General features: G+C 45.3%; 1 protein-coding gene across 2 annotated transcripts; it reads right to left on the bottom strand.

Annotated features, from left to right (window-relative positions):
- Positions 1–24,272: 24,272 nt before the first annotated feature.
- On the bottom strand, positions 24,273–63,784 carry kin17 (kin17 DNA and RNA binding protein). Of its 2 annotated transcripts, none has more exons than XM_050176163.2 (11): positions 63,595–63,784; positions 63,381–63,501; positions 62,432–62,526; positions 60,371–60,414; positions 57,349–57,514; positions 52,975–53,168; positions 48,015–48,069; positions 41,362–41,563; positions 37,407–37,475; positions 31,197–31,310; positions 24,273–29,759 (listed from the first exon to the last, which is right to left on the bottom strand). In XM_050176163.2, the coding sequence occupies exons 2-11, from the start codon at positions 63,492–63,494 to the stop codon at positions 29,601–29,603; spliced, it is 1,212 nt and encodes a 403-aa protein (XP_050032120.1). In that variant the 5' UTR covers positions 63,495–63,501; positions 63,595–63,784; the 3' UTR covers positions 24,273–29,600. The 2 variants fall into 2 exon arrangements, with proteins under 2 accessions (XP_050032120.1, XP_050032118.1); XM_050176161.2 differs by having other exon boundaries at positions 63,619–63,784.
- Positions 63,785–121,141: the final 57,357 nt, after the last annotated feature.

Below are 121,141 nucleotides of genomic sequence, written 5' to 3'. Positions count from 1 at the left end.
ATCTACATCCCTATTCGCGACCAGCGGAGGCCGCTCCAATGATGACCCCATAATCGGATACGAGCGGGACGCTAGTGGCCCTTCTTTGTTGTGACAGCTTTCTTCGTGCGAGTTCTGCCTAAAGGTGTCAAGACGGGACCTTCGAATTGCCGGCGGCTCGCTACCGGGAAATGACACTGAGGGTACTTCGTACTTTCGGTAATCGCGCGAACGGCTTCTGCTGGGCGCATCACCGGACTCGTCGTGAAGCCAAGGCGGCGATGTCCCTGCCAACGTGCATGCATTGTGTGCTGCTGATTGTCTTAGTTCGCGGCACGCGTTCGCATCGGTACACGGCACACTCGAGACGGATTCAAACGGAGCGGCGGCGTGAGACTCGTTGCCACCGGAAGCCTCCATTTCTCGACCCGCTTCTCCCTGCGTAATCTTTGCTTGAGCAGCTAAGCCGGGCAGACGGCGTTGCGCAGGCGCGACTCCCGCGCGAAGCGCATTGAAAAGACGAGGGGATTGCTCTTCCGACGCCTGCATCCAGGAAACGGTCGGCTCGCACCGAGCGGCTGCAAGTCCAGTACGTGCCTGTACTTCCCTAGCGGAGTAATAGTATTGCTCGTGAGAAACGCGGGATCCCGCTAGCGTCGAGGCAGTGGACGAATCCCACGTCATCTCATTCCTGCTGTCTTGGCTCGCCGCGCTCGGTTCGTCTGACGCAAGCGCTTTCGCAGGACTTGAACGAAGGTATTCCACGATCTGCGCTATTCTCCACTCTTTAGTGGAGTGCGATCCGTCGGTGTGTCCAAGGTCCTGTCGTCGTCCATCATTGGGCATTTGTTCGCCCGCCATTTGTACAGTGCTGTCTGGAGAGCGGCTTTCGACGTCGCCCCTTGTTTGGCCGCAGGTTCGACGCGCCTCCGACGGGTCTCGATTCGCCGTAAAATCCATCCGAATCAACTTACTTTGTCGGGTGGTCCTTGTCCAGGCAGGCTATGGAGACGCTCCCGCGGCTTGCGCCGATAGGCGCATTTGGATTCTCCGATCGAAGATGGCAGAGAGTTTTGCCCTGTCCCCGGTTCGCCGACTGCGATGTCGAGAGACGCAACACGTATTGAAGTTTGCCGCGTTCATCCACCAACAAAGCGTCAGTCTAGAGATCAGTGTCCTATCCACAAAAAAATTCTACACTGGGAACTACTTGTAAAAGCAGACGGCAACCAACAGTGATGTTTGACATATTGTACGCGAAGGCGACCAGCCATTGGCAAACAGCACATATACGAATGAAAGTTTTTTGAAGTCAGTCACTGTGGTTTGCTTGCTCGAGTTTTTAGTACTTCGCCAGAATGTTCACAAATGGCTGCATGGCGCCTTCTTGCCTTTTTTTTTTCACCCTCTCATCTCCCTGCTCCCCTCTGCTCTTCTCCCAGCATATGGTAGCCAATCAGACAGTTTTCCGATTAACATTCTTTCCTCCTCCCGTTTTGCATGTTATCTTGCTTTCTATTCGCGCGCACGGAACAAATGAGCCCGTGCCGTGCTTTTTTTTTTTTTTTTTTTGAGGAGGGGGGGGGGAGCTTATGATATGCTGTACCACTGAATTTTTTGTACGAGGAAACAACATCGATTAGCGTCCGCGCGCCTTTTGTCCTTCAGTACAACATGGCTTTTTTTCCCCCCTATTTTCTTGTAGCTATCATGTGCGCCATTTTACCCTATACATGCGTGGGGCATATATTGCACAGGCATAATTCCAGCACAAAAAAAAAAAGCTTTGTGGGTTAGTATACGAGATAACACGAAAATCTTCAAAATAGCCAGATGGCAGTGGTCTGCGGCTATCACTGGTGAGGAATCGCCGTTCTTATCATCAGTGCCCAAGGTCATCTTAAATACACTCAATAATTTGTCTATGAGTAGTGGCAAACGGCCAGCGTCACATTTTCTCATGAATAAAAAGTGCTAGTGATCGCCGCACACATTCCAGCCTGTATATAATGGTTCGAGTGAAATGTCTCACGTATAGATGCCGGTGGAAGCAGCTTAATGTCCTAAGGTCGCTTAATATAGCTAAGAAGGTGCAAAACATTGGCTCACTGCGAAAGCCTTTCGCAAAACTTCTATTCCAGCATGAACACCTGATCGTAGCGGTCGATCAAGAGACAGCAGTTCGGCAAACATGCTTTGTTAGGTATGGCCGGACGCCAAGGGGCCCGTGGGTGCTACGTCATCCCCTTCCCCTCTCATGGTCGGGGCCCGTGGGTGCTGCGTCATCCCCATGCTACCGGAGAGGTCACTCACCCGACGCTCCCCCCGGATTCGTCGAAGACATCCCCTTCACTAGTCTCTTCGGGGCCCGTGGGTGCTGCGTCATCCCCACGACAGGCTAGAGGGTGTTGCCACGAGGCCGGAGAGGTCATTCACTCTACCCCCTGAGCCGGAGCCAACGAGGGACCTCTTCCGATCCTCTCATGGTTGTGGCATCCTGTGTGCTCGCCTCATCGCCCTCACCTTCTCTTGGCCGGACCCCACGGCGCCGGAGACGTCCTTCACACGACCTACTCGCCGGATTCGTCGAAGAGAGGTCACTCACCCGACGCTCTCCCCGGATTCGTCGAAAAGAGGATCGACATCCCCTTCACTAGTCTCTTCGGGGCCCGTGGGTGCTGCGTCATCCCCACGACAGGCTAGAGGGTGTTGCCACGAGGCCGGAGAGGTCATTCACTCTACCCCCTGAGCCGGAGCCCACGAGCGACCTCTTCCGATCCTCTCATGGTTGTGGCATCCTGTGTGCTCGCCTCATCGCCCTCACCTTCTCTTGGCCGGACCCCACGGCGCCGGAGACGTCCTTCACACGACCTACTCGCCGGATTCGTCGAAAAGAGGATCGACTTTTCCTTCCCGTGCCTGGTATTGCAGGAGGAGGGGCCTTCTCTCTGTATGATTACAAAGACGGCGCCGAATAAAACAATACACGAAGAAGGGGGACACGACACAGCACATAGGCGCCTATGTGCTGTCTCGTGTCCCCCTTCTTTGTGTATTGTTTTATTCGGCGCCGTCTTTGTAATCATGCTTAACCAACTAGCCCACCAACACATGCTCAGTTACTTCTCTCTGTGCCTGTCACGTGTTATCGACGAAAGCAAGATCCCGCCCACACGATACTTCATACTTGATACTTGTTTCTCTTCTTATTTTCTTTTAATTACCTTTGAATAAACAGTGCAAGTTTCGTACTAGCAAAACGTCGTCTCGCCCTTGCTCGGTCGCCATGATCTACCGGATGCCTGCAGCCCGCCGACAACGCTACGCTACCCAATAAGTAATGTCGGCGTAGCTTCGAGAGACAGGTCACTTGCAGTGGGATCGCCTACAAATGCAACAAACTGGTTGCTAACGGAGGGACCGCCCTGAGGTGCAACAGCTTGTCTTCGTCAGCGCAACTACTGCGCTTTCGCTCGCGGGAGCGCCGCCAGTGATGATAACTTCTGTCGACAATTCGCATTGAAACGGGGCTTCGACAAGTATTACGCCAGCCTTCTTAAGCTAATCAGGTTTTACTGCACATATTGCAGTCTAGCAGGTCCACGTTTTTTTTTTTTTTTCCACCGCTCCAAATCCCAGAACTTCTGGAAGGTGGGTGTTCCCTACAGCTCTTGCCATGGGTGAATATCTTGGCATTCCATTACGATGTGCCGCGCCGTCTCCAGGCTTTTGCGGCAGGAGACATGGGCATCATCATGTCGCGAGTATTGGCACCGGTACGTTTGTGTTCTCAGGACAGTTGGCTCGGGCCTCAAAGAGCGAGGCACTGCCCTTTTGTGGCATCATGCAGACTTTCTCTCCTGATTTCGTGTTTGTCATATTTGGCAAATCACCATGCACTTCCTTGTTTCCATCATTTGCATACGATTCACCGCCTAGGTCTGTTTCTAACGTTTCATCTTTTCACGATTTCGGATTGTCTATTTACACGTTCAGCAGCACTTTGCATAATTGTACAGCTGACTTTCCTGCGAATCAGCTTGCCCAACTAATGGCAGTGTGGTAGTTTTTGCAAACAGCATGTAGTACAGCGTGATTATGCTATCACATATAACATGCAGACGTGGCTCTCGTGATGAAACCATGTGCAACAAATAAGCCACGACACGTGCAGCTATGGCGCTCCCTCTTCATTGGAACGATAACTGGTTCGCCATTGTAATTAGTTGGACAAACGTGTGGTGCAGGGAAGTGCAGTTGCATGTCTGCGCTTTGGAGCTTTGTGCACTTTGGCCGCTGTTAGGACCGGCCTGCAGGGGTACTGCGGCAGGTGCGTCCGCTGCAGGTGCGTCGACCGATCCGGCGGCGTTCATCCATCAAGCGCCTCGTTCGGAGAACAGGAGAAAGGCAGCTCTGGAATGAAGAGGCGCCGGATGGGTTCGGGTGTGACCATCTGACTACGGATACGCAGGACAATGGATAACACGACGACCGCACTGCAAAGGTCATCTGCCTTCGGAGGGGGCACTAAACTTTTGTGTGCGTGTGCGTGCGTGCGTGTGCGTGCGCGCGTGTATGTGTGTCCGACTCCAAATCTTACAAATGGTGGCAGCAGCGAGATTGTCTCCAAATCCTACACCGTCCATTTATTTTCATCGGTGTTCTGAGCCTTTCTTCAAGTTTTTCGCTGCGCTTCTGCGACTTCAAAAAAAAAAAAAAGAATAATAATAATAACAACTTAAGTCCCCCTGCACGACCTCCCTTGTGGTTCTTACCATCGGCCCCAAGCGTCAGTCGGCCTCCGGACTTTTCGTTCACTTCCAACATCTGATTTTAAGCACAGATTGGTATCTGCGAACGTCAGCACTGGCAGCGTTACTCACCTCCAAATACCTCACGCCACTTCATTTACTACGATATGTATTTTACTTTTAATCGTAACTTTACTGCAAACTTTTGATCGCTGTGTTTTTTTTTTCCTAATCTGCCGTCATGACGAATCAGCTCTTCATTGTTTCATCGAGGTCTTTAAATAACAATCAATGTCCATCCAGCTATGTCTTTTTCGCACTTCTGCTCGATCGGCAATCAACATTAACGTCCTTGGCGTCACGGTAACCCTGTGCATCGATGAACCGACGACCAGTCTCCACGAGAAACCAACCGACAGACGTCAGTATCTTCATATGGACAGCAGTCGTACAAGACACCGCAAAACCAGCGTCACATGTAGCCGAGCCATTCCATTTAAATGCATCTGCATGCTCAAACAACAGTGAGTTCTGCGTAACCGAGACGATATTCGATGTGCACTGACGAGCCAAAGATACACCGCACAAATCATTGACGCCGCCCTCAAGAAAGCGGATAAACCTAGATCTACTCAGAAGCGGCCGGCGGGCTCTTCGCGCAGTAATCTGAATCTTATCCTTGCTCACTGAGCGTTTCCTCCCATTGTGGCCACATTTTAAACAAGCACCAGATATCGACCAAGCGCGACCGCCTTAAAGGGCCCCTCAGCAGGTCTGTCCTTTTTGAGCTTACAAGCGCAGAACATAGATTGCGCGATAACGATCGCGTCTGCAAAGTGCTGCATCGCTACGGGCCGCGGAAAGACGTGAAATTTCAAGCCGAACGCCATTTTTCCTTTCTCCTCGTGGCCACGCGCTCCAAGCCGGAGGATGACGTACACGTGGTAGCGTGCCTACGTACACGCGTTTGCACTAGCTGTGACGTCCAGGGTGTCTACCAAGTTGAAATTTCCCAATTCCCCGAGTTTTCCAGGTTTGCCCTGAGTGCTTTTGCGAAATTCGCAAGTGGCACAGAACTTTGTTTTATGTCAAGACGTGGTGACACCCATGTTAGAAAATAAAAAATGACGACTTAATCCAGTTTGAATACTAAGGAGTAGGGTTTATTTTATTAAAAAAGGAAATAGAAGGGACAGGTTAGTAAAATGCACAGCGAATAAAATACATTCGAAAAAGAATGGTAAAGCTTATTGCAAATCGAGTCGAGCATATTCAAATACAAATAAAAAGACGCATACAGAAGCAAGTATGTTCCAATATGAGCTATTTCTATCACCTGATAGCAAACTCATTGATATGCGGCCAGAACTTTGTGACATGTGGGATTCTCTCTCAACAGCTGGAAAGTCAGCCTCAACTGTACCTTCATACTCTCAGCCCGCGCACAGCGCCTCACTGTTGCGTTCCAATGCTTTAAAGAATTTATTTTGGTTTGGATGACCGTCACCTGCACCTCGGCGTCAGCCAACACTGTTTTTTGAGATGAAGCTCCTTCAAAGAAGCGGCGACACACTTCCTTTTCCGTTCATTCCTCAATGCGTCGGTCCTTTGTGTTCTCGTCCTCCTTCCGCCACGCGTTCGCCCCGCGGACCATTTGAAGTATCCTCTTGATCTGTTGCACAGTCAACGTCCAATTTTTTGGACTCCCTACGGGCCTCGAAAACGTCCGAAAATATGAATGCAAGAGGAGGAGCAAATAAAAAGAGGAGGCAGGGATTTCCACCAGAAATGCGTCTGGTTGACTACACCACTCTGTGGAAAGGGAAACAGGGAATAGAAAGATAAGAAAGAGGGAGAGGAAAGCCACGGTGAGCTCATGCACGCGGATGCATGTCTTTTATTGTCCTTAAGGGCTCAAATCGCCACAGGCACGTTGTTAGGTATGGCCGGACGCCAAGGGCCATACGTCATCCCCTTCCCCTCTCAACTTGGACGGGCACCGTGGGTGAGACGTCATCCCCTTCCCCTCTCAACTTGGACGGGCACCGTGGGTGATACGTCATCCCCTTCCCCTCTCAACTTGGTCGGGCACCGTGGGTGATACGTCATCCCCTTCCCCTCTCAACTTGGTCGGGCACCGTGGGTGGTACGTCATCCCCTTCCCCTCTCAACTTGGTCGGGCACCGTGGGTGATACGTCATCCCCTTCCCCTCTCAACTTGGTCGGGCACCGTGGGTGATACGTCATCCCCTTCCCCTCTCAACTTGGTCGGGCACCGTGGGTGGTACGTCATCCCCTTCCCCTCTCAACTTGGTCGGGCACCGTGGGTGAGACGTCATCCCCTTCCCCTCTCATGGCCGGACCTCACGCTACCGGAGAGGTCACTCACCCGACCCTTTCCCCGGATTCGTCGAAAAGAGGATCGACTTCTCATTCCCGTGCTCGGTATTGCAGGAGGAGGGGCCTTCTCCCTGTGCCTGTCACGTGTCATCGACGGAAGCAAGATCCCGCCCACAAGATTGTAGAGAGCCTATTTAAGGGGCTCCGAAATGTACTTGTGATATACTTCATTCTCTTCTTATTTTCTTTCAACTACCTTTGAATAGACAGTGCAAGTTTCGCACTAGCAAATCGTCTCGCCTTTGCTCGGTCGCCCTGGTCCACCGGATGCCTGCAGCCCGCCGACAACGCTACGCTACCCAATAAGTAATGTCGGTCGAGCTTCGAGAGACAGGTCGCTAGCAGAGGGATCGCCCTGAGGTGCAACAACGTCCAAAAAAAGCTCTGAAGGCCTCCCACTGCACTTATTAGGCATATCGGTGCTCGTACTGTGACGATACATACTGTATCAATCTGACGATACATACTGTACTGTGACGATACATACTGTAAGGAATACATACTGTATCCCGTGACAACAAAGTGGCCGCCACCACACACCTTGTGCGAACAAGAGGAAAGAAATGAAGGAAGACAACGTTACGAGGCTGATACAGGCGTACGCGCTGAGCCACATAGCGTACGTCGCCGCGTACGCCGACTGGAACAGGAGCGAAACCGACAAGCTGAACGTGGCCATCCGCAGGGCCTTCAAGACCGCCCTGGGAGTATCCCAGTACACGTCAACCCACAGACTCCTCGAGCTGGGCGTACACAACACGCTCGAGGAGATCGCCGAGGCGCAGAGAATCCCGCAGCTGGAGAGGCTGTCGAGCACCAGAACGGGGAGACGAATCCTAGACCTGCTCGGGATTCGATATCACGAGGCGCGGGGACGGAAGGAAACACTGCTACCGGAAGTCAGGGACGCCATACAGACGGAAAACATCCCGAAGCCCATGCACCCGGTGCATGACGTGCAAAGACGTAAACGCAGGGCGGTAGCAATCCTCGGGGAGCACGGAAGACGAGAAGGCGTCCTCTTCGTCGATGCAGCTAGGTACCCGCGGCCAGCCGGTGACCGTGATGGCGACGAGGGACCGCCGTTACAACGGAATGTGCGAGACGACCTGGAGTTACCAACACCACCATCACTAATACTACTACGACAAAAACGGCAATAGCAACTGCGGCAAGATCGACACGGCCGGCCGACGGCGGCGGCGCCCGCCTTCTCCATGGCAGTCGTAGATACAAAGGGAAGGATCCGAGTCATGGCATCAGCGAGGCTGCCGTCGGTCGAAGCAGCAGAGGAGATGGCCATAGCCCTCGCGGTACTCCACGGAGGTGCTGAGGATCGCCTGATCATTAGCGACTCCAAATCAGCGATTCGGAACTACACCAAAATTGGGTGTGCGCGGATGCTCAACGGCAGGGCCGGGGACTTCCGGTCCGGCACGATTACAAACAAGTCCCTCAAGTGGTTCCCTGCGCACGTCGGGGAGCTTGGCACTAACAACAACAACAGCCGCGACAATAACTACAGTGCTAACGGCCGAAGACACACCGACACCTCGCCCAAGCACAACGAGCGCGCCCACCTCGTCGCGAGGCAGCTTACCCGCCGCGACGCGGTCACCCAGAGGGCAGCCGCTGCCGTTGTTGTGTATCAAGGGGCTTTATTGTTGTGCGGGAGCCCAGCGGAGGAGTGACGGCGACGGCCACCCCGTCCGGCGCCGCCGCTGTCTTTAGCAACACAACGGACGGAGCTCGGGACCACGGGGTGGCCGCTTAAAGCTTAGAGAAATGATAAAACATGCTAACTGAATGTCTGCAGACACCGAAACTATGTCATTTTTTACCGTGTTCCAGCTCGGGATCATGCTCTGTGATCCGCTTGTGTCTGCCTCAGTATTCGTGTAGCACTGGCTTATACCGCTAGTGAAGTGTCCTCGTGCACAGCGCGCAAACAGCGCGAGCGCGACGCCGTCAGCGGAAGTTCACCGCACCGCAAAAAAAGCGAGGAGACAAAAAAATGAAGGCGGGGCCCGTGACGTACGCGGCCCACGATCCTCGAGTTCCGGTATGGGAGAACGCAGGGAAGGAATTTCGCTTGCGGAGGGTAGACGGTCCAAGTGGAGAGAGTGTCTCGCTTGGCAGTGGAGCTCGCCTCCTGAAATCATGGGTTCGCGGCATTGACATATTTCGATCTCGGCTATTAATGAGCCAATTTGAAATTTTCTTGCGGTAGAACGCTCCAGGCGGACACGTAACGACTTTCAACGTATAAGCGAAATTTGATATGGGGCCTGGTGAGGAGCCCTTTAAGGATGTTTTCAGGGAACCGCCAAAAGGTTGGTTGTCGCTACTCACGCAACCTGCGCCATGTCTTAACAACCTCGAAAACAATTAAGCCTTCTATCAACTCCTTCTTTCGCCCAAGCGATAAACCCCGTCGCAAGGTGTTCGCACATATGACCACAGACCACCTTCAGTACTGTCTCGAATTTTTTCCCTAATAGGCAAAGAAAACTTTACTTGCGACATCAGAAATGCCATCTACATGCTTGAGTGCTAAACGCACCATAAGCGATACATTGGTCAAACCGAAACGCCACTCAGCTTCCGTTTCAACAAACACAGGGCGCACGCTTCTACCCTTCCTCAGCTTCCACAGTTCAATTAATGTTCCGTCCTTTTACGTGCCAGGACCTCGACTACGTGAAGGCACTACACGGACAATATACACGGGCGTCTTTACGTTTCACCGTCATGTGAATGCGGCCTATAGTGGCCGGGATTTGATTCCGCGATCAACCTCGTGCTTACGAGTGCAGCGCCAAGCCTGTGTTAACCTGCAAACAGGTTAACACAGAAAATAACCAAAATCAATCATGTTCTACCCAACATCGCAAACACCCGCCGTGGTTGCTCAGTGGCTATGGTGTTAGGCTGCTGAGCACGAGGTCGCGGGATCGAATCCCGGCCGTGGCGGCCGCATTTCGATGGGGGCGAAATGCGAAAACACCCGTGTACTTAGATTTGGGTGCACGTTAAAGAACCCCAGGTGGTCGAAATTTCCGGAGTCCTCCACTACGGCGTGCCTCATAATCAGAAAGTGGTTTTGGCACGTAAAACCCCATAATTTAATTTTAATTTAACATCGCAAACAATTTGTAACCTGTACTCGTAACGTTGTCTATGCCATCCCACTTTCATGCGGAAGTACGTATATTGGTCAAAGCAGCAGATTCATCAACGAGAGATTAAAGGAGCATCAATATAACGTCACTAAGGTAATCTCGGGTCATTTGGGTATTCACTGCCGAGATTGTTCCTGCAAGCCCATGTTTGAAAGCACTTCCGTTCTGTATAAGGCTCATAGCAGGATGACGAGGGAGGTTGTAGAGGCCTACGAGATAGCAAAATTAGAGCAAAAGTGCGTAAGCAAGCCTTCGGTGTCTCTATCGGAAAAGGAGATACGATTCCTTGGTCTGTCTTTGTGACGATTGTAGTACATGTTTTTTTCTTTTTTTCCCTTGCCTTGCACACGTGTCCGGTTCAACGAAATGTACCACTCAATGTTCTTTTTTGCTGTTACGTTTGTTTCCGCTCGCACGGTATATATTTATCGACGCGTGCGAAAATAAAATCTATAGTTAAAAGTGAAGCGCTGTGTCTGTGTATCTGTTCCTTCGTCCTCGTCCAGTCGCGCTTATACACTCTACCATGGACAGTGGGTACCTTCCACTGCCAAAGTATGTCCAAATTCCAGGTCCCTCTTGAAAGAATCGAAGCCATGATACTGCAACCCGAATTTGAAACACTTCACTCTGGAGTTGTTGAATCTTTTTCTGATCAATAATTTCAACCCTCTCCATCCTGAAAAAAAAAAAAAACTTAAGCCTGAAAAAGTTACTTTTCTTTCTGTGCAGCAACATGAACTGCCTGCCATGCTTATATTTCTTTTCTTACTTTTTTTATATTTGTCTAAGTTTGCGTCTTCCCAAGATTGCTGTTCTTGCGTTTTTCTGTAGTGACTTAAGTTGTTGACTCTTAATCGCAGTATTTTTACGCGTCTTGCTGCCAGTACGGCGAGCAGCTGCAGGTGTTCGCCGTACCGGAGCCGCTTATCGCAGCTCTTCACACGTTGTAAAGCTTTTACTCCGGCGGCTGCTGCGTACGGTGCGGCCGCGCGGGCGCCTTATCTTGAAAGCGTTCTGCAATGAGTAGAAATTGCGCCGAGTGGTAGCAGCTTCGTATGCGCCGTGCTTTCGACGCTTGGTTCGCGTTGAAGCCAGAGACAGCACGAAGGTCAATTCGCTCGCTGCTGCTGCTGCGCTTCCGCGATCCGGCGTTTTGACAGCCAGTTTCCGCGGCCATGGAGTGAGATGCGTTCATGTTTACCTGTGCGCGCGTGACACCGTGCTTGCTAATTTATTTGGTAAGCGAATGTTTACAACTTTATGCGGTCGATAAAACTATCCTTACTTCGTATAGCTTGTCTACTATAAATTGCTATCGCAATCGATGTTTAATCTTTTGGGCGAAACTACGACTCTTTTTTAACGTTTTAATCATTGTTGTTGCTTGCAAGCATTACTGTGCGTATGCCACGTGTACGCATTCCGATTTTTGACATTTTTTTACTTGTTGGCTGATTTTAAACGCTTCAAAATGTGCTATAAATGTAGCTATCATTTCTTGTGGCGTAATTTGCTCTTTTATCATTTTCCATTTTTTAATTTTATATTAAGAGCGGCTTATTCCTTGCATTTTCGCACCCTGACGAAGTCCCTGCCTCGGCCGAAATATTGGGAAGTAAAAGTAGTTTTTTTGTTGCACCTGTGACCGTAGGCGCATATTTAGGGGGGGGGGGGGGGAGCTCCGGAGCCCCAGCCCCCACCGGAGCTTTCCTGGGAGGGGGGGGGGGGGGTTCAGCGCTGAACCTCCCCCCCCCCCCCGACGATGCCGAAGCCTACCCGCCCCTAACGTGTTATTGCCCGAGTTTTGTCACCCACATTTGAGGTTTCTGTTGACTTGCCTCGACCTTTTCACTTCAAATTTTATTGTGGCTAATAGCGTACTGCATCATTGTCGGCGCGCGCGTGCGCGGATTTTGATTATTACTTTGCTTCATTTCTGCAAATCCTGACGATAGGAGAACAAGCGCATTAGAAGTACCTGCGGCGGCTGCCTGATCAGTATTTTCCCATTTCAACATTGTTTTAAGTTTCCACTGTAAACACCCTGCAGATATACAACATATCTAAATAGATATATACACACAGGCCAAGGTTTATTACATTTTTGAATCAGATGGAGCTAGCATACTAAAAATTATTTCTAAAGGTATGGATACCCTACGCCTAGATAATGAGTATGTCGCTTTATGTTCACCTCGCTTCAAAATGTTTTGCGTGCCTTTTCGACCCTGAAAAAAACCTGAGGACTCTAGTGACCCTTTCGGCAGAGTATTCTATCAACGGCGTGTGAAATGCACGTGAATGATTTGTGTCTCAGTATCGCTTCTCTTTCCAGTAAGCAAAGCTAACGACTAATAAAAAAACACTTCTAATAAATTACAACATTTATCAGGGATGGAAACATCGTCACTTGCATGCAAAGATAATACATATATACAGGGTGTCGCAATTAACTATCATACACCAAGATTTAAAAAGAACAATGCGTTACTCGAAGAAAACTTAGTGCATATTGTTTATAGCACAGTGGAGTAGCTGCCCGTAATTATTTTGCTACTGAGATTTAATTAAGTAATTGTAATTATTTATCTAACTCGAGCCGTACTATAATAATTATCAGAGTGTCAATTCGTAGGCACAGCCAAGGGACATCTAACTGCAGTATTTTCAGCGACGTGCAAATTGCGCACTAATTTTTTTCCGACTGATAAACACTGCGAAATATGGCGGATACCACGTGATTGCGCTCTCACTCGCATAATAAAGCAGCGCCCTCGGACAGGCTCCTCCTGAGTTAGCGAGAACGAAATGAAGGAAATAAAGAAAAAAATCACCGCCCAAGCACTCCGTGACGATGGTTAACCAGCGAAGCTGAAAGGTGCGGCCCCGATGTTTATCACTGGGTTAATCCCCATGGTTCACAAAACGACGGCTCGGTAGCCTACCGGATCCTCGGTACGCAATTTCTGCTTGCACTCGCCTGCACTCACCTGTTCTCGTGCCCGGGCTGCAGCATCGGGACGGCGTAGACGAGCTCGTTCTCGGTTGTGCTCGCGGCGTTGCTGGTCGAAAGCTGTCTGCTCCTCAGGAGTACGTATGACGCGTCGCCTATCCGTGTCGGAGAGAAACTGCTGCGCGCCCGCTCGGCTGCGACGAAGAGCAACGACGTCACTACTTGCGCTGTCAATCACGCGCCTCTTTAGCTTTTCTTTTTCGTGCATTCGCATGGACTTTCGTCGGAGTTTTCAGCGTATAGGCGACAGATGGACGGACAGTCGGACGAATCGGCTACCCATATACAGCTTCGCTGTAAAATATCGAGATCGAGCTTGCCTATCTGCCGCGCCGCGGCCGAAGTAACACGCGGCATTTGGTGTTTGTTGGAAACAAGCTGTGATAGTTGTTGTTTTAGCGATAAAGTGCACGGATGTTATCTTTTTTATCACAAAACATATCACCACAAAAGCGAATAGACAGCATCAGTGCAAATGTTTAAAGGGACACTAAAGGTTAATATTAAGTCAACGTGGACTGTTGAAATACCATCCCAGAAACCTCGAAACGCTTGTTTCATGCGAAGAAGAGACTTATTTTAAGATGAAATGCGTTCTGAAGCGTCCGCGTACCTCTAGCGCAGTTCAAATCGCCCGCCCTCCGATCGAGGAGTGGTGACGTCATGGTCTCATAGTGACGTTGCACCGTCGGTGAGTAAAACGGCGCCCGCCGACCACGCTACGGCTTTTCTGCGCAAAACGCAAACGCGCGGCCAGAAACAGAGCCAAGACGGAGCCGACAGGAGCGCGAAAGCGGAACTATGGTCGCTAGCGGAAGGGAAAGCGCGCGACGATAACATGGTTCTTCATTTTATGACGCCAACTTTGACGCTCGTTGCAATCGACGACCCTGACGACGACACATTGGCTCGCGATGCTGGGCTCGACTATTCAGCGATTTAAGCACTGATGAACGTGACCTGCTGCTGAGGGCTCGCGCTGCCGGTGCCGTTGCGTTCTACTACGGCGGCAAGTGCATGTGAAAACCAAATGCCGCACCTGCAGTTGTTCTTGCTTCGGAGAATGCAGGCAAGACCTGCGGAACAGCGCTACGGGAAAGCATTGCTTTGAAAGGCACTCCGCACGACTTCAGTAAGTCGGCGTTGAACTCGTAATCCTCTGGACGAAAATGCAGCGACCACACTATGCGATTTTTCGGCTCTTTGCCAACGCGCTGTGGCAGAGGTACGGCACTTAACCACTTCGAATGGAGAGGTTCACTCGTTGGCACACAGTGATCAGTAACGTTGGATTCGCCACTGCAACTGCCCTCGGCCATGTTCCGTGGACCGCTCGCGCATCCCACATCACATAGACATAGCATTCTCGCTGCTTGTTCCAAATGCAAGTTTTGCGAGCCAGCAGAACCAGCGCAGCACGATGCGATAACGAAACAACTGAAACTCCGAAGCACGCGCAGCGCAGAGTTGAGCGAAAACGAAACCTTTCGACCACCCATACTACTGAAGGGTAACGTCAAAATGTTATTTTTTCTTAGAATTGAATAGGAGGAGCCAAGTAGGATTTTCTTCCGTCTAATAACCTAATGAAATTATCTTTCTTTTATACGGGTAGTTGAGTACTAGTGACATAAATTATGATGAGGAGTGCCTTCGTCATCGGGCTAGTACCGGAATGTCGCTGGGGGGTCTCAAATCGTGTCATGCATTTACCTCAATTTCTCGGTTATTAAAGCTCTGCTCGCGTTTATATTGACACCTTAGACGTTCTAGAGCATTGATTTATCACTTTAACTTGACTTCATAGTAACCTTTAGTACCCCTTTAAAGTTGCGTTTTGTTTCGTCCCAGTCGCCATATCTTTCTCGAATGAGCAGAAGGTAAAATGATCCTTGCCTTGGGACCCACAAATGTCAACAAGAGGAACGCCGCAAATATACGGGGTGTCCCAGTTAACTTGGATCAAGATTTATAAAGAAACCCAAGAGCTCTAGAGAAATCACACCGACTGCATAGTAGCGGCAGTCGTATGTACTTACAGCCAGTATTTTTATCACGAAGTAGTTAATTGCTTTTAATTAGCGAACTTTTTAATTAGTGCTTGAATCGCAAACATATTAATTACAATGTAATTTACCTCCGCCGCGGGCCGAACCGCGGCGGAGGTGAAGCAGGCGTTAAGCAGTCTCCATACGTGGACCGATCCCGAGGATAGTGCAATGCCTTGCCGACCCGCGGCAGAAGTGAAGCAGGCGTTAAGCACTCTCCATACGTAGGCCGATCCCGAAGATAGTGCAATCTCGAGCCGACCCGCCGCGGAGGTGAAGCAGGCGTTAGGGTGGCTAGAGGCGTTAAGCACTCTCCATACGTAGGCCGATCCCGAAGATAGTGCAATGCCAGGCCAATCCGCGGCGGAGGTGCACTTGGCTATTAAGGGGCGTACATACACAGCTTCGCTGTCTTCGCTGGTCGTCCTTCAGAGTGGAAGGGCACTGAGTTTTTTTTTTTAATCTACCTTTATTAACTGCGGTTATACGGTAGTAAATAGTGTTTCAACTAAATACTAACTATCAACACTTTTCTTTAAATAGTGTACCTTTAAAGCAAGGTGTCACTTTCATTAAAGGGACACTAAAGAAAAACCATGAATCAGTTTAAACTAAAAAAAAAGTATTCTTCAAGAACTAGTGTTTCGGTGATTTCGCGTTAATAGTTTGATTATGAAAAGAAGAAATAAAGATGGTCAAAGTTTCAATTTTGCCTTTCTCGCCGCAACCCCAAGGCCTGTACTTCAGTGTGACGTCATGAAATGAAAGGTATTTATTCGCATTATGGTCATTGTGGCACAGCAAAAGTTCTTGAAACTTCCCAAGTTCAGTCTTTGGTTGTTTTAGAATGCAATGCAGTCCACTTGTATCGATATAAATATAACTGTAGGCCCAAACGGACAGCGTCAAAATCTATGACGTCACGGGAAGCTGGAGCGGGAACGTCAAGGCAGCGCTGCCACGCACCTTTCGTTTCTTCCTTCTTTTCTGGCTTGCCAGGCGTCTCCTCGGAGTAAGAGTGGCGTTTTTGTTTGTTTGTTTTGTGGAAGGGTCATTTAGTAACACAGCTCAAATCAGTTTTATATTCCTCTAAGCATTAATAAGCTGTTTGAAGGTCGCGAAGTTAAAGGATCCTATAAGTGGTGAAAATTAAACCGCAGCCCCCACTACGGCATGCCTAAGACAGATTTTGTCTTCGGCACGAAATGCCCCAATGGTATTTAATTAAAGACCACGAAGCTCGCAAAAGCGCCACGACTTTCATCATTGCGTGTTCAGAAGTAACGACGTAGAGACACACCATGCCTCAAGGAATGTGAAGAAATCCCAGGTAATTATATTCTAGCACGCTCTAACGTCACTTGTCACCGTTTCTTTAAGCTCGTGCCTCCATTCGCTGTATAATATATTATTTTGCCTTTTTGTTTCCTTTAGAAGAGCATCGTGTCGGCTCAAGCTGGTGAAGCATCTTTGGAAAATGCTGTAGCGCAAAACACTGGACCACAAGGTTCGTAATACGGACGGGATGGGTGCTTGCCATGCTTGCTCGAACAGAACCCAACATGCTTTTTAATGCCAATAGCATTCTTTTTCCAGCTGACTAGCTATACCAACAAAAATGTGGGCCTAGCCCGAGGGTGGCGCAGCCTAAAATGCTGGCCGCTCACGTGGACATGTGCCAAGGGGTATGTGCTGCTCTTCAGTGTACCTCTTTAACGACACCTGGGGTCACTAGGCATGCGCGGACTGCACGACGGGCAAAGCGCGGGAGAGGAGCCCGGATGAAGCACACGCCTCATGCAAGAGGTGTTCCGTGGCTGTAGGCGCATACTTGGGTATCCATCGTAGATAAGTTCTGCCGGAACTGTTTTCCTTCTGCTAATAGTTTCAACGAAGTGGATTTCTCTTGTTAGACTACTTATGTATGCCCGAGTGACCACTTTGTAAATTTTCTATCAGAGCCCATTACACGCACTTTCAGAAAGAAATGTATTTACGTGCAATCGCTGCGCCTGCGGAGTCGACAGAGGGCTCGACGCGCTGTGCGGGGTCTACGATATATAAGCAGTGGCCCTGAAGGAGGGCATCCGAAAACCCCGGCGAGGCGCGTGACTTTTCCACTGGCACTGGTGCTACCGCTGCCGAGTCACATGCTCTCTTATGAGCATCGAAGGGCAGTTTGCTGCCAATACTAGCACAAGCTCCCGCTGGTTGTCCAGGACTTTCCCCACATGCCTGTAGACGTGTACTTTTGGTTATGAACTAGTGTGCTAAGAGCAAGTTACTTGAAAGGCAACGGGGTTACAGGACGACGAGGTACATTCTTTGGATATTTTATTGAGACTCACGCAAGTCCGCAGTAGCGCCTGCTAGGGGAACTTCTCCGTACTGCCTTTAATGGGAGCCTAGTGCAGTTTCGGCGGCTGCGGGCCTCAAGCTGCCAAGCAATAGCTTATTCCTGGAGTCTTGCCACCTGTATGAGTGTATAAGTTTACAAGATGGTAAATAAAAAAAGAAGATAGAAGAAAGGAAATATTTAACTACTATCGATACTATATTGTTTACGTATTTCCTTTCTTCTTATGCATTTGTTGTTGGTGAAAGGGGCTTCGAGTGCAGCGTCTTGTCGCAATATATGACTTTGCATGTGTGTTTTTTCTAAGAATCTTGCGGTACTAGAGCAACGCACACTGTCTGAAAACCTACACAATATTAGTAATTATGGGGTTTTACGTGCCAAAACCACTTTCTGATTATGAGGCATGCCATAGTGGAGGACTGCAGAAATTTCGACCACCTGAGGATCTTTAACGTGCACTTAATATCTAAGTACACTGGTGTTTTCGCATTTCGCCTCCATCGAATGCACAATACTCACGTGAAGGAAGGTGATAGAAAGGTTTATAAAAAAATTAAGAGACTGTTACGTCCATCATTCATCTTGTACCATCATATCTTACACCATCAGGATCATGTATGTTGCTTATGAAGCAAATAAATGTATTACACATTATTTGAAAGGTACTAAAACAAAGGATGTACATTGTTATAAATTGTGCATTTTGTTTGTAGTGGCAGTCTCAAAGTTCACAATCAACGTTGATGTTAATGTGTGCCTTGGCGAAACAAAGCTCTTCGAACACTATTATATTTATCATAAACTGCACGAACTTAGACTGACAATTTATTTACGGAACTCGCCAGCTTTAATACCAAGTGTAGCATTAAGGATAGTGGCAAGGCAGTTTTGCGGATTCCCGCAATGTGGAGTAGGGTTCATAAAAGGAAAGCTTGTCACGCGCCTGACCGACCAAGACGAGGTTACAAAAGAAACCGACAAAGTTGCCCAGATACCTTCTCAGTTGCAGAAGAAAACTGTCTTGGTCTGGAAATCGAACCCGGGACCAATGCCTTCCCGGGGCAGTGGCTTTACCATCTGAGCGAACCAGGAAATCGGTCCTGGTCAGGTGGATGACAATCTTGCCTTTCATGGAGTTCGCTAAAGCATCTGACCGTGCTGCTCAGAACCGTCTAATAGTGAAGCTAACTAATAGAAACGTGCTCCAGTAGGTTAACTGAAGAATACGTAAATAGCAAACAATATCAATAGTGGCTCAGTACGTTGGCGTTGTGTTTCTGTGCACATTGTCGCAGCGGTTGTATTCCTTGCCGCCGCCGCGTCTTGCAGGGAGCGAAATGCAGTAAGCGGATGTTTTCGCTGCTCTTTCTTGGCTACCAGACTCCCAGTGCAGTATGCCTTGGCATTCTGATTCCGACTCCTCTCTGAACAACGGACTTTCTTTCATTTCTGACTGGTGATACTTCGCTCCTTCGGTATGACACAGCTTGATACTCGAGTGCCAGAGCCGAGTGACAGCACCGCCTTTGTAACACCTCTGTCTGCATCAGTATGATGGCGATTCCCTCCCTCGCAGGCAATTTCGGGCGTTGGTGTGAATTCGGCCTGGCTTAGACACTTCAAACACTTCAAACTCGCCAGCTCCTCCCGTAGGACTTCTGTCAATCGGCACTCATCCTGAAGCTCGGCCTCCGTATTCACGCGTTTCTCTGAGTGTCTGTATTTCTACATCGAGGGGTGCTGCCCAGTTGTACCATGACAGGCACCGCGTCCACTGCACGAAATCGTCCACTGCACGAAATGAGACAAACACAACAGCTCGTGTGCAAGGCCATCACCTTAAATCTGCCACTCAGCAATAACGCAAGGGAAAAAAACAAAGAAGGTAGGCAGTGGCGTAGCTAGGTCGTCTGGTACCCGGGGCCCATAGGTCTTCTGTCACCCCCCCCCCCCCCCCCGGGTGTAGCCGGCAGAAAGGGGGGTGTCTTCATACGTATATGACACCCCCCCCCCTACCCATTGGCCCCTCGCACCCGGGGCCCACGGCCCCCCGGCCCCCCCTGTTGCTACGCCAGTGAAGGTAGGGCCTGTGATGTATTTGCCACACGATCCTACGGCTTCGCTATGGAGGAAAGGAACACAGGGAAGGAACTACGCTTGCGGAGGCTAGATGGGGAAAGTGGAGAGAGTCTACATTGGTGGCGACGCTCTCCTCCCGATATCATGGATTCGCGGCACTTCGAATATTTTTGTCGCTGCTATTAATGAACACATTTGAAAAATTCTTGCGGTAGAACACTCATTAGAGGGCACGTAACAGCTTTCAGCCCATAACCAAAATTTGCCATGGGGCCTGGTGAAGGGCCCTTTAAGTATGGGCACGGCTCTGACACTTGTGAGGCTGGCACTCTTTTCCAAAGCGACCACTTTTCGTCACAGCTGAATGGACACATCTACAGATTGCCGTTTGAAGTGCAACGTCGGAAAGTGAGCCAATGGCTTTCACTTCGTATACAAGTGCAAAGCCCTTACACAGCACTGACAAAAAATTATAAGCAGTCTACCAGTAGAAATCTGTCCTGCAAGGTTTCGGGATGGAAGAGGTCAAGAGGGAAGTCACATCACAGAAAGAGGATCCTGGATGGTAAAAGGATCTGTCTGCGAGAGGTCCTTGCACTTGCAATTGTAACTTGCCCTATGCTAGTTTCTCTTCTCTCTGCCATCTCTCCCCAAAACGTCACCGAAGAGGGCAGATCGTAGAAAACGTAGATGTGCAATAGACTGCATTGTTGACCAGGAGATTAGCTGTGGGAACATTGCTGTTGCAGTGTTTATTGATGTTAAAAAGGCCTTTCACTCGGCCAGTCAGCTTCATGTCCTGCTTGGACTCTCAATGCTCGGAGTGCATGGCCAGGTTCTCAAATGGATCGCTAACTTCTTGAAGGACAGAAATATATACATAAATACAAATTACAAAGTGATGTTTACTCCACAAACAAAGGAGATCCGGAAGGAAGTCTATTAAGTCCACTTCTCTTCAATGCAGCAATAGCAGGCTTACCAGCAGTACTTCCGGCAGACGTAAACATATCTGTGTAGGCTGATGACATTTACATATGGACATCGCATAAGACTCTCTAGGTTGTCAAGCATCATCTGCAGGAAGCTTGAAATGCAATAAGTGACTATTTAAGAGAACGGGGCATGCAGATATCCTATGTCAAATCAGCGGTTTTGCCCTTCACAAGAAAAAAATTTAGAAACTTCAGTCTTTCAACAGATGGCCAAGAGATCGAGCTGGTTCGGAAACATTGTTTTCTGAGCATGACAGTAGACCACAAGCTTCGATGGACTCATCATTTGACCACCCTGGATGACCAACTAAATTGTGTCATAAATGTTCTTGACAGAATCGCAGGTACGAAGTGGGATGGAACAAGTGCATCCCTGCTCTACATTCACTCAGCACTTGCCCGCCAGAAAATTGCCGACTCCAACCCTGTATTGCACAAATTATCTGCGACGTCCCTTTGACTACAGCTATTGCACGCTCGGAGTTAACGAGTGTGTCTAGGAGTCCTGCAAACTACATCTAGTCATCTCACTATTGCAGAAGCGTGGGAACCACATTTCACTGCAATTCACAGCCTGGAAACATGCCGGCATCACTTCAGAATTTCTACCCAGCATTCTGAGCACTCATTTCTTTCAGTGATAGAGAACTGTCCAGATGCACAGATACACGCCATGTTTCAAGAACATAAATCACGACTTCCACAATTGGTTTTTTGGCACTCAGACCTCTGTTGTCCATGATGGCTTCTACAGGCACTGAAAATAGAAACGTCAATCAAAGCTCTTAAAAATAAAAGCGACATTTCGACATTAGCAGAGAAATGATCAGCCTTACATCAGCTATTTGACAAATACCAGGAGTCTATACATGTGTACACGGACGGTTCTGTAATCTGTGGGAGACGGCGTGAAGAGGTAGCCACCGTCGCCATGATTTACTTAGGCTGGCCAGCCATGGTGCAGCAGGATCTCGGGAGCGGCCGACATCACAACCGCTCAGGCTGAGCGCGCTGGCGTGTTCTATTCTCATGCTACCTACACGAGAGCCCATCTTCTTCTTCGCCTGCTTTGGAGGCGATGGTCGCGCCAATACAGGGCCCCCGTACTAGCGCGACTGAAATAAAGTCCGATGGTAAAGGACAGGTAAAGTGTGCAGATGGTGTCGTCATTGGCAGTGTCAGGTTCACACAATCAGAGAGAGATGTACCAGGCAGCACTGGCAGCGTAGCTTGTGGGCAAGGTGCAGCCACAGTGATACAGTATTGCGAAATCGCGACCTGCTGCAAGCTCTCGGAGATACCTGGACCTGCAGAAGCCAGAGCTCCAAAGGTAGACCATCTGGCAGCTCGGGACTTGCGTGGAGATAGCGCAAGTGTTGGTCACTCACGTTGTTGACGTACAAGTGATTCTCGGGATAAAGAAACCAGATGGCAGAACTGCTCCTGTAAAACTTTGGTAGGCCATGCATCCGCAGAAGGTGTGAGCACAGGACATCGGAAGGCTCGCCTGCTGCTGCTTGCAGTGAATCTCGAATGCCAATAGCATCAGGGTTGCGGTGGTCGCTGAAAACATCGCGAAGGTTGTGCTCGTGGCGTCGCCGTGCCTGCGAATGTGAACTCTGCATCTAGCGGAGCTGATGGGAGAGCCTCTGAATCGGTGATGTGGGAGGTGCCCCTGAACGGAAAGCAGACAGCTTGCGAGACCATTCAAGGAGACATGATAGAGTGTTTAAGCGCGAGTTAATGAGGACGTAGAAAGAAACAGATACACAGAGACAACGCTGCACTTTCAACTATGGGTTTTTATTTTTGCACGCATTGATAAATATATACCATACGAGCAGAAACAAACTTGATAGCAAACGAACGTTTTGCTGTCACATTTGTTTCTGCACGTACGGTATACATTTATCGATGTGTGCAAAAATAAAAACCCATAGTTGAAAGTGAAGCGTTGTCTCTGTGTATCTGTTTCTTTCTATGTCCTCGTTCAGTTGCGCTTAAACACTCTATCATGGATTCTAACCAAGGAGCCGGCCAACATGTTTTAACCAAATCCAAGGAAAATGGCTGGCTGTATAGAAACCAACCACACACACGAATAACATACGCAGTACTGGAGAGTTTAACTCAGGCTACTGAAAGAAAACAAGTGATAGTACAGCGGGTTCCAAGACATGCTGGTATAGCAGGCAACGAATTAGCGGACTCATTGGCAAAAGTGGCCCATAAGGATGCAGAAATTCAACTCATCCCTTTATAACCAATGGACATGCAATGCGTATTAAGAGAAGTAAACAAGGACTTGTGTATGTCAGCCTGGTTTAATGAAAATGCTAAGGAACCAATTCTTTACAAAGTGGACCCTCAACTCAAATACCAGCTGGGTGTAGAACTTTAGAAAAGTACCGAGACACTAATTCATCGACTGCACCTTAGGACAGCATACACCGAACATTTTCTGTGTCAAATAAAATGGGCTTCTTCCCCGGCTTGCTCCTGTGGCAACGATGATGAGGATGTTCGCCATCTCTTCCTCGTATGCCTCAGACACGCAATGCAAGGACGGCAGCTAGAAGAAGCGCTACGCTCCACTGACCCTCACCGACATTTCTCACTCGCAAAATTGCTGGGCTCATGGCCACATTGAAGATAGCACAGCAAAATGCATCGAATGCACTCAAACATTTTTATGAAGATACAGGCATCCTTAACAAGTAATAGATATCGCACTGAACAGATGCGCAATGCAGCTACAACTTACTTTCATTATTTTCAATTATTAGAACTTGTATATTACGCGTCATACTCTTTTTCTGTGTTGAAACTCACTCTTGACTGTCGTATTCTATGCGTGTATTATTTTAACTCTACAATTCCTCATCTGTTCACATACTCATCACAGTCTACATCGCAGCCACTTGAGTTACTTTGTTTGTGACTTTGTTTACAAACACAATGTGGTGCGACTTGCCTTTGCTTTTATATGTTATGGATGTATAGTACTGTGCGTTGTTGATTTCTGACCCTGTGATGTCGTTTCTTTTCATTTTCCTACTACATATTTTTTTTATATATTGTTATTTCTGCTACGAGAAAATGATTAACCGTCACCATTATAGGGTTATTACATCTGGCCAGCCTGAACGAAAATAGTCTTTTTTTTTTTCTTTCGGACTCACTCTGGAGTGAAAAACATCATATTTTGACTCAGTCTCAGTTCACGCAAAAACAATGTTTTTTCCCCCTTTTTTGGTTAAGTTCTGGTTAGATACCCTGTTATGGCCAGTGTTCTTGTAAATAAAATGTACTCACCGTGATGGCGTAGTGGCTTTGGCATTGCACCACGAAGCCCTAGGGTGCAGGATCAAATCCTGGCTATCGGATTTCTAAAATTTCTTCACCCAATGTCTGAAGACATTATAGGCTAGTAAGATTTCAAATGAACGAGTCAAACAGGGGCAACAGTTTAAAGTGTGATTTAATTACAGGCAACTGAAATTTTTATCGCAACTACGAGAAAGATACAGCTTTACTAAAAATTGGGTTGTGATTGATTCTGTGAGGTCACACAAGTCTCCAATCTTATTTTTTATTTTTGCATGCTAAACGATCTCATAGGACCAAATAACACAGTAACCGTAAATAAATGCCCACGAGTAGAAGGTAACTGCGATGGCACAGGCCAGGGCCAGAGCACTGACTTTTTCATAGGTGAAACAAAAATTGTGCTCATTTATCACCTAAATAGGCAGCCAGTTTTTAAGTGGCTGCTTAATACGTGGTTGTACAGTGAAAGGAAGAGTGACCCATATGGTACAAGCTATAAGTCAGAAAAGATCTATAATGCCCATAGCCTTCTTCGTTGCATTTTCTGATGGGTAGACAGCACCTTATATGAATCTCCTAGGAGTTGATGGGCTGATGCGAAAGTTCCAAGTTGCCTGGAAATGGCATGTGAAAGATGAAAGCTCCAAGTTACCCTAAAAGTGCAGGATTTGTTTCTCTTGCATTAGGCAATGAAGGGGGTCATTCCTTGCCACTGACACAATAAGTGTAGGCTAGGAAAATCTTTCAACCACTAGGTTTTCCAAAGCATGCATGGCTGAGTCTGGCCTAACCTTTTATGTACTATGCTGTATATTCTGGCATTTCTTACAACCAGTGTGATCACTGAACGCTGTTAATGTTTTTCTATATAAATCAGCAGGAGCAGGCTGCAATGACCAATTGCAGCAATGGTAAATATGCTTGTATTACGGTGGAACCTCATTCATACGGATTGGAAAAAAATTGGGGCAGTGCGAAAATTCAAATATCTCAAATTTTACTTGAATATGAAATTTGTTATATTTGCACTTGCTTCAAAAATTGTGTACATGAAAAATTTCGGATGTCATAATATTTGGAGACATTCGATTATGCGAACCTTACTGAATAAGCCAACAATTTATTTTTTTCGGCCTGTGAGTGACCCCGGCGACTGCACTTGAGTGCGGGCACTGCAGTCGCTTTCGTTGCTGTATGGTGGCTACCACGGTGTATGTGGTGTGTACCATGGTGTACCATGTACACACGACACCACACAACACCACACCATGGGTCGATGAGCCTTGCCAGGCTCATCGACATTGACATAGCTGCATGGTGGCCTCGTAGGCTTTTTTGTGTGTTGCGTCAATCGGATGCAATCTTTTGACTTTCTTTGTGGCCCACCTGTGATACAAGGACCCGATTTTGTGTATTTTTGCTGACACGTGCCACGGCAGCAGAAGAGGATTACGGCAGGCCCTCCCTGAAATGGAGGAACAATCTGGAGACCACGTCGAAACGAAGAGAAAAAAAGTGCTATTTGGAAATGATTTGTGAAGGCAACGTCATTGACAGCGCAGTGCATGACATGCAGCGCAAAACTTAAAATGCCGACAGGCATGACAGCTACGCTTGCCGACCGTCTGAAGCAGCATTTGGCTGCTGTTAAGGAGTACCGGAAGATTGCTGCAGGTGTGCACCGGAAAGATGAGTCAGCAATAAATGACCTTGTGCGCCGCACTGAGCTGGTGTCAGAAAAGAAGAGAAAAGAAGACTCAAACTCTACATAACAAGGTGGCTGCCATGGTAGCGCTTCATTTACAGCCTTACAGTGTTGAAGACAGCGGGTTTAAAAAAACTTATGCCTCAGGCTGTTCTGAACTTCCCCCTAACATTGCTCACTGCACTTTCATGCACGTTTGCACGACGACACACGGAAGAAGGCGAAAGCCGAAATCAGCAGTGCTTTTGAAGCAGTAATAACAGCTGTTGTTTTTACCTGCGACATGTGGACATCACGGGCCAATGAAAGTTACGTGGGCTTCACTTGCCATCTTTTGACCACAATTTTTCAAATGAGACGACTCATGCTGAACACTTATCACACGGCTGCCAGCCACAGCACCGGGAACATAGCAGGATTGTCTGACGAGATGTGCACTGAATGGGAGATACCCGATGAGTGCCAAAAGTACATCGTGACTGATAATGGACGTAAATCGATGTCACGGTCAGGAGGCTACCGTGGACTGAGCGTTTGTGCTTCACTCACACTGCAGCTTGCTATCAATGACACAATATCCTGTGCACCGTCTATTGGTCGTTTGTGCAAGAAGGCTAGGCACATTGTTGGTCATCATAAGCACAGCTTGTTGGCACAAAAGCGGCTAGAGGAATGCCAAAAAGGTATAGGCAAGGTTCCCCCTTCGTCTACTGCAAGGTGTGGAAATCAGACGGAACAGCCAATACTTGATGCTAGTTCAATAGTCACTGTTGAGCTAGCTACATTGAACAACAGCACTGATGGCCTAAAGCTCACTACCATAAAATTCCGAGCAAGTGCCCCCACCCGTGCAAGAGCCCCGTCCCCCAACTTTACTCCTAATTTCAAATTTCTACGCCATTCCATCGCCGCTGATCGCTCGCCACTGATATCATCGCTAGGCAGATGCTTGCAGAGGGCGCTTTAGAATGAACCGTCGACGCTCCAAGCAGCAATGCTGTCACCGTGGTTGCCACTATACTCTCTCCTCGCAATAATATCACACGAAGAAGAAAAATGTGATATTTGCGGTGGCGCCAGCTGCAATGCGAGCATGGCCGAACCGCGGTTCACTGTTCACTGTCGGTAGCCATGCACTGCAGATGCGCTTGACTTGTATCAGAACTCCCGTTAGTGCTATACGTTTGACCGTGGACTTCAAGCGGAATGCTGTGAACTTATTTTTTTCGACCAACTTGGAGGAATCTTTCGATGGTTTTGAGAGTGGTGAACAGTACTAACGAATCTTTGGCTTAATAAAGTTTACGTTAAATATAATTTGAAATCGGTGCCCACCGCATTTTTTTTTTCTGGCGGGAAAATATTGTTGTCGCCACTTTGAATTTTGGTGCTGCTTCAGGATAGCGTCCCCCCCCCTCCACTTTGCCGATAATTTGGCCTTGCTTGCGGGAGGGGGGGGGATGTGAGAGGCACTTGCTTCGAATTTAATGGCAGAATAGAAGGAGCCCTCTGAATATGTCAAGTAGTGAAGCCATTTTATGATGCTACTGCGATTGCTAGTGCAGAAGGAAATCCGTCACTTTCTGCTCAAGTACCAATTATATTTGGAATGCTTAACTGTCTCAGCAACTTCAGCAGCATCACTTAATTCCCTAGAGAACTGGCTAGTCCCATCAAAGCAAGATTCCCCTTGCATGCACGGGACAAGGAAGCATGCTTGGCCGTATCTTTGGACCCACGTTTCAAGTTGACAATATATTCAAAACCAACAAACAGAAGATGATGTGATGTAATAGTTCTGCAGAAACCCACAAGGTGGACAGAAGTAATTAGGAGCAATTAGCTACATCTGGGTGCATGTGTTGTTTTTCCTTTATTAAGAATATGATGTGGTTAAAAGAGCTGGTGCTTCAAGATCTGGCCTTATGTCCTATTGTGGACATGACTAACCAAGAAGCTAGAAAGCAAGAGCCAAAACTGCCTGTGCAGCCCTCCTGTGATGTTTAGGCTGCTTTTGATGATCTGGCAAGTAGTCAAGCGGGAAAAATAACACTTTCTTCATGGGAATGGGAAATTGCTGCTTATTCCAAGGAGGCATTATTAAGAAAAAACGGTGATCTACGTGGCTGGTGGCAGACTGTGGGCTCCTTCAGGTATCCCAGTCTGGCCAAGCTTTGCCTTAAATACTTGGCAATACCAGCCACCTTGGTCCCAAGTGAAAGAGCGTTTCATGGGGCAGGGGAAGTTGTGTCGGCCAAAAAGCCTGCTTTCTGACCACGTGGAACAACTCATCTTTCTGCATACCAACTTTTAATGTTTGTTGCCACTTGTTTTAAACTGTGATATTTTGTGTGTGATACATTCATGATATGAAAATCTAGTCAGTAGTCTATCACAACAACAACTGTTGTGCAGCTATGTATTGATATTTCTTGTGCAATCTCACGTTCTGTTCTAATAGTACATTGTTTTCAGCATAAATATATGGTGAAATAAAACTTTATTAGTTATAAAAGCATCTGTCTTTCATTATTTGATATTCGAAGCTAGATATTCGTATTTGACACCTATGAAAAAGTTTGATATTCGCACACCCTTACAAAAAATGTGAGAAAAAGACATATGAGCTGAAGGATTTTCATTTAGTGCTTCACTCTTAATTTAGTGGCTACAGTGAATGACTCATTTTCTGGGCACCCGATTTTTTTCGAACATTTCAGATAATTCGGATGGCTACACGGCACCACCACGCCCACGTCCGTACCCCATAGAATCAATGTATAAGAATTTCTGAAATTTCAGACGTAAGAATCTCTGGCGTTCGACTTTTCAGATTTTTTGCCGTGACCGCAGTCCAAAACGGCCTTAATCAAAGCCATAACCGCTGCCATTTTGATTGTCCCACTACCTCGAACCCGCTCTCGCACGCAGATCCACTGGCAGCCATAGACACCACCGCGGTAAGGCTATGCCTAGCTGCTTCGACGTTCGCTATTAAGCTTCTTGCAGTTCAGTGCCGTGCTTTGATTGAAAGAATTCCCCACTGTCAGCAAGGGCACCGTCTCTGCCTTTATCTTCCTCGCCAGTGGCTTCGAAGCTCGAGAAGCACAACGCATTGCATGTTGCTACTTCCCAAAAGTCCGCTTTGCCTCAATACAGGGATACAGAGCGTATTTCTTAATTATGCATCTGTACACCTGCCATCTCCTGTCACTGCACGAGCAGCGATATGCCTAATAATAATAATAACAATAATAGTAATAATAATAATAATAACAATAATAGTAATAATAATAATAATAACAATAATAACAATAATCCTTCACTACATTTTTGGTCGTGCCTGCGACAATTTGTGCCCTTAGGGCAGTAAAAGGCAAGCATTGATTTTTTTGGACGTTTTCGCGGCCCCTTGGGAGTCCGAACAATCAGACATCGACTGTATATGCAACACGAGATATTGCAGTAATCTTGTACTTATTTATTTACCTCCATTGCCCAGCCCCCCCAAAAAAAGAAGAAAACTGGGCTAGTAAGCAAAATGGTGATGCCATTTCCACCAAGTGAAACTTTCTGTGGAGAACATCAGCCCACGGCTCCTGCCACTCACACTTTTACCAATGACACTTAACCACAGTTAAAATAACCAAAGTTCACTGCGGCACACAGTATTGTAAAGGGTGATAGAGAGAAGATGGGCGTTTCGCAAAAATTCTGAGAACTGGAAACAAACATGCGTTCTTGCTTTCACAGATGTCATGATGGCACGTGAAGTTTGGAGAAGTCTTCGTATGGAACTTTCTCAAGAACGCGGCCGCTGATGAGTCCAGAGTCGAGGCGAAGTTTTGCACAGAAGCCTGCCTGGTCCACTTCAAGCAGAGTAGCTTCCTGACCCCGGTAGGCACCATTGACAACCTGCAATATCCAAGAAACAATTATGAGATGCAGTCCGGAATTCACTGAGCCGCTGATAATTTTTGTGGTTCCGCTGAATTTTGGTTCACCTGGTCATGCATTGCTACCAGGTTGTTTCCCGGGAAAACAACTACTTCAAAACAGAAAAAGGTGAAACATTTGGTATACTATGTTGAGCGAAAATTTCATTTGTGATTCAAGGTAATGGTTTACATCGCCAAAGTGTGATTATATGATACATTTTCCTGCCTCTAGATTCCAACAAAACAAGAAAAGGGGTGGGGTGCACACGATCGGAAACAGTAGCTACCCGCAGCAGCAGCTTTCCCGCAGTACTTGCCTGCCCGTCTCTCGTGAAAACACCGGCGCACATTCGGTTTCCCATTCCAGTACCAGCAAATCTCCGCATGGGTCGTCGCATGCCACATTCACAGCTATTGCCGCCAACACCATTGCGATAGGCCCCTTTACCTATCTGTTTCAAAGCACGCAATGCTAGCGCCGTTAGAAGCATAGTGCACACTTTAAGAGGCGATATCACAAACAAGCTGCTGTTCTCTGCTGCAGGTGGTGCGAAGTGAATGCCATAATTCGCTCTGATGACATCATAGTCATCATATTCCAGCGTCCCCCACCAGCTCGACTTCATTTCGGCTTCCAGTTGCCATCTTAAAACACTATTTACCCAGAAAACAATAACATAGATCTTTCGTCATTTGGATCCCACCAGCTCTGTGCGCATTGACATCTTGTGCCACAATGATTCACGCCCAGTGGACATGTCAAGACTTCCTGCCAAAATGCCCCTCTCGAAGAAGCTGCTGACTGAGGCCAAATTCAAGGAGCACAAACAAACATAAGCTTGCCGAAGGCACAACAACGACAATGTGCATTTCGGGCACCACCAGCTCACCGCGCATAGGCATCTCGTGGTGCAATGATTTGCGCAACGCTTCGAATTACATTGATGTCAACTACAGTTGAGTCTGTCAGGTTTTGTCACCTTAGACCGTATGTTTTTCTGGTTAGTACTTTCTTCTCGCATTTATTTCGTAAACTAATGAACGAGGTTCAACTGTATTTCAGGAAGTGGACAATCCGAGAATGTGGCACACCTCTTTTGGCCACTCGTGGAATAAAGCCAATTATTTTGGGGTAAATCCATTATTTCGGACTCCCAATAGTTGGCACACTTTGGCGATCTCCGTCGAGTCCGAATTACCGGTCGACAACTGTATCAGATTTATCAAAGGTACTTTTTGGTTGCATGCAACTTTATTACGACTGAGTTTGACTGTATTGAATGAAATGCAACAATGAAATGCTGCCTCTGTTCAACATATCAACGCAGACGAGTCAGTGACTTAGCCGAAAGTGCTACTAAAGACTGCCTCCTTTGCTTATGCAACATTCGGCGCACTAACTGCAGCACCTCACCTTGACTCGGCGCCCAATGTTGGGGATGACAGTCTCCAAGTGACTCTGGTCCAGCCGCAGCACATCATTGCTGTCCAGCATTCGAACCGTAGCCACATACCGGTCCTGCACGTCCTGGTAATGTAAAGGAGAAAGAAAGAAAACTGGGTGTGTAATTTTCATGCACTAAGATGCGAATATATTCATACAGAACAATAAATGAAGGCCTCCTCAGAAAGGCAGCAATGAGGAGGACAAGGATGACAAGCCTGTGCTCAGTGTTAGTCGATCACCATCTAGGTCGCACTTGCACAAGTGTTGTAAATAGGCCTTTGTAAATAGCATTCTGCTTGCATTGCACGTAACAATATTCTATTAGGTATTCTGAGGTCTGTAAGGAGGCAACTAAAAGGACATTAAGGCAGAACACATTTCAAGATGAACGTTGACATTAATGCGATTAGCACTAAAGCAATGTGGCGACACAGCATAATGCCAAATTCTTCACTTCTGCACATCCAATCTCTTCAATTTTCTGTTAGCGACATCTTGTTCACTTCTTTGTACAGTTGAATCCACTTATAATAATATTCAAGTGCCACGAAAACTCCAATGTTATAACTGATAATTGTTATAACCGGGTTGAGTGAAAAAAATCAAAATAGGGGGATGGCAGAGTTGTTGAGAGGAAACCATAATGGTGGGGAGGCCAGCGCCCCTCCCTGTCACCTTCCTCCATCCAGCTGCTGATTGTATTCACTCGTTTAACCATTTAACTCTGCTTCCTGCATGCTCTGATCACGTGTAACATGCCGTGGCTGTCAGCATTCAAGAATGGCACTGCTTTAAGAACTGCACAGAGGGATCACGGACGGCAAATGACATGCGAGCTTGCCGATGCATCCCTTTGGTGGGCTTTATAAAATATGTGAGGCGGTTGCCACGGCAGCCTGCCAGCTTGAGAAATCCAGAAGAAACGCCGGGGCAAGATTGCCACAAGCATCTCGCCATGTACTTCTCAGTGGCTTGCACGAGAAAACCCCATGTCCGTCAGCCTTGCTTTACGCGAAGTTTGCCGACATCCATCTCCAAGGCATCCAGCTGCTCCACATAGTGCAGCGCAAGGTCCCTCATGAAAACCCAGGATGGACTGAATCATCTGCAGGGCCTCCTATGAGGACAACGTTGAGGCAGCCTGCCATATCGCATCATCGTTGCCGCTGTCGCTATCCAATGCAAGCACGTCCGTGACGATCGCCTCATCCATTAGAAGCACTTTGTTTACAAATCTATAGCAAGCGTTTCTTTTCACCAGCAACATTGTGCATTGCCAATGAACAGCAGGTGGATCAGCCGTCTTCCATTTCGGGGGAGAGTCAATGAGGCTGAAAAACCACGAAAAACCAGGAACGACTTTGACGCAACCAACAAAGAGGAGTACGAGTTACTTCATCTGTTGGCAGAACTGTGCCGAATGAGGGGCCAGTGAGCAATCTGGGGGCAGCACAGCGCTGTCAGCGCAGTTGGCGCAGTCCATTCGTGTTTCAAATAGTGGCGCGGCATAAAGCAATGGGCACAGCCCATTCGTGTTCGGAGACTGAAAAGGCGATGGGAGAGAGGTGCACGAGGCTGGTGATACGATAAAGGCTGAAAAATGAGTGTGCAGTGGCTGTTGGCGTGGCGGCTATCATGCAGTGGCTGGAATTGCTCCTTTTAACGCGACAGCGTTAAGGAGCTCAAGTTGCAGAAAAGCCGTGTCGTCGGCGGCTTTGGCCATGAGCGAAAAATCCCGGAAGGCAATTCATAAATAAAAACAACTTGCAAGATGGGCTGGGTGGGAATCGAACCAGGGTCTCCAGAGTGTGAGATGGAGACGCTACCACTCAGTCATGAGTTTGATAGTTCAAAGCGGGACAAAAGCGCCTCTAGTGAATGCGGTGTTGGCTTAGAAACATGCCGTAGAAAGTTATACTGCGGTGTATATCAGTAACTATGAGCATGTAAATTACAGAACTCGCAGTTAAACGCATAGCAAAGTACGTTTCCGTTACATTTCCTCTGCGCTTACTGCACACGCAGAGCCCTCTTGCAGAAAACACAGAAGACCCCCTCCTCGCAATGTATGGCGCTGCCCCGACAGGTGGCGCGCCACTCGCCCGCTTCTCGCGGCCGTGCAGGGACCAGTGCGAGGAGCGTCGCGGGCCGGTCGTCTGTGCCGATCACGACGTTTGGCTCGCGTAGATCGTTTCTCCCTCCGAAACACCGAGTTCTTTGGTTCGTTCTGCTTGCTCAGGCACACGTTTCGTTGCCGCGCCGAACGCTGCATTTCTCGACGCTCACGCCGTGATTGGTGGGTGCAGTCCGATGCAGGGCGCCTCGTAAGTGATCGCTGCACTGTAGCGCATTGTCTTACACCCCTTGGCGGGTCGACGGGAACGCTATCGCATTCCACCCTCGAAGGCGAAGCTTAAGCGTCCTCCAATTTTTCTTTTTTTCAGGAATTTCACATTTCGTTACCTTTTAGCATGGACACCCAGCAGGCAGGCTTCATCGTTACAACCGATTATCCGGCATAGAGGCATTGCATTAAGTGGGTTATTTCATCATAGAAAACATACAAAAGTTGACAGTGCAGCAGCTTCTCATTATTATAACCAATGTATTGTTAAAACTGGTATCATTATAAATTGGTTTCACTGTATACAGCATTGGGTGCTCCTCACCCAATGCATACCCCATTCTGTTCCGCTCACTTCTACCTCCACACATAGCTTTTTCTGGTACGAGCTTTATCACTTCTCTAAAACTGACTGCTTCACTTATTGTCTATTGTTCTGCTCGTCTATCCAGGCACCTGCCAAGTTGCACATACTCATTCTGGTAGATTGCTGAGCACGTGCTGGTGGGCGAGTTGGTTATGCATGATTACAACGAAGGCACCAAATAAAACAATGGACGTACGAAGGAGACACGAGACAACCTCGTAGGCGCTTACGTGGTTGTCTCGTGTCTCCTTCATACGTCTGTTGTTTTATTTGGCGCCTTCGTTGTAATCTGGCAGATTGGCCAAGAATGTTCATACCTGCTGTTACATGCCCAATTGTGCATAACCAATGGCCTATACCCAGTGGCACAAGTTGGCATTAAAGAGGTTGATACAGACATCATATGAAAAAGTGTGCCATGTCCCCAAAGAAACCTAATCAGGTTAAAGAATGGGCATTATTGACTGCACAACAAAGTAGCAAAACTGCAATATGCAACACTGCAGTTCATAACAGGATTGCTCCTATTCCTCATGCTTGAGCAGTTCAATAGACTTGGGAATAAATGATGGCTGGCCACCATACGAACGTGGCATGGAAAGAATGTAGTACAGATTCACACTTGCAACCAAGTGCTGTTGATAGCTGCCAGTCTCCCTCATGCAGCACATGTAGGAAGGAGGGAGAGAGAAGCTCTTTATTGGAAATCACATATTTTTTTGCAGGCATGCACATGATCACTGACATGTTTTTCTGCATCGAAAAGGCAATGGGGATTAAAAGATTCCAGAGTAGAGTGGAAAAAAAGGAAACTAAAAAAATGTGCATGTAAACCTGATGAAGTTTACAGGCGACACAATGGCAAAACGTTCAGCCCTTTTTATATCATGAAGTGAACCATGGTTGAAGCTTTCCAAAAAGACCAATTTCTGTGAGGTATAAATCCAAGGCTCGCCGCTGTTTTCAAAGGCACAGCATAAGACGCAAGATTTCAAGTAACATTAGTAGAACATGAAAGATCATATACGTTTGGAGTTCGAGTGAAAATTTATCGTCTTGATAAGGAGGCAACTTAAAAGACCCAAGAAAAAGAACTTGCGTATGCACACTAATACAAGGCAATATAGAGTAGCCGACAAATTATTCACACTTGGCAGGGCTGCCTGAAATACTGAATAATTGGAAGGCTTGAATAATCAGTATTGGTTATATGCAAATTTTGCCTTAAGGTGTGACTATATGGCAGCATGATATCACCTTAGGGTGTGGCTTTACCGCAGTGTGCACCATGCTGCCGTGAAGATACGCCATAAGGAATTCATGCAGTCGTGAAGTCACGCCTCAAGGCAAAGTTTATACATAACACCTGTCTTTACAGTTAAATTCTTCAAATTGTCGGTGAGGGCTATAAGTGCAAAAATACGGTACTGCCTCACCTGCCAAGGCTTATTAGTTGCTAGAATTTGTGCTGCTGTCTAAAACCTGGATCATCGCAAATGCAGCTCTTATGCTCCAATACTGATATAGTAACTGATTCTATCAGCCTCACAGAATTGGGGAAAAGAAACCTCGCGTTATATTCGAATAAATATGGCATATGTGTTCTATTATGTCTAAACTGCTACAGTTATCAGAGTACAAATTATTCGTTTGCCTTCAGCAATGCAGATAACCGTGGGTAAATTTTAGTTAGGTCGAAAAGTCAAAGCTGATGCTATAATGTCGCTGATTGATAAGAAAAAAGCTGCGGGTTTCTTATCTTACTCCAGGGCCACCGGAGCCAATACATTTAGTTATTAAAGGGACACTAAAGTGAAAAATGATTTCTTCTGCATCAGTAAATTACCGTTCTACAACACTAAAAACACCACTCTTGCAAAGATAAGACGTTTTGTAAGCCAGAAAAAGCACAAGAACGAATTACGGGTGGCGACACCTACTTAAGTTCCCACACCTGGGGGCTGTGACGTCTTGGATTTCGATGGCATCTTCTAGGGCCTTCTAATTGTATATAGCGGTACAGATTGACTACATTGAGCTCTAAAGGAACCAAATATTAAACATGGCAAGTTTCGGGAACCTTTATTCAGCCAACGCGGCCCAATTCGGAAAGATACTTTGGAATCCCTGACGTCACGCTGACGTACGGGCGCTGGGATTTCGGACCTTGGACCTTCATTTTCTCATTTAATAATCAAACTATTTCTTGAAATGACTGCCTGCAGGGTTTTCAAACAATGCTTCATTAGTCTAAATTGATTTATTGGTTCAGTTTAGTGTCCCTTTAAGGATATTTTTCTGCCGTATTCACAGCATCAAATCTTGTTAAAGACTGTCTCTTAAATTTTCTGTACTGAAGTTCAGTTTTGGGCAGCTTTATCCATTGACTGGGGCACTTATGTGCAGCACTGCATGACACAGTGCGTGTGCACCAAGCGAACACTCGCTCAACGACTTGCAGAACATTTATTTACGCATACGAGACACATCACACTGGTGCTCCGATCCCACCATCATATACATTATTATTTTTTTTTTAATGAAGAGGCCCATAACAATGAGACAGGAACATGCATACCGCAAATTGCCTGGTATTAGGCAAAAAATGTTTTGCAATAAAATAAAATTTCTACTTCCAATGGCCCTGATGCATAAGCCCATCAATGTAGACCCATCATGAATGTAGCACTTGTACTGAATGAAGCACTTTTTTTCTTTCTTATTCTGGAGGAAGCCTCACACGAAGGGCATGTGTTAAAAATGTACTGTCCGTCGATTGTGCAAGTCGAGGAAGGCATCAGCTTCTAAAACGTTTCATTCTAGCATAAGCGAACGCTGAAATTTGTGAGTTACTTTCCATGTAGGACTTGCAAAGCAGTTTAGAATTCATCTGCCACCAAGCAGCCAAGGTGCATCAAAAGAGAACATATCAAACGAAGCCCAAGCCAAGTTTTACATCAATTAATTATGTTATGCCATTAGTGAGCACATTATTTGAGCGGACTCGCACCCTGATATGTTAGGCGTTGCACGTTTCCTTTTCTTTGTTTTCAAAGCCCAACAGATACAAACAATGCATCAACCCTCTTTCTATAAAAATGAAATGAATTACTATGGCAGTGAACTTAAAGATATGCAGGTATCTGAAAGCTCTCGCAATCCTCATGCCGTAAGGCAGCTGCCTGTGCGTGAAGCTTCGCATTGGCTGGGCAGACCAGCATGCTTGTTGGGGAGAGGGGGAGACCTTCCTTTTATGGGCTGCGCATAGAAACCACAAGTTCTACCAGCACCACTGGGTGAGCCTTGCGAGATCCCGCCAGCATCGCCCGAGTCTCTCTGGCTTTAGCTTAATTTGCCATCTACCTTCGGTGCTCCTTCAGCGTGAAATGCCATTCTGCAAAAAAAATCCTAAAATCGACGCGTGGACTGAGCGATTTATGCTTCTCACCGGCATGTCATCACTCACCTCTACGACGCCCTTCTTCTTGTAGTACTTCTCACCCAGCTTCTTGGCCATCACTTTCACAACAATGTCCTGCGATAAAGCAGATAACATTAAACCGAGAGTTAGTTTGTGCATGCTTCAGAGAAATGCCGTGTTGTGGTAAATGTGGACGACAATAACAACGCTGGTAGCAACATCTCGCGAGGCTTTGTCCGACACATGAAACTTTTTTGTGCTACATGAGTGGTTGTTGTCAAAGAAATATAACACAGATGAAATAGATTGCAGTTTGTCAACTGAATCGCTGGCAATGCGTTACACCAGCAGATAAGCAGAATACGGTCTGTTACTGCAATAACAACTTTGTGTGCAGTCTGGTTAAACTCTGCGCCACAAGATGATGCCACTGACCCAGCTGCTCATGTTTGTGCTCCTGGTAGTCCAGCAGTCCATGAACGATAATTACAAATACGGACAAGCTAAAGCTGTCTAATATCCAAATAAGTCCTGCAGAGGAATGTGTGAGGTGGAAGGAGTTTCAAGTGAGAAAGAAAGAAAGAAACTGCGATCTCTAGTAGAACCCTAAGAGTGTACCCTACATCAGCTACCTTCAGAAACAAACTACACCGCCTGAACAACACCCCATCCTCGCCCTCACTTTACCGCTTGAACTAACCAAGCAGATGGCAGCGTGAAATATTTTTTTTTTCTTCGCAGTTTTCAGCAACTTCATTTCAAGGATACGGAGAAGGACCCATACTTCATACAATCCATTTCACTTTCTATTTTTCTTTTCTTATTTTGTATAGTGCCAACTGACCAACCCATTATTGATGGTGTACAGCAGGAACCAGGACAGTCACAAAGGGTGACATGAATGATAAAAGAAATGTATTGTTAGAAAATATAATGCTCGGCCTCTATGCAACACTCCACTGTAGTCTGGTGGGTGGCAGCTTTGCATTATATGAACAATGATGAATCGACGTTGTCGTGCTATCAGCAAATATTCAGCATCTAGCCATTGTAGATAACCTAACCATAGGCCATTATGGTGACTGCGATAGTCAATGCATGGCAACCACTAGAAAAAATCTAACCTCCCACTGGCATCTTGAATTATTACTAAGCCAGATGAATCCCTCCACTTGAACTGAATAATAGGAATCTGTTCTGTTTAAGCATATACAATACCCTACAAAATCTCTTAAACTTTTCTGTGCCATGGATGATCTGGTTTAGTCTCAGTGCTTTGACGTGTTTCTAACAGAAGGCTGCACACAATCCATGGGCATTGTGAGCAGCAAGTGCTAGCGTATTCTGGTGGAAGAAGTAAGACATGTTGGCAACTGCGGTCTTTAAATATCATTTCAGCATTTCTTGTCAGAATTGTCAGTGTCGCGGAATTTCGTCAGTGTGGTACGGAAGGGGTTAATGTCTACTTAATGTCCTCATCGCTCATCCCTTTACTATGAACAATGTTCTAAGTTGGGCAGCCAGAATACCTGGATTTCGTATTCCTTTATGCAGCTGACATAGCCTTTTAACTCCCAGCTCTCAATGTGTCTGTGGATCACACCTATTGACCCTTTTTGAGGCAATCCTGTGGGCTCTGCCATGTTTGATCACCTAGTGACACATCCATTGCTTGCCTCACTGCCTCTGTTGCCTCTGTGTTTACAATGGACGTGTATTATTATGGTGTAGCTTAGCAAACCTCTGCTTCAGGAGTTATTGCAGACGGTGACTGAGCAGACGACACTTAGCTTTCGCCAAAGCTTCAGAGAACATGCATGAGTACTTTCATAGCTGATTAAACAATGTCCAAATGGTGGGAGCAGCGTATATGGTGCCTCTTCTAAACGTAGGGCTAAATATGTATTCCAAGCTATCCAAACTTACCGCTCATGAATAGGACCAGGATTAGTGTTTTGCTCTTCGTTCTTTATTTGGCAAATATTTTGAAGCAACAGCATGTCACGTTTCCGACTTTCCTTGGTGCGGTCACTATCCGATTATTTCCTGCTTAATCACTCGTGGGTGTTTTCAGTTTCGAAAGATTTGTTCTTGCTGCACACAAGGCTTAAAACGTAGCTGTTTTGTAGATTGTAATACTTTGTAGCCCCCAAAGATGTATTATTCCTAGTAACTCGCTTACTGTGGACCGTCACAAAACATTCAACTTCGAACATTCGTGCGCTATCACTGCAGTGCATCAATTATTGTGTGCACATAGTGTGCATATATTCAAGTGTGCACCCGTTCACTTCTTTATACATTAACGATAGAGTGGGAGATAGCGTAAGTTTTCATGACAGTTGGGGGTAGATGTGTGCGAGTACTGTGCGGGAAACTTACTATGCAGGGTGTCTACCAAGATGACATTTCCAAATTCCCTGAGTGACACAGAAATTTGTTTTATGTCAAGGTGGGCCGACACCATGTCGCCCAATGGTTTCAATCTCTGGTAAGCATGTTAAAAAATAAAAAATGACTTGCTCCAGTTTGAATAGTAAGGAGTAGTGTTTATATTATTCAAAAAGAAAACAGAAGGAAGCGGCTAGTAAAATGCACAGCGGAAAAAATATCTTAGAAAAAAATGATAACACCTATTGTTGAACATTCCCAAACACAAATAAAAAACAGATGCATAATGAAGCAAATATTTTCGTAAGATTAGCTATTTCTATCGACTGATAGCAAGCTCATTGGTGCGAGACCCAAACTTCGTCATAAGTGAGATTCTCTCTGAACAGCTGGTAACCTCAACTGTCCTGATATACTCTCAGCCCGCACACAATGCCTCAGCATTAAGTTTCACTGCTTTAAAGAGTTTTTGGTTTGTATTAGAGACATCTACATCTAAAAAAAGAAGGTTATAATAAAAAATTATGGGCCTTTAGGTGCCAAAACCACGATCTGATTATGAGGCCCGCTGTAATGGGAAACTACGAAAATTTTGACCACCTGGGGTTCTTTAAAGTGCACCTAAATAAAAGTACATGGGTGTTTTGACACCTGAATCTCGGACTCAGCCAACATTTTGTTTGTTGGGCTCAAGCTCTTTCAAAGAAGTGGCGGCACACTTCCTTTCCCGTTCATTCCTCAATGTGTAGGTTCTTTCTGTTCTTGTCCTCCTTTTTCCGTGAGTTAAACTCACGGACCATTTGAAGCATTCTCTCGGTCAGTTGTACAGTCAAGGTCCAATTTTTCAGACTCCCTAGGGGCCGCGAAAACTTCAAAAAAATCAGGCAGTCGGAAAAAATGAATGCAAGTCTTTTTTTTTTTTTACTGCACTTAAGGGCTAAACTCGCCGCAGGCACATTTGAAAAAGCTATGAAGGCTTGCCAGTACACTTATTAGGCTTATCAGTACTCATACTGTGACAGGAGATGACGGGTTCATGCGTGTATAATGAAGGAATACATACTGTTTACTGCGACAGTTGCCTCTTCCCACGCTTGTTATGCTTCACCACACTACTTTCGCGTATGCTTCACCGCGTAACATTTCTGTACTGCGGCGAAGCTGACTTTCAGAACCTAGCATGTATGGGTGGCACGGCCTAGTCAGTCAAATGTTTGCCTTTAGCCGTGTCCCCTAAGACAATCTGTTCATTGTCTTAAATAAATCAATAAAGAAAGAAAGAAAGAAAGCATTATGCAATGCGCCATGCTTTCCGAGCTTCGAAGCCAACCGCGAGGACCAAAAGGCAGAGTCAGTGCCATTGCTGACAGTTTTTATGACAAGTACTTTGCAGCTTTTCCTTTCTGCACCTGGGCAACCGCAAAACCGTTGCACGTAGAGTCTGTGTCGATTCAGCGTCTGTTCCGAGCAACCAAAAGCACTGTCCACACTGCCGGACTACTTGGCGCGGTAACACATGAGCAGCAGCCATGCGCCCATACCTTTCCTTTCATAGCCACAGAAAGGTGTCCACGAGTATAGATGAATTTTGTTTTATGGCCCAACTCACACGGGTGATCCAGTAGGCACGGCGGTTGGTCTTCTCCCGCTTCTTCTCCTGCTCCTGCATGATCTCGTCAAGTGCCGAGAGCTTCGCCGGTTTTTTGGGCTTCGGCTCACCATCGCCGTAGGTTGATGATGACGATGATGGTGACTTGTGCTTCTCCCTAGCTTTGGCAGCCACCTCCAGGGGGTTAACCTTCCGGGATTCCCTGCAAACAGGGACGGCAAGGCACCATCACTCACCGACGAAGCTCTTCCAGTGGTTATATGTTCCATTCCTCCCCTTATCCCCCTTAGGCACCAATCAATTCTATCCATTGAAAACTCAGTTTCCCCACATTTCTCTCACCTTCAAAATCATAGAGAGCATACCACGGCAGAATGAATTGATAATCTTTCCATTATTCAGCGAGATTTATAACGTTACCAGAATGTATATTCCATGCGAGAGCTGCCTACAAGAACATCGGTTACAAGAACAACTATTTTATGTCTAGAATATTTGGAAAGCACCTTTCAGCCACATGAAAAATGTGCCAGATGAAAAACATCGTAAAACAAAAAAACTATGAAAGAAGTGAACCCGCTAAATGATGACATACTGACACCTAGAGCAAGCACCCAACTGTCTGACTTTGAACTTGTTTCATCAAAACATTTTACACATATTATTAAAACTTGCAGCACAGGTCCAATTGGAAGTGTTTTATTACGCATGCAACATATTTGAAATATTATATTCATCAGTGCTTCTGTGCTTTATGCCTAATCATGATGAGCACAACTGCGCACGCAGCACCCATGTGGATCATACTCGTATAAAATGCTTCTGCAGATTTACTAACAGTTTTTCTTTTTTACTTTGTGCACTCTTTTTTTGCAATTTCTGTGTTCATTTTATGTTTGTATTTGACATTTCGTGTGCTAGACCTTTACTCACCGAACGCAACGATAGGTTGCCTTCGGTGAGTAAAGGTCTCGTCAAAAAGTATGCAGAATGCAGGCAAGAAATATAGTAGCTTTCAGCACCTTGATGGCAGTCTCCCCTAAGAAACTCAACAATAATGACAACGGCCATGCTGACTCTTGAGGCACTGATGGAAGACTTTTTTTTTTCAGCGTGTTAACCACAGCGAGCAACTTTGCTTGAAATTTTCTTACTTTGGTGTATCAACCCTCCTGTCTTCGTAGGTGTGCTAAAACATTGGAAACAAACATAGACGAAGTAAAGTAGACTTCCATTAATTCGAATCCAGTTAACTTGATCCTGACCAGAAGTCCTGGCTGGTGCCTATGCATTTATATGGTCCCAAACTTTTGTTATCTCGATCCTAAAACAGGCCTTTGTCGGATAATTTCGACTTGACCAGATGGCCTTTAGTGGAAGCATGTCTCCGCAGAGCTTAGAAAGCAGTGAATACGTTGGACACACGTCAACCTGCTTCGAGAACGGCTATTTTTGGCCTGCCCTGAGAAGACATTTAAGCAACAATGGTATCTCACAATGTCAGATTACGGCATTTACCCACATATATAATGTGGGCATTTTCTTTTACAGGAAAATATCGCCGGAAATTGCTTGGACGGTCCAATCAGATAAGAAACCAAAACCACTTTTGCAACGTTTGTATGCTTTACCGCACAACGCAGCTGCATTGAGGCGAAGCTCACCTACAAAGCTGTGAAGCAAAGCTGAATTTAGAAAACCGGCCGTCAAGGGCCCTGCCCATTTTCCTTGTTAAAACATCGGATGTGCGTCAGATTTCTATTCTGTTTAGGAGCTTTAATGTCGATTCTGTGTTAGTTTTCTACTTTGGACACAAGAAAGCGGGAGTGCTTTCTATCTGTCCAAAGTACGCAACACTTGCCGTAGTGGCTGAGCGGCTATGGTGTTATATGAGGTCGCATAATCAAATCCTGGCTGCGGTGGCCGCATTTCATGGGAGCAAAATGCGAAAGAGCGTGTCGCACGCATTGGGGGCACGTTAAAAATTCCCTGGTGGTCAAAATTAATCCGGAGTCCCCCAATGCGTTGTGCCTCATGATCAAATTGTGGTTGCGGCATGTAAAACCTGAGAATTAATTCAGAAAGCAGGGGTGCAATCAATTTGGGGGGGTGTTTCAGTACTTTTTCTGGAATTTGTTTAATTAAACCTGATGGATAATTGAGCGAATTTTGACGGTCCCATCAGGGTTGAATTAACATACACTCTGTTTCATACAGGTAGCAGGCAACACTGCAGAAGCTATGCAAGTAGCAAGGTCATAGAAGTCTCCACTCCATACATTTTGCAGTGCAGTTGTTCTTGATCTGTGATGTTTTCTATGGAATAACTATCACATATTACAAGTCATGAATATAAAGTTAAGTCAAATCATATATTATTCGTGCACTTCTGTGCTCCCAGTACGCGGTGTACTATGTTTTAGTCCCATGCGCAAAAGGTGTGCGGTGGCCAGGTCTAACACAAATGAGTCACTCCGTTCACTATGTGGTAAAGAAGTGTGCACCGCAGCAGCTACGGAGACGCAGTAGTACAGACCAGTACCAACAATAGGGAAAGCAAAGGCTAGTAACGGGGAGCATCAAAACCAGCCGTCTGCTCCAAATTTCTTTATTGGTTCCTCCCAAATGGCAGCATTAGATCAAGTGCTCATTATGCTGAGGTAACACTGTTCAGAATGGACAGAAGCCAGATTTCTGTCTATCTCTGCACACACATGATCACTTTCCTTTTAATTGCAACATCACGACTAACTCTATGTGTCTTTGCAGTTGGCACTTGCGTGCTGATAGAGCATATGCAAAAAATGGGAAGAAACGGTGGACTAACCTAAGCACACGTACTGCAGCATGTGGAAGAAGCTATGGCAGCTAGGCTCAAAGCGCGTACAACACAGCCATATTGAAATGCTGATGGCAATATGGAAATTTAAATTTAAGGTCGTACTTGATTCTAACGCGCACACAATTTCTGGACCCATTTTATCATAAAAGAAAGTGCATGTAAGATTTGAGGAAATGCAGTACACCTATGCTAAAGTTCCTTCACCACAGTAGTAGTGGTAAGTGAATAATGGTAAGCACAGCAACGAATTTTGTTAACAGCGGTAGTAGTACGTAGAGACTTTACACCTTTGCCCATCTGCCAGAACACCCAGCTCACCTGCGGTTACCAGAATATGTGTTGTGTTGTGTTGTGTTTTATGGCACATAGGCAACTAAGGCCATCATGCGCCAAGCCCGAGGTATAGGAGAATTTTCCGTGTAATATTATAAAAATGTAAATAATCATCGGTGGTGTTGAGTGCTTAAATAGTTAGAGTTACCTCATGATGGAGTAAGAAAAGATTGTAACAATGGGTACTGATAAAAACTTTTCAGTGGCCATCCTTGCCAGGGCAAGGATCTTGAGGCTCCTAACCAATCAAATGAAGTCCTCAGCCTTTTTCTCAGGAATGAGAAATGGCTGTGGTGTATGAGGTGAAGTACTGCGTGATGATTTACATATTTTTAAGAAAGCCAGCTTCTGTTAAAAATCTAAAGATGCTTGACATATCCACAATTGCATTATCACTCAAGAGCAGTGCTGGGTGAAAAGGGATGCATTGGTTATAAAACGGGGAAAAGCACTTTTTCCGTAGCTTTTCCAGTTTACAACATGAAATTAAAATGTGATTGACTGTAAGTTCATCTCCACAAGTGCAAATTGGTTTGTGTTCTTTCTTCAGCAGAAAGTTGTGTGTAATGTGTGTGTGACCTACACGGAGACGGCAGATAATGACTTCCTTGAAACGCTTCTGGTGCACACATGTCTTCCATTCACCTAGAACTGGTTTTATTAATTGTAGCTTGTTATTTAGTTCGTTGTTCCAAGTGGACTGCCATTTTTTCCTTGCATTACTATGTAGTAAGTTCATGCAATCTCTATAGGGCATATTTACATTCTTAATTTGCCTGCCGTAAGCTTGAGCAGCGCACAAATCCGCTCTTTCATTGCATTTTATGCCGACATGACTTGGTACCCAGCAGAGCCTGATGTTTCGGCCTTGAGCTGTGGCTGCTGTAATGCTGTGTATGAGGTCTCCAAGCAGAGGACCCATTGCATTTCCAGAATGAAAGGCCGTGAGCACACTCAGTGAGTCTGTGTAAATAACACTGTTGGTGAGTCTCTCATTTACTATTTTTTCTATGGCTACACAGATGGCATAACTTTCTGCAGCGATGATGGCAGCACGCTGTGGAAGTCTTACTATTTTATTCCAATTCCCCTGTACAGCTGCGCTTCCTACATAAGCATCTGTTTTTGAACCGTCTGTGTAAAAAGCTGCAAAATTACTGTACTTTTCTTCAAGTGTGAGGAATTCTTGTATTATATGTTGTTGCGGAATTTGTTTTTTACGAAAGTGTGTCAGAGTGAAATCACAGATTTCAGGAAAATTGTGCCATGGCGGCAGTGGACCTCGCCTTTGGGCAATGTTTGGCAATATGTCTAGCATGCCAAGGTTTTAGCACATCTCTTCGAAACGCAGGAGGAGTGGCCTAATAGCTTGTGGTTTGTTGTTAAACAGTGTTCTTGATGGGCACTTTGTGACTATGGGGTAACATAGATGTTTGGGTAGCGAACGGATCTTTAGAATGTACGAGCATGTGAGCATGGCTCTTCTATCTGTAAGTGATGGCTCATTGGTTTCTACATGGAGACTGTTTCTGGGTGATGTCCTGTATGCACCAGTGGAGAGACGCAAACCTAAATTATGTACTGGATCTAGCCGTTTCAGGTACGATGGTCTTGCTGACCCATACACTATACATCCATAATCCAGGGTAGAGCGAACTACAGAACGGTAAATTTGCAAGAGACAAGTCCTATCGGCTCCCCAGTGTTTTCTCGACAGCACTTTGAGTATGTTCAGGGACTGAGAAGCTTTCTTTTTCAAAGAATTTATGTGAGGCACGAAGGTGAGCTTCCTCTCAAATGTTACACCTAGAAATTTATGTTCATTTTTTACGAGTATATCTATTTTGTTCAGGTGTAGGGTGGGATCTATTTGTATGCCTCGTCTGAGTGAGGAAAGAATGGCCACCGATTTCTGTGGGGAAAAACGGAAACCATTTCTGTCTGCCCATGTTGCTAGTTTGTTTATTGTTAGCTGTATTTGTCGTTCGCATGTTGATATGTTCGAGGACGTGCAAGCTATCGGGAGATCATCTACATAGATAGAATACATAACGGATCTTGGAATTATTTTCCTGATAGAATTCATTTTTACAATGAAGAGTGTTGTGCTCAAAGTACATCCCTGAGGTACTCCATTTGCCTGGATAAATTCCTTGAAAGGGTTGAGCCAAGGCGGACATGAAGTGTACGGTTAGACAAGAAGTCCTTCAGGCAGTTCAACATCCTGCCGCGGATGCCCAGTTCAGCCAGGTCCTGAATGATCCCAAACCTCAACGTTGTATCATATGCCCTCTCCAAATCGAAGAAGACAGATAGACAGTGTTGCCTGTGTATAAAAGCTTCACAAACAGTATTTTCAAGACAGATAAGGTGGTCGGTGGTGGAGCAAAAGCCTTTTTAAAACCGCATTGATGGACATCAAGGAGCTCCCGGTCTTCTAACACAAATGTTAGCCTGATATTCAATAGGCTTTCAAAGGACTTTGCTAGACAGCTAGTCAGAGCTATGGGCCTATAGCTGCTAGGAAAGGTGGATGGTTTTCCAGGTTTTAATAATGTAACAATAATGGCCATCTTCCAGGCTTCGGGAACTTTCCCCGATAGCCAAACATTGTTTAAAAAATTTAAAAGTGCCTCCACAGCCGGTTCAGAGAGATGAGCAAACATATGATAATGTATTTCGTCTGGGCCAGGTGCAGTTTGCTTACCAGCGGACAGTACTCTATTAATTTCCTGAACTATAAGTAAGTTATTATAGGGTTCATTTGTACCGCCACTTGTCGGCAGTCTGTGTCTTTCAGCTGTGTTTTTGCATTTCAGGAATGATTCTGAATAGTGAGATGAACTGGAGACTGCAGAAAAATATTCACCCAGAATATCTGCCTGTTCTTCTATATTTGTCTGTATACCAGGGTCAGAGAGAAATGGAACCATGAATGGGGAGTAGCTGCCATTTGTCTTTTTTACCATCTCCCACATTTGTTTTGATGTAACTGTGCTAGTTATTGAGGACACGTAACCTCGCCATGAAGTTACCAAATACCAGGTTACCAGAATATGGGACACGCTCGGCACTGTGACAGAACACTCACAATGCACGCTGCATGGATAGCTGTCGCGGGAAATTGATGGCCAGAAGGCCAGCAAGGAGGTTGGAGAGACTTTGCGTGCTGGCTACAAGACAACCGGAAGTAGCTGACATGACGTCACATCATGTCACAGAGCTAGTGAAGGTGGAGCTTGGCCCCGGTCACTCGGCGAATGAGTGGAGGAGAAAAATCATGGCTATAAAGGAGGATAACTTGCAATCGTCCATAGCTCTCGTAAAATCAGATGCTTCACTTAAACTGTGGCACGAATGTTTTATTGCAGCTGTACCCTACGCATCTACAAAATTTGTCTGGACTGTTTCAGGTACCCTTTAAGCACCACAAGCCAGCAAGACACAATAAGAAAAAAAAAGGAGCAAATTCACTCACTTTTTTGCCGCATCTTCTTGCTGTTTTGTTGAGGAGGCAGCCAGCTTGAAAACAACTGCATCAGAGAAGAAATTGCAGACCACGTTCATCAACTTTTGGCTTTGGTCAAACACAATCACACTTCAATATTAACGCTTTCTTCATTTCATATGGCCAGTTGGACCATGAGTGTTGTGACGATCATCTTGTGAATATGGCAATATCAATAGTATGCACCTGTCCAGAGTTTTCTGGTACCTACTTCACATTTCATGACACCAGTAAGATCATGCGTGTGACATCACCAGGGCAAAGGCTGCCAACTGGCCAATCTAGGAGGGACGTTAGTTCCAATCCATCTACTAGCACTATTTTGCCATGCAGTTGCATGCCCACTGTCTTGCTTGCCTGTCGCACGCGATCAACTAATTTAACCTCGCGCAATGTGTTTTGCACTGCGTGTTCAGTGGCAACAGTGTGCAATCGAAAAGCGCAGATTCCTGATAAGAGGCAAGTTGAAGGTGTTGTCAAACAATAGAAGAGGAGCAATATGATTTTCAGACCTGACATAGCACTCACGTGTCTTCTAGACAAGTACGCAACAAGGAGCACAGAGTACTTGTAGGGAGGGGCAGCAAAGCGAGAGAGAAACCCCTTGCTTTCTTTTGAGTTTGGAGTCATTGGACTGATGAAAGCATATTATTATACATTTTCAAGAGACCTTGTGATGTCTGAGTGTGAGACAGTGTTCACAATGCAAGATGCAGACTTCTGTGCAAATACCACGTTTAGTAGCTATGCACCATTTTCTCAAACTCGACTGCTCCCATATATATAAATATATATATATATGTATATATATATATATATATATATATATATATATATATATATATATATATATATATATATATATATGTTGCATAGAAGATGATGCTATATGAAAACATCTTTATTTTGCCAACATTTCACTTGGGTTTTGAATTTGAAATTATATTGCCTTAAATTAAAAATTAAAACCTAATTTTGTTGTTTCACTAGCCAGAACTGTGATTTCGTTATGAGGCACACCGTAGTGGGGGTCATTGGATTTATTTTAACCAGTTGGCCTCTTTTGGCCGTTTACGATGCTGGTTGATGGTCATACTCAGCAAAGAAAATGTTCCTTTGTCCATTATCTTTCTCAGTCGCTCACACTCTGTCTCCAGCTAGCTCTAGTTCACTCGTTCATTAAGTCAGGCTATTTGCTTACACTGATAATCATCGTTGATGGTGATTGGACAAATTTTTTAAACACGACCCAAAGCACAGAAGCGTAAGCGCTACCACCACAGCTGTTCTGGGCTCACTTTTCTTTGTTTTGATATCCACCTTCGTCCATTGCTCAAATCTGAAAGTGTGTTTTGCGGGTCAACAAATGAACGAAGAAAGAAAGTGAGCAGTGCCACGAGTGGATTCGAACCTCGGTACTAGAGAGAAGCAGTCGAAATTTCACCTCTCAGGCATTCAGGCGATGCTACAGGAGAGAAAAATACTATGCCTTGAGAGTGTTGTCACGCCATTAGCTTTCACCTATAAAGCAGCATCAACTTCAAAAAAAATTAAATGAAGCTAGTGATAAAATGCTAAAACCAAATAGGAAAGTGTACGAATAAACAATCTTGTCTCTCCACTTCACCACTGTGGTGCATTGCATCAATAAAGAATGAAGAATGAATGAATGAAGAATGAATAAAGAATGAATGAAGAATGAAGAGGAGGCAGCACTGCACACATGTGCAAATGTTTGCTCCAATCATGGCAAAGGTGCAACAGCACTAAATTTCTCGGAATAGTATGTGCAGATGCAAACAAATAATGACTGGAGGCAACATGACTGCCATAGTCTTTAGCGTGAGAACACAGCATTTCTTCTAGGACTGCAGTCTGTGGACGACATTTTTGGGGGTCAGTGGAGCTTTTCCGGGCAGCCAGCTTACAGAAATGTAGAAAAGGTACATTCTCAGAAGCATATATCATGAATGCGTGTCGGCTGAAGTGCTCGGAATGTTTCTTTAAACCGAAGTTTTGTTAGCGAACCCCCCCCCCCCCCCCCCCGAACTTTGCTGACCGTGGCTTCTGCTGCTGTCTTGCCCAACAGCTCATGCAGAAAATAAAAGAACGGACTATTTGCACATCCCTGTGAGTCGGCTGCCCTTCAAAGCTCTTCAGAACTTCAGAAACTCTCACCCACACACAAATTTCCACGCTTATAAGTGGCACTTACACGAATGAGACAAGTGGCACGTCGCACCACATTTGCAGCAATCACATTCATGTATAGAGAGGTAAAACGCTGGGAAAGCTGAATCAGGTTGATGCAACAAGAGGGGGTAGTTCGAGACGGGGCAAGTTGTTTCACGTGGTGCATGTAATTGCTGGTGCAGCAAATTAAGGGGGAGAGACGGCTGCAACAACAAATCGCCAGAAACAAGTTCCAGCTTGCTCTGAATGAATGAGAATGTGCCATGTGTAAACGCTGTTGTGAAAAGTTAATCCTATCTCACCACTGGTGCTTTCAGCTCTTAACCATTGTCGAAAATTTGCGACCCACTGTCCAAAGACAGTGTCGGCAATGGTGCAGGCTACCACTTGACATTACCGCATGCGCACACGAAGCCTCAAAGTGGATCTCAATAAATTTGTTTAGTTTGACGGCTGACCTGTGTGATGTGCACGTGTGTGGTGTGCACCAACTTATTCCGATTTTGCCACTGTGGGTGGGGGGAGGAGGAAGGAAATTTCCCGGCTGCATGTTTCCATTGGGAGGCTGTGGCAGTTAATACCCTGATGAATACAAAGGTCGACTTCATTCAATAAATCAACCTTCTCTGACCTTCTGCACCCATTCACGGTACACTGCACCTTGGCCCTCGGTTCTACGAAGCACAGTGACATGCCTTGCACTCCTATCCTTCAAAGTTTGGCGAGACAACTGTTGGCCCCACTGCGCCCACATAGTTGATGCATGTGGAATAAGGAACGGATAATTCATGGCAACACCCTTCCAGCATGCACAAAACGCCTGTGTGTTGAACCAGCAGCAAGGATTTATTGCAAAGCTTAACTTGTTATAATCACGTGCAGATCTTTTTACTTTTCTGCCGCTGAACATTCTTTGCCGGATCGTCCCTGTTATCAATTTAACACTCAATGCAGTATATATTTAATGTATCCGAAATTTATTGAATGCTGCTGCTGATTCTTCAGCAAAAGAGTCTAATCAGATTGCACGGGCAATGTGAATAGTGTTGTACATTCTTGAATGTATGCGAGCCGCAGCGTTTACTCTAGAATACACTGTACAACATGTTTCAACAGTGGATGGGCTTGAGCTATGAGATTAGATTTCGGCAACCGATGACGGTGCTCGCCGCAGTTATTTTGTTTGAGTGTTACTTGAGCACAAGTCTGCCCAAGAGAGACATTCTCAGTTCCCAGTTATGGCAGCGTGTGCTTCTCCACTGTCACTGAAACATGACATTATTCATCAATAACAGTTACTATTTTGTACCCAAGAATGACCAAAATGCTTTGCTCCTATCAAACACCCAACAAAAGCTATGCGATCAGGAATTGTAATTTGTGCAAGAATGTGTATCCAGTTAGGTATACCATATTTATTCGGTATACCTAAAGGCAGTCATGATTATAAGAAGAGGGTCCCGTTGAGGGTCTCAAGGAAAAGAATTTATGTACGCACACTAATAGGAGGCGATATAGATTAGCCGACAAATTGTTCATGTCTGGCAGACATTGCCCAAAGTATCATAATGAAATGGCCCACCTTCCCAAAGGAACAACGAAACTGGTCTATGGAAAACATTCCCTGGAAATGTGGCTTTACGGCAAGTGCGCTGCCAAGATGCCACACCACAAGGCAAAATTTGCGTGTAACCAGCATCTCGCCTCTACTGTCCCGTTTTCAGAATTCTCGGCACAGGTTACAATGAAAAATATAGTACTGTCTCATCTGCCAAGGTTTACAAGCTAAGCTACTACATTTTGCGCTGCCATTTAAAATCTGGATCACCAGAAATGTAGTACTGCTGCCACCATATTGAAACAGTAGGGCAATGGAATCTTTTAGCCTCGCATATAAGGTGGGGGGTGACTTGTATGGCTAAGGATCTGGGGAGAATACCTTGCCTTATCTTCAAATAAATACTGTGAAACAAGGCTTGCATTCCCCATTTTGTTTCTGTATTTCTTGAAAAGCTATTGTCACTGCTACACTTATGACAAACTGCAACATTTTTTTAGCAGACAGAAAACAGCAACTATACCCCAAAAATAGTTTCGCTTCAAATATGAATAGTTACTGTGAAATATTCATACTCAAAACTTCGACTATTTGCCCACCTCCTATTATTTAGAGAGATTACATGCAACAATGCAGCAAAAAGTTAATAGGCCACAAAGCATGTTTGCTCTTGTACGAAAAAAGAGTACATAGCATTATTTGTTACATTCTTACGACTTCAAAAATATAGACTGGTTGTTTTGTCATTCTTTTTTTGTTGCTAGGCATGCAAGTGAATTAGTAATAATCTATGGAGAAAGGCTTTCATTTAATGAAATTCGAGGAATGGAATGGTCCAGCTCAGCCACTCCAGAAGTGGAAATTGTCCAACTCTCACCATTCCGAAGAGTCAAAAGAAGTGGGAGTGGAGATCTCCCACTCTATTCTGAATGGCTCCACTCAACAACTCTTGTGCCTGTACACATAGCGTTAGATTCAATGCATTTTTTTTTTCTTGGTTCTTTTCAGCAGTGGAAATACTACAATTCTGCATATAACAAACACATTAAAAAGCTAGATATAGGTAAGTTTGGGTATATAAAATCCCCTGATATGTCTAACTATTTGTTTCAGAAGCCTAATTCGGTACAATCGAGCTCAACTGTGCAAATAAATGAGCAGAAGGAAACTGGTTAAGACCTTTCTCCTCTTCATTTTCTCGTTTCAGCTCTGTGAAGTCAGTGGCTGTAGCCTCCTCTCCCTTCCGCTCACGATCGCGCTCGATCTGTCGGTCGATAAACTTGGCAAGCCGGTCCTGGTCATCGAGGTCAAGCTTTTCTTTTTTGGCCAATGACTCTTGTTTTTTAATGGTGTCTGGATCCCGGTCTATGTATCTGCACACAAGAGAAGCTGCCCCATGAGCACATCCACAGCTAAACAGAAACTGCATCCTTCTAAAAGGCGAGTTATGCTCAATCCATATGCCTTCCAGAAGTACACATGAGGACATGCGAAAAAAATGTTACAAATTGCACGTAGGCATACAAATGTCTGTTCACGCTACTAGTGTAAACGCTACAGTGTAAGGGCATGAACTCAACAATGGCATGACCCCTGCTGCCTTTGGGTTGTCGCTTCTAGACAGTTTTCCCACAAAGCAGCAAGATTTCTCTGCCACCAAGCGAATAGGTTCGAGCATTAGTTTAGGACTGCCACAAACGCAAAGCATCAATCAACGGCTAGTGCAGGCGTCGTCACAGTAACGCAGACGAGGAAGTTGAAGAGCAAGGTTGCCTTGTTGTTCCCCTCGCCTGCTGCTTCGTCGACCAGGGAAGACATCGAAGGAGTCGAGGCACCCTTCTGAGGGCCACTACAGACAACACCCCACGGACAGCGCACACAAAAGTAGTCTAAACTCATGTCACCTGACTCCTGCGCCGGTAAAATGAATAATGACGTATCCAGCGTGCCGCTGCTAGTTGTATGACAGCACCAAAGTGCGACATGTCATTGTGGAGAACACACCGCTAGTGTGTTCCAACTGTGCGCAATATGTACAGTTTTCCACATGTTTGCACGCGTATGGAAGGCCATGTGGACTGAGTGTAATTCTGCCCTTAGCGCTTCAATGATGACTCAAAAATGTTTATTCTCTATCTAAATGTACATAATGCATCCAGAATAAGCATAATCAATGAAAAGAAAAAAATATTTCGCAGAAACTTTTTCAGCAATAGAGGGAAAAACACCAGGCAGAAAACTGGAAGTGGGCTTCACCCCATGCCACCTACGGCTTCCTTTGGATTTTGTATGGACAGCTCTCGCCATAAGTGAACCATAGGTGCACATTTAATGTACGTTGCATAACGTGTGTGACACCATGCAGCAGGAAATCTTGCATCGGCCTGTCTCCTCTGACTGTGCTTTCAAAAGAAAGCGAGTCATATGCCAAACATCTTCAACCTTGTCTTGTGTTCCTGTTTTAAACGAACAAATGATGCTTGCTGCTTGTCATTCATTATTGGCACTCTTTGCACTCAATACCGAAACTTGGCAATAAAAAATTATTTTTTCAGCATGTTGCCTGTAGGCAACGTTTGTCAACAGAGGGTTAAACAAGCTTTCACAACAAACAAGTAGGTGTGAGATTAGAGAAAGAATGAAAACGTGCTTTCTCTATGACAGGTTGCAATCTATGATTCCTTTAATGTAAGGGGTGTTTTGTTTTATCATTCACAGAATTTTTAAATATCACCCGAGGCAGGCAGCACAATTCTACTTCTTGAGCTGGATCACTCTCAGAGGTGGGGATTATTTGCAAACCAACATTTAAGTAATTACATTATGGCAAATACTGCAATTTACGAATTGTACCTGGTGATTTCAAAAAAAAACATATCTACTTGGAATAAATTCTGAGCAGGACACCAGTTTTGAGATACACAGTCTCAAAGTTTGCTACGATGAAATGCATTCTTCCAAATATTTTTGAGCTTTATTGCATAAAAAGGGGTTTTGTTAAAAAAGTGCAACAAAAGTGCAATTTTAGCTCAAGTCTGACAGCACTCATTTCAAAAGTACTGCTAGTTTCAAAATTCTTTTCAATTGTATGTGCGTTATGAAATTACTGGCTTCAATTCGTGCACTGAAATATGTGCGCTAATGTAATTAGGTAAAGGCTTGATTAGTAATTTTGTTAACAAGCGAATTGTGTATTTTGATGTACAGTTGAAGTAATGACCACCCCTTCAAGCAATCCAGCTGAGTAGGTGTGTGCTATATGCCACACAGGAATTTAAAAAATTGTCTTAACATTAAAACGCACCCTGTATAATTTCATACATAGCAAGCAACGTTATTGAGGCTAGTGAGACTTTTCTCACTGCTCGCATTCACAAAGAGGTAGTGAGTCACATAAAAAGGTACAGGCATGTGTCATGTAGTTCAATCTAACATTAGAGCGGCCTTGAACCACTTTTTATCTAAGTGGAGAGAGGCATTTGAAGTGACAATAGACTATTTCAGAACTATGCTGCAGCAGAAAGCACATCAACGCATTTAGCAGAAGTGAAGTTATTGGTATTCAAACACAGCCTCTGTGGTGTTTCCACTCTTTCTTCAATGCCTTACACTGTCAAAGCTACAGCGGCGCAGGAGTCCACAACACTCCGTCTTCTAAAGCTCACCATGGCGCGCAGTTCAAATTTGGTTTTGGATGTAAACAATGACGGCACTACTGATTTGGCACCTATGACGCACCAAATGTAAGCTAAACGCAGTTGTCCTCAGTGAGCCGGAGTACGCTCAGCCACTGGACTCATTACAGCACCCCCTGGGAGCCACGATATCTACGCTGTATAGCAGACCGCAGCTGCATGCAACTGTAGTGCATATGCGAAGCATTTGCTTCCTGCACAAGGCGTGCTCACCCTCATATGCAGCAGTCTGACCTTGCTACGTGGTGCGAACTGGCTTTGTCCGAGCTTGACTGACACATAGCAGCCACATACAACTTGCACATTTTTGAAGTGCTATCAGTTAATCTACCTGGAGTGACCATGAGTGAACGCGCACTTGCAAGCGCGAGTATGGTCTGACCTTAAGGATCAAGGTTAGTTGAGCGTTCAAAACTAGTCGAAATTGGCGAGACTCGACAGTTACGATACCGATAAGCAAAGTGGCAAAGGTATTGTTCTTACGCAGGTTGCCGTGACCCAGCGTGAACAGACAATAGTTGGCTTCTTCCAGAAGTACTTAATTATCATAAAAATTTAAGGGCACATTTTCGCTCACTTCAGCCAGTTTATTGAACTTTGTCAATAAATATACACAGTAACAGTAGGAAGAAGCGCACTGATCTACACACCCTTCTTGATTGACGTCAGCCTTTGTCCAATAGCAGCCGCGCATGGGAATCTGCTATATGACGAAATAAAGCATCCAGAAGAGAGTAAGGAGCAGGCTTGCATTGAAATGAAAGCGTTTGAGAGAAAAGTGACTTCGCGCTCTGCTTGTGAGCTCCACACGCCACGCACAACTGCACAACTAGGCTGAGATATTCGCAGTAGCACATGCCATCCGTCGACTATGTCTTTTCACCAAGCCCGAGGGATGGTTGAGGCCCCACAATGTCTGATACCTTTATGTCGCAATACATGATGCAATTACCATATTTACTCGCATAATGAATGCAGCCCCCCCTTTTCCAATCAAGAAGTGTGTTTCTTATTTTTTTTTCATTTTCTCGCACAATAATCGCACCCTGAACTTGCTGCTACAAAGTAAAAGTCACACGGCACGATTCAGCATGTGATATGGCGTTTAGCGGGTGCGATTGTGTCCGACGCCGTGTCGGACGCCGAATTGTACCATGTCTCCTACATTTATTGTGATAGCAATTATATGGACGCTCCAATGTCTTCTTTTTTCACTGTGCACACTCTCTTCTGGAACATATTCTTCAGAAAAATGGAGCATACTGCTACAAGTAAGGCCTTCCTGAAATATGGCACCATTCAATTCACCAAACATAACAAACATCGGGCCAACACTCCTCCCCAAAAGTTGACATGGTTTTTCATGATACCCCAAGCTACTCTTTATTTCCTCAACAAAACAGTATGAAACAACCACACTGTATAGAAACAAGGACACATAGGAAGAAAAACAATTCAGAGCCAGCTCTTGCGCATCTTCTTTTACCCAAGTGCTGTCTTTATCTTGGCATTACTGCAGTGACTGTCCCATTGTCATACAAATCACATTCGTGAGTGTCTGGTGCACAAACATCTGCCAGTAAACAAATGCTGTTACGAAAGAGACTTTGAAAGTGCTGGCCCCAAAGTGTATAACACGAGACAGACAAGGGATGCATAGCGGATGGTGTTTGTAGTGTCTGCCTTTCTGGTCCTTCGTGCCTTCACACCGAATTCACTAAGCATTCCGAGCCAACGCACCAACTTGCTCATTTGTCTTTTTCTAACGAGGTGAACGCCTTGCTATGAAAGCCCTCTCTTTCCTCCAAGGGTGGCCTTGCCTTGCACACACAGACAAGCATCAAGGAACAACACTCACGTGATGAACCATCCTTTCTCGGTCTCGTCGACGGTGCAGTGTCCCTCGCGCCCGAGCCACTTGACAAACGAGGTGAGCGTGAGCCAGCGGGTGGCATTCATGTGCAAGTGCTGCTTGTCCGCAATGTACTCCTGATACACCTGGTTGGCATGCACTCGCTTGGTGCCTGCACAATGGTAGCAAAAAAACACGCACCATCATTTCAGAAAAATAGCGGCGACTGCATCTACATCTTTGCTACTGCTGCCTCTCACGTGTCACTCGCAATTGATTGCCACTCGATTCCAATGCACGCTTCTTTCCAGAATGTTGTACCAAACATTTACATGCCCATTAAAATTGAGCACAAAACTAAAACTGCATTACATTTGAAATTGGTGTAATCCAAACCAATATGAATGTCAGCTTCATCTTTAAAAGTTGGGAAATTATTTGGGCCCACTTTGTTGATATTAATATCAGAGTCCTTTAAATTTTACTGGTCACAAAACTTTTAAGTCAAGCTATAGGAGAGCTTCATACGCTGCCAACAGTTATCATGCCGCAGTGCCACCAATTCTAAGGGGGCACTCGGCAAGTGGTGCAGGAACTGGCTGGTGTGTTGGTGTGGTACTTGCGTGGCTTTAAGAGCTCTTTCTGTCATATATGATGTGCAGAGAAGCTTGAATCATCCTGAGGACCTTGAAGAACAATGCCAAGAGCCTGGTGTGTGCCGCAGTGCCAGTGCGGCTACCGAGGCATGGACGGAACTGTCTGCCAACCTTTGTGAAATCAACTGCTGTGAGAAAACATCACACCAACAACACAAATGCTACAGCTGTGCTTGTATATATACTGGGTGTCCCAGCTAACATTAGTCAAGCTGTTAAAAAATAATGGAAGAAAATTTTTAAACAACATGGTGGAGGACACAATTTTAAGACACACTGTGTTTGATTGTCAAACCATGGTCTTTCTTTTCTTTTAGCTGATTGGCTTACATTAGCTGGGACATCTTATAAATATTTGTGCTCAATGTGAGCCGAAAGATGGTTCCAAAGTTAAAATGCATGATTTTCAGCCTTGCCAGCCGCTCAAATTCAGGTTTAGGCTGTGTCGATCTTGTTATTGGTATTCTTATGCTGACACATTTGTTTTCCTCTTATGCCAAATGGGCAACAAGTGACAGCCCCCATGAAATTGCAGCACGCCTGACTCATTATGCGAGTATTCAGCAGGCATCGACGTTTTCGAAAGAATACTACGCGACTTCTAAGTTAGCAATTACGCACACTTATTTTCCTTTAAGAATGCTTCATTGTGCACACTGTATGCATCATGATGAGTATGAAAAGTGAGATCCAGCTATCAATAAGAGCCCCCAGTCTCCCAGCTGCCGTTTCTAACAAAGCCCCTGAAAATGCCGGCCGCTCATATCATGCACCTCGTCTCATCTAGTGTGATGCAACGCTGCTCATACCCGAAAATCTGCATTTTTGCAATATTTTGTCATTATTTCATGTCGGCTCTGCCCAGTTTACACTGTAGTTTAAGCGAACAGGCAACGGTGGCTGTAGGTGTCAGCGTAAACAACTGCACTGCTCAGGATCAGTATTCAAATGAGGAAAGCTGCACTCTAACAGTTTTTCTTGCTGTGAAAATGTGAAATGTATTTTTGAGAATAAACAAACAAAAAAAGAAAGTACAAGCAACAGATGTAGAAATCAGCGGCAAAATTCCACAACACCTGCATCAAAGTGGGGGCCACTGCATCGTTGCCATGTGACAACGAAATTGCCTGTCTTCTCCGCCAGTGACTCTACTCTCGTTGACACAACGCAGCTGTCACAGGAAGTCGGCAGACCAAAATCGGCACCATGTTGGCCTAGTTCTACCAGGCCTAAACATGTCTAAATTATTCTAAACCATCCGAGCAAGCCAGCAACACTGGTGATTATAGTTTCCTCACCTACAGTGATGCCTCTAGCAGCATCTTCTGCCCCTATAGCAAACTTGGTCCGAAGTTTCATAACCAATACAAAATTATTAAAGGACTCTAATAATAGTGGTGTTATGGACTGCTGACAATGATGATAGGCTGGGCGGTTGATAATGACACTGTAAGCTATTGATAGCGATAAGGGGACCCTTGACAATGACAATGAGCGATGCCAGTCACTGTGGCTCAAATTCAATGAAGCTTTTCTTGAAAATGAGAACACAAATCACCATTACTTTGTCCCTTACAATGATAACCTGGCAAATGAATACTTCAAGTCAGTGCATTTTTCATTTTGCATTATGTTTTGTCCAAGAGAACTAGACAGATATGGCTTAATTTTTAAATATCACCCATATCGCGCATATAGCAAGAACCATGTAACACTGTGAAAGTTGTGAGGCTTACAGAAGCAGTTGGAAACCTACCCCATGAGAAAAGTTGCAGGGGGCGTCTGTAAAAGAAGCCCTAGGACACACCGAAGAAAGTTGGTGGCTGGCCCATGTAAAAGGACGACCACAATGGTAACGACAATAATGGCCGATAACAGCACAGTGTCTTGCACACCACGAAATCAAATGTTGGACAGGGAGAAATTAAGTTTTGCAGAAAGCTTTCTGAATTCAGTAGTGTAATAAAGTGGCTCAAATGGCACGTGATGCTAGCACTTGCATTAGCATGCCCTCTAATTTCCTGACCAGTAAAAGAAATGCTGATGTTTCACGTGATGGTGCATGATTTCTTGCGGTTAAATGATGGTACGTGTTTCAGTTTCTTGGGTAAAACTGGTCGTGTTTCTTTTCCCAAGTTCGCCATAAATTCTGTTGGATGTTAGCACTTGCACGTGTCCATGTCGTTTTGTCCTGCACATTCCATTGCACTCAGAAGTTATCCAGATTTCAAAACACATGGATTGTAATGGCATGATCAAAAGAATTCCGCAGTGCAATGGCAACAACACAGCTCGTGTGAGTGTCGCTGATGACATCAGATCATGATAATAATCACTGTAATTTGTTAAAGAAATAAAAGACAAAGTCTCACCAAATCGCCTCTTGAGTAGCTCCAAGAACGTTTCGGCAAATTCTCTGAAAGAAAGGACAACTTTGTAAGTTCTGCAGAAGAAAGGCCCTATCAGTTCCGATCTGATATCCTTGTGGTCAGCAGATGAAATGCACGTGAAATGATAGCATGCGCTCACTCAAGAGGGGTTCATCGACAATCAGGTCAAGGTTCACAACCAAGCGTCCCCAAGTATACATAACTCTTTCTATTAAACACTGGACAACCCCAGGTGAAGTTTTGCACAGGAGTACCATTTTGAGTAGAGTTCAGCTTAATGCAAAATTTTCAAGAGTCACTTACGAGCTTTGCTCACAGTAAATCCAAAGTGTGTCATTGTGCCAATGCCACTCAAAACGCATTGATACCCCACTAACGGAATGGTGGCGTCATCTAAAAACCTAGCTACACCTAGCTTACACCGTGGCTGTGACAGATGGTACTACTGTTCTGTTGCAACGGGACAAAACATTTCTTAGCGGCACCACTGCAGACGGAAACCACTCGAGAATTATTGATCACAAAAGCAGTAATTCCAGCCAGAGTAAGCCAAACTCTATGCAAAATGGTACCGTTGTGCAAAATTTTTGCCAAGATCAGCCAGTGGTTCGACAGGAAAAGTCATGTGCACATGGTGGCCCTATTTATGCAACACTCTCAGTTTTCAAGAACCTTCAAATAACTTTGTATCTAACTTGAAAAATAACACCCTGAAGGGCCATCTTCATAAAGAAAATTTTTTCAAGGCATAAAAAAGATTGTATGTTGTGTTAGAGAGACTGCAAAGTGGCTCCTACCTTGAAGCAAGTGTCACACTGCTGAATGTAACTATGTAAAGTAAAATCTCTTCAGGCTGGCTATGCATATTTCAGGTGCAATGACAGGCTGTCGGGGCAAGTAAACGAATGGTGACCAGTATTTTTATTTTAGCAACTTAACGACAAGACTTCAGTTGGTGTAATGTGTGGAAATCCTTATGTCCCATGACGGTCCCACGCACTGCAAATGTGGCGTCGGGCGCAAGCCTTTCTTTCACGGGTATTGCACAGGAATCACAAACACTATCAGTGCCACCAGGTGTGTCATGCGAGATCTCTCCAACATTGCCCAAGTCTCTTTGCTCACCAGCTAGTGGCAAGTGTAAAAGGCTCCGGTGCTGCTCCCATTTTCCCGCATGTGGTTAGTCAACGGCGTTTCTGCTGTGGCAGTCACTGCGGCCGTTCGCACCCCCACTCTTAAGTCGGAAGCCCCTCTTTACCTAGCATATTATTCTCTTTGAGGGAACCCTCAGTGATGTACAATATAGCTAGCTGGCCTGCTCAAAGTGTTAGTTGCAATCATAACAAATGCTTTCTGAGTGTACACATGGTTATCATCCGTCATTCCATTGAGCTTGTACCGGACCACGGTTAATGGGCAGGCGTGTACCAACCTCAGTGTGCTGAGACATAGAGCTGTCAGCACGGCCCTTACCCCTACAAGCTTAACAATTCTTTTCACTTGATTCTATATCTTTCTTATCATCCACCACTTACGACCAGCCAACAGCGGTCGTTAGATAGGCAGAGCACTGCCCAGGCGACTGATGAAGTGCATTAAAAGGAGGAGAATTGTAATAAAATTACATTACGCTAGCCTTAGCACTTCTTGCTGCTTTGTTCTCATTCAAATTTCCCATCAAGATATAACTATTTTGGTTCAAATCACACAATGAGACACTTCGCATAGTTGTCGGCCTCATGCAGACTTTCATTTGTCAACATGCAGCAAAAGCAGTTCCAATCTTTGTAGCAGCTCGATTCTCAGATGAGCTGTACTTGTGTTAGCAGTTCTACATGTTATCTGGACGAACAAAGGAAAAGATGCCCAAAGGCATCATTATACGATACATACAAAAGAATTTAATTGGTAACAGCAAATTAGCAAGCCCTAAATGTTTAGGATCGTTAGAAATAAGTATGGAGGTCACAATATAAGACTGATGTGACATTTGAGAAGGGTTAAAACCTGCTGCCATGTGCAGGAAGTTCATAAAGTACTCACTGGGAGAATGTTCCAAGATATTTGCCCGGACATTCAGCAAAGAGCAGGAGCTGTCGCTGGTGCGACTCCGACATCGTGTGGCACTTGAAGCCATTCTGTGTAATGAGAAACACGCAGATTTATAACATAGTTTTACCTCGCTAATCTACAACTTGCCTCGAAACCAATTTATAGGGTAATATGAGAGAACACCATATATCATGCACAAATTGTGTCAAGCCAATTCTTTGTACACAAAAAGACAGCCAGTATCCACCATCTAGTTGAGAAAACTTAAACCAAAAAATTTCAGTCCGTCGAAATGTCAATACGGTACCAGTGATTATTTTGCACACATGCGCAAACGTGCAGGGAAAGTTGTTCTTCTAAACAGTGTGAATGATTGCAGATGGTTGCACGCTATTCTGCTTGCTACAGAATGGTATTAAGAAGTTTCAAAACTATCTCTGTTTTGAAGAAAGCAATTTGTTTATGTACATATGTATGGCCACTTTGTATATAGTTACCTTGCTCATCCCACTTTGTAAATATGTCTTGGAAATTTCCTTTCTAGATCACGACGAGCACCTTCTACAATTTGCGCTTGGTCTCAGCAATCGCATCAAAACGGAGTCAAAATGAAGGAGCGCTGTACTGAATGCACATAATTAAATTACACTCTCAAAACACAGTCGGAATCGTAAGTTTTCTTATAGGAACTGCTACATGTGCGCGTTTCTGGCAGGGAACGCAGTCTGGCAGCCATCGCGCGAGACAAGAAGCAGAATGAAAAAACCTATGCGATGAAAATAATGTTTAATCAATTTTACGGCAATAAAAACAACGATTCTAGGAGCGCAGAGCAGCCATAAGCAGGGTGCAGAGAAGCTATAAACAAATCGGACTGTCCTTGAGAGGTCCGTTTCAAATAAGCAAGCTTGCGGGAAGGTTGTCGCGCCAGCATACACACCTCGTCTCGACACTGCTTTTGGCACATCTGGCAGTACCATCGCAGTTTCTGCAGGCCCTTCGACTTGATTCTGTTCGCGATGCCCTTCGGGCTAAACGGGTCATGTTTCGGCATTCTCTACCTGGAACAGACACGATCTCAATGAATAATACGCCGTACGTCGCTAAATCAAGGCGCAAGTAGAATACAGAGGAATAAGCATGCAAGAACGTACCGGCAGGAAGCTGAAAATTCTTACGATTTCGAAGCGTTAATGCTAACAGGCTCAACAGGTGAGACTCGCAGGTAAATACACATAAAATGCAGATGTCAAAGCGTCTCTTCGAGGTGCAAGACACGACGTAAACGTCGTAAACAGAGAGTGCACATGCTTTTTCCGAAAGAACGTAAACCCAGATGTAAACAAACCGTCCGGATTGGATTGGATTCAGTTGATCGCTAACAACTTTTCAAACGGCACTTTCGGCTAGAGTTTACTATAAAATAATATAAAACCATAGGGGATTAATAAAAACGGTCGATTGGGTCGAATCATACAATAATTATTGTATGACACTATGGGCCGAACGGCGCTTTCCGATGAGGCGCCGTTCGTGGAAAAATTGCGCGAGAACGCTGCGAGCGAACTGGATTGGGGCGGAGACGCGCGTTGCGGCATATTCCACGTAATTTCGCTGCGGGCGCTGAGACCGATTGCGCGTGTACGCTCTGATAACGGTGCTTTATTTCAACTGCAAATTTATATCTGCACCTTTTTGCTACATATACAAATTTGAAGCATGGGTTATACAACATGACGTCTTCAGTTTTTCTGTCGTTCTCATGTGCGTCATCTGCTAGTGAACTCGCGTTTGTTGCGCGGACGCTGGCGGACGCCCGATTTTTCTCGCAGAAAGTGTGTGCAGTCAAATTTTTGATGGTTTTACTTGCTTTGGTGCGTCCACGACTCTTGTCGGCGGGTACAAATTGTAGTTTTAGCCAGGCGAACTGCTATTTTACCATTGTTTTGTGAAAGTGACACGTAGTTTTTGCCACAGAAGCGCCGCCTATCTGGAACACGAAGCTACGTAAGAACATTTTATTGATATCATGTCATTTCACGCGCGCTCCTTGTTGGTGGAATAATAATCAAGGACAATTATCAAAGAAAACAATATTATAGTGAAATAAACCACGTTTATTAACTGCGTGGCGCGAAGAGATGCAGATGACCAATGCACTTCTAGGCAAATCTAAGGGTACGTAGACATATACATCCGCGACTTTACAAGTAAGAGAAAATTTATCAAATATTCTAAGTGCACTGATTGAACAAGTGAAAACTACCGACCGGAATAAGCTTGTTCCTTCTAAAAGCTGCACCAACTCCAAGTGAACCAGTCGACTTTCCGAGAAAAGGAATCAAGGCAATTATTGGACGTTAACAAGAACAACAGTGTTAGGGGAAATATATTGCCTATGAACACACTGAATCTGGGAGACCGGGAAGTCTTTACCAATGTAACTTCCGTGGCTTGTATGGCGATGTCCTTCAACGTGCCAGCAGGTGAAATGAAGTAGAAGCGTATAGTCTAATCGAACGGTATTTGCTATTCAGATCGTATTCGACTTCAGCGTTCCTTATCAAAAATTATCGAATAAGCGTTTCCATTCGAACGTAATTAACGCATAACAGCACTTATGAAGTCTCGAAGGTGAGGGGCCGAGGAAAGTGAGTACCCTTGTTCCAAATGATCGTGCTGCTGGAGAGATGTGGCTTTTGCGCAGAGACGTACCAGTTCCTGAGAGAATCAACGCATGGGTGCTAAACGGTTCTGCCGAAGAAGTTCCTAGCTGTCATTCAATATAAACGCCCCGTTTCGGAGCAGCCTGTAAATCTGCTAACTTGATTTAGGAAAGGAAAAAAGAATTTTATCGTCTCACCGTGTCTGCAACCCATTAAAGCAGTGCCCAATGTGGTACCACTTATCTTCTTCAACGAACAAAGCAGATACAAATATATCTACGTGTAAGTGAGGCATGCCGTTCTTTTAATTGCTTCCTTATTGTTCTCGTGATAGTGCACCGGATAACTAAAAGCATCCGTTTATAATATAGAAACTGCTTAGTTGAGCGGACGTACAGTTGGGAACGGCATTACATTTAGGTGTGGAATATAATAAACGTAACATGTTTTGCTCGGACATCAGACTCGAGAATAATTGCTTTCGTTTACACCCTTAGGAAAAAGAAAGCAGAAGGCCACATCACGTCTGCTGATATGATTATGAGGCTCACTGCTCAGTTTTCACCACCTGGGGTTCTTTAACGGGCACCTAAACAGAAGTACTCGGGGGTTCCTTTTTTTTTTTTTTTTCATTTCGTTCCCACCGAATTTAGCGACCTGGTTTGAACCAGTGAGCTCGTGTTTAGCAGCGCGACGTCGTATCTACTATGTAGCCACTAATAAAGCTACCGCGCCGTTTTTTTTCTCTTGATGTTGTTATGTAGCATAGACTCGACAAAAACTTTCACACGGCTAATGGGGCAAAGATTAGCATAAACAGGGTGTCTCAGCTAATTTTAGCCAGAGTTTAAAAATATGCGAATGCCACGTAGATGGACAGAACCAAGGTAACGTTGTTTTCCGTCGCTTGGAGATACTCCTTTCTTTGTTCCGCCTAATTAGACAATTAGTCTTAATTAATTAAGAAGCTTCTCAAATATTATAATTAGATAGAAAATGTCAATGAGAAAATAGTACAGCGACATGAAAAACTCCCGATACAGCTTTCTCTTGCTCAATACGTGCTACATAAACGTGTTCTCCCGAGCGTGAAACAAGCCCGCAAGTGCACGCAAAATTGCCTCTCGATTGGGCGCTCGAGGCACTTTGCGTGAAGTAAGCTAACGCAAGCAAGACAGATGACGATTATCGTCGTGAGAGCAAATATACACCCCAAAGGGTGCAACTGTTTTAAGAGTGTAAGAGTGTTGTCCTGTGAACTCGGCGGACACCCGGCAGCTCCCCAAAAGCGCCTTTTCTCAGGTGTCCGGATTCCGAACGATTGCACTAAATAACGTGGTACCAACGCAACGAACAACACGCGATACCCATTGTCAAGCAATGTAAACGCCTGGGCGCATACATAAACGAAGAGTACGGCGTAGCGCAATGCCTTTCAATAAAGTTTGAAGCGCCCGTGACGTGTTCCGTGCGTATCTTCTTCGAGGTTGCACCCTTGATATAAGCACCAAACAGCCCAGCAGCATATCCGAGTGTGCACTAAATTTCCAATTCCTGTTCCGCCGATCATATTCTTTTTCTAATTCAAAGTTAACCCTTGTCATGTCGCTCACTTTTTTATGTGCGCTCTAATTTCGTTGAGATGCGCCTTGGTCCGTATGATCGAGTGAGCAACCGATGGCCGACCGTGGTTCCCGAGATCTGGCGGCGAGCTCTAGCCTTTCCCAGGCCTTCCCACTCGACGCGCTCCCCCGCGGTTCGAGCCGTGGTTCGAGCGTAGTGTGCGCTAGTTCGACAGCGAGCCGCTCGGTGCGCTGTCCACGAAAGCACCTGTAAAAAAAAAAAAAAAAAAAAAAAGCAGGGAAGATGTCGATTAGGAGTCGTTACATGCATAGGTAAGTGTGAGGCGAAACCCGGAATGCCAGAGTGCTCAAGGAGGCTACAGGTGACGATTTGGCGCCACCCGGATTCTGAAAGGATGCCAGTAATAATAATAATAATAATAATAATAATAATAATAACAATAACCGTACGCGACGGCCGATAATGCAAACTACTAACGAAAATTCGCCAAATACTGTAGCAAAGAAACTATCGGTCTACATTCTTCGCGCTTTATTTATTTTATTTATTTGCAGTACACCCTGCAGCGCCGACGCATTATAGCAAGGGAGTGGGTACAACATGAAGTGGCTAGCCCGAGAATATAATACAAAAGGGAGTGATGACAAAGGAGTAATGCATCAAGATCGAGAAAAACAAGTACATAAAAAGGTACATGAAAAAAGTACAAAAAGTACATGAATAATCATACAAGAGAAAAAAAGTACACTCAGCCTGAAGCCATTGGTTTGGAAGAAAACTGCAATCACAAATCATTGATCAGTCATAAAAATACATACCGAGGAGCACTCACAACTTCAACTGGCAACTTATTCCATTCAGAAAGTCGGAAAGATCACTGGAAAACAGTCAATTAGGTTTTGATTGATCTTGCATCCGAAATGGGCAAGGGGTGCAAAGAGGGTACCTGGGCTGATGTATGCGGACGACATATAGTGTTACTTAGCGGACAATGCAAGGGATTTACAGAAACTTTCGAATGCCTGTGGCAGCGATGCGAATATATAGGCCTTAATTTTAGCGCAGAGAAGAAATTGGGAATTATGATCTTTAATGAAGAGACGAGCAATAACGTGGTATCATTTTAACAGCAGGTAATACCCATATTCAAGCAAAATAAATGCCTGGCCACATACATAAACGAAGGAAGGACCCACTCGAGTATCCACCAAGAGAATCTAAATATGATAGGGGGAACGGAATGCAGCAACAATGAATCATAGAGCCCTTTGGGGCTACAAAATATACGAGATGGCGGGACGAACTTGGAAAGGAGTAACGGTGTCCGCTAACATTAGCGAATTCCCTTCCGAGCTCCAAATAGGACATCATGGCAGGGTTGGAAGTTAACCACAGACCGGTATACACCGGTTTGCTCTGGGGGCCCACGGTAAAGCCACAAACGAGACAGTGCAGGGTGACGTGGGTTCGGCCTCTTTTGAAGTCAGAGAAGCGCAGAGCAAGATGTACCGTATTTTCGCGATTCTAAGCACCCCCCCCCCTCTATTTTGGCGAAAAAGTTGGGAAAAAAAGTTTGCATGTGAATCTAAACAACCCCCTATTTGTTAGGAAGAGCGCGTAGCCGAGGCCGCCAAACGTGCTTGCTCACTCTGGAATCATTGCTGGGCGGACCTGCAGGCACATGGTCTATGCTTCTGTTGTACGCGTTTCGCGGCCATCTGACCCCGGAGGTAAAGACAAAGCTTCGGGACATCAATAGCGACGTGGTTGGGATTCCGGGTGGCATGACGCCAGTGCTGCAACCCCTCGACGTTTCAATCAACAAGACCTTCAAAGCCAATTTCCGACAGGAGTACGAAGAGTGGGCGCGAAACCCTGACCGGAAGAAGACGCCGACGGGAAAGTTGCAGAAAGCGTCCCCATCAACCATCGCAAAGTGGATTTCGGACGCGTGGAAGAGGGTCCAAGTATACGTTGTGGTCAAATCATTTAAGAAGTGCTCGATCACAAACAACTTCGACGGATCGGAAGGCGACCTGCTGTGGGATACTGAGAGCAGCGGTTCAAGTGGTGCGACGAACTCGAGTGGCAGTGATAGTGACTGAGCATCCTACACAAGCGGTGGGTTTACTGTCTGCACCGATTTTTCTTTTGAATGTTTGCAAATTAAAAAATGTTGTTTCTCGCACCCATCTCCTCGTGATGTCGCAGCGAAAAGAGGGAGGGGGGTCATTCTAGATTTTTCGAATCTAAGCACCCCCCCCTCACTTTGGGCATCGCGATCGTGAAATAAAGGGGGTGCTTAGAATCGAGTAAATACGGTATATACGCCAATCAAAAGTATCATCACAAGCCACGGAACCGCCAATCGACTGCGGCCGCAGTACCGCGGAAGTTTGGCCGCAGCGCGGTCATGGTTCGCCTTTCCCTTCGCGAGTCGGTGGCGGTGCGGGCTGTTAAGAATGGCCGTACGGGGTGGCAACGTGCCAGCTTTGTGCCCGCTGCACGTGTTCCAAGCCCACCAGACGGGGCGCCCTTCGGAGAACTGCGACGGGCCGGCAGCCACGTGGCGCGCGATCAACTCAGGAAATTGGTATTTGGCCGAGCCACCCGGGACAAAGCAGTTCTACGAAGCCCTCTGACGTCGGCACTGAAAGCTGGGCGGTACCGAGAACTGTCCGGCCTTTTCACCTGTGTGTATGTGCGGCACGTGTATGTGAGCCCTCATCCTCCAAGCCGGCACACCTCATCCTCCAAGCCGGCACACCTCATCCTCCAAGTCGGCACACCTCATCCTCCAAAAAGGCGGGTCATCTTGAATGACGTCGAACTATGACGTCGAGCAAGGGCTTATAAGCAGCGTTTGCCGGCTGCTAGGGTGTGCTCTGTCATGCTCGAAATGTAGTAGTGAGCGGTGTGCTCGTAAACTGTTTGCTGTATGTTAGTTTTGCGGGCTCCATATGGGAGTCGCGCCAGGCTGCCAATGTATGTCCTGTTTTTAAATGTAAATCCTGCAATTAAATCCTGCTCGCCTAGCCCTGTCGTCCCAAGTTCATCTCTACAGCTACGTCTGCAAAATCCGACAGGGCGTTTGCCGTCGCGTCGCGTTAACCACATTGCGTTTATTATCACGGCCTGATTATCTCTTGACAGGAGCACCGGTCGTGGTAACTCGCGTGGCTGCGACGCGTCCGGCTAAGCCAGTGCATGTATGCTTTCAAAGCCGGCGAGCACTGTAAAGCATCGGAGAGGAGCATAATTGTCCATACCAGAACGCCATAAAACATAATTTACATTGACATGCCATGCGGGAAGCAGGACCTCCAGACCACCAAGCGATTCGGTGAGACCGCGAGCGAAAACGCCTGTAGTCCGCACCACAGCTCACACTTAAACAAATTCGCGTTGCACTCTCGTAACCGCTGGAGAAGTTGCGGTCGCTGACCGAGTAAAGGTGAAAAACACAAAGGCGTTTCGGACCCCGCACGAATTCCTTGGTCACGTTATATAGGGCAGACAAGGCTGTTTTAACCTTGACTTCATCGGGGACCGCAACTTCATCATCATGATGCCTGACCAGATGAATTTTTGTGGAACCCTTGGTGACAGTCGTAACCTTGATGTGAGGTTAACTCGGCGCAGAATATCCGCGACACAATGTGTATATCATAGGTCTCCACAAGCCTTTTGGCACTGACGTACAATATCCTTAGTACAAAATCATGACATGAATGGCAAATAAATAAATAAATACCAAATTATTATTAAGTAACCAATATTAATTGTAAATAAATAAATAAATATGATGCACCGAACGTTGGTGGTATAAACTGAAATCTTTCTGACATTTTTTTTTGTTTTTTAAATTCCAGCAATATTAGGCCTATATGCAGAATATTAGCAGGTAATTTTTCTGTTGGTGTTCCGATATGGCACAGCATTCAACCCCATAGAATCCACCAACCGCGCAGCACGGCCGACTCAAAGCACCTGGTACCCGTCGCGGTAGCTGAATGGCAATGGCATTGCAGTGACCATCGCGAGGTCGGGAGTACCATCCCGGCTTCGGCCCCATGTACACCGATTGGGGTTGAATGCAGAAAAGCGGTCCTGTACCACGCACGGGGAAGGCGGCCAGAATTGATCGAGCCCCACGCCACGTCGTGCCTCATAATCAAGTCGTGATTTTGGCACGTAAAACTCCACAATTGTTTTGAGAAATGTAGTATCAGCCCCTCTTGAGTTTAACTGAACATAAAAAAAAATGTACTTGAACGCGCTCAGAATGGGACACCCTGAAATAATTACGATGATTGAAAGGGAGGACAGCGTCAATGTGTGTCGATTGGTGATTTATATTAACACTTTCGTAGTCTTCACAGAGACGCTCCCAATAAAAAAAATCCGAGGACACTTCTTGTGAGTTGTGAATGCGAAAGCATCAATGTCCAATTGAACGCTGCTGAGCGGTCCTTCGAGTTATGAACTCCTCGCGGGCGAGCGAGCACGTTGAGACGCTTGGCCAACGCCTCCCAGATGACACAAGGCCGGTGCACTTCATTCTGTGACGTCATGCTTCCTTGCTCGATTGTCATAAAAATGTAGTGGGGGCGCTCCCGAGTAAACCGGGGGGATTTTGACGCCACCACTTTTTTTTTTTCGGCCCAAGTAGCATGATGTCACCAAACAGAGTGCACAGACCTGCTATCTAGGAGGCGCTGATTTAGCCCAGCGGGTAAGACACTCGGTTTCTGAGCGTGGGGTCGTAGCTTTGAAACTCACTACTGTCAAAGTTTTTCCTTTCGAATTTATTCTGTTTCATTTACACCGTAATTTACTTATAGCGATTACCCAAGCAAAGTTGTTAGAACGAAGCTGAGCGCTTGCGCGGACAATGGAATGCGCGGATAACACAGGCTTCCGAAAGAGACGTGGCGTCGCAGCGATGCCCTCTCCCTTCACGCAACACTTGAATCGCTTGCGCGCCAGGTGGCGCGCCAGCGCTGAGGTGTTGCCTGCTTGTCTCTTTCGCCCGCTCTGCTCCGTCGAGGCGAGCACGTGACATAACGTTGCAGCCAATGGGAATTTAGGTGCCATTTCGTTGCTATAGACGCCGAGCTTTTCGCCTAATGGGCCATTTGATTATTTCGCATAAAGAAGGATGACGCTTGCTGGGTGCTGGCTTGCGGCGATTGAGGCGCAAATCCTGCGAAGTAAGGGTCGTGCGGATGTACCGGATCTGGAAACGCTCAAGCGGAGTGGTTTGTCCGCAAATGTTCTTTATACATAGCAGCGCCAATGCAGGAATACAAACTCTGACTGCTACACTGAATAGAATCAATAATTCGATCCTATTCGCTAGCTGAAAACTTTCGGCGCTGGCACGGGAACACCATTCGCCCCCACGTATGACAACATTTTCACGGGGAACCTTGAAGCAAACCTGATAAAATCATACTCTTGAAAACTCGGCACCTATCTGCGTTACACTGACGACATATTTATAACATGGGAACACTGCACAAGCGCGTTAACCGACCTAGTTAGCCATTTCAACCGCCTTCACCCGAGTATTATATTTACTGCTCCACCACTTTCCTAGTCATATAAACTTCCATGACACGACGTTCTACATAGAAAATGGAAAACTGATAACGACACTTTACCGGAAGCCTACGGTTAGCCAGCAATATTTAGACTACAGCAGTCATCACCCGCGACTCTACAAGTAAGGACTTTTTGTCGGACAAGCGAAATGAATAAGAAGAATCTGCAGCGAAGACAACGATTACATCCACCACCGAAATGACCTTGAATCAACGCTAGCAAAAAGAAACTATCCACAAGCTCCTATCGACAAAGTTTATGACGTCGCGTCAAGATTGAAGAGGCAGTCGAAATTAGCTAAGAAACATCGCACATCATAATCTGAGAGACCACCAGCCTTTATAACAAGATATTCTAGTGCCCTCCCAAACATAAAGAACGTCTTAAGAAAATACCAACCAGTAATATCAAGTAACGACCGTCTGAGAAAAGCGTTCCCGGTGGTTGCAATGATGACCTATCGCCGCAACAGAAGCTTTAAAGACATGTTAGTGCGCGCAAAAGTCAGCCAACATCATTCCCCCATAATAAAAGCGTGTTGTCGCCCCCAGGTGCAAAACCTGCAGGCACCTTCAAAGTGACATTAAAAATAAAAGCACCGCAAGTAGTTATACAAACGAAGTGAAAACTAGCTTTACTTGCAATACTTTTAATGTGATTTATATGCTTGAATGTTCCTTCGGTAAGAAAAAAACATATCGACCGATATGGGACAATCAATGAACGTCAGGTTAAAGGCACATCGCGCGGACACAGCTAAAGAGCTTCCCAAAGTATTCGCCAAGCACTTCAACCAACCGTGTCATGACTTTGATGAACTAAACTCTACATCCTACAGTCAAATTTCCGTTCTGCGCGAGACATGATGATGATGTGTGGTGTTTTGTGGCGCAAGGGCCAGGTTTGGCCAAAGAGCGCCATGACAAGTGGTAATGTTGACGATGAATTATGGAAGATGTGACTTGGCTGTAAAGTGGCCTAAAGATAGTCGTTGTAAAGTGCGTAAAATCTACGTGCTATAAAATTATGGCGATGACTAATGACGAATACTATGAACATTAAAATCCATCGTAGAAGAATGATGCAATAAAGAAAATATATAAGATGGTAAAATACAGAGAATCATACCTCATCCACAAGTTTAAGACCTTGCAATCAATAGGTATAAACGTTTCAAAGGGAGTTTTAGAATCTATTCGCTATGCTAAATTTCAAGCTATAGGCAATATAGTTACTTTTCATTGAGTTGCTTAGTGTATTTTCTTTTCTTTCGTCCCGTTATGTTTTTCTTTTATCTGTACGTTTATTCCATTCGTTTTTTTTTTTCACGAGCACCCTTTTCTGCCGCTACTTTTGTTCTCTCTTTTAGAGAGACGATACCTCATTGACCTCCAGCTGAGCAGATAATCCCCCCCCCCCCCTCCCCGTCGTCCTGGCCCCTTCCAAGAAAAAACACACGGCTGGCTGACACGCGGAGCTCCCTCACATTCCTCCACCGACGTCGAACAGCACACCTTTCTTTTCAATTGTACACCTTCGCTGGTAGCACACCCTCGGTCGCTTCCTCGCCCACACGCCTTACCCCCTCTCCCCACGAGAAGAAGCCTGTGCCAAGGAAAGCATATGTCGCCTTGAAAAAGACAAGTCCACTTGTGGAAACGTTGGCTCCCGCTTTTACCTTGTTCTCGTTTTGCTCATCGTCTTGAATTTCCATCTCCCGCCTTCCCCGTGTTTTCCTCACAAAAAAAATTTCGATTTTACGTTCCGAAACCACGTACATGATTATGAGACACACCGTAGTGGAGGGCTGCGGATTAACGTTGACCACCTGGGGTTCTTTAACGTGCACCCAATGCACGGCCCAAGGGCGTTTTTGCATTTCGTCCACCACTGAAATGCGGCCGCCAGGGCCGGGATTCGATCCCGCGTCCTCGGGCTTAGTGCACGCAAAGCCAAAGCGAATACGCCACCACGGCGGCTGTTTGGTAAATCCTCAATGAGTAGGCGCAAAACGAAGCAAAGAATGAGTCAAAAATAGGGCGGTGGAAGAAGTCATGAAGTAATGATACTTACCGACCATCGCTGTTATTGTTGCCTTTTAACTATGGCTCATGCCCATTACGGCGCAGATGTAGATGCAGAACCTATGGACGTCAGTGGCACATAACCACTCTGCGGGATTGGCCAAGAACCGGGTAGTTCAATATAACAAGAAAAAAGAATGACAAAATAACGTAAACAAAATTTGCGTATGGGTATATGAGAATTAATAAATTCTAACATGATTTTAATTGAACGATTTATAAGTGAAAACAATATACAGCTAATCAATTTTGCAGAAACATAAGGAAACCTCCAGTTCTGATTTTATAGTCGAAATGTTTCTTACCCTGCTCTAAAATCCTGGATGGATCGCCAACCTTCCTGTCGCGGTGCCCAAGGGTCGCGGCCCCCAAAGATTGTAAAATTTTGAACATATTTATGTCTAATCTAAGAAGGCGGAACGGTGTTCCTAAGGTTCTTTTTCGCAATTCAGAAGAGCTTTAACAATCAATGAGAAAATGATCCATTATTTCATGTTCCCCGCAAGAGGGACAGTTCGGTGAGGGAACCAGACCAGCTATGTGTAGATAAAAATTTTAAGCTGATGCCGTTAGGATTTGAATGACCGGGCCATTCAGGGATGCTTTCGCCAACGAATCTGCCATTTCGCTCAGAAATAGGCCCTTACGCACTGGTACCGAAACCAATCTAATCAAAGATAAAGAAATTAACGATTTGAAAGCTCGCAAAACCTGGGAATGATCAGAAGCAGTGACGGAGGAGCATAGAGATAGAGAATCTGTGCCGACTACTGTGGAAGGTGTTGTTGTATTAGGTTGCGGAGGGCGAGAATTACAGATAAAGATTCTGGTAGAAAGATCGGTACGATGCCTGGAAGGTGAAGAGAAAACGACCAATCGAGAATAGGAGAAAATATTCCGGTTCCACACTTTTCTTCATTTTGGGAAGCGTCAGTGCCAATTACTGCCTTTATGTGACATTTATTGATCACATGCTATGCAGCCTCGACACAAATGTAGAAGCTCGTGTTTACGACTTCGCTATTGTTGATCGCTGCCCGACTTTCCTTGCCACGATCATACTCGCATCCTGCTCAAATGTTGAGTCCGAGAAATCGCACACGCGTTATTTGCAAGTACGTATCCTGATACAATGCACCTTTATCGAAGCACTGTATAATGAAGATGTCCAAGTAGAGTGTGAAAACATTATTTGCAGCATCACAATGCAATTAGGCAGTCATCTTATACGAGCACACAACACAAATAGGAGCGTGCCATATGTCCTTGGATAACTCAGGCTATTCCTGCACTCCTGAAGAAAAAAAATTACTGCTACAGTAAGCTGAAGTTGAACAAAACAAATTATTATTATAAGGCCCAATTTAAATATTTCAGAAATCAGTCCGTCGGAATGATGCATAAATCCAAAAAGGTATACTACAGTGGTCTTATTAGTCGTTGCGATACAAAACAAACATGGCAAATTGTCAGAGAAGTCACAGCACTCGGTGATAAAAACAATATTCCAGCTAGACAATATAAAAACCAGCCTTACTAATAATTTTAATCATTACTTTGCTAATATTGGTGAAAATGTTACGCAACAATTTAGTAGTGCACAGCCCACCACTCATGACGAAAGGAATGAAAACAGGTTAGTTTTCAGATCATAACAGAAGAAGAGGTGACTACTGCTACAGGTAGACTGCAGGTGAAAAGCCACAGAAATCGACGGCATACAAGCTAAGGTACTGAAAGACAATACCGATATTTTGAGTACTCCACTTTGCCATTTATTCACCCATTCGTTAAATGCCAATTCCTATTCACATATATTAAAATTATCCAAAGTCGTACGAGTATACAAAAGCAGCAACCACAACATTCCCGGCAGCTACGGGCCGGTATCCCCCCATTTTAAGCATTATAAACAATATTTTCGAAAAAATTATTCGCACAACAGCTCAAGGACTTCCGTAGGAAAAATAACGTCATTTGCCTTGAGCAGCACGGTTTTTTCGCAGGAAGTTGCATGTCTACTGCAGTCCTGACTCTATCGCAAACAATTAATTCTGCTCTTAATCATTAAACGATTGCCACGACGCGATGTGCCATGTGAGGCACTGACTATGCTCAACCCTCCCAGAGTGTATGAAATATGGCGCACAGCAACGCCTCAAGGAAACATCTCTCCGTGTGTTCTTTGTACTACCCAGACAGACAGGAATGCTGCACGCAAGGTAACCTTTGATGTGAACTCACCAGTCTCGTGTAAGACTAAGCGTTGAAGAAATTACGCATTCGCCGCCAACGTCACCGCCAATTATCGTCAATCAAAGCAACCAGGGGCTCTATAACATAAAATTATTCCAAAATTTGCCATTCCAATTCTGCAATCAGCCCTCCGCGATTGGTGAGTAACTTTCTAAGACATCCCCCACTTCACCTGTCTGTACGGCAACGTCACGAAAACCGCGATTGCTCTCCATCTTATATGACGTGAACACAGTGATTATCCATGATTTGACCGAACGAACGAACAATATTTATTTCTGATACGACCCCTTTTCCCCATTAGCTCTCGACTATTGCTCAAAACTTTTCGGTCTGCACTGAATTTTCTTCTGAATCGCCGCAGGCTGCCCCGTTCCGAAAGGAATAAAACATGGCTGCTGCCGATCGCTCAGGCACTGGGTACTAGCACCTGTCGGTGAGCATGGCTTTATTTGCATGTAATAAAGCTTTTTGCGTGGCCGTGTAAAGTTCTCGAGCACTTTCGGCACGTTTACGACCTCGTTCTGCCAACTCTTCTTTTGCTGAGGATCCGTTTTAGCGTCATTCTGAAGCTTCCGTTGCATACCACTGCGATTGTCGACGAGCCACCGCACGCGAAGGAAAAGCGGACCAAACACAGATGCCGGCTCCACCCTCTTCATCCGGTTATCGATTTTCATTGCAGTGGCTCGGCGCCCCATCGAATCCTGCTCCACTTGAGCGTGCTCCACGCCTCTTGTGAGCCAATTAGATTAGACAAGGCGCTTAGTGAAGGCAATCTTATTCGTTTTTCAAGCAAACAAAAGTTATCTCCAATGAACGAGGAGAGCGTTTATTGGTCTGTTGAAACAACCCTGCGAGTGACCGTTCGATGCTTACGTCGGTGGTTACGCAAATTTGACGTAAGGCGATTGGAATAAAAACATATTGGAATAGTTGTGCGTTATAGGAGCCCAAGGCAGATAGCTTCGCATACACCGATTCGCACAGCGTGTGGGATCTGCATAATTTCCCTTTTTTTAGCATTCTGTAAAGTACGCGCCCGATATAGGTAGGTTCTAGGCTTGAAATGTTAAATGTAGCTTTATGCATATAAACACATAAATATAAAGGGAACGAAATTGCTATTGACCGCAGTGAATGTCTAACGCAGTCTGCTGACACCTGAACAGCGGTCAGCAGTGGATGAGGAGTGGGGATAAAACAGAAGGGGCAGAGTAGTAGAGATAATAGAGTAAAAAAAAAAAAATTACGACAGAGCGCCAAAGTAAAAAAAAAATAAAACAGTTCGTTTGCCGAGTGACTTCCTCTAGAAAGGTTGTCACTGGCACTGTTAGGCTAGAAGAAGTCGCAGTTCTTTTGCAAGCTATCCCGGACCACATGCGCGTGCACAGAAATTAGAGTCCTGTGTCCCGCTGAAACCAGTTTTCCTTCGCCGAATGTGCCACGTGACCTGATGCCTATTTCCCTGCGTTCAGAAGCCCCCCAGCAAGCTCGTTTCCATTACTTCGACCTTTTTTCTCGCCTTGCAGTGCGCCATAAAGGGCGCTTTGTATATACATGCGCAATGGAAAGGCTTTGCGTGTAGTCAACTGAAGCCCTATTGGGCTTCTGCCTCCCGAAACAGATGTCGTTTGTGTTGGTCCTTTGATGCCGCTTTGCTTAGATGCCGCTTTTCTTTTTTTTTTCTTTTTTTTTCAGCGCTGTTTGTAAACTGCATGAACATGAACGGTTATTTGGGTGGCGAACAAATGTTCCAAGGTCATCGGTCATGTCCTGGTGCAACAGTTGCCGACTCCTGCAACCGCCGATGCTAAGCAGCGTTGACCTGTGCTAGTACATGAGAGAGTGTCTACCTCCACTAATGCGGACTGTTCGTTGCTCTGCCTGACCATGGAACAGTTCAAATGTTCACGTTGTGCGGCGTACAGTTCCGGCAACGGCGCTGAAGCATGTCTCCTTGCCCCAAAGTAACAATTCCTCATGATCAAAATGCATCAGAAGTGGGAAGGAAGGAAGGCGAGGAGACTCTATCCACATAAAGGTCAAGGTGAGCGGACGCAGCTGGATAGCGTCCTCACTCTCTGCCTGCGGCCTGCTTCCTTTCTCGCGTGGCACACGACGTTGCCTTCTCTCCCTTTCGAAAGACGTCGTGTGCAGGTATGGTTTTCGGCAATCGTCTGGGTGTCGAAGCATGCGGGCAAAGTACTTGCAATGCTTGTCATCGGTATTTGAAGTCCTCGGACGCCGAAATATAGGTGTCACAACTAGCTGACATTTCGGTGTGTACGGCCCACGCACGAAGCGGCAGCGCTCCCGGACAGGAAGTCACGTGATAAAACCGGCATTGCCTCGTCGTGCCTGATTACCTCAAGCCGGCAACGGTGCGGGATTATTTCCTCTTCCTTCGTCCATGTGCCTTTAGCCTTCTGGTTGACCGTTGGCGTGCGAACGGCTTTGAGAGAAACTTGAGAAGCTTAGAACTTATATCATCCAGTACAAATAAACACGTAACAATTTCAGTTGCGTTCTTTGCACCTCCTTGTGTGCCACTTACCACAACTATGCGCTCCGGAATTATATTACAGGGAAATCCTTCCCGCTTCATGCGCTCCCACCACCTAAGGCACTTGGCAGATTCATCAAGATTTCTACAAGCGAACACGTGAAGCAAGGAATGCAAACCAAAGAATACTGATTGCGTGTCACTGTATTTGCTGCAGCTAAAAACAGGAGCGAAAAAAGGCATTACGATTTAACTAAACTATATTATGGGGTTTTACGTGGCAAAACCACTTTATAATTATGAGGCACGCCGTAGTGAAGGACTCCGGAAATTTCGGCCACCCGGGGTTCTTTAACGTGCACCTAAATCTAAGCAGACAGGTGTTTTCGCATTTCGCCCCCATCGAAATGCGGCCGCCGTGGCCGGTATTCGATCCCGCGACCTCGTGCTCAGCAGCCCAACACCATAGCCACTGAGATCACGATTTAACTAATAAGTGTCACTCAATAATGACATGATGAATATGCGCACGTGCGCACAAAAAGAAATGCTTATTATATGGGTTTGCTTCTATGTCTGCCGTCTGTCAATTGCGGATGTCCACTTATTTTGCTGTTTACCCAAATATATTGCAGTCGTGGAACTCTATCACGGGACAGAAGCTGTAAATCCAAGTAGGGGTATAAATTCTACTGGAATACTAGTAGGGGTGTGCGAAATCTGTATATCGTATGTAATAATGGGCTTTTCGATTCGGTTGTCGAATGGAATAATCATTATTCGATTCGTCATTGCCAGTTTTCCAATCCATGGTCTCAAAAGTTACTATTCGCGTACCCCTACAAAATAGATGGCATAGTACACGTGGTTCGCCTGTTTTACTGGGATAGAAATCACGTGCACTCTGTCTCCGGGTGTACCAACTATAGAGAGCCCGCTCGCATGGTATTGGAGGTCGCGTGATTCGAGTGTCAGAGCCGCGGTGCAGCGGAATGGTGAAGGAAGCGGTAGCACAGAACGTACGCATTAGGAAATGCACGCGCACTCACCCCGGCTAGCAGTCATTGCGCAATCGTTATGATCACAATGACCATCGCAAGCACTCGCGCATTGCCTTGCCCACAGCCCAAAGATGTTTTCCAAGTTTCGCCGACAGCGGTTTTTCGTCGGTTTTCCGAAGGACAGTTTCTCTACTTCCCGATGACGCAGGCGCCCAATGGCATATCCTCACTTTGGTATTTGGAATAAGATCACAGGCTCTGTACAAGCAGGAACTGCATCAATAGATTATTTGCAAATTTACTTCTTTCTAAAAGTCATCAATCTAGATTGCCTAGATTGTGCACGTGTTGTTCGCCTTTTTCACGCTGTCCATGGTATTTTTTTTTTTTTTGATGGATTCGGAGACTTCATACTATATGTGCGCTGTTGCGCCTGCAATAGCAGAAGGGGTTCGCAAAAAAAAAAAAGAGAAATGGCAGGACACTCTGCTGGATCGGCTGCCATGCACTACAACACGCAGATTGCAATCACGGCAGTAAGTTTCGAGGGTACGATGATGACCCGGAAAAGAAAGTGGGCAATGTGGGTGTTCGAGCTCGAGCATTATGCGAGAGCGATTATTACGCGGGCAAATACGCTATAGCTTTGTACGAGAAGACCACCTACTGGAAATCAAGTGTTTAAAATATTCCTTGGGCGTCAGAGCACGTGACATTCGCTTTGATGCGCCCGGCTTGGAATGCTACAGGTCACGCAGCCATCAGCACTTTTCTCTGCAGTTGGGGAAATAAAGGCTCGCTCATTGTTTGCTGTTAATCCAATCTTTCAACGGGCGTCGCGTAAAATAAGGCAAGTACAGCATTCTACCAAAGCCATAGCACTTCAGCCCGTGGGGAAAAGAAGTTTCCACATATCGTCGTATGAGCCTGGGAAATAGAAGCACTGGAGTCAATTATGAACAAAATTAAGCACCCATGACATTTTTGGAATCTTTATCTGTAGAAATCCTGGGCACAATAGCCCAACTTGCTGACTAGCTGGCATGTAGTCATGATGCGTCGTACAGTGCACTCCCCGTTTTTTATATATTTCTTTCTTTCTTTTACTCCCAACAGCCACAATTGAGTGGGCTGCCTTAAGACCACGTTGAAGGCCTGGTTGAAAGCACGTGTGCTTGAAGCAGCGTAGGGCTGGCGTAACGACGAGACTAAGCCAAACACTCAAATCTGGAGAATGAATCTATGTTCGTTTTGCCATTTTCGTGATGTTTACTGGCGTTGCATCTCAAATATCTTGGAACTGACGTAAAAGAGCTTGATATCCTTTTTGTTCAGATGGCGCCACCAGCAAAAAACTCCTATGACATTTATTATTTAAAGAAAGTCTATTCTCTCAAGCACTGCTTAGTAAAACTAGTAAGTGCTAGTAATTACAAGACATCGTATGGGTCCACTAATGTGCAAGACTCGTTGTGAATTAGCATGCATATGAAAAAGAATGACAATTTGCACGGAGCGGACGAGCAGAAAAACTTGTTAAATTGGAATTCGCAGCTCCCTTGTAGATACCTGAATCAGCATATATAAATTTTTAATATTATAGGATTTACGTGCCAAAACCACTTTCTGATTATGAGGCACGCCGTAGTGGAGGACTTCGGAAATTTCGACCACCTGGGGTTGTTTAACGTGCACCTAAATCTAAGTACACGGGTGTTTTCGCATTTCGCCCCAATCGATATGCGGCCGCAGAGGCCGGGATTCGATCCCGCGACCTCGTGCTCAGCAGCCTAACACCATAGCTACTGAGCAACCACGGCGGGTCATATACCAATTTGCTCTTCATAGAATTATAGAGAAGGGCTTGCTGCTAGGTCATCGAAAATTGCAAAGTTTCAGCTTGATTAGTCTTGCCTCTCCTTCAGTGATGCCTGATCAAGTATAGCAATAAATGCCAATACCCCATCAATTATTTGCTAGAACACAATACAACTTCGCATAGATAATAAGTGCACATGTAACCTAGAAAAGCACTAAATTTTGTTGTTCTGCGTTCAAAAGGGAAAAATAACTTCATTCATGAACTTTTGTCTCGCCCATACTCATGAGGTCCTATTAAATTTCTAATTTCTTTACACAGAATATCTCTTCATGGTAACCTTGTATAAACTTTCATTTAAATGCACTGCAATCTTCATTTTGTTATGCTGAATACTTTTACCTGAAACGCATTACGAAAATAGCAAAGTAAGAGCGCCGTTTTTGCGACACACTATGTTGAGCTCTGTCAGGTAACGCTTCAGGCTAGGCGATAATACTAGCGTTCAATAGAAAGCGCACAAAGTCGGGGCTAGCTTTCTAATGAAATATAATTAACTTCCGTCCAACGAGCGCAGAAAGCACAGTGCGTCCGCAAATAACTGTGAAGTGCGTGACGCCGGAGTGGGACCGCGACAAAAGTGCAGACGACACCTCGGAGGCGGATGCGCATCAAATCGACACTTTAGTGCCCGTCGTGGTAGCTGTGTGAATGTGGTGTTGCTTCAGGTTGCGGTACCGACAGCATCGACTACATTTCGACGTATATCGAACCCAACACTAAAGCTGTCCCTTGCAAACAATTTCTACACTTCATTACGGCGAAACTGGGTATTTTAAAACAATCAGTGTAATTTCGTTTAGGTTAATTCCGTACTTCATTATACCGAAGAAGATTATATTAAAGAAACATATTGTAATCTAAATAAACTAATATGCGTGTAGTCACACTAGCTTATGGTTTCAATAACCTGGGTTAATGTGTAGCATGCTGTATAGCAAGTCAGGTCATGTTCAAGTGCAAGCCGTCGCCGGCGACCTGAACACACGTGCAATCATCACTCAAGCCGAGTAAATTCAAAAGAAAATTTTTTTTATTGTCGGACTGCCGCAGAAACTTTTAAGGCTGTGTCAAAGGCGCTGACCGTAGCCGATGAAAATTCCAGCTGTAGTCGCCGTTCTTCTGCGTCATATGTGGGATCAACCAGTAGAAGATCCTGCACGGAGTAGAAAATGCAGTTCGGTCTTGCACCCCGGCATGTCTTTCCAGCAGAGATTACGGGTCATGGGGTTGAAACGGCAGTGGTATAGGCAGTGGGCCTCCAGATCTCGGAGTTCGACCTTACACCGGCAGCCATGCACTCCGTAGACACAGTACACCAATTTGGTGGAGATACTCGGTGGGCAGGTCGCATCACCCAGAGCAGGATCGGAGAACGGGACCCCATCCTTGGGACAGAGGCCACTGCGGAACATCCTTAGCGCACTGTTGTCCTGGTGCGGTTTGTCGGCGCTGTCGTAGGCGGTATACCAGCACACCCAGCACACGGCGTGGCCGCAGGGAAGCTGCCTGGTCCTGGCAGGAAGAGCGCAGCAGATGGCGCAAACGCAAGATGCGGGCAAAGGCTTCACAAATGAGATGCGTCGCATGTCCAAGAAGGGGCACTCCGTAAATCCTTGCAGAACATACGTAATCGGTGAGGGGTTCGCGTTGCACGCGTAGGGAATCTTCAAAGTGGGCCAAGGTTCGCATCCGCGTTGGGTGATGTCATGGTGTACAGCAGTTTTCCTTTCCGGGCAATCAGCAGAACGGTTCGGCGATGCTGCTTCAGTCGTCTGGAGGTCTTTACCCTCGAGGACGACGTCGGAAGGCTTCGAAAAAGGCCATCGAAGCGTCCTTCTGCGCGGATTGCCACCGTCTTTGAGAGCTGTTTCTTTCTCCGAAGAATGCGAAGAGCTATTCACCGAGGCTCCACGAGCCACCGCTTCAGAAGTCGGGATCTCGTACTCACTTGCGAGGACAACTCTGTCGTCGTTGCGCTTTGACTCTGATCGCACCATGACTGGAATTGTGCTTCAATGTCGACGTGGCTGCGATGGGCTTTCGTCGCTCGTCTCGGCAGGTCCAGAAGCTGCTGGCTGTCACCGTCGTGGCTTCGAAGAGATGCGTTGCGATTCCGGGCCTCGAAGCGTGCACCGATGAAATTATAGCGCAAACAGTGCAGCTGAACTGGCTTTGAAACCACTGCGTGCTTCAACTGGTTCTCGAGAGGGGTGTGCTGTCTTTTATAGCCTCCAAGGTGCTGTCAGCCCCTACTTTCTGAGAAGTAGCAGGAATGAGGAGGAAAGGGGACGAGGCAGCGATGGGTTGTCGTTGATTGGCTTTCACAACGTGCGAAGGGAGGTCCAAAAGTGGTCGCGTGGTTGTGCATTTGTGTGCACGAGTAAATGAAATCGCGAAAGGGAGAGGATAAAGAGGAACACTCTGGAAATTCTTGAATGTTTGCAAAAAAGGAAACCTTGTGTGACACATTCTGTAGCCCTCTATTTATAGTTCTCTGTTAATACTCTGATCTCTTCTCAGAATAAAACTGAAATACAGAGTTGTTTTTTTTTTTCTATTTTGCCTGAACTGAAAACGCATCACAACACGCACGATATTTGCTGCGGTGGTTGCTCCCATTGGTTTACATAGCACAGCAATCTCGGGTGCTTAAACAACCGCATTGGCGAGCGCCCTTCAGCCTTGCTTCACCAAAAGTGAAAACACTGGGCTACAGCCCTGATGCCACAAATCCCATGCTATTTCCGGAAACCTTTTACAGGAAATAATATTGTGAGCGTACGTGACCGAGTTTCCTGACAGGTTCAGTCTTTAAATGATTGGCTTTATGTCATGATGTTTGCGCGCTAAGTTCATGAGTTGTGTTTCACTTTCTCTTCTTGGGAAAACAGTTTCATCAAAGAAGATATCATAAAAAAAAAGGATGAGGGTGGTCGCGTTGTCACTAACACGTGCCTTTTTGACGGTACACATTGTAATGACTTGGTTTGTATTTTTACACGTTGGTACTAGTGTTCCTTCTGTCATTTCCTCATTCTACGTTCACGAAGTGTAATGTTTACGCCAGAATTAGCACGCAAACTTAGGCCTAACGCTTTATTACAGGGTCTCTTCTTTGTGGAGTTGTTGTTGACCTCCTTACGTTTCCAACTGCTGCTTATTCACGCTGTCTGATTCAATCATAATGAATTTCCCTTAGTGAGTACTAAAGGGACAGTCACAAACCGAAGAAAATGTTGCAAGCAGCTAACACACTCGAAAAATAATATAGAAATAAATATTAGGCTACGATGCTGTCGTTAAAAAAAATTCAGCAAAGCATTATCTTCAAAATGGCCACGTGTTGCTTGCACTTCGCTTGGGCTGACGAAATGCCTGCCTAAAAAATATTCCACATGGTCATCTCAATCGAGAGAGCATGTTCGGAAATTCGAATATATTCGGCATGTATTAACTTTTTTTGGGGGGGCTTTAAGGATGCGTCATAAGCATAAAGACTGCATATTTGAGTGCTTCCCAATTTCAATAGTAACAAAATTGATATCAGGTGTTCGTCGAGAAACTGGAGAGCAATTTAAGATCAAGGACCAAGCCTTGTCTTCAATATAGGGTTTTAAATACGCGAGCCATCTTCGATCCTCGCAGGAATGATCCAAGATTGAAGTTCTCTCTCCCACCGGCTGCAGCGCTGACCTTTCAATCACTTTCAGTTATTTCTTTTTATCACGGAGTAATGTCTTCCCACCTATATTGTAGTAATTTTTTGTATTCAGTTAGGCCGTTTATAAAAGAGATTACAATTATGTGGCCTTGCACAGAATCACGCCTAACTTCCAGTCAATCTGTTTCTTTCCACCTGTTTCATTTCCTGCAATTAAACACCTACACTTGAACACGTTGGCAAGATATATGTCCTTCGAGAACTCAAATTATGAATTTAGTTCGCAGTGGTGAGTTTAATCGCATTGGGTATGTTCTAATTTCTTTATTACAGATAGATTAATAGAGCCTCTGGAGCACTAGTATTGGTTACTGGGAAGGCTTTGGATGACCCTGGAACTTTGCATTACGCATGTGCATCTTCGATAAGGTGCCTCCTGTTTATCTGAAATTTTAAACAAGGTGCCTCGTTCACTTCGCCGAATGTATCGTGGACGCATTGTAGAAGCCCCTGGGTGCATGAACAAACCACGTGGCAAGAGCGTCGTCGTTGGAAACGACCGCACCAAGACGCGACTTATCCTTCATAGTGATAGACCAGCAGCCACTGTTTTTCTTTATCAACTTCTCTCAAGGAAATTTCTGTAAGCGCATCAAGAGGTCTCAGAGATATATTAACCAGGGCTACTGCTTATAATTGTGTGGTTATTAGTAGAAACACATTCAAGAGCTCCCATATAAATATTTGTACCTGTTAGTTCTAGTGTATTGGACTTGTGGATGAGGTACGGCTGTGTATATTTGCTTTATTCAGTGATGTGGCCTTATTTTCTACCTCCTGAAGACCAAAATATTGACTGTATAATGTAATTTTTTTTTATTTCATCGTTGAAGGTAAAATTTACATTTTACGGCTACAGTTGTGTTGTTGGCATAGCGAATTACATCTCCGGTTTACCTATAACAGAATTTTGAGCATCGCTTTGTGCATGGGAAGTGGCTCAAAGCGCCAGTTATTTGTTTTGATAATATGTCGTTTTTACATTTTCGTATTATATTTCTCCTGTTTTAGACCTGCTTAGATCAGGGCTGTTGTAAACCCCGACACTGATACCTTTTCTTTTATATATATATATATATATATATATATATATATATATATATATATATATATATATATATATATATATATATATATATATATATATATATATATATACATAATATCCTTGTATTTAATATCAAGCCCCGTATTCTCATTTACCATCATACCCAGTTTACCCTTCCTTCATCCTTCATTTTATTCTTTAGCACAAATCCTGTGCCTTCTTGGTATACGGTATGTTCCTTCCCTTTTTTTTTTTCGTGGATTCTCTTTCCATCCATTTTCAGCTGTACTTTTCACGGAACACCCATTGCTGGAACTCAGTTTCCGTGCCCAGGTGGCGGTCCCCAACAATGTGGCCCTTATTTAGGCAGAAATTGACGGCGGACTGACAACGCCAGCGTAACAATGGACTTCAACCCTGGAGGGCACTTGAAGGTCGTTAGCATTGCAGCTACTGTGGCCGGTTCTCATTGACAATCTAAAGAATTCCAGAGGTTTTCAGAATTGCTCGTACTTTCCTTGCAAACCAGGAAGACTGGAGGGGTCACGTACACTTACCTATACTACACATGTAAGTTCATTGGTATTTTCGGTTATCTCCACTACTTAAAAAAAAAAAAACACGTTACGGTTAACTGTGTGCGGCGATGAAGGAAGCAAATGCCAAGTGACTGAGAGACGACCTACCTAGTCGTCACGCTCGTCAACATGAAGAGACTTGTCCGTCGGTTTTGTGCGGCTCGATTATGCGCCTTTGCAGGTACTACTTTCTTTTGTCCCATTTTCAGCCATCTTCGCCAGGGTGCGGTTTTCACGCGAAGCTTTCTTCGCCTCTCCCTCCAACTTTCCTACGGCATGCTATTGCTGACTTGCACACCGTGGGGGGAAGGGGGGGTGGTTCAGGGCGTGCATATATGTGAAAAGAACGTGGAAGAGAGGAAAGGCGACGTGGGAAACTCGTTTGGACATTTCCATCGCGTCCCACGTGCACAATGCTCTTCGGAAATCTGTGTGCTTCGTCACATTAGCCTTTTGATAGCTTTAATTATCCGTGACCCCCTGTGAAGGCACTGCAGAAATTGCTGCGCTTACCCTTTTAATAACGTGCAAGTCCCAAGGTGTGGTAAAGAGGGGGCAAGGAAATGACGCAGAAAATTGGTGGAAGCAGCGTAATCGCGAAAGCGGTGAAAACAGCATCGGTACCCTTCGCTCGCAGTTACCATATATTGAGGAAGCTTAGGACAGGGAAAACGCTAACTTAGGTAAATGAAGGTAAGGACACGCTACTACAATAGACATGGCGACAGTTGCCCAAGAACTGAAGGATCGGTATTATACGTTTCTGTAATTTCCAACGAAAAACCATGTGAATTCCTCGCATGGACAAATGTCACAGGGCGTTAAGATACAAAACCACATTAAATCACCATAGGTTCTATGCAACACTACGGAAACGGTCGCACGTCAAATGAACACTTAAGTGCTATGCGGCTACAGCACTGCTCGACGTCGCGGGTTCGATCCCCACAGTGGCGGTCGATTTTGACTTGAGCGAGATGCAGTACCGGTCGGGCACTTAGATTATGGTGCACGTTAAAAAACAGCAGGGAATCAAATTAATCTGAAGTCCGCCACCACGGCGTGCCTCATAATTCGATTTTGGTTTTGGCACGTAGAGCCCCATAATTCTTCCACCAATTCTGCTGACATGCGATGCGCCATGTGTAGGAATGACCATGCTCAACCATCTCATAGGTTATAAACAATGGGGCTGAACCACGCGTCAAGCAACCACGTCTCGCTGTGTGATCATGTGACCGCGGTGGGTGTGGGTCAAAGGAAGGAGCACAGTATTACGCCATACTGAGACAATATTACTTCACTGATAGATGACTGGCCCGTTTGGTGTCATGGGCGATATCTCTACTGTGGAACGCAACAGAAACACGCTTATTTTTTTTCATGGACCGCCGTCTTGTTGAAGGATGTCTGATCGAGTTCGCACCACTTTTTCAATTATTTTGTATTGTAAACGTCATAACTATTCTTCAGTTAGAGTATTCACTTACCGCTCTTTATTTTTTATAAATACAAAGAATCATTGGCTGGGTCTATTGCTAAACAAAAGGCGAATGTTGGCATTCTCGATACCAGACATTCTTTTAATGAACAAGAATGGCCGAGAATTCTCATGCCGCCGTGCAGCTTTTTATCGATGTGGCCCTAATTCGCGCAGAAATCTGTGACTGCTGGCAACTTCGACGTAACAATGGACTTCAAAGTGGTATAGGGCACTCGAAGGTGGTAAGCGTTGCAGTTTCTGTAAATGTTTTAAGGGGTGTGCTAAAACAAGGTGGCATTTTTTGGCAAGGTGGCTAGTGTGCTTAACAAGGTGGCATTTTTCTATAAAACAGCTGCGGCCGTAAGGAGCTTGTCGTCATTACATACAAGGTCTACGATGAGACGTAAATACATTTCAGTAGTTTCAGTTGCTCTCAAAAGAATAATTAACAAAAATTCTTAATTGTGTCTTGATACATAAATTGCGAGCAGTTCTGGACACGACAACTTTATGTATTTGACGCAACCAAAGAAACACGGCTGTTGGCAATTCCCTGCGGTATATTTTATTGCTCATGAAGTGCAAAATTGATGCAATTTTTATATAGTGTTCCAATGTGCATCACTCCCCGGAATTGGTACTGCAGCGCTCTCATAACGCCAAGCATTCGTTGCTACCTTGAGGCGTTTTTAGTGTGCCTACACAAGGTGGCATTTTTCTACAAAAAAGCTGCGGCCGTAAGGAGCTTGTCGTCATTACATATACAAGGTCTACGACGAGACGTAAATACATTTCAGCACATTTAGTTACTCTCAAAAGAATAATTAACAAGAATTCTTATTGAGGTCTTGATATATAATTTGCGGGCAGTGTGGAAAACGTATAGGGCGGCACAATTTATGACACGCCGACTTTCTTTTTTTTTTTTCAACATCCATACAATCGCAGGTAGTTTGAGATATTCACAACCGAATTTGTTGATTGCGAGTCAGACGCCAAAGCCCTGTAAACAAATTTGGGACCAAGTTTGAATTACAGCACGCCGCAGCAAATCCCGACTCGACAGAAAGCGGAATGGCATTGCCAGGCAAAGCGTGCCGTATCAGTAGGCGCTGCGATTGGCCGACACGTTCAGCTTCAAACTTCTTCACGGGGCGTTTCAGCTTGATATTGTTGCCCGAACGATGGATTGAATACGAACGGGTATTTACAATGTATATTTACAAAAAACAACCGGAGCGCTGGGCAGTTGGGCCGACAGATCGAGACACCGGAGCAGTTGCTCTTAGTCGGAGCACCAGCGCGCATGGAACAATAGCAACACGATATATGCATGGACCCACTTTCGTCCATTCCCGCGGAGCTTGGTTTCGATATTGCCTGGATATACCGTGGAAATTCGATGTTAAATATCACGAATCAGGCGCTATGTTCAATGCCTTTAAAAAATAAATGTGCAAATAAATGTGACAGCCTTTAATTTCGCCATTTATTATTCTCCAATGACACTAAAGATGTGACTAGATGTTCTGCAATAAATGTTTTGCCCTGTAACTTAAGCAGCGGCAATGTATTTCTGCTTCGCCGTAGAGCCGTATTCTACCCAGAAATTTTGATTATTCTTTATTCATTATCCATAACACATTTCTAAATGAAAACAATATGCCTTGTTTAATGCACTAGATATGCTGTGGGTGTGTCGTATAATCGTCAAGGCCGGCGTTCGCAGCAAGGTTCAGGGGCAAACCATGTGGCGGCATCAATGTCAGTGTTAATGGGCGTAGCAGGCTGCAACTTATCCTGGCGTGTAGCAAAAGCATGGCCACGGTCTAACTTTCCCTCTGCTCTGAAGGGCTTTTTGAGTTTGACCAACGAAGGAGCATTCGTCGCTGGCACCCCTGCTGATCCATCATAACAAGATCAGTTCTACGAAACCATTTAAACCCTCCTGGAATGACTGTGCCATTTTTGTACCTGTTTACGGAAAGCAGAGCGACATTCAATGCAATGCAACTTCCCTGATCTATTTTTTTTTTTTTGTCCTTGCGCGTCCTGCACACAACCCAAGGCCTGGGACAACCGTGAAATGTTACCAGTGTATATAGATTGCTCGGAAACTCGTTGACGGTCTAGCTTTCGCTTTCGCACACTCGCAATTACGACAAGTGGGGCGAAATGGGCTCGTTGGTTCGTCTTGAATGGCATTAGCTCAGCGGGTGGTAAATACGAGTACAAGAAAGCAGGTCAAACCTGTTAGGTAATAAATAGATGTGCAAAAGCACACAAAGCTTCCTTTTTCGCACAGCGCTATTTGCCCATTGGCCGGTGTCATATTGTGACTTGTGGCATTTTCGTTTTCTTTTTAGGAGCAGTGTATATAACAGCGTTGTATAGCAAAGAATTCCTGCTGTCGTTACTGCTAGCACCTATATCTCAAAACAGCCTCACATCAAAAGGTATCTCATGTCTCTTTCAGCTTCACTGCGTAGACGTGTTGACGAAGAGGTCTTTCGAGTTAGCCTTCTTCAATTTACTCTCTTATAAAGAGCGTCGAGATTTTCAAGCACAAGGAAAAGTAAATACAAGAGTGAGCACGTGTTGAAGATCTACGTGCTATGGCATGTTAAAAAATTACACGTCAAATGCGCTTGTTTTAAATAATATTTCTGTAAACTCACCCCTAGAAGGCTTGGTCGAAAAAAGCGTTGCAGTGACCACGTGGTCTCATATGTGAAACTATTTGTTTTGGGAAGGGGGGTGCGTGCCTGTTATTCTCTATAAACGGGCAAATTGTTTTGAGTTTTCGATTGTCGATCGAGTTCTCAATTTATTCCCTCCTTTTGCTGCGATCTGCTAGCCTCCTGGTTATCTCAGATGACAGAGCGACCACCCCGAGTGAGTGAGTGAAAACTTCTGAGTCTTTCAAGAGTTTCGCGGTTAGGAGGTCTCCGCCGTCTTCATCTTCTTGGCGCTGGCGACTTGAGACTTCTCTTCAGCAAGGGTGGGCCCCTATTCCAAGGCTCCACTGAGTCGTGCTGCATCGCTCGCGTGCTGCACTAGGGCCCTTTGGGCCGTGAGCTCGCTGCTGGTGAGCCGACTCTCCCATTGCTCCGCACTCGGGTGTTCGTGTTCGTGGAATGCTTTGTTGTGTTTGCACTCCCAGGTGATGCGGCAGAGTGTAGGTGTGGCACCGCACCAAGAGCAGGTGGCCCTGTATTGTTTCGGAAACATCTTATTGAGCACGTGTAAGTTGCGGAAGAAGTTTGTAGTCTGCGCCAGCTGGTCGCTCCCTCCTTTGTGAGGTCTTTGTGTGGTGGCGGATATCTAATTCTAGTTCCTCTATGTAAGTTCAGTGTCTCTGCGTATCCCCCCTCGCAAGCCTGCAGGTGGGACTCCGGGGCATTCGACCGCCCAGCTCGGAACGCTTCGCCTCGAGCTAGGCTGTCTGCCCTTTAGTTCCCCCCTATGCCTACGTGACCCGGGATCCAGATTAGTTTGTGCCTGGGCTTTTCCGTCTCGGCGGAGGTGGCTCCGCTGAGTATTCTGAGGGCAGTTTTGCTGATTCTGCCTCTCGTGTAGTTCCTGCACACCTCTTTTGATTCCGTCAGTCTGACCACCCCGAATCGCGTTTGTTCCGGGTTCCAATCCCGGACCGGGAAGAATTTATCCTCGTCTGCGAAGCGTCCTTTCTGGGAAACCCGCATGTGTTTCCTTTGTAACTTTACCCTACATTCGGGTTAATTAATGTTTCCCTTTCAGGATACTTCCTCCACCTTGCAGGATTCCGCAGAGCTGATTGGCCATAAAGAGTGTCTATGGTGATTATGACCTTCACTTCAAGAAATCATGGTTTCGCAGCAATAAAACATCTATATATCGGCTATTAAATCAAATTAATGCGAGAATTTGAAAAATTATCGCGTTAGAACGCTCTATAGAGGGCACGTAAGGTGTACCAGCGTATTATCACAATTTCCTGTGGCTTGTTAAGGGCCCTTTAAGGTGCAGGCATCCCGGCCGCCATCTTGCGCGTAGTTCAGATTCTCCCTCCACGCACTGTCACTCAGCCATGCTTTGAATAATGAGACAGATAGGCAAGGTACAACTTCCAGAAGTTCTTGGAAGCATCAACCGGCCTGCAGACGAGGTAAGCTAGAGACATTTACAGTATTACTACAAAAGAAAGCAGGAAAGGGATTGACTCGACCGGATCTGTTAGAGTTATAGGCAGCGGTATAAGGTAGACAGAGGCGTTTTAAATAAGAAAAAAATATTGCGGGGACATATACAAATCTGCTAAACTGAAAAGAAAACATGTTTAGCTTATATGAACAAATCTGGGCGGATAGGTCACTATTCGTCACCCCGCCATATCAATGACATGCCAATAAATCATCATAAAAAAAGGCGGAAAATCTGCTCTTCGCCGAAGCAGCGCGATGTGGTCTGTTCCTGTTATCCCAGGTGATCTGCTGTAATTGACAAAAATGTCCCCCCCTCCCTCCCCTTCTTTTCAGAACGACCGGTGCCTATAGCACCATTGTCATTTTGCTGCTGCGCGTAGTGGCCTTCGCACTGCTGATACTTTCACCAAGGGCTCGGCCTAACCATTTTCTCTGTAAACTGCTCAGTGCCGCTGGTTCGTCGCTGCCGCTTTTGACTCGACCGTCGTGGGACTGCGGGCCACTGGTGCTTCAACATTCGTCTCGGTCTCATATGGCCCGCAGACTGCAGTGCTTACTATTTTGCCGGAATACAACACCGTGGATGATGATATAGATTGACACTAAGAGAGAAGGAACCTTGAGTGATGTTCACCGTCAACTAGGTTTTTTGTGTTTCCTTCTTCCGATTACTTTATTTAGATTTTTGGAATGTACGGGCCTGCTGAACGATGGATGGAACGGCAATGCTTCATATTTAGGATCGGTTTGTATTATATATCTTTGTGCCTGTAATAATGGGTTGTATTTCTTTGTTTATCTAAATAGATAGATATGTAGATCAAGCAAGAGGAAAGGACAGAAATTACTGCTTACCAATGTAACTGCCTAGCGTAGTCTGCTGACACCTAAAGAGCGGTCAGCAGGGGAGGAGGAGAGGAGGCAGGGATAAAAGGACAGAAATGGAGGAGCCGAGGGGGATAGGTTCCTTATTGAATACAGTTTGCTCGGTGATCATGATTTATGCATCTTATTACCGCAACGGCGAGATATGACCAAAGAGCGTCAAGCAAATGCTTATAAATGGATTTGAATTAGCTATGGTAGAACGTGGCAAACGGCGATGTCGTGTATCACAATTCTGAATGGTAGAACTTGGCTCTGAGTGGCCTAAAAATATTTCTTTTTAAGGTGCAAGAAATATACAGGTAATAAAATAATGACAATGATTTGTGCTGTACCCTATCAACACAAATGTTCTACTACGAAGGAATGATGTACAAAACGTGGGAATAGTAGTAGCAGTCGTCCCTCACCAATCAGCCCTTGAACATAAGGGCTGGGAGGCTCGTGCTTAACAATATTGTTATCCCGGCAGCCTTCTCTAGTAAGAGAATTCACTACGCATACCATGGTGTGATAACGTGCAATGTGCCAACATCTTTTAAAACGTTAAAACTAGCTTACTGTCAAATGTTGGTTCAACGCCGAAAAACATTGCCGGCTGGAGGGGAGTGTGTTGTCTGTATGCCGCGGAAAAGTACTTTTTTCTTCGAGCTTCTACTTCCCGACAATCTAAAAAGTAAAGGACCGGTAATCTATCGTCAAATTTATCGCATACAGGAAGATCATCAAAGGTCAATGGGTGTCAGTGAGTGTCATACGTATGGCCTATCCTAAGCGGGGAGAGAACAACCTCAGTTTACTTTATTTTGGTTGATGGTTGTAAATTTTTTACGTTTTCTGAATAACGTGATGTTTAATTAAACGTTTCGCTGCCCCACGTGCGTTGCCAATGGCCCCCTAGTGCCCGCGATTTGATGTACGGAGAAAATCGCTGACAGACTTCTTGTCAAAATTAGTCGTTGGACCATTAACTGAAAAGATTCTATTGGCACCTTGTATTAATTCTCGTCATCAGCCTAATAATCGTAAGGCTATCAACAAATTTTGTAAAAAAGACTTTGAAGAGTCCTTGAATGTGCAAGAATTTCACCACCATCTTTATCCTCATAATGAACGTCTTCTCTATTCTTTGTATCGGCACGCTTTCCCCTTCCCCCAACACCGAGTAGCAGGCCAGAACATCGATTCAGGCAGACCTATCAGCTTTCCTATCATAATAAATACCTCTCTCTCTCTCTTCATCTATGGAAGACTTTATGGAAGAAATACGTGTTGTCACTAATGCGATTATATGGTCGGCAAGTATATTAACAGTGCCCTCAAGCCTCTGTCGCCAGGTACCCAGCATATTATATGTTCATGAGATGCATACAAAGCTGTAACCTCTAGAAAATAAATGTTACACGCCCTGAGCTGCCGCAACAACGGTGCTACTTGCTTGGCTGGAGCCATGAGAGGGTTTTCAAGAATTTCCATTGCACGCAGTGAAAAGGGTTCTGTCACCGTTGCACGATTAGGCAAAAGTGTAGCACAAGTCATGTCGTTTCCTGTTTGGTTACAAAGACGTTGACAGGTTTAGTGTGTTTTTAGACAATACAGGAACTGGACAACGTCCTTTGCAGATGCAGCGACCACTCATTCTATTGTACATGGAGATTTTGCGCCGAGCTAGTTCTGAAAGCGCCTGTGGACATTCGTATGCCTAAATGATGAACAGGATCAAACATGTTTGAGGCACCCGGTGTAGCAGACTGATACACCACCGCTCCGCAGTCTAAACTCGATCGTATAAGACTTTTGTAGGGATTCATTGCGCATCTTGTCACTGCCCCAATTTATGTGCAATTTTCAGTATGTTCATAGCGTTCAGGTACTTCGCTTTGACGTATTTTATGTGGGGGATGAAGCTTAGCTATGAAACAAGTATTACTCCCAAGAAGTTATGTTCTTTGTTTACAGGAATGTGCTGTCCTTGTAGTTCGATATAAGATCAGGGAGCAGTCGTCTCTTTTCTGAAAAAAAAAATTACAGGTTCTTTTACATGGATTGTACTTGAACCCATTTTCCTCTGCCCATTCGGATAGATTCTTCAGCCCAAGCTGAACTTGCCTATCGCAGACTTCAAGGCTGCAGGATTTAAGACCTATCTTTAAGTCACTGCGTAAAAGTACCAGAATATAGCTGGAGGAAAGGAATAACGGAGCGTGTTCATCTTCACATTAAACAACGTACAGCTGAGGACGCCTCCCATAGCTGCCCCCAGTTTCCTGCGTAAGTGAACGCGAGAACGCGTTGCCTACGTTTATTCGGGAATTACGTTTCGAGAGGGCAAGCAGCGGGCACGTGACGACACAGGCCGCTGCTCTCACTCACGTTTGGCTGAGGTCCTGGAGCCTGGAGGGGAGCAATGCAAGCTGACTTTCGAAACAAACACGATATGCACGTTAGAGACATATGTTTACTTAAAGTGGACAAGCGAAAAAAAAAAGTAAGCAGTTGTCAAAGGGTAAACGCCAGCCTTGTGCACCGAGAATTCTTGATTTTCTATGGCCTATTGGCGGTCGCATTTTCTCACATCACCGTGCAAGTCGAACGCGATCCAACACGATCCTTGTTTTTGTCGGGTGCCATTCTCGTTGTATTATGGAAACTGCCAGTTCCTCCGTAAGCTGAGAGGACGCGAAGAGCGCCGGCATCCAAGGAGTGCTCTCTCTCCGCACCTTTTGACATAGCAGTGCTCCACGCCACAGAAAATCTTAGCTACGGCGCAGATTCTTTTTTTTCTAAGCCTATATATATATATATATATATTTATATAAAGGGTGCCCCGCGTAACTTGAGCCAAAAAGCAATGTGCAAATGCCACGTAGCTGGACAGAACCAGAGTGATCTTATTTACCATCCCGTGGAGACACTCAGATTATTTTTCCATTCCTCCTAACGACATAATTCCTCCTAATTAACCTTCTGAAATGTTGCAATTAGATCAATAGTGTCAACGAGAAAACTGTAGAGCAACAAGAAAGAACTTTCTGTTGCTCAATACGTGCTACATAAAAGTCTTTTTCCCAGCGTGAAAGGACCCTGTGCTTACACGGAAAGGGCCTCATGCGGCCAGTCGCGTTGCAATTTTGTGTGTATTTACGGACTACGTTCACGCTCGGAAAAACACTCTATGCAGCCCGAAGTGAAGAACTGAAAACTCTGCCAGAAGTTCTTAATTTTCTTCTAATTATGATATTTGACAAATCGAATGAATAACAAAGACTAATTAGGTCATTAGGGGGGATTACAAAAATTGAGTATCACTAAGCGACGGCAAACAACATTACACACATATCCACACAGTTCAGTTTATTTACTTTTATCTGCAAAAAAGAAAAGAAACAAGCGAGAGAGTGCAAACCAAAATGTGAATACAAACCGACAGTGGCATAAAAAATAGTTTATGACCACAAGCACGCGTAAATTTAGTGGCGTCATAAATACCAACACGTGGGTTGGCTCAGGTCAAAGTGAACGAAGACAACAGTCAAGGCCAAATTGCTCGAACATACGTTGGTGCTATAGCAGGAGTGAAAATTTGCGAGTACATACAGTGGCATTATGAAAAAACAAACAAAGGAAAGCATATCAGTTAGGCAGTTCGTGAATAGCCTACACGTCAGCAGGCGCACATTCAGTCGTGTCCACGACTGAATGTGCACCTGTACTGTGACCAGAGCCAATGGCCACCTGTAAAAGGTAAAAGTCACCTGTACTGTGACCAAAGCCATAGCCAATGGAATGTAGGCAGGGGTGACAGGTGAGGGGTCACAGTTGCCAGGAGAATTGTTCTTTTGTCCTTCACTGCAACTTTTGTGTGAGTTTGAAGATGGCCACTACACCCACACCTGGTTGTTTCGGACAACTGCACTGTGACCTGCATTGACCTCTGAGTTGAACGAACTGCGTTCCATTGACGTCTTTGCACAAGTGGTATACCGTGTGTCTGCGGGCAGGCTGCTTTCTTATATATGCGAAGTGCATCCGTGTTTGAAGAGGAAAACAAAATATAAATGTAAAAATTATATGACAAGGTGAACTAATAAGGATGAGGGCAGGGGGAGAAGAATTTTTAATAAATTATGCGGAAACATACATAGCATTTCATAAACGTTATATATAATAGGTCATATATAACCGTTTAGAAAATGCATTAAGCAAGCAGGAAAACCTTTAAATTGAGCATCAAATCGTTGTTGAGGCCGCACAATTAAATGCAAAATTAAAAGAAAAGAAAGAGGGAACCATGGCAGCTTCAAATGTGCGTCCGCACATTTTGACATCATACGAACCAAAAGTGATGGGGATACACGTATATCTAAAATAATAATAAGAGGCCACGAAACTTGTGGTGATTACCCGGGTAAATACGATATACATTTCAATGAGAAGACCGCCCACAGGGATTCACGTGTTCCAAAACTTTATTGGGCGTCGGAACCCGTGACATTTGGGTTTTCGCGCGCAGCTTGGAATGCTACCGGTCAAGACGCCATCGCTCTTCTCACTGCGTGAAGTCGGGGAAAGAGGGCTCGCTCATTGTTTCCTGGTAGTCCTATCGTTCAACAGGAGTCTCGTAGAATAGGGCAAGCACAGTACTATGTGCGTGTAATAAAGCTTTTTGCGTGGCGGTGTAAAGTTCTCGAGCACTTTCGGCACGTTTACGACCTCGTTCTGCCAACTCTCCTTTGCTGAGGATCCGTTTTAGCGTCATTCTTAAGCTTCCGTTGCATACCACCGCGATTGTCGACGAGCCACCGCACGCGAAGTAAGGGAAAGCGGACCAAACACAGATGCCGGCTCCACCCTCTTCATCCGGTTATAGATTTTCATTGCAGTGGCTCGGCCACATCGAATCTTTCTCCACTTGAGCGTGCTCTTCGTCTCTTGTGACCCAATTAGATTAGACAAGGCGCTTAGTGAAGGCAATCTTATTCATTTTTCAAGCAAACAAAAGTTACCTCCAATGAACCAGGATCGAGCGTTTATTGGTCTGTTGAAACAACCCTGCGAGTGACCGTTCGATGCTTACGTCGGTGGTTACGCAAATTTGACGTCAGGCGATTGGAATAAAAAGATATTGGAATAGTTGTACGTTATAGGGGCCCAGGGCAGATAGCTTCGCATACACCGATTCGCACAGTGTGTGGGATCTGCATAAGTTCTCTTTTTTTAGCATTCTGTAAAGTACGCGCCCGATATAGGTAGGTTCTAGGCTTGAAATGTTAAATGTAGCTTTATGCCTATAAACACATAGATATAAAGGGAAGAAATTGCTATTGACCGCAGTAAATGTCTAGCGCAGTCTGCTGACACCTGAACAGCGGTCAGCAGTGGAGGAGGAGCGGCGATAAAACAGAAGGGGCAGAGTAGTAGAGATAATAGAGTAAACAAAAATATTTACGACAGAGCACCAAAATAAACAAAATAAAACAGTTCGTTTGTCGAGTGACTTCCTCGAGAAAGGTTGTCACTGGCACTATTAGGCTAGAAGAAGTCGCAGTTCTTTTGCGAGCTATCCCGGACCACATGCGCGTGCACAGAAATTAGAGTCCTGTGTCCCGCTGAAACCAGTTTTCCTTCGCCGAATGTGCCACGTGACCTGATGCCTATTTCCCTGCGTTCAGAAGCCCCCCAGCAAGCTCGTTTCCATTACTTCGACCTTTTTGCTCGCCTTGCAGTGCGCCATAAAGGGCGCTTTGTATGTACATGCGCAATGGAAAGCCTTTGCGTGTAGTCAACTGAAGCCCTATTGGGCTTCTGCCTCCCGAAACAGATGTCGTTTGCGTTGCTCCTTTGATGGCGGTTTGCTTGATGCCGCTTTTCTTTTTTTTTTCTTTTTTTTTCAGCGTTGTTTGTAAACTGCATGAACATGAACGGTTATTTGGGTGGCGAACAAATGTTCCAAGGTCATCGGTCATGTCCTGGTGCAACAGTTGCCGACTCCTGCAACCGCCGATGCTAAGCAGCGTTGACCTGTGCTAGTACATGAGAGAGTGTCTACCTCCACTAATGCGGACTGTTCGTTGCTCTGCATGACCATGGAGCAGTTCAAATGTTCACGTTGTGCGGCGTACAGCTCCGGCAACAGCACTGAAGGATGTCTCCTTGCCCCAAACTTACAATTCCTCATGATCAAAAATGCACCAGACGTAGGATGGAAGGAAGGCGAGGAGACTCTCTCCACATAAAGGTCGAGGTAAGCGGACGCAGCTCAATCGCGTCCTCACTCTCTGTCTGCGGCCAGCTTCCCTTCTCGCGTGGCACACAACGTTGCCTTCTCTGCCTTTCGAAACACGTCGTGTGCAGGCAGAATGGTTTTTGGCAGTCGTCTGCGTGTCGAAGCATGCGGCCAAAGCACTTGCAATGCTTGTCATCGGTATTTGCAGTCCTCGGACGCCGAAATATAGGTGTCACAACTAGCTGACATTTCGGTGTGTACGGCCCACGCACGAAGCGGCAGCACTCCCGGACAGGAAGTCACGTGATAAAACCGGCATTGCCTCGTCGTGCCTGATTACCTCAAGCCGACAACGGTGCGGGATTATTTCCTATTCCTTCGTCCATGTGCCTTTAGCCTTCTGGTTGACTGTTGGCGTGCGGACGGCTTTGAGAGAAACTTGAGAAGCATACTACTTATATCATCCAGTACAAATAAACACGTAACAAATTCAGTTGCGTTCTTTGCACTTCCTCGTGTGCCATCTTACCACAACTATGCGCTCCGGAATTATATTACAGGGAAATCCTTCCCGCTTCAGGCGCTCCCACCACCTAAGGCACTTGGCAGATTCATGAAGATTTCTACAAGCGAACACGTGAAGCAAGGAATGCAAACCAAAGAATACTGCTTGCGTGTCACTGTATTTGCTGCAGCTAAAAACAGGAGCGAAAGAAGGCATTACGATTTAACTAAACTATATTATGGGGTTTTACGTGGCAAAACCACTTTATAATTATGAGGCACGCCGTAGTGAAGGACTCCGGAAATTTCGACAACCCGGGGTTCTTTAACGTGCACCTAAATCTAAGCAGACGGGTGTTTTCGCATTTCGCCCCCATAGAAATGCGGCCGCCGTGGCCGGGATTCGATCCCGCGACCTCGTGCTCAGCAGCCCAACACCATAGCCACTGAGATTACGATTTAACTAATAAGTGTCACTCAATGACATGATGAATATGTGCACGTGCGCACAAAAAGAAATGCTTATTATATGGGTTTGCTTCTATGTCTGCCGTCGGTCAATTGCGGATGTCCACTTATTTTGCTGTTTACCCAAATATATTGCAGTCGTGGAACTCTATCACGGGACAGAAGCTGTAAATCCAAGTAGGGGTATGAATTCTACTAGAATACTAGTAGGGGTGTGCGAAATCTGTATAACGTATGTAATGATGGGCTTTTCGATTCGGTTGTCGATTGGAATAATCATTATTCTTCGATTCGATTTGTCATTGCCAGTTTTCGATTGGTCTCAAAAGTTACTATTCGCGAACCCCTACAAAATAAATAGCATACTACACCTGGTTCGCCAGTTTTACTGGGATAGAAATCTCGTGCACTTCCCGCGCACCTCCCACGCTGTCGCGGGTGTACCATCTACAGAGCCAGCTCGCATGCTATTGGAGGTCGCGTGATTCGAGTGTCAGAGCCGCGGTGCAGCGGAATGGTGAAGGAAGCGGTAGCACAGAACGTACGCATTAGGAAATGCACGCGCACTCACCCCGGCTAGCAGTCATTGCGCAATCGTTATGATTACAATGACCATCGCAAGCACTCGCGCATTGCCTTGCCCACAGCCCAAAGATGTTTTCCAAGTTTCGCCGACAGCCGTTTTTCGTCGGTTTCCCGAAGGACAGTTTCTCTACCTCCCCACGACGCAGGCGCCCAATGGCATATCCTCACACTGGCCTTTGGAATAATATCACACGCTGTATACAAGCAGGAGCTGCATTAATAGATTATTTGCAAATTTACTTCTTTCTAAAAGTCATCAATCTAGATTGCCTAGATTGTGCACGTGTTGTCCGCCTTTTTCACGCTGTCCATGGTATATTTTTTTTTGCTGGATTCGGAGACTGCATACTACATGTGCGCTGTTGCGCCTGCAATAGCAGAAGGGGTTCGCAAAAAAAAAAAAAAAAACGAAAGAAATGGCAGGACACTCTGCTGTATCGGCTGCCATGCACTACAACACGCAGATTGCAATCACGGCAGTAAGTTTCGAGGGTACGATGATGACCCGGAAAAGAAAGTGGGCAATGTGGGTGTTCGAGCTCGAGCATTATGCGAGAGTGATTATTACGCGGGCAAATACGCTATAGCTTTGTACGAGAAGACCACCTACTGGAAATCAAGTGTTTAAAATATTCCCTGGGCGTCAGAGCACGTGACATTCGCTTTGATGCGCCCGGCTTGGAATGCTACAGGTCACGCAGCCATCAGCACTTTTCTCTGCAGTTGGGGAAATAAAAGCTCGCTCATTGTTTGCTGTTAATCCAATCTTTCAACGGGCGTCGCGTAAGATAAGGCAAGTACAGTATTCTACCAAAGCCATAGCACTTCAGCCCGTGGGGAAAAGAAGTTTCCACATATCGTCGTATGAGCCTGGGAAATAGAAGCACTGGAGTCAATTATGAACAAAATTAGGCACCCATGACTTTTTTGGAATCTTTATCTGCAGTAATCCTGGGCACAATAGCCCAATTTGCTGACTAGCTGGCATGTAGTCATGATGCGTCGTACAGTGCACTGCCCGTTTTTTATATATTTCCTTCTTTCTTTCTTTTTCTCCCAACAGCCACACTTGAGTGGTTTCAACCAGGCCTGAGGACCACGTTGAAGGCCTGGTTGAAAGCACGTGTGCTTCAAGCAGCGTAGGGCTGGCGTAACGACGAGACTAAGCCAAACACTCAAATCTGGAGAATGAATCCATCTTCGTTTTGCCATTTTCGTAATGTTTAGTGGCGTTGCATCTCAAAAATCTTGGAACTGACGTGAAAGAGCTTGATATCTTTTTTGTTCAGATGGCGCCACCAGCAAGAAACTCCTATGACATTTATTATTTAAAGAAAGTCTATTCTCTCAAGCACTGCTTAGTAAAACTAGTAAGTGCTAGTAATTACAAGACATCGTATTGGTCCACTAATGTGCAAGACTCGTTGTGAATTAGCATGCATATGAAAAAGAATGGCAATTTGCACGAAGCGGACGAGCAGAAAAACTTGTTACATTGAAATTCGCAGCTCCCTTGTAGATACCTGAATCAGCATATATAAATTTTTAATATTATAGGATTTACGTGCCAAAACCACTTTCTGATTATGAGGCACGCCGTAGTGGAGGACTTCGGAAATTTCGACCACCTGGGGTTCTTTGACGTGCACCTAAATCTAAGTACACGGGTGTTTTCGCATTTCGCGCCAATCGATATGCGGCCGCCGAGGCCGGGATTCGATCCCGCGACCTCGTGCTCAGCAGCCTAACACCATAGCTACTGAGCAACCACGGCGGGTCATATACCAATTTGCTCTTCATAGAATTATAGAGAAGGGCTTGCTGCTAGGTCATTGAAAATTGCAAAGTTTCAGCTTGATTAGTCTTGCCTCTCCTTCAGTGATGCCTGATCAAGTATAGCAATAAATGCCAATACCCCATCAATTATTTGCTAGAACACAATACAACTTCGCATAGATAATAAGTGCACATGTAACCTAGAAAAGCACTAAATTTTGTTGTTCTGCGTTCAAAAGGGAAAAATAACTTCATTCATGAACTTTTGTCTCGCCCATACTCATGAGGTCCTATTAAATTTCTAATTTCTTTACACAGAATATCTCTTCATGGTAACCTTGTATAAACTTTCATTTAAATGCACTGCAATCTTCATTTTGTTATGCTGAATACTTTTACCTGAAACGCATTACGAAAATAGCAAAGTAAGAGCGCCGTTTTTGCGACACACTATGTTGAGCTCTGTCAGGTAACGCTTCAGGCTAGGCGATAATACTAGCGTTCAATAGAAAGCGCACAAAGTCGGGGCTAGCTTTCTAATGAAATATAATTAACTTCCGTCCAACGAGCGCAGAAAGCACAGTGCGTCCGCAAATAACTGTGAAGTGCGTGACGCCGGAGTGGGACCGCGACAAAAGTGCAGACGACACCTCGGAGGCGGATGCGCATCAAATCGACACTTTAGTGCCCGTCGTGGTAACTGTGTGAATGTGGTGTTGCTTCAGGTTGCGGTACCGACAGCATCGACTACATTTCGACGTATATCGAACCCAACACTAAAGCTGTCCCTTGCAAACAATTTCTACACTTCACTACGGCGAAACTGGGTATTTTAAAACAATCAGTGTAATTTCGTTTAGGTTAATTCCGTACTTCATTATACCGAAGAAGATTATATTAAAGAAACATATTGTAATCTAAATAAACTAATATGCGTGTAGTCACACTAGCTTATGGTTTCAATAACCTGGGTTAATGTGTAGCATGCTGTATAGCAAGTCACGTCATGTTCAAGTGCAAGCCGTCGCCGGCGACCTGAACACACGTGCAATCATCACTCAAGCCGAGTAAATTCAAAAGAAAATTTTTTTTATTGTCGGACTGCCGCAGAAACTTTTAAGGCTGTGTCAAAGGCGCTGACCGTAGCCGATCAAACTTCCAGCTGTAGTCGCCGTTCTTCTGCGTCATGTGTGGGATCAACCAGTAGAAGATCCTGCACGGAGTAGAAAATGCAGTTCGGTCTTGCACCCCGGCATGTCTTTCCAGCAGAGATTACGGGTCATGGGGTTGAAACGGCAGTGGTATAGGCAGTGGGCCTCCAGATCTCGGAGTTCGACCTTACACCGGCAGCCATGCACTCCGTAGACACAGTACACCAATTTGGTGGAGATACTCGGTGGGCAGGTCGCATCACCCAGAGCAGGATCGGAGAACGGGACCCTATCCTTGGGACAGAGGCCACTGCGGAACATCCTTAGCGCACTGTTGTCCTGGTGCGGTTTGTCGGCGCTGTCGTAGGCGGTATACCAGCACACCCAGCACACGGCGTGGCCGCAGGGAAGCTGCCTGGTCCTGGCAGGAAGAGCGCAGCAGATGGCGCAAACGCAAGATGCGGGCAAAGGCTTCACAAATGAGATGCGTCGCATGTCCAAGAAGGGGCACTCTGTAAATCCTTGCAGAACATACGTAATCGGTGAGGGGTTCGCGTTGCACGCGTAGGGAATCTTCAAAGTGGGCCAAGGTTCGCATCCGCGTTGGGTGACGTCATGGTGTACAGCAGTTTTCCTTTCCGGGCAATCAGCAGAACGGTTCGGCGATGCTGCTTCAGTCGTCTGGAGGTCTTTACCCTCGAGGACGACGTCGGAAGGCTTCGAAAAAGGCCATCGAAGCGTCCTTCTGCGCGGATTGCCACCGTCTTTGAGAGCTGTTTCTTTCTCCGAAGAATGCGAAGAGCTATTCACCGAGGCTCCACGAGCCACCGCTTCAGAAGTCGGGATCTCGTACTCACTTGCGAGGACAACTCTGTCGTCGTTGCGCTTTGAGTCTGATCGCACCATGACTGGAATTGTGCTTCAATGTCGACGTGGCTGCGATGGGCTTTCGTCGCTCGTCTCGGCAGGTCCAGAAGCTGCTGGCTGTCACCGTCGTGGCTTCGAAGAGATGCGTTGCGATTCCGGGCCTCGAAGCGTGCACCGATGAAATTATAGCGCAAACAGTGCAGCTGAACAGGCTTTGAAACCACTGCGTGCTTCAACTGGTTCTCGAGAGGGGTGCGCTGTCTTTTATAGCCTCCAAGGTGCTGTCAGCCCCTACTTTCTGAGAAGTAGCAGGAATGAGGAGGAAAGGGGACGAGGCAGCGATGGGTTGTCGTTGGTTGGCTTTCACAACGTGCGAAGGGTGGTCCAAAAGTGGTCACGTGGTTGTGCGTTTATGTGCGCGAGTAACAGAAATGGCGAAAGGGAGAGGATAAACAGGAACACTCTGGCAATTCTTGAATGTTTGCAAGAAAGAAAAGCACGTGTGACACATTCTGTAGCCCTCTATTTATAGTTTTCTGTTAATACTCTGATCTCCTCTCAGAATAAAACTGAAATACAGTTTTTTTTTTCAATTTTGCCTGAACTGAAAACGCATCACAACACGCACGATATTTGCTGCGGTGGTTGCTCCCATATTTTTACATAGCACAGCAATCTAGGGTGCTCAAACAACCGCATTGGCGAGTGCCCTTCAGCCTTGCTTCACCAAAAGTGAAAACACTGGGCTACAGCCCTGATGCCACAAATCCCATGCTATTTCAGGAAACCTTTTACAGGAAATAATATTGTGAGCGTACGTGACCGAGTTTCCTGACAGGTTCAGTCTTTAAATGATTGGCTTTATCTCATGATGTTTGCCCGCTAAGTTCATTAGTTGTGTTTCACTTTCTCTTCTTGGGAAAACAGTTTCATCAAAGAAGATATCATAAAAAAAAAGGATGAGGGTGGTCGCGTTGTCACTAACACGTGCCTTTTTGGCGGTACACATTGTAATGACTTGGTTTGTATTTTTACACGTTGGCACTAGTGTTCCTTCTGTCATTTCCTCATTCTACGTTCACGAAGTATAATGTTTACGCCAGAATTAGCACGCAAACTTAGGCCTAACGCTTTATTACAGGGTCTCTTCTTTGTGGAGTTGCTGTTGACCTCCTTACGTTTCCAACTGCTGCTTATTCACGCTGTCTGATTCAATCATAATGAATTTCCCTTAGTCAATACTAAAGGGGCAGTCACAAACAGAAGAAAATGTTGCAAGCAGCTGACACACTCGAAAAATAATATAGAAATAAATATTAGGCTACGATGCTGTCGTTAAAAAAATTCAGCAAAGCATTATCTTCAAAATGGCCACGTGTTGCTTGCACTTCGCTTGGGCTGACGAAATGCCTGCCTAAAAAATATTCCACATGGTCATCTCAATCGAGAGAGCATGTTCGGAAATTCGAATATATTCGGCATGTATTAACTTTTTTTTTGGCGCTTTAAGGATGCGTCATAAGCATAAAGACTGCATATTTGAGTGCTTCCCAATTTCAATAGTAACAAAATTGATATCAGGTGTTCGTCGAGAAACTGGAGAGCAATTTAAGATCAAGGACCAAGCCTTGTCTTCAATATAGGGTTTTAAATACGCGAGCCATCTTCGATCCTCGCAGGAATGATCCAAGATTGAACTTCTCTCTCCCACCGGCTGCAGCGCTGACCTTTCAATCACTTTCAGTTATTTCTTTTTATCACGGAGTAATGTCTTCCCACCTATATTGTAGTAATTTTTTGTATTCAGTTAGGCCGTTTATAAAAGAGGTTACAATTATGTGGCCTTGCACAGAATCACGCCTAACTTCCAGCCAATCTGTTTCTTTCCACCTGTTTCATTTCCTGCAAATAAACACCTACACTTGAACACGTTGGCCAGATATATGTCCTTCGAGAACTCAAATTATGAATTTAGTTCGCAGTGGTGAGTTTAATCGCATTGGGTATGTTCTAATTTCTTTATTACAGATAGATTAATAGAGCCTCTGGAGCACTAGCATTGGTTACTGGGAAGGCTTTGGATGACCCTGGAACTTTGCATTACGCATGTGCATCTTCGATAAGGTGTCTCCTGTTTACCTGAAATTTTAAACAAGATGGCTCATTCATTTCGCCAAATGTATCGTGGACGCATTGTAGAAGCCCCTGGGTGCATGAACAAACCACGTGGCAAGAGCGTCGTCGTTGGAAACGACCTCACCAAGACGCGACTTATCCTTCCTAGTGATAGACTTGCAGCCACAGTTTTTTCTTTATCAACTTCTCTCAAGGCAATTTCTGTAAGCGCCTCAAGAGGTCTCAGAGATATATTAACCAGGGCTACTGGTTATAACTGTGTGGTTATTATTAGAAACACATTCAAGAGCTCCCATCTAAATATTTGTACCTGTTAGTTCGAGTGTATTGGACTTGTGGATGAGGTACGGCTGTGTATATTTGCTTTAATCAGTGATGTGGCCTTATTTTCTACCTCCTGGAGACCAAAATATTGACTGTATAATGTAATTTTTTTTATTTCATCGTTGAAGGTAATATTTACGTTTTACAGCTACATTTTTGTTGTTGGCATAGCGAATAACATCTCCGGTTTACCTATAACAGAATTTTCAGCATCGCTTTGTGCATGGGATGTGGCTCAAAGCGCCAGTTATTTGTTTTGATAATATGTCGTTTTTACATTTTCGTATTATATTTCTCCTGTTTTACACCTGCTTAGATCAGGGCTGTTGTAAACCCCGACACTGACCCTTTTCTTATATATATATATATATATATATAATATCTTTGTATTTTGTCTCAAGCTCCGAATTCTTATTTATCATCATACCCAGTTTACCCTGATGATGATGAATGTGGCGTTTTGTGGCGCAAGGGCCAAATGTGGCCAAAGAGCGCCAGGCCGGTGGTAGTGCGTTTGCAATGGAGGTATGAATAACGAAGGGCAGATGTTACGGTGGCTGTAAAGGGGCCTCAAACAGTCGGTCAAAAATGCATAAAACCTATACAAGATAAAATTATGCCGATGGTTAATGGGCTGTACAATGGACACGAAATACGCGTTGTGAAGTAATGATGATTTAGTGATATATTTCACAAATATACTTTTTCCAATAAGCACTACTGCCTTAAAGAGTCCTTGGGATGCAAGGGCCTGTAGGCATGTGCTATGCTAGACTACCATCACAGCGGCATCCTCTAGAAAGAGGATGTGCTATGAATATCTGGGGCTAAAAACTTGCAAGTTGAGATCGCTCAAGAAATTTAGAACTGATTTGGTGTCAAAGAACGGTTCTTCACCAAGAAACATTGCTGGATGTAGAGGGGTGTGCTGGCGATATACAAGGGGAAAATGTCTCTTTCTCTCAGCTTCGGCTTCCCGACACTCCACGAGGACGTGAAGAACGGTCAGCCTCTCACCACATCTACCACACGTTGGAGGTTCATTTCCCGTCAGTAAAAAATTGTGGGTGTCTTCCTTCATCCTTCATTTCATTCTTTAGCACAAATCCTGTACCTTCTTGGTATATGGTATGTTCCTTCCCTTTTTTTTTTCGTGGAATCTCTTTCCAACCAGTTTTCAGCTGTACTTTTCACGGAACACCCATTGCTGGAAGTCAGTTTCCGTGCCCAGGTGGCGGTCCCCAACAATGCGGCCCTTATTCAGGCAGAAATTGACGGCTGACTGACAACGCCAGCGTAACAATGGACTTCAACCCTGGAGGGCACTTGAAGGTCGTCAGCATTGCAGCTACTGTGGCCGGTTCTCACTGACAATCTAAAGAATTCCAGAGGTTTTCAGAATTGCTCGTACTTTCCTTGCAAACCAGGCAGACTGGAGGGGTCACGTACACTTACCTATACTACACATGTAAGTTCATTGGTATTTTCGGTTATCTCCACTACTTAAAAAAAAAAAACATGTTACGGTTCACTGTGTGCGGCGATGAAGGAAGCAAATGCCAAGTGACTGAGTGACTGCCTAATCGTCACGCTCGTCAACATGAAGAGACTTGTCCGTCGGGTTTGTGCGACTCGATTAAGCGCCTTTGCAGATGCTACTTTCTTTTGTCCCACGTTCACCCATCTTCGCCAGGGTGTGGTTTTCACGCGAAGCTTTCTTCACCTCTCCCTCCAACTTTCCTATGGCATGCTCTTGCTGACTTGCACACCGTGGGGGGAATGGGGAGGGGGGGGGTGTTCAGAGCGTGCATATATATGCAAAGAACGTGGAAGAGAGGAAAGGCGACGTGGGAAACTCGTCTGGACATTTCCATCGCGTCCCACGTGCACAATGCTCTTCGGAGATCTGTGGACGTCGTCACATTAGCCTTTTGATAGCTTTAATTATCCGTGACCCCCCGTGAAGGCACTGCAGAAATTGCTGCGTTTACCGTTCTAATAACGTGCTAGTCCCAAGGAGGGGCAAAGAGGGGGCAAGGAGATGAGGCAGAAAATTGAACGAAGCGGCGTAATCGCGAAAGCGGTGAAAACAGCATCGGCACCCTTCGCTCGCAGTTACCATATATTGAGGAAGCTTAGGACAAGGAAAGCGCTACCTTAGGGAAATTAAGGTCAGGAAACACTACTACAATGGACATGGCGACAGTTGCCTAAGAACTGAAGGATCGGTATTATACGTTTCTGTAATTTCCAACGAAAAACCATGTGAATTCCTCGCATGGACAAATGTCACAGTGCGTTAAGATACAAAACCACATTAAATCACCATAGGTTCTATGCAAGAGTACGGAAACGGTCGCACGTCAAATCAACACTTAAGTGCTATGCGGCTACAGCACTGCTCGACGTCGCGGGTTCGATCCCAACAGTGACGGCCGATTTCGACTTGGGCGAGATGCAATACCGGTCGGGCACTTAGATTATGGTGCACGTTAAAAACAGCGGGAAATCAAATTAATCTGCAGTCCGCCACCACGGCGTGCCTCATAATTCGATTTTGGTTTTGGCACGTAGAGCTCCATAATTTTTACACCAATTCTGCTGACATGCGATGCGCCATGTGTAGGAATGACAATGCTCAACCATCTTATAGGTTATAAACAACGGGGCTGAACCACGCCTCAAGCAACCACGCCTCGCTGTATGATCATGTGACCGCGGTGGGTGTGGGTCAAAGGAAGGAGCACAGTATTACGCCATACTGAGACAATATTACTTCACTGATAGATGACTGGCCCATTTGGTGTCATGGGCGATATCTCTACTTTGGAACGCAACGGAAACATGCTTATTTTTTTTCATGGACCGCCGTCTCGTTGAAGGATGTCTGATCGAGTTCGCACCACTTTTTCAATTATTTTGTATTGTAAATGTCATAACTATTCTTCAGTTAGAGTATTCACTTACCGCTCTTTATTTTTTATAAATACAAAGCATCATTGGCTGGGTCTATTGCTAAACAAAAGGCGAATGTTGGCATTCTCGATACCAGACATTCTTTTAATGAACAAGAATGGCCGAGAATTCTCATGCCGCCGTGCAGCTTTTTATCGATGTGCCCCGAATTCGCGCAGCAATCGATGACTGCTGGCAACTTCGACGTAACAATGGACTTCAAAGTTGTATAGGGCCCTCGAAGGTGGTAAGCGTTGCAGTTTCTGTAAATGTTTTAAGGGGTGTGCTAAAACAAGGTGGCATTTTTTGGCAAGGTGGCTAGTGTGCCTAAACAAGGTGGCATTTTTCTATAAAACAGCTGCGGCCGTAAGAACCTTGTCGTCATTGGATACAAGATCTACGACGAGACGTAAATACATTTCAGCAGTTTCAGTTGCTCTCAAAAGAATAATTAACAAAAATTCTTAATTGGGTCTTGATATATATATTGCGGGCAGTTCTGGACACGACAACTGTATGTATTTGACGCAACCAAAGAAACACGGCTGTTGGCAATTCCCTGCGGTATATTTTATTGCTCATGAAGTGCAAAATTGATGCAATTTTTATATAGTGTTCTAATGTGCATCACTCCCTAGAATTGGTACTGCAGCGCTCTCATAGCGCCAAGCATTCGTTGCTACCTTGAGGCGTTTTTAGTGTGCCTACACAAGGTGGCATTTTTCTACAAAAAAGTTGCGGCCGTAAGGAACTTGTCGTCATTACATATACAAGGTCTACGACGAGACGTAAATACATTTCAGCACCTTTAGTTACTCTCAAAAGAATAATTAACAAGAATTCTTATTGAGGTCTTGATATATAATTTGCGGGCAGTTCTTTATGTGGAAAACGTGTAGGGCGGCACAGTTTATGACACACCGACTTTCTTTTTTTTTTTTTTTCAAAATCCATACAATCGCAGGTAGTTTGAGATATTCGCAATCGAATTTGAAGGCCAAATACAGGAAATATCGAGATTGCGAGTCAGACGCCAACGCCCTGTAAACAAATTTGGGACCAAGTTTGAATTACAGCACGCCGCAGCAAATCCTGACTCGACACAAAGCGGAATGGCATTGCCAGGCAAAGCGTGCCGCATCAGTAGGCGCTGCGATTGGCCGACACGTTCAGCTTCAAACTTCTTCACGGGGCGTTTCAGCTTGATATTGTTGCCCGAACGATGGATTGAATACAAAGGTTACTTAAAATGTATATTTACAAAAAACAACTGAAGCGCTGGCCAGTTGGGCCAACAGATCGAGACACCGGAGCAGTTGCTCTTAGTCGGGGCACCAGCACGCATCGAACAATAGCAACACGCAATATGCATGGGCCCCCTTTCGTCCATTCCCGAGGAGCTTGGTTTCGATATTGCCTGGATATACCGTGGAAATTCGATGTTAGATATCACGAATCAGGCGCTATGTTCAATGCCCTTAAAAAATAAATGTGCAAATAAATGTGACAGCCTTCAATTTCGCCATTTAATATTCTCCAAAGACACTAAAGATGTGACTAGATGTTCTGTAATAAATGTTTTTCCCTGTAACTTAAGCAGCGGCAATGTATTTCTGCTTCGCCGTAGAGCCGTATTCTACCCAGAAATTTTGATTATTCTTTATTCATTATCCTTAACACATTTCTAAATGAAAACAAGTTGCCTTGTTTAATGCCCGAGATATGCTGTGGGTGTGTCGTATAATCGTCAAGGCCGGCGTTCGCCGCAAGGTTCAGGGGCAAACCATGTGGCGGCATCAACGTCAGTGTTAAAAGCCGTGCAGGGTGCAACTTATCCTTGCGTGCAGCGAAAGCATGGCCATGGTCTAATTTTCCCTCTGCTCTGAAGGGCTTTTTTTTTTGTTTGACCAACAAAGGAGCATTCGTCGCTGGCACCCCTGCGGATCCATCCATAACAAGATTAGTTCTACGAAACCATTGAAACCCTCCCTGGAATGACTGCGCCATTTTTGTTCCTGTTGAAGGAAAGCAGAGCGACATTCAATGAAATGCAACTTACCTGTTTTTTTTTTTTGTTTTTTTGTCCTGCACACCACCCAAGTCCTGGGACAACCGTGAAATGTTACCAGCGTATATAGGTTGCTCGAAAAACTCGTTGACGGTCTAGCTTTCGCCTTTGCACACTCGCAATTATGACAAATGGGGCGAAATGGGCTCGTTGCTTCATCTGGAATGGCATTAGCTCAGCGGGTGGTAAAAACGAGTACAAGAAAGCAGGCCAAACCTGTTAGGTAATAAATAGATGTGCAAAAGTTCACAAAGCTTTCTTTTTCGCACAGCACTATTTGCCATTGGCCGGTGTCATATTGTGACTTGTGGTATTTTCGATTTCTTTTTAGGAGCAGTGTATAGACCTTTTCATCGGGCGAGGAGGATAGGGCGCACGGAGAGCCTTTCCTCCTCTCTGGCTTGGGCGATCCAGCGCGGCGCTGCTTGAAAGTATTGCTGTCGCGTGCTGCGGAACGATTTCGAGATGTTTTAGATCGTACTTTGTGAAATTTACGCCATGTCTGTTCACATAAGGTCGTCAGGGCAGCCTTTCGGTGCATCGGTATCTACAGTAGGCGGAAATATCTCTTGGGGGCGCAAAAATGTGACGCGCTTTATCAGCCGCGGTGTACGCACATTATCAGTCGCGGTGTGTGTATGTGTTGTGAACTATTTTGCTTATTTCAGTATTAATTCAACAAAGAGAACCGGTGTCTCTGTATTAGCAGTATGAAATGGTAAATCTGCTCACTATCTGATCGCTTGGCGTAGGGAGTAAAACATAAAGCCTAAGAGCGCATGCTCGCGTACAGCCAACCTAAGGCAACCACGAAACATCTAAGCGGCAGGCGCTATCAAATATTTGTGATACAACGGCATCGTTCTCGCGCATTTCAAGTCTAGTAGGCTTCAAATTACCATGTGCGTACGCTAGCCTTGCTGCATGAGGCCGATGGCGCTGCTCAACACAGCGATCACCGTGGTTGGTGAACCAGCACGATACAAACGTAAGTTGTGCGCTTCGGCATTGCCTTTTTGGCCTGTATACAGCCATAATATATGAGGGATCGCATAAAAAGAATGCGATGCCTATTTTTGAGGACAAAATTTCCGTAATACGTGTGAGTGCGTCGTAGAGAACGGAACGAACACAACCGAAAGAAAAATTCGGTTATCACCCTCTTTCTCGAAAAAGCAAGAGAAAACGGGCTAACGACGCAATACGACCTCGCATAGTCACCCCGCACAACGTTTATGAATAGATAACCGCTGATGCGGTATGCTTGGACCATGCGGTATATAGAACGAAGATATCTGTAATCCGGCACCCACTGCTTTGGACGCTCGCGCAGTTCGTAAACAATCCCTTTGCTGGACAAGCTTAATTCAGACTGCAAGGTATGCTGCTATTACTTGCCAAAACTATTTTATTCAGGGGCGGAAACCTCATCCATCGAACCAAGTAGTCAGGCAATGTAACGTACAGCGAACAGTTTGAACGCTTGTCAAAGTATAACATCACAGCTTCTATCGTAGCAGAACGGTACCCACGCTGTTTCGATCGTCGAGTATATATGTTTCATGGCTCCTAAACCGCAGCTTAGAAATAGAGGATAATACTGCAATAAGGTCACATTAGTGATTGGAAAATTTAGAAATACACAATTGATCTCCGAGGCTGATCGTAGGCTCAAACATGCGCGCACACATCGCGCTGCGTGTTCCTACTACCTCAACGCCAGCAGAAATTCCGGCCATGACGCCTTAAACTACTTCAGCAGGTCTCACAGAACCATTTACCACGTAGAAGACGCACGTCATACTAAACAGACCACACGACCGCGAAAACACGCCAGAACCTACCGCCGAGCGTACACCTGCCATGCAAAAGACCGCTTTCACCCAAGCCAGTATGGCGCTGCTCATAGGCGGCGCCACTGCGTTCACAATATGGCGGCGCCTACGAAAAAACGGTCTATATAACAGCGTTGTATAGCAAAGAATTCCTGCTGTCGTTAGCGCGAACCTATATCTCCAAACAGCCTCACATCAAAAGGTATCTCAAGTCTCTCTCAGCTTCACTGCGTAGACGTGTTGACGAACAGGTCTTTCGAGTTAGCCTTCGTCAATTTACTCTCTTATAAAGAGCGTCGAGGTTTTCAAGCACAAGGAAAAGTAAATGCAAGAGTGTGCACGTGTTGAAGATCTTCGTGCTATGACATGTTAAAAAATAACACGTCAAATGCGCTTGTTTTAAATAATATTTCTGTAAACTCACCCCTAGAAGGCTTAGTCGACAAAAGCGTTGCAGTAACCATGCGGTCTCATATGTGAAACTATTTGATTTGGGAAGGGGGGGTGCGTGCCTGTTATTGTCTATAAACGGGCAAATTGTATTGAGTTTTCGATTGTCGATCGAGTTCTCAATTTATTCGCCCCTTTTGCTGCGATCTGCTAGCCTCCTGGTTACCTCAGATGATAGAGCGACCGCCCCGAACCGCGTTTGTTCCGGGTTCCAATCTCGGACCGGGACAAATTTATCCTCGTCTGCGAAGCGTCCTTTCTGCGAAAGCCGCACGTGTTTCCTTTGTAACTTTACGATAATTTCGGGTCAAATAATGTTTCCCTTTCAGGATACTTCCTCCACCTTGCGGTATTCCGCAGAGCTGATTTGCCATAAAGAGTGTCTATGGTGACTATGACCTTCACTTCAAGAAATCATGGTTTCGCAGCAATAAAACATTTATATATCGGCTATTAAATCAAATTAAGGCGAGAATTTGAAAAATTATCGCGTTAGAACGCTCTATAGAGGGCACGTAAGATGTACCAGCGTATAATCACAATTTCCTGTGGCTTGTTAAGGGCCCTTTAAGGTGCAGGCATCCCGGCCGCCATGTTGCGCGTAGTTCAGATTCTCCCTCCACGCACTGTCACTCAGCCATGCTTAGAATAATGAGACAGATAGGCAAGGTACAACTTCCAGAAGTTCTTGGAAGCATCAACCGGCCTGCAGACGAGATAAGCTAGAGACATTTACAGCATTGCTACAAAAGAAAGCAGGAAAGGGATTGACTCGACCGGATCTGTTAGAGTTATAGGCAGCGGTATAAGGTAGACAGAGGCGTTTTCAGAAAGAAAAAAAAAATATTGCGGGGACATATACAAATCTGCTAAACTGAAAAGAAAACATGTTTAGCTTATATGAATAAATCTGGGTGCATAGGTGACTATTCGTCACCCCGCCATTTCAAAGGACATGCCAATAAATCATAATAAAAAAAGGCGGAAAATCTGCTCTTCGCCGAAGCAGCGCGATGTGGTCTGTCCCTGTTGCACCAGGTGATCTGCTGTAATTGACAAAAATGTCCCCCCCTCCCTCCCTTCTTTTCAGAACGACCGGTGCCTAGCACCATTGTCATCTTTCTGCTGGGCGTAGTGGCCTTAGCACTGCTGATACTTTCAAGAAGGGCTCGGTCTAACCATTCTCTCTGTAAACTGTTCAGTGCCGCTGGTTCGTCGCTGCCGCTTTTGACTCCCCCGTCGTGTGACTGCGGGCCACTGGTGCTTCGACATTCGTCTCGGTCTCATATGGCCCGCAGGCTGCAGTGCTTACTATTTTGCCGGAATACAACACCGTGCATGGATGATGATATAGATTGACACCAAGAGAGAAGGAACCTTGAGTGATGTTCACCGTCAACTAGGTTTTTTGTGTTTCCTTCTTCCGATTACTTTTTTTAGATTTTTGGAATGTACGGGCCTGCTGAACGATGGATTGAACGGCAATGCTTCATATTTAGGATCGGTTTGTATTATATATCTTTGTGCCTGTAATAATGGGTTGTATTTCTTTGTTTATCAAAATAGATAGATATGTAGATAAAGCAAGAGGAAAGGACAGAAATTACTGCTTACCAATGTAACTGCCTAGCGCAGTCTGCTGAGACCTAAACAGCGGTCAGCAGGGGAGGAGGCAGGGATAAAAGGACAGAAATGGAGGAGCCGAGGGGATAGTTTGCTTATTGAATACAGTTTGTTCGGTGATCATGATTTATGCATCTTATTACCGCAACGGCGAGATATGACCAAAGAGCGCCAAGCAAATGCTTATAAATGGATTTGAATTATCTATGGTAGAACGTGGCAAACGGCGAGGTCGTGTATCAACATTCTGAATGGTAGAACTTGGCTCTGAGTGGCCTAAAAATATTTCTTTTTAAGGTGCAAGAAATATACAGGTAATAAAATAATGACATTGATTTGTGCTGTACCCTATCAACACAAATGTTCTACTACGAAGGAATGATGTACTAAACGTGGGAATAGTAGTAGCAGTCGTCCCTCACCAATCAGCCCTTGAACGTAAGGGCTGGGAGGCACGTGCTTAACAATATTGTTATCCCGGCAGCCTTCTCTAGTAAGAGAATGCACTACGCATACCATGGTGTGGTAACGTGCAATGTGACAACATCTTTTAAAACGTTAAAACTAGCTTACTGTCAAATGTTGGTTCAACGCCGAAAAACATTGCCGGCTGGAGGGGACTGTGCTCTTTGTATGCCTCGAAAAGTACTTTTTTCTTCGAGCTTCTACTTCCCGACAATCTAAAAAGTGAAGGACCGGTAATGTATCGTCAAATTTATCGCATACAGGAAGATCATCAAAGGCCAATGGGTGTCAGTGAGTGTCATACGTGTGGCCTATGCTAAGCGGGCAGAGAATAACCTCAGTTTACTTTATTTTGGTTGATGGTGGTAAATTTCCTACGTTTTCTGAATAACGTAATGTTTATTAAACGTTTCGCTGCCCCACGTGCGTTGCCAATGGCCCCCTAGTGCCCGCGATTTGATGTACGGAGAAAATCGCTGACAGACTTCTTGTCAAAATTAGTCGTTGGACCATTAACTGAAAAGATTCTATTGGCACCTTGTATTGATTCTCGTCATCAGCCTAATAATCGTAAGGCTCTCAACAAATTTTGTACGATTGCGGACTGGAAAAAAGACTTTGAAGAGTCCTTGAACGTGCAAGAATTTCACCACCATCTTTATCCTCATAATCAACGTCTTCTCTATTCTTTGTATCTGCACCCTTTCCCCTTCCCCCAACACCGAGTAGCAGGCCAGAACATCGATCCAGGCAGACCTATCAGCTTTCCTATCATAATAAATACCTCTCTCTCTCTCTCTTCATCTATGGAAGACTTTATGGAAGAAATACATGTTGTTGTCACTAATGCGATTATATGGTCGGCAAGTATATTAACATTGCCCTCATGCCTCTGTCGCCAGGTACCCAGCATATTATATGTTGATGAGATGCATACAAAGCGCACAGGACTGTATGAAGTTCAGTAAAGGCAGCTTTTTTGTTCTTTCTGTAGCGAAATAATGGCTTTGGCGATGCCTAATCAATCTGTAAATATTATTGCCTTTTGTAGTTTTATTTCCTTGAGGTAACTTACAGCCAACAACCGTGCGTAGGCTTCCGCCGTAAGTATGCTTGTTTCCGGGTGCAAACAGCCGGATTCCAAGAAGGAAGGCACGATGGCAGCGTAAAAAATGCTCGCGTGTGACTCTGAAGCTTCACTGTAAAATTCAGTGCACGAGTACTCTTACTGAAGAGCTAGGCAGTGCGATTTGTCTGTATGGTTCGTAGGCGTTTTCTGTAACCTCTAGAAAATAAATGTCACACGCCCTGAGCTGCCGCAACAACGGTGCTACTTGCTTGGCTGGAGCCATGAGAGGGTTTTCAAGAACTTCCATTGCTTCGATGAGGTTCATTGCACGCAGTGAAAAGGGTTCTATCAGCGTTGCACGATTAGGCAAAAGTGTAGCACAAGTCATATCGTTTCCTGTTTGGTTACAAGGATGTTGGCAGGTTTAATGTGTATTTAGACAATACAGGAACTGGACAACGACCTTTGCAGATGCAGCGACCACTCATTCTATTGTACATGGAGACTTTGCGCCGAGCTAGTTCTGAAAGCTCCTGTGGACATTCGTATGCCTAAATGATGAACAGGATCAAGCATGTTTGAGGCACCCGGTGTAGCAGACTGATACACCACCGCTCCGCAGTCTAAACTCGATCGTATAAGACTTTTGTAGAGAGTCATTGCGCATATTCTGTCACTTCCCCAATTTATGTGCAATTTTCAGTATGTTCATAGCGTTCAGGCACTTCGCCTTGACGTATTTTATGTGGTGGATGAAGCTTAGCTATGAAACAAGTATTACGCCCAAGAAGTTATGTTCTTTGTTCACAGGAATGTGCTGTCCTTGTAGTTCGATAGTAATATCAGGGAGCAGTCCGCTCTTTTCTGAAAGAAAAATTAAGGGTTCTTTTACATGGATTGTACTTGAACCCATTTTCCTCCGCCCATTCGTATATTTTCTTCAGCACAAGCTGAACTTGCCTCTCGCAGACTTCAAGGCTGCAGGATTTAAGACCTATCTGTAAGTCACTATGTAAAATAATAGAATATAGCTGGAGGTAGGGAATAACGGAGCGTGTTCATCTTCACAATAAACAACGTACAGCTGAGGACGCCTCCCAGAGCTGCCCCCAGTTTCCTGCGTAAATGAACGCGAGAACGCGTTGCCTACGTTTATTCGGGAATGACATTTCGAGAAGGCAAGCAGCGGACACGTGACGACACAGGCCGCTGTTCTCACTCACGTTTGGCTGACGTCCTGGAGCCTGGAGGGGAGCAATGCAAGCTGACTTTCGAAGGAAACACGATATGCACGTTAGCGACATATGTTTACTTAAAGTGGACAAGTGAAAAAAAAAAGTAAGCAGTTGTCAATGGGTAAACACCAGCCTTGTGCACCAAAAATTCTTGATTTTCTATTGCCTATTGGCGGTCGCATTTTCTCACATCACCGTGCAAGTCGAACGCGATCCAACACGATCCTTGTTTTTGTCGGGTGCCATTCTCGCTGTATTATGGAAACTGCCAGTTCCTCCGCAAGCTGAGAGGACGTGAAGAGCGCCGGCATCCAAGGAGTGCTCTCTCTCCGCACCTTTTGACATAGCAGTGCTCCACGCCACAGAAAATCTTAGCTACGGCGCAGATTCTTTTTTTTTTCTTAGCCTATATATATATATATATATATATATATATATATATATATATATATATATATATATATATATAAAGGGTGCCCCGCGTAACTTGAGGCAAAAAGCAATGTGCAAATGCCACGTAGCTGGACACAACCAGAGTGATCTTGTTTACCATCCCGTGGAGACACTCAGATTATTTTTCCATTCCTCCTAACGACATAATTCCTCCTAATTAACCTTCTGAAATGTTGCAATTAGATCAAAAGTGTCAACGAGAAAACTGTAGAGCAACAAGAAAGAACTTTCTGTTGCTCAATACGTGCTACATAAAAGTCTTTTGCCAGCGTGAAAGGACCCTGTGCTTACACGGAAAGGGCCTCATGCGGCCAGTCGCGCCGCAATTTTGTGTGTGTTTACAGGCTTTTTTCACGGTCGGAAAACACTTTTATGCATCCCGTAGTGAGCAACTGAAAGCTACATCAGAAGTTCTTCATATTCCTCTAGTTATGATATTTGAAAAATTGAATGAATAATGAAGACTAATTAGGTCATTAGGGGGGATTACAAATATTCACTATCTCTAAGCGACGGCAAACAACATTACACACAAGTCCCATCGGTTCAGTTTATATATTTTTATCTGCAAAAAAAAAAGAAACCAGCGAGAGAGTGCAAACGAAAATGAGAATGAGAAGCACGCGTAAATTTAGTGGCGTTATGAATATCAACCCGTGCGTTGGCTCACGTCAAAGTGAACGAAGACAACAGTCAAGGCCAAATTGCTCGAACATACGTTGGTGCTATAGCAGGAGTGAAAATTTGCGAGTACATACAGTGGCATTATGAAAAAACAAACGAAGGAAAGCATATCAGTTAGGCCGTTCGTGAATAGCCTACACGTCAGCAGGCGCACATTCAGTCGTGTCCACGACTGAATGTGCACCTGTACTGTGACCAGAGCCAATGGCCACGTGTAAAAGGTAAAAGTCACCTGTACTGTGACCAAAGCCATAGCCAATAGAATGTAGGCAGGGGTGACCGGTGAGGGGTCACAGTTGCCAGGAGAATTGTTCTTTTGTCCTTCACTGCAACTTTTGTGTG

The sequence above is a fragment of the Dermacentor andersoni genome, chromosome 9 (genome assembly GCF_023375885.2).
Source record: "Dermacentor andersoni chromosome 9, qqDerAnde1_hic_scaffold, whole genome shotgun sequence".
Lineage (NCBI taxonomy): Eukaryota > Metazoa > Arthropoda > Arachnida > Ixodida > Ixodidae > Dermacentor > Dermacentor andersoni.
The sequence above is the reverse complement of the archived record's forward strand: the minus strand, read 5'-3'. Positions and strand labels throughout refer to the sequence as shown.

What these genes read in the sequence shown, in the direction of transcription:
- kin17 (XM_050176163.2), bottom strand. Translation starts at nt 63,494, where the DNA reads ATGCCGAAACATGACCCGTTTAGCCCGAAGGGCATCGCGAACAGAATC. An exon ending in CAAGAAGATGCGGCAAAAAA is followed by an intron (nt 41,564 to 48,014) that starts GTGAGTGAATTT and finishes CCCTGTTTGCAG; the next exon opens with GGAATCCCGGAAGGTTAACC. An exon ending in ACATTGGGCGCCGAGTCAAG is followed by an intron (nt 29,760 to 31,196) that starts GTGAGGTGCTGC and finishes TGGATATTGCAG; the next exon opens with GTTGTCAATGGTGCCTACCG.